This window comes from Condylostylus longicornis, unplaced genomic scaffold (genome assembly GCF_029603195.1).
Source record: "Condylostylus longicornis isolate FDR11 unplaced genomic scaffold, ASM2960319v2 ptg000154l, whole genome shotgun sequence".
NCBI classification, from domain to species: domain Eukaryota; kingdom Metazoa; phylum Arthropoda; class Insecta; order Diptera; family Dolichopodidae; genus Condylostylus; species Condylostylus longicornis.
The window spans coordinates 154769-298947 of record NW_026578122.1 but is presented as its reverse complement, the minus strand read 5'-3'; the positions used below and the strand labels follow the sequence as shown (position 1 = coordinate 298947).

The 144179-nt window shown below is 29.9% G+C and overlaps 5 protein-coding genes across 6 annotated transcripts; 3 read left to right on the top strand and 2 right to left on the bottom strand.

Annotated features, from left to right (window-relative positions):
- Nucleotides 1-9166: 9166 nt before the first annotated feature.
- On the bottom strand, nucleotides 9167-10607 carry LOC129615950 (uncharacterized). Its single transcript, XM_055531389.1, has 3 exons — nucleotides 10425-10607; nucleotides 10096-10175; nucleotides 9167-9413 (listed from the first exon to the last, which is right to left on the bottom strand). Exons 1-3 carry the CDS (start codon nucleotides 10605-10607, stop codon nucleotides 9167-9169), a joined length of 510 nt encoding a protein of 169 aa, XP_055387364.1.
- Nucleotides 10608-44138: 33531 nt separating this feature from the next.
- LOC129615944 (solute carrier family 35 member C2) lies at nucleotides 44139-57159 on the top strand. 2 transcript variants are annotated; one of them, XR_008697493.1, is made up of 8 exons: nucleotides 44139-44447; nucleotides 44608-44895; nucleotides 44952-45120; nucleotides 45943-46026; nucleotides 55776-55942; nucleotides 56000-56331; nucleotides 56468-56634; nucleotides 56708-57159. XR_008697493.1 is itself a non-coding variant. In XM_055531382.1 (7 exons), exons 1-7 carry the CDS (start codon nucleotides 44244-44246, stop codon nucleotides 56462-56464), a joined length of 1257 nt encoding a protein of 418 aa, XP_055387357.1. In that variant the 5' UTR covers nucleotides 44139-44243; the 3' UTR covers nucleotides 56465-56588. The 2 variants fall into 2 exon arrangements, 1 of the variants encoding a protein (XP_055387357.1); XM_055531382.1 differs by lacking the exon at nucleotides 56708-57159 and having other exon boundaries at nucleotides 56452-56588.
- A 26654-nt stretch (nucleotides 57160-83813) lies between these two features.
- Nucleotides 83814-84575, top strand: LOC129615946 (uncharacterized). Its single transcript, XM_055531385.1, has one exon. The coding sequence runs from the start codon at nucleotides 83821-83823 to the stop codon at nucleotides 84553-84555; it is 735 nt and encodes a 244-aa protein (XP_055387360.1). The 5' UTR covers nucleotides 83814-83820; the 3' UTR covers nucleotides 84556-84575.
- A 19707-nt stretch (nucleotides 84576-104282) lies between these two features.
- Nucleotides 104283-105431, top strand: LOC129615949 (uncharacterized). The gene has a single exon (XM_055531387.1). The coding sequence runs from the start codon at nucleotides 104283-104285 to the stop codon at nucleotides 105429-105431; it is 1149 nt and encodes a 382-aa protein (XP_055387362.1).
- Nucleotides 105432-123176: 17745 nt separating this feature from the next.
- On the bottom strand, nucleotides 123177-124771 carry LOC129615947 (uncharacterized). The gene is made up of 3 exons (XM_055531386.1): nucleotides 124642-124771; nucleotides 123824-124267; nucleotides 123177-123712 (listed from the first exon to the last, which is right to left on the bottom strand). The coding sequence occupies exons 1-3, from the start codon at nucleotides 124769-124771 to the stop codon at nucleotides 123177-123179; spliced, it is 1110 nt and encodes a 369-aa protein (XP_055387361.1).
- Between the last annotated feature and the right edge of the window lie 19408 nt (nucleotides 124772-144179).

The following is a 144179-nucleotide window of genomic DNA, read 5'->3' as shown; positions in this document are numbered from 1 at the left end:
AACTAAACGATTGTTTTCTTATACGTTTCATAAAAATGGGAAGCTTATAAAATCATCTGTAATTAATTTCTTAATGGTAACTACTTACTCTTTGTTCTGTAGTTAATTTATATAATCGCAACAACAATTTGTTTAAAGCAGGTATGATTTGAGCATTTTGTGATGTATGGTATTTCCAAGATTACTTTGTCCCGAAGTAACTGTAATCAATTAAGTTTAAAAATTGAATGAGTGTGTTTTATTACATTTGCTTGTGTATAAAAATTATAGTGTTTTTGAGGCGACTTATATCATATCATACGCAGTGACTTTGTTCCTTTATCCCTTTCATTTAATTTTAAAGTTTTCAAATTGCATTAGTAAGCGTATTTGCCTTTGTTTTTAAAATATCCCCGAATTATTATAGTGTGAGCTCTCATAGTGACAAAATATGTTAAATAAACTATTAAAGAACTTAAGAAAATCCAGTGTTAAAGTTAAATTTATAATTAATATGTGAAAATTTTGTTGTGTCATCCTTTAACACGATGATTATAGATTAAATTTAATAAGAGAAGTAGCATCTAAGTATGTAAACATTAGATTTACGTTAAACATGAACGAAAGCGCTTCACATTAGATTTAAGAAAAAACATATTCATCAACATCTTACAAAAACTATTTTGTTTTCCGGTCAATAATTTATTGAACTACACATGAGCAATAATTTACAGAAATATTCAGTAATTTTGGAAAGTTTATATAACAAAAATATAAATTTGTAGATATTTTGGAAAATTTTGAAAAAATACCTCACATAAATTTTTAGCTACATATATATATTCATTTTTCCTAAAAATATTTTTCCTAAAAAACCGTTTCCGCCAACAGTTTTTATGTTGTAAAAAATAAAAACTAAAAAGCAAGATATTCAATTTGTCTCCGAAAATCATTATTTGTCAGCTACCTATGTATTATTTTTTATATCCATAGATAATAAAAAAAATTAAAATTGAAATCGAATCTTTGACATGAAAATAAAAGTACAGAATATCCAAGGCTCCAACTCGATCAAAGAACTCAGAACAGCATCCATAATATTCTAAATGGCCACTTTCACACTTACTTTTAAAGCGTGAACGAGTATCTCGCTTATTTATCCGCCAAGTGGAAGGAAAGTAAGTTACTATTCCATATTTTTACAACGACTTAGAAATACTAGTGCAATGATTTCCAAAGTGATCTATATAGACCCCCAGGGGTCCATGAAGACCTGCTAGGAGTCTACAATGATGTAAAAAAAAATTGGGGGTCTATCATTTGAAAATGGAGGTCTACGAAATAGTGGGGTTTCCCATCTTCCTACCTTATAAAAAAGGATTTCAGTACAGCAAAAAAAGAAGCAAACTATACACTATTAACCGAGGGGATTTGAGGCTAAACCTCACTAAATTAATACAACACGTTGATAATTTATTATCAAACCATCAAATTCATCCCTTCCCATTAAATTATTTTTGTTTTTTATAAGTATGTGATATATTTTATAAGTGATAATATTGACTCAAAAAGCAAGTGATATGTATAAGATTGAAATTATTTTTTATTTCGTTTTCCTAATGTGAAAATTACTTTTATTTAAATTTAATAATTAAATATTATTTAAATTTAATAACTAAATTAATTAAATTTAATAAATTTAATAAAAAAAATATGAATCCTAAATTAATTATGAAAAAATATATTAATTAAATAAGTTTTTTATTTAACTTTCTCACATTGATGTACCTTGCTACTGTTAGAAATTTAAATCTATTGAAGAAAGTAGGAGGGGGTCTACCGAAAATTGAAAAACACCGCTTGACAGTGAACATACTTCTTTTTAGCACTTTTCCAAAAATTTTTTGAAAAAAAGTGCTTATTAGTTTCACTCTGTCCGTCCGTCCGTCCGTCCGTGGACACTTTTTTTGTTTACAAAACTTCTACACCCTTGAAGATAGAAAGCTGAAATTTGATACGTACATAGATCTTTACTAGAAACTTATTTGTGTAGAACAAAATTTTTACCTATCTCCCCCCCTATAGAAGTTATACCCCCCCAAAACCCTAAAAATGGCCTTTTTTAACTATTTGTTGCAATGAAACCATAAGCATTTTTGAAATTTTGTTTACGCAGAAAGACAGCGGTTTGCTTCTTCTATCGCGGTATTTTATACTTGAACTTTAAAAAAACAAAATGGCCGTTCAAATTTACCGTTATCTAAAGTCTTTTTTTTCCAAATTTTTGATTTAGTTTTTCTTCTAGACCTCAGCCTGTAGAAGCCTAAAATTTTAGGGGCTCTTAGACATTAATAAATGCTTCATTTCGTTAGAAGAAAATTTTTTTCCATCTCCACCCCCTCTCAAGTTATCGCCTCTTGAAATTTGTAAAATTTGAATTTTTGACACCTTATATTTCCGAAACCGCAAGCTTTTTCAAATTTCTATAAACGCAAAAAGTTAACGGTAAATTCCATAAAATTAAAAAATATAATTATTTTTCTTAACTCACACAATTAAACCTTAAAATCGAGCATTATGTTAACCCCACTTTACATTAATTTTTGCTTTATTTCAAAGACTGCATAAATCGTTCATCCTAAATATATGCAATCCTAGAAATAGTTTTGTATATGAATGAAAATAATTTTAATAGAGTCAAACCAATGGTTTGTATTGTAGCACTTTTCCCTTCAACAAGTGAAAATTCTGCTTTTAAATACAGTCTATGTATACCTATCACACTATTAAAATTATTTTCATTCATATACAAAAATATTTCTAGGATTGCATATATTTAGGATGATGCATACATGCAGTCTTTGAAATAAAGCAAAAATTAATATAAAGAGGGGTTAACATAATGCTCGATTTTAAGGGTTAATTGTGTGAGTTAAGAAAAATAATTATATTTTTTAATGTCATGGAATATACCGTTAGCTTTTTGTGTTTATAGAAATTTGAAAAAGCTTTCGGTTTCGGAAATATAAGGTGTCAAAAATTCAAATTTTACAAATTTCAAGAGGCGATAACTTGAGAGGGGGTGGAGATGGAAAAAAATTTTCTTCTAACGAAATGAAGCATTTATTAATGTCTAAGAGCCCCTAAAATTTTAGGCTTCTACAGGCTGAGGTCTAGAAGAAAAACTAAATCAAAAATTTGGAAAAAAAAGACTTTAGATAACGGTAAATTTGAACGGCCATTTTGTTTTTTTAAAGTTCAAGTATAAAATACCGCGATAGAAGAAGCAAACCGCTGTCTTTCTGCGTAAACAAAATTTCAAAAATGCTTATGGTTTCATTGCAACAAATAGTTAAAAAAGGCCATTTTTAGGGTTTTGGGGGGGTATAACTTCTAGAGGGGGGAAGATAGGTAAAAATTTTGTTCTACGGAAATAAGTTTTTAGTAAAGATCTATATACGTACAAAATTTCAGTTTTCTATCCTCAAGGGTGTAGAAGTTTTGTAAACAGACACACGGACGGACGGACGGACGGACAGAGTGAAACTAATAAGCACTTTTTTTCAAAAATTTTTTGGAAAAGTGCTAAAAAATGAAACAAACTCAACTCGATGAAACCAAATCTTAAACTAAATTTTTCGTTTTTAAAATCTTTATACAGAAGTAATGTATTCAAAGATATATTTTTGCTCAATTTCTTACATGGTAACCTTAACTTATTAAAACAAGAACAAAAACTATAATTTATGTCATATTCTTCTTTTCAAATGGAATAAGTTTTGTCTGTTGCACTTGAAAAGGAAATTGTAAAACAAATTTTTATTTAGCGGTTTTGTAATAGAATTCTTTAATTTTAATGAACGAAGAAATAATTTTATTTTTTCGTTTTTCTTCTAATCTTAATTCTACTAATTAAACTGTTTTGTAATTTATGTTGTTTTTATTTAATTCTACTCGTATATATATTATTTCATTTATATTCCTCTTATACCAATTCTTCTCCCTGTCTACTATTTGTTTTTCCTTAAATTTAAAAGTGTGATTATGGTTACTAAAATGATGTTGTGCTAGTGCTGTTTTGTCTGCTTTAATAATATTTTGTATTTTGGAATCATATTTATGTTGATTGAAGATATTGTTTTGTTTGTCCTACATAGCATACCTTTGGCAATATTATTTTATATATTAACAGCTTGATCGTGTATCTGGTTTTTTATTCACTTTTTATTCATTTTCAAATCAGAATTCTCAGTACGTTTCTATTTTCCAATAAACTTACTCATTTCTTCAATTGGATTTTTACATTGTTTCTCAAATTATCGACTAGACATCTCACTTTCAAAAACAAAGTGAATAAATTATGTACTTACACGTTTTAGAAAAAAACGACATACGCAATACATAATTCTTCATACGCAATAAATAATTCATACGCAATAAATAATTCTTCTCAGTAAAAAAATACATTATACAAGTATATGATACTCACTTTCTTCTCACTTTCCAAGTAAAATAGCGAGATAGACGATCAGGATTAAAGACATTTTTGATTTTATACGCTATGTTAAAATTTTAAAAATTTGGAATTATGTGGATTTAGGGAGAGTGTTTCTTGCATGTTGTTCTTATTGCCCTTGGCTTTATCAAAAAAAACATATTTATGATATGAATTTAAATTTTTATTAGTGTTATTATTATTATCATTTGCATTATGGAAAATTAAAGTTCGTAAAAGCTCATAATACTCTTCTTCTGAAGGTTTTTTAAAACCTTTAATTCTAAGATACAAATTATCTGACCGTGGTAATTTATTTAAGAATTTTTCTAATAAACTTTTTCCCTTATTACTGGGATTAAATTCTAAAGGACTATTTGGATCTAACTGATATTTAAGGTTAAGTTTATTTGAAGGTTTTGGTAAATCATTATGAAATTGATTTACACTTGAAAATTTTCCTGCGTCAGCTTGCTCTTTTAGTTTTAGTTAAGATTCTTGAATCCCAAATGATTTTTCCAAGCGTCTGATACTGACCGATAATTTTGATACAAATATTCAATGGTGTTAAACCAATAATTTGATCTAACTGGTTGATATATGATGACAGTTCAAAGGTACCATCCGCTTTGAATGGTGGAACTGATCTTGCTTCAGCAATTAAATTGCAAATTAACTGCGACATATTTAATTTGATGTTTTTTAAATTTTCTAGTTTTGTTTGAGTTTAAGTTTATTCCTTGCTTGAATTTTATAAGGTTTAATTCAGTTTTGAATATAAGTTAATAGTTCCTTGTTCTTATTCAAAATTGCACTGTGTCTAAGGCAGCCTTACCTTAGAAATACCTTAGAAATAATAATGGTTGGTTCACAGTGTTTGAATAAGAAAGAACGTTTAAAGTTTAATGTTATCTTTATTCTCATTTTTCTTTAATAATTACAAGCTTTTTATAATAAAAATATTGCATATTTAGCAATTTCAAATATCGTGTGCGTTTAACATAAAAAATCAATTTTAATAACAAATTTATCGTATGCTACATTGATTAACAAAAATATTGCAACCTAATCAAATTTGAAAAATAAAATATTACTGAATACTATATTTGCATGTGTTAACTTCTCCCCTTGTTAAGTTTCAAACGTCCTCATTCAATTGTTTGATGTTTTCGACGATTTCGTTAACTTGTTTGTGTGAAATTTGAACCTTTTTCGTGTTGATTTTGTTGATAAATTTGATTAAGCAAACAAGAAGTATAAGTGCAGTGGATAATGTAATGATTGAATATTTGAAAATATTTTGATTTGCTAATTCCTCATATAATGTGCTGATGTTATTGATATTGCCAATGTTGAGTTTATTTAGGTAAGGTAGCGAAAGTTTAATTTCGTGATTAAGCTGCGTTACAGTAAGTAATTTTGGTGGATGTAGTAGTTGGTGCTTTTGTGTTGTTGTTTCTCTACATCGTATCGTTTATTCGGATTACGTCTTTAAATTCAACCAAAAAAGTACCATTGATTGTTATTTGTTGTTGGTCGAATATTTTGGTAGGCGGTACATCATTAAAAAGTAGTATTCCATCTGCAACAACTTGAACGAGTTGCATTTGCTGTGGAGTTTCTGTTGGGCACGAAGCTTTATTATTATTTAGTAATTGTGTGAGGCATTTAGAATGCGATGACCGACATATGGTGATAGTAGTTGTATTTTGGCATTCAGCTAATGGTTGTAAATAATTTCGGCAGTTTGCTGCTTTATTAGTCTCAAATTTGATTACAGTGGCGTTTTGAATCACCAGAAAGATAATTAAAAAATTCCAAAAATTTTTAATTTGTGGTATTTTTAAGAAATAATAAATTAAATTGTTGTCTTGTAAAATTTTAATTTTTGATACAGTAAACAAACAACTAATGCTAACGGGAAAATTGTCAAGATTGATTATGTTTTTTATTTCAACATCGTCCAAAATATGTGGGTTTATAATATTATTTCTTGCCAGTACTATTAACAACGAAATGCTCTTTAAATGGTCAATAATATGATTATTTCGATTTATTAGAAATTCGGCCAAAAGTTCAAGTTTCTGTTGTGGGAGGTTAAAATAGTTTTTATTATGTTCAGTTAGGATATTAATCTGTTTCGTAAGATAGTTTATTCAGATAGATTGATCAATTCATACGCTTTGGAATTTCCAGGGTATACATTGCATGTGAAATTTCTTCTATTTGTTGATTTAAAATACTACGATGCCATTTTGTAATTGTTCAAGGTATTTCCAATTTTCTGTAATAATTTCTTGATAGTCCGTAAGATTCGTTGTGTGGGAAATATAGAAGTATTCTTCATAAATTGCTACTTTTCCTTGCGTTATGGCAATAAAGTGTGCTGAAGAGTAGTCTATTATTTTAGCTAATATCAGCCAAAGGATGACGACGAAAAATAATCTGAAATTAACGGAGGTTACTTTTATGGATTTTTCTACCATTTATCAATACTGTTTTTTCAACAAAAATTTTAGAGAATTTATTGCCTAAGCGTTTGTTGATGCGCAAAAAAACTTTGCTAATCGGTTTATATATTTTTGTATTAGAGTTCGAATTTAATCTGCTGTGAGTTTTTCCTTGGGAATGTCTAAGTTTTGCTTTTAAATTATCGATTTGTTCCGTGGAGTGTTGATGAAGTATATTGATTGGTTTCTCATTTATAACAGAATGAATGGAATTATTGTATTTATATGTGGCTAATAGTATTAAATCAGTAGTTTCATTGATATTTGGTTGCTCTTTGATACAGCGAGCGATTTCAAGGAGTGTCGCGTGAGATTTCTCAGCTCGACCGTTGCTTTCGCTGTGAAGGTTTGGAATAAAAAATTGGTCTATTTCAAAGTGGTCTCTTAGGAATCTTTTTATGGAATTAGCATTAAATGCCCTTTCGTTATCTGAAAATATGGTTTTAGTATTTTTAAATATGGATAAAATTTGGATAAGTGCTTCTTTAATATCTAGTGTGAACCTTGATGATATAGGTTTAACAATAGCAAATTTCGAAAGTTTATCAATACATGTTAGAAAATGTTGTTTGTTTGTAATTAAATAATTATATGCAAGATTTCTCCTGGACAGTTCGGAATGGGTGTTTTTCCAATTTCCGGTTTCGGGGGTTTGCGTTGGTATTTATTTTCCATACAGATTTTGCAATTGTTAGTTAAAGATTTTAACAATTTCCTCATATCCGGAAAGTAATATTCACTTTCGATCTGCTTGAGGTTTTCCTGCATAGACCTATGCGCTCTATTATGCTCTGTAGTCATCACCTCTATCTGATCGTCTTTATTTATTAAATCTGTTTCAAATTTGTCGGTGTGGATAAATTTAACACCAGGAAAATTAATCAAAATTACATTTTGAATTTGGGCTAAGGTTGTCAAGTCGCAGTGTATCGCATTTGTGACATCGGGGTTTATACAAAATTTGAGACATTTCAAGAGATCTTTCAAGGTTTTAAAATTAATAGTGCTTTTTTGGAAAATTAAATATTAAAATTAATAGTGTTTTTCTAATGTTTTTTTGGAAAATGATTTTAGTGATTTTACTGTTATGTGGAGATTGAGAGAGAATTAGTTGAGACTTGAATTGGTTTATTGGGTATTTAATTGTTTTTATTACGTTTGTGCTCCATAATTCACTATGCATTGTGCCGCTATCGTCATTATTTGTTAGATTATTAATGTACTGTATAGAGACAGCATCAGCTACTATGTTTTCTTTATCAGGTTTGTAATGAAATGTGGGCGAAAATTCTTTAATGAATGCTCGCCATCTCTTTAATTTTGTGTTTAGATTTTTATCAAATATAGTGAATATTAGTGGTTGATGATCTGTGTAAATGTGAATGTCATTAATTCCATATAAATAATGCCGCAAGGATTTTAATGCCCACACAATGGCAAGAAGCTCTCGCTCATTTGTGCCGTAATTTTCTTTAGACTTCGTGAGAGTTCGTGATATCATGGTAATGGATATTCCAAATTGTGACAAGACTGCACCGATGGCTACTGAGGATGCGTCTGTGGTAAGTTCGAATTTTTTTTTATAATCGGGATAGGGTAGAAATACGTCTTCTGAAGCAAGAATTTTTTTAATACGATTAAAGGCGGTTAGGGAATCCGTGTCTAATTTAATTTTAACTTTTTTTGACTTGTTGAAATGTTTCTACAGGAATATTCTGCAGATCATGAATCATTGAAGTCAAATTGTCAATTTGGACTGAGAATTCATTTTTTTTTTTATTTATTCAATGTCTAAAGAGAATCACATAATATACTGATTCTCATTCTAATGTCAAATTTGTATATTTACAATGTAATATAAAATGATTGACTATCTCCTTAATATTAAATTTCATGAAAGTGGTAGAAAAAATGGAAAAAAATAAGAAATAATTATATGTATACAAATCAAATATGTACAAGATTTTAAAGATTATAAAGATAACAAAAATAAGTAAGTACTTATGTGTGTAAGTATTAAGCAAAATTGATGTTATTAAGAAATTATAATGAAAGGTATATACAACAAGAATTACTAATCAAAAATTATAAAATTAAAAACAAAATCAAAAAAATAAAAAAACTGAATACGAATTTTTAAGAAAACAAAAAATAGAAAAATAGAAAACAATAATGTGTTTTCTTATGGTGTCAAACTGTAACTCTGTAGTGTTTTGTTGATTAACTCTTTTTTTAATTTATATGCATCGAGTTGTTTTAAGTAATCATTAAGCTCGTTATATAGTTTTATGGCAATATACATAGAAGTTGATGTTCCAAACTGCGAGGTATTTTTTCTGTTTACATGTAACAAATCTTTATATCTCGTATTTACTGAATGTACGTCACATCTTTTTGCTAAAACGGCTGAAGAATGAATGTTAAGGTACCTTAAGTCATGGATATGAAGTATTAATTTTATTTTGAACAAATCATCTATAAGCAGAATATCATTAGCCTGATGAATGAATTTGGTTGGTTCTCTCCAATTGTAATTAAATAAATTCTTTAACGCTCTATTTTGGATTGTCTGGCATACTAATTGTTTCTTTAGTAGCAGAACCCCATATTTTAATTCCATAGCTTATGTGACTGTGAAATAAAGAATAAAAAATCAATTTTTTGACAGCTTTTAGAATTGGCAATGAGATTCTTTTAAATACTGCAGCTACAACAGCGAGTTTACTGCTAAGTTTAGTTGTGTGTGTTCCATTTTAGTTCTTGATCGATCCACAACCCTAATTATTTAAACTCCGTTACTTGCTCGAGGACTTGGTTGTGAAGATAGATATTTAGTTTAGGAGAGAATGTTGTAATAACCATGTATTTGGTTTTTCTGATATTAATCACAAGTTTATGCGTCGACATCCATTCTAAAAATTTTTTAATTTGCATATTCATTGTAATTTCTAATTGATTATAATTCTCTGCTTGAAAAACTAAACAAATATCATCTGCGTATAAATATATATCTACGTTGTTAGTTTCTAGCTGTCGTATGCTATCGATATACAAATTAAACAGAAGTGGTCCTAAGATGCTACCTTGTGGTACTCCAATTTTTATATTAACCTTCTGCTTTCAAGGTCATCAATTTGATGAATTAAGAACGATTTTTTAGATACGCTCGAACCAGTTGAATTCTTTCCATTCTTTAACTCCAAATCCATACAGCTTTTTTAGTAATATATTATGGCTGACCATATCAAATGCCTTACTGAGGTCAATAAACACAAGTAACACTATCTTTCTGTTGTCTTTTAAGTTATGAACTTTACTAATCAAATCAACAATAGCAGTTTCAGTGCAAGATTTTTTTTGAAACCATATTGTTTTACGAAGAGTATGTTGTGTTTTTCCAAGTATGCTGATAACTGGTTGTGGACTATTTTCTCTATTACTTTAGATAACACAGGAGTAATACATATTGGTCTATAGTTGTCAAGAACATTTTTCACACCAGTCTTAAATGCTGGCACAATTCTTCCAGTTTTTATGTCCTTTGGAACAATACCCTCAACTAGCGACTTATTTGTAATTATTGTAAGCTGTTCACAAATGTATTTTTGGCTAGACTTGAGCATGTTAGACAACATATTATGAATATTAATCACTTTGGATTTATTCAAACTAATAATCACACGATTTGTTTCATATTCGTTCACAATTTCGAAATTAAATAGTTTGTTTGTTCTAGATGCTTCATAGTATATATTACTTTCAATTTTAGCTGCAAATTTTTCACCAATCGTAGCAAGATTATTTAGCTCATTAATTTTGTTTTCTGCTTCAGTGTTGCTTAGCCCATACAAAAAATTTTTATTCCGTTCTATAACGGCAGTAATTAGTTTTTAAACTTGGTCTTTTGTTATATTCATTTTGGTAATAATAATGGCAACATTACAAAAGTTGTGTTAGTATGTAGTACTTATTTATGTTCGTTTTTTTTTAAATATAATAATTTTTAATTAAATATTGGGGTTTAATATTTTAATATTTGTTGAGTTTTATAAACTTTTAAAAAATTTTAGCTTTGAATTTTTTAATAATTTATTAAGAAATTTCAATAATTTGATAAACAACCCAATTTTTTAAGGGTTTTTATTTAAATAAACTTTAAGTTAATTTTACAATTTACCTTAACCCACTATTTTGGAGGGTTTTGTATTCAAAAGTTAAATTAAATGTTCTATCTTCGAGAAAAAGATAACGATAATTTCACAAATTACTCTAACTCATTATTTTGGAAGGTTTTAGAAGTAAAAAAAAATATTGAACTATAACTGTCTCCTTTTAAGAGGGTTTTAAAATTCAAATGTGAAATTAATAACCGAAACCGAAAATTGAAAAGATATTAATCAATCTTGACTTACAACAGTTTCATGTGGGATCTTTTGGGCCACAGTGTTGAGACAATACAAAGCATATGTTGTTCGGACTAACCAAATAAAACAGCGATATGTTGTTATTGGATCCTTTGGGCCTTGTCCTTATTGATTTTTGTCACCATGGACCGATGTTGGGCGCCAGTTAATAATTCCTTTAAGTTCTTATTCAAAATTGCACTGTGTCTAAGGCAGCCTCACCTTAGAAATAATAATGGCTTGGTTCACAGTGTTTGAATAAGAAAGAACGTTTCAGATTTAATGTTATCTTTATTCTGTTTTTTCTTTAATAATTACAAGCTTTTTATAATAAAAATATTGCATATTAAGCAATTTCAAATATCGTGTGCGTTTAACATAAAAATCGTATGCTAAATTGATTAAGAAAAATATTGCAACCTAATCAAATTTGGCAAATAAAATATTATTGAATACTATAGGTGCATGTGTTAACTTATATAAAAAAGTTGCTTTTTTTCTAAGGCTTTGAAAAAAATCTGACATCTTCATTATTGAATTTTTTTTATACATTAAACCTATTGCACTTCTTCACAATAGTTATAAGAGTCAATTTATTATATTTATGGTAAATGTTTTTTTTGTTATTTTACAATTTATCTATTGAACTTTTTACAATAGTTTAAATTAACTTTTTAATCGCGATAACTACGCCAGTTTTGTGCATTACTTTATGTACCAAATTTATTTATTATAAAAAACAAATGAAACAAGATTTATTCTTTCTTTATTCATTCTAATGTCTTCACATCTAACAAGTTCAGTACTAAATTTTTTTTACGAAATATTACGAATTTTTGGCTTCGTTCTGGTTTTTTTCTTTAAATGCTACTGATCGTGTCATATTTCTTATTATTTTTTTCTATTTTTACGTAAAAAAGAGTTTAATATTTCAAAAATCTCAGGATAAATTCTATTGCACGAAAAAGAAAAATAGATAGGAGAAAAGAAAAAATGAAAAAAAATTTCAAATTCATATTTCAGTGTGGTTTGAAATCTTAATGATTCCTCATTAATATCTATTTTAATCAATCAAAGTAATCGGACGTGTTTATTTTTTTCGGATAAAATATTGTTTAATTAATTTTTATTTGTATTCGCGCGTTTTGCATAGTTGTTCCGGTAACTATTCAGGTTATGGCGGAATGTACCAAATGTAGAACTAAAATTAGAGGTGAGACAGAAATAAGATGTGCTGGTGTCTGTGGTAAAATTTACCATAGTGCTATCAAATGCTCAGGTTTAGAACAAGCAGCGAGCAATCTTCTAGATTCTAATAGGTGCATCAAATTCATTTGTGATGAATGCATTTTATACATTCAAAATGTGGATATAGTATTACAGAACATTGATTGTGCGGTCAAAAAGAACAATGATTATTTAAACGAGTACAAACAAGAGTTCGAAAGTGCTATAAAAAAGAATGAACAGGAAGTAATTGAGTTGCTAAGAGCTATTGAAGACAGATATTTTGAACGTCTTGAAGCAATTAAGGAAGCACAGAAAAAAGAATTTGAAAAAGTATCAAAAATAACGGAGGTATTCAAAACTGATTCAGAAAAACTGAACAGTATAGTAAGTTCAAGTCTGTTAAAGACCGATGAACTTTGTAAAGAAATTAAAAATTTAAACGGCAGTGAAGCAAAAATGAATGTAGGTCAAAGTTTTTCGTTTGCTGACATAGTAAAAAATGCTGAAGTAAGCAAAAAAATTCCGAAAATGAAAAAGCAACTGCCGCTCGTAATCAAGCCAGTTACTAAACAAAAATGCAATGTAACAAGAGCTGATTTAAGTAAGAAGGTCGACCCTAAAGCTTTCAAAATTAAAAATATAGAAAACAGAAGAAATGGGGTTATTATTGTTGAAACTGATGACAGCCCAGAAAGAAAGAAAATTAAATCAGCGCTTGAAAACAATCTGGATGAAAAATATGAAGTAAAAATACCATCGGAGATAAAACCAAAAATTGAAGTTATCCATATTAGTGCAAAATATTCTGAAGCTGAGTTGATAAACAAGTTGAAAGCTCAAAACCTTCATCTTGAAAAAAGTGAGTTAAAAATTGTGAAGATGTATAAAGTTCAAAAACAGAGTGAGGATAAGTACAACGCTATAATTGAAATAGACAAGGAATCTTTTCCTAGAGTTCTACCAAATGAGAAAGTTTCAATTGGATGGGAACGTTGTAAGGTGTTTGACGCTTTGCGTGTTCTTCGTTGTTACAAATGTAATGGGTTTAATCACAAAGCGGCTGAATGTAAAAACGAGGAAAATTGTTTGAACTGCCTAGGTAAACATAAAAGCAGAGATTGCAAAAAGGAAAAAGTTATTAAGTGCATTAATTGTTTAGTTGCTAATGATAAATTAAGACTTAACCTTGATGTTGGTCATAAAACTTTAAGTAAAGAATGTCCAGTTTACATAAACAAACTAAGTATGCTAAGGAAGAAAATTGGTTACTAGCAACTACAGTTTAACGAGAAAGATTTATCACAAAATAATATGCTCAAAACTTTGGAACCTACCTATGTTTGTGAATTAAAAACTCAAATATCGAATGACACGTTAACAAATGAAAACAAAGAAGTGACGAAACTTTTATCAAATTCTACCTCAAATAATGTGAAACCTGCAAAATTATTTTCGCCTGCTGGAAGTTCTTTCACAATTTTTAATAAAAAAGTGCTGAATAGATACTTTTATAAAGCGTAAATGTATGAATACAAATAATAATAACAACAATGATAATAATAATATTAACAACAATAAAAATATAAATAATAATAATAACAATAATAATACTGTTAAAAGTAATTATAATATTAATGTAAATAGTGATGATGCTAATGATGCTAGTACTGGAAATTTCAACGCTTTAAATGCTGACTCGATGAATAATACTGAAAAATCAAAAAAGTATTCCAACTGGGTACAAGGCGAAACACTTAACCCATGCAGTGATACAAAAGAAACAAGCTTTATTAATCCAATGCTCCCAACAATTGTTAAATTAACTCAAAAATTTCTGGAACAAGGGGACAGCATATATGTTCTTTCACGTCTAAGAGATCATAGAATTTATAATAATGTAAGACTTTACCTAGCATACCTTTTTGATAATAATGATGTATGTGTCGATGGAATAACTCATGTTAATATTAAAGTTATGATAAATCAAGAAGGTCTTCCAACTGACTTGGTAAAGCTACGAAATATCTATGATCAGTATCATTAACAGATTGGTATCTCTCAAAAGGAAGTAGCTAATGATTTGAAGACATACAGAAGCCACATGACTAGTAAGTACAGAGAACATCTACAAAGAACAAGACTAGCGTTGTACAATTATATGAAACCCCTAGGTAAATGATTTTTGAACAAAATAACTTAGATTTAGATTTGGATATTAGTTATAGTGACAATTCTGTCTTAAATTGTAGTAGTGTTTTCGAAGCTTCCTCGGATGATAACATGTTTTTTATTGTACATCAAAATATAAGAAGTTTAAGACAAAATTTCGATTTACTGCTAGTGCATTTAGAAACTTTTGTTAATAAGCCGGACTTAATTTTTGTTTCTGAAATTTGGATATTTGAAAATGAATTAGTTGAGTATAACATTCCTAATTATTCTTTTTTTGCAAATACTAATGAGTCGTATGCTGCTGGTGGGGTGGGTGTATTCGTAAAAAATACTTATTCGTATTCAAATGTTACAAATTATAATCTTGTATCTGCTGATATTTTAAGAATTGATTGTAAAATTAATGATATCTCTCTTTCTTTTATGTGTGTATACAGGCTACACAGTTCTTCAGTTAATGTATTTCTTAATGAATTCAATAATTTGCTTTTAAATATAAATTCTTCTAATTTGATAATTGTTGGTGACTTCAATTTAGACTCTTTGAGCAATACAGAAAATGTTGATTATTATCTTTCAATTTTAGCCGATAACGGACTGTTTTCTCTTGTTAATGAACCTACTAGAATTAGTTCTGGGTCTTGTTTAGATCATATTCATGCTCGTTTTGGTGTTATTCCTTTGGAGTCGTGTGAAAAAGGTGTGTTTAATTTTGAAATTACAGATCACTGCATGACTGGACTACTTGTTAAGTCTTTAAAGGTTGATAGAGCAAATAATACTCCTATTACTGCTTCCATTACAAAAATAGATTATAATAGACTAAATAACATGCTTCTGTTTGAATTTTGGGATGCTGTTTACAATGAATCAAATGCTAGTTCGGCATACAATAAATTCGTTGAAATTTTAAGCAGCTATATTTCCCAATGTACATTTAGCGTTAGACCAAGTGTGAAAAATAAAAAGTTAAAACCTTGGATGAATGATGTCTTGTTGAGAAAAGTGAAATTGAAAAACAAATTAAGAATTAAGTTATATAGGCACCATTCTAATGTGAAATTGAAAAGGCGCTATAATAAGCTGTGTAAGGTAATTAAGAAAGATATTGCGGAATGCCGTGATAGATTTTATCATAATGAATTTATCAGATGTAATGGTGACATAAAGAACGAGTGGAGGCTAGTTAATAACTTGCTCAACAAGAACTCGAGTAATAATAAGAATTTGGAATTGATGAATAATGGACTATTGTTAACAGATGAGTTTCAAATTGCTAATGAGTTCAATAATCATTTTTCTTCAGTTGCTGTAAAATTGTCTTCTGGTCTGGGTTCTAATAATGATTACAGTACAATGGAAGTAAATAGCGTGTGTAACAGCTTCGTTTTTGATAGCTTTTCCGCTCTTGAGCTTCTCCAAATTATCCGGTCTCTAAGTAATTCAAACTCTGTAGGGATTAATAATATTTCCAATAAATTGTTGAAGGAAATTGCTTTTAATATTATAGATGTTCTAGCTTATATTTTCAATTTTAGTGTTCTTTCGGGCGTTTTTCCTGACCAGTTAAAATCTGCGGTTGTAATTCCACTCTTCAAAAAAGGCGATAAATTTGTCACAAACAATTACAGGCCTATTTCCTTACTTCCTAAAATTTATAAAATTTTTGAAAAAGCTATAAAAGTTAGAACTTTAAAATACTTAAATGAATTGAACTTTTTTAGTTGGAAACAGTTTGGCTTTAAAAAAGGTGTATCAACTGAAGATGCGTTATTAAATTTTTGCTCGTTTATAAATGAAGGCCTAGATAACAAGCAAAATTCTGCAGGTCTGTTTGTTGATGTTACTAAGGCTTTTGACATGGTGAATCATGAAATTCTTTTAAATAAATTATTTGCGCTAGGTTTTCGTGGTTTTATGTTTGATTGGTTTAAGTCTTACTTGGAATGTAGAACACAAAGAGTCAAAATTGGTAGCTAACTAAGTAGTATTCAGTATATTAGGTTGGGAGTTCCACAAGGATCAGTTATGGGACCTATACTATTTCTGATATATATAAATTCACTGTTTGATTTGGAATTTGAGGGTAATTTAACAGCTTTTGCTGATGATCTTGCTATTTCTTATTCTGTCAATAGTCCACTTAATTTAACGTGTGCGATCAACAAAGATCTTAGTTTATTAAGATATTATTTCTTTCGACATAGGCTTATTGTAAGTGATAAAACTAAATTGATGTTTTTTAATCTTACACAGAAGGAACTTGTTGATATCAATCTTGTTTTTCATTCATCTAATTGCAAAAATGTTTTCATGAATAGCTGTACTGATCATAATGATGGAAATATACATTCTGCCTATTGTAACTCCGAGTGTTTCTCAGTAGAAGTAGTCGATCAATTCAAATATTTAGGTGTATTTATTGATAGTATGTTGAATTGGTCTGTGCACACAAACGCTCTAAAATCTTATTTGCGCTCTACTTTGCGTAATTTTTATCGTTTGAGTAAAATGTGTTCGCAAAAAATTCTACTGATGTTTTATTATGGCATTTTTCATTCTAAATTACAATATGGCATAAGTTATTGGGGTGGTACTTATAAAAATAAAATATATCCACTATTGATTTTGCAAAAATATGTTATTAGAAAAATTTGCAACAGGCATCGTTTGTTTCACAGTATGGATTTATTCAGAAATCTAAAAATTCTTCCAGTTAGACAACTTTACTATTACAGGGTTTTAAAAGTTTTTTACTTAAGAGGCGGTTATTTAAACAGTAGAGCTTCAAATCGTTATGGTTTACGTATTAATCAGAGATTTCTAGTTAATGTTCCAGTTTTTAGAACTACAAATTACCGAAACTTTTTTGACATAACTTCTGTTCGCTTGTTTAATAAACTTCCTGAACATATACGTGCTATTAGGAATTTAAACAATTTTGTTAAAAATGTAAAAAAATGGCTTTTAAATTTTGACCATGGTGAGGTAGATAATTTGTTAAATAGTGTAGTTTGATATTGTAAGTATAATATGGATATGTATAATATAAGTAAAATATAGATTTAAAAAATTCTTTAAGTTAATTATTTTTAGTTCAGTAAAGGTAAATTGAAACAAATAATTATGGAAAATAAAAAAAAACTATTTTTCTAGTAATTAAAGCATTAGGTAATTGTAGATTTAAGTAGCAACACTGTTAATAAAATTATTGTGGCATTTACACTATTTTATTGTTAAATAATAATGCCATATTTCTTATTCTCTTAGTTTAAGCAAATTTTGTAAAAATATAGAGAATAAAGTATAAATAAATAAATAAAAAATAAAATAAATATATAATTTATGATTTTTCTTAGGATGTATGATTTTTCATGCACATTTTGTATTTCCCAATAAGGTAAGTTGAGTAGTGTCGGCAAACAATTTGAATTATCTCATTTCGGTTATTTATACGTTGCTTATAAAATTGTTTCAAATAATTTCAGTTAGTTTTTAAGTTATTAAAAATAAATATGTATGTACCTACTTCCAATCACTTTTTTTTTAAATAATTATTTTAAAACTATTTCAAACATGTTATATTGAGTGCTTCAAAAATTTTGTTGTGCACTTCTTTCATATTTTATTAGCAGGCAAACAAGAGCAATCTATTTATAAAATGGCCCTGCCTGTGTATGAATCTTAATAGTAAACGCAAACAGACAAAAATTTACATCAGTACCTACTACCTGCCATTTTACAATCGGAGTTTTTGAGTCATTTGCTTATGATTTTTTGAGTCATTTAATAAGATAATATTTATTTCAAAAATAAAAAAGATATTCGAATCCGGTCATAAAAATATATTATTGTCTTTTCCAAAACCTTTTAAATATTAGGTAATATATTACGTTTTAAAAATTTTTCTCACAAATAGAGATAACATTTAGAAGTGTATGTAAAATTTGTATTTAAAAAATAATATTTGATTGTATTTTAGATATTTTTTTCTAATTCCCTCTTAAAATTTTTTCTTTACTATGTATTTATATCCATATTTAATAAATATCTTTCATTAATTATATTTTCAACTTGACACCACAGTTACTTCCCATATTTTGAGTTAACTTACCCTATGAGAAAAAAAGCTGTTCACTTAAAAATAATGAAATGCTTTCAGTAACATATAAAACGTTGAAGGCGAAGGTTGTGCTTGCTGTTTTTCCGCTGTTTCAAGAATTTTAAAATAATTATGAATGAAAATATTAATATATTTTCTTGATTTTTCAAATATATTTTTAGAATTTTACCTGCTTTATAATAAGTGTGAATTTATTTTAATATTTCTTCTCAAAAAATGGTCACTTCGATTTAAAAAAACCCCATATAAAATAAGGCCGTGCTTTCAAGTTTCTCTCTGAGCATTGGAACTTGTTAGACATAAAGACATTATTTATTCTTTTAATACTCAATGAAGCTTTAAACTAAATTTTTAAGTCATAAAATCTTAAAAAATAATTACTTCTTGTAATTTAATATTTGTGTTAATGAACTCGAAATTTATAAAATGTTTTGAAATTTATTTCTATATTTTAATTGTTAAAGTTACGATAGGTCAAATAACAAAAAAAAGGAGAAATCAGAAATTATAATTCTTATGTTTGAATTTAAATAAGTTATTAGATTATTTAAGTGGAAATTATAAGAACCATATAATAAATTTTATTAAAATTAATTATTTGGAGCTAATAATAATAAAATTAGAAATTGAATTCTATTATCCTGAATAATTTCTCATTGGTTGGATATTTATCTTACACTTCTATTTGATAAAATATTTGAAAATAATTCACTTTCTTTACTTTTCTTCAGTTCACTTTTTTTGACTTTTCATTCTGTAATCCACTTTTTTTTGTATCATCATTTCTAGGAAAACTGTAAATATATAACAAAAAGTTCATTTTAAATATCGTATGTATGATACATTTTATAAGCACAAACTAATTTTGCTTTGATTGATAAAATTGTGTCCTGAATGACTAAACTAAAATGAATTAACTAAAACACTATTGTACTAATATTCCTTTTCTATATTAAAATAAATAATATTCACATGAATATGGTAGAAAACGTCTATTTTTTTTTCAAATGGGAATAACAATTTGTAACTATGCAACTTTTTCTTTTCCAAAAAAATTTGTTCTTTTTTTCATATATTAGTTTTTTTTATAAGTTTTTATGAGAAAATATTTTTTTTAACCGCTATTATTAAGTATTTTATAATTTTTCATTGAATTTCATTAATTAAATTTTCTTTGTTTACTTTTTTTCCCAACAATACGTACTTTTCTAAGACAAAAAAAAACATTTGGCATTTAATGTCAGTTTCACAATTTTTAAAGTTTAATCTCGTAAGCGTATTATTGAAATCAGGGAGAATTACCTGAAGTGTTTGGCTTCGCTGTTTTTTTTATCAAAGATGCTCCCTTACCTTAGTAATTCTAATTCGCTTATTTTAAAATTTATAATGTAATTTTTTCGTTTTTTCTAAAACGTACACAAAATTTATAGAGCTATTTGGTTCTCGAAGCGAATGTCAGTCTTCTCGAATTTTCCTAAATCGTATTGTGGTTCGGCGAGCGAATATAATTATTACTGCGCGAATAAAAAGTTTATATGGCTTGAAGTAATCGTCAAAACTTACTTTAATAAACAAACCAAAGTTTTGATATTTAGTTGATAGTTTATATTATTTTAAAATTTTATGATGGAGGTTATTTTGGAATGCGATAAAACGTTAGTAATAAAATAAATTTTAATTTTTAAATGTCTATAATAAGGAAAATGTAATTAATAAAAATTTTTTTAAAAAATAAAGTGTATATATGTTGCATATAATTGTGTATGTATTTGTTTTTTTATGGCTAAGCAAAACTAGCATTTTTATATACATAATATAACAAATTTTTAAGTTTAAAAAAGTCAAATCGGGAGCAGTACGCAAAATTTAAAGAATTAAGGAAAAGCAATCAGGTAGCAGCTCTTGTTGAATCTAAGTTCTGGTGAAGTTAAGTACTTTGTTGTAGAAATTTAGGCATTGGGACCTCTAATAAAAAATCAATTAATAACTTCAAAACCCACTTTGTCGAAATATCGATAGCAACAATTTTTTCCTGGGGAATTCAACTGTTCGCGAACCATAATATTATTTCGCCAAATATTCGAGTAAGTCATTCGTTTCTAGTACATATTCGCTCAGCGAACAATAATAACCTTATTAGAACTTAAGTCACTTGGAGAACAGAGAGATGCAGCTGAAAAAACTACATATCTGACATTAGCATTAAAAAAAGTATTTTTACTTGTGAAGGTAGTCATATGTTTTAAAGTTTCAAAATAAAACCACAAAATTAAATATTTTATTATTTGCAGTTCACTGTAATATAAATTAAAATTTTTCATTAAAATAATAACAAAATTTAAAAGAAAGTTATTTTAATAAATCCTGTATATGCGGCATTAATTTTTTTTTAAGTACATAAGCAATAAAAGGAAAACTGAGTTGTTGCACGTATATCTTACCCTCGACGCTCAATGAGAACGGCAACTACAATGTAATCAGTTGACGTCGGTGAAACAACGCTCAATGGGAACGATAAAATTCAAAGACCTGTTTAAAATAAGAAAATATATGAACGAACAGTTGTTCCACAGCATGACTTATTGCTTTGCTTCCTCCAATATTTATATTATTACTTTAGTAAAATCAATTTGAAGTGAAAAAAAAAAATATTGTAATAAGAATTATTCGTTAAATAAAACATAACAGCCGTTAAACTTCAAAAATTGTACCGTATTATCGAACACATATTTTAGACAGCACTGCAGTTCCTTATTGTCGAACAAAGGACATATTTAGTATTAAATTAGAATTGAATTACGAGAAACACACAAGGTTTTTAAAAGTTTTTTCAACTTTTCCCTCTAGTTGTTTTCCTGTAAATCGGATTTTTTTCCCTATGCGCCAAGTAATGCCACTGTTTTCTCTTTGCCAAGCTTTATAACAGACCACGGTTTACAGAAATACGGATACTACGGTTTACATTTTTATAATGTAAAATACCTAAACTAAATCAAATCACGATTTTGACAATCAAACGTTATGTAAGATGATGTCAGCCGTCAGGCTGTCAGGACCTGCAAACTCGAATAACGTTAAGGTATAAAAGTGCGTTCATGTTAGGCTAATGAATATACTTTTGGAGCATATTACGTGTTTATAAAAATAAAGAACTGATGCTTTACGGAACTTTAATGAAAATTCATGCTCTTTAAAAAACAAAAACAAATGCATAAATATGTTGAGTATACGTGACTTCAATAATGCTTCATAAAAAGTATAAGTACGGTTAATGTCTTTATACTCGCATCTAAAAAGTCCCAATACTCATTTTTTTTTACGAAATAATACGAATTTTTGTTTTCGTTCCTGTTTTTTTCTTTAAATGCCACTGATCGTGTCATATTTCTTATTATTTTTTTTTCTTTTTTTACGCAAAAAGGAGTTTTATATTTTAAAAAATCTCAGGATATTATCACAGACATCTTTATTCTCAAGACTCCGTAATAAATAATTTACGAATACATACATACGGTGTATTCAAAGTTGGTCATTATACTTTTTGTTTAGAAATATATTCTTATATTAGGTATTTTCGAATAATTTTGAAATGTTCGTGGTGATTTGGGATGTTTGAAAAATAAAAAACGATTAAATACAAAAAATATGCAGAAATTATTTTATTTCGTTTATATATTAATTAAATTTTTTGTTCTTTCAAACAGTTACTTATTACAAGTAGCAAATTATTTTATAATAAATTACTGGTAACAAAATACTTTTCAGCTAAAACCTAAATAGTAAAAACATAACAAAATTGTTTTTGAATAAACTACATAACATATTTACATAAAAAAATAGAATTTTTTAATCAATTTTTCTTAAAACTAGTGAATTTTATGACAAAAATGTATTTAACTAAATTCACAACATTTTTTAATTTTCTTTTATTAGAGATTAAATTACATATTTATTTAAATTATTCAACATTACTAAGTGATTGATTAAATTATATTTGCCACAGGCAACAAAATAAAATTTAAAGTTCTTACAAATTAAAAATACTTCGAACTTGTTTTTCCTAATACTTGTATATATTTATCCCTGATGACCTCGTTCTTTGGCAAAGTAAATGTAAATATAGCATTTACGTTCTATTTTTCTCGTAGACTTTTGCTTCTGCATTCTTCGACGTAACACCCTCGGGGCATTTATATTACACCACACCTATTTCTGTGAACGCAATCAAATATATTATTATATTTGATTTAAATATGATTACAACTTTAGATCGTGTTTATATTACAAATTTAGATTTTAGATTACAGACCTCTTGTAAACTTTAATATCTTGTAAACTACCGAATCTTCTTAATTTATTAACGCATTTTTTCTTTTTAAATAAACTAGTACAATTTTTTCAAAATCCACCTTCTTTTTTACTAAATATTACAAACAAAATATAAAATTTAATTAATATAACTTATAAATTTTCATTTTATTTAATAACACAAAAAATTAATATAATTATTTACTAAATTTAAATTAAAATTAAATTTTAAACAGCAAATAAACTATTTTACCGCTCAGCGCCACAGCCTTCCCGTACGAAATTTATATATGGACTAAAAAAATTAATAGTCTTTTTTCTGAATAAAAAACTTTGGATACATTATAGGAGTTTGTAATATTATACACATTTTTTGAAAAGCTTCCCATTTAAATTCTATTGCACGAAAAAGAAAGAAAGGTGGGGGGAAAGAAAAAATGTAAAATTTTTCAAATTCATATTTCAGTATGGTTTCAAATGTTAACAAGGAAGTTTGTATGATTTTTTTTCCAAACATTTTTTGAAAAAAACTGCTTATTATTTTCACTCTGTCCGTCCGTCCGTCAGTCCGTCCGTCCGTTCGTCCGCCCGTACGTCCATGGACACTTTTTTTGTTACTTCTACACCCTTGAAGATAGAAAGCTGAAATTTAATACATACATAGATCTTTACTAGAAACTTATTTTCGTAGAACAAAATGTTTATGGAATGGAGATAGGTCCCCCGCTCTAGAAGTTATACCCCCCCAAAACCATGAAAATGCCATTTTTTAACTATTTAGTGCAGTGAAACCATAAGCATTTTTCAAATTTTGCAAACGCAAAAAGACAGTGGCTTACTTCCCCCAGCGCGGTATACTATAGTTAAACTTCAGAAAAATAAAATGGCGTTCAAATTTACCGTTATCTAAAGTCCGGTTTTTCCAAATTTTTAATGTAATTTTTCTTCTAGACCCAAGCCTGTAGAAGCTTGAAATTTTAGGGGCTTTTAGACACCAATAAATGCTTCATTTCGTTAGAAGAAAATTTTTTCCATCTCCGCTTCTCTCAAGTTATCGCCTCTTGAAATTTGTAAAATTTGAATTTTTGATACCTTATATTTCCGAAACCGCAAGATTTTTAAAATTTCTATAAACGCAAAAAGCTAACGGTAATTTCCATGATATTAAAAAATATAATTATTTTTCTTAACTCACACAATTAACCCTTAAAATCGAGCATTATGTTAACCCCACTTTATATTAATTTTTTCTTTATTTCAAAGACTGCATAAATCGTTCATCCTAAATATATGCAATCCTAAAGTTAGCTTGGTTTATGAATGAAAATAATTTTAATAGCGTGGTGGATATACATAGTATACTGTACTTAAAAGCAGTATTTTCGCTTGTTAAAGGAAAAAGTGCTACAATACAAACCATTGGTTTGACGCAACTTTATTCTTATACATTTTGTATTTCCCAAAAACGTAAATTGAGTAGTATCGGCTAGCAAAAATTTTAATAAAAGTAATATGTTGACTCATTTCGGTTATTTACACTTATAGAATTGTTTCAAATAACTTCAATTAGTTTTTAAGATATTAAAAATAAATATACGAGTATATGTACCTATATCCAATCAACTTTTTTTGTATATAATTATTTTAAATTTAGTTCAAACATGTTATATTGAGAGCTTAATAGTTAATTTTTGTTCTGTTTCATATTTTAATAGCAGATAAACAAGAGTAATCTATTTATAAAATGGTCCTGGCTGTGTATGAATCTTAATAATGAATGCAAACGTACAAAAATTTATATACATAAATACCTACTACCTGTCATTATACATTGTGAACTTTTGAGTCATTTGTTGAGATACTATTTATTTCAAAAATAAAAAAAATTCAAATCCGGTCATAAAAATATATGATTGTCTTTTCCAAAACCTTTTAAATATTAGGTAATATATTATGTTTTAAAAATTTTTCTCACAAATAGAGATAACATTTAGAAGTGTATGTAAAATTTGTATTTAAAAAATAATATTTGATTGTATTTTAGATATTTTTTTCTAATTCCCTCTTAAAATTTTTTCTTTACTATGTATTTATATCCATATTTAATAAATATCTTTCATTAATTATATTTTCAACTTGACACCACAGTTACTTCCCATATTTTGAGTTAACTTACCCTATGAGAAAAAAAGCTGTTCACTTAAAAATAATGAAATGCTTTCAGTAACATATAAAACGTTGAAGGCGAAGGTTGTGCTTGCTGTTTTTCCGCTGTTTCAAGAATTTTAAAATAATTATGAATGAAAATATTAATATATTTTCTTGATTTTTCAAATATATTTTTAGAATTTTACCTGCTTTATAATAAGTGTGAATTTATTTTAATATTTCTTCTCAAAAAATGGTCACTTCGATTTAAAAAAACCCCATATAAAATAAGGCCGTGCTTTCAAGTTTCTCTCTGAGCATTGGAACTTGTTAGACATAAAGACATTATTTATTCTTTTAATACTCAATGAAGCTTTAAACTAAATTTTTAAGTCATAAAATCTTAAAAAATAATTACTTCTTGTAATTTAATATTTGTGTTAATGAACTCGAAATTTATAAAATGTTTTGAAATTTATTTCTATATTTTAATTGTTAAAGTTACGATAGGTCAAATAACAAAAAAAAGGAGAAATCAGAAATTATAATTCTTATGTTTGAATTTAAATAAGTTATTAGATTATTTAAGTGGAAATTATAAGAACCATATAATAAATTTTATTAAAATTAATTATTTGGAGCTAATAATAATAAAATTAGAAATTGAATTCTATTATCCTGAATAATTTCTCATTGGTTGGATATTTATCTTACACTTCTATTTGATAAAATATTTGAAAATAATTCACTTTCTTTACTTTTCTTCAGTTCACTTTTTTTGACTTTTCATTCTGTAATCCACTTTTTTTTGTATCATCATTTCTAGGAAAACTGTAAATATATAACAAAAAGTTCATTTTAAATATCGTATGTATGATACATTTTATAAGCACAAACTAATTTTGCTTTGATTGATAAAATTGTGTCCTGAATGACTAAACTAAAATGAATTAACTAAAACACTATTGTACTAATATTCCTTTTCTATATTAAAATAAATAATATTCACATGAATATGGTAGAAAACGTCTATTTTTTTTTCAAATGGGAATAACAATTTGTAACTATGCAACTTTTTCTTTTCCAAAAAAATTTGTTCTTTTTTTCATATATTAGTTTTTTTTATAAGTTTTTATGAGAAAATATTTTTTTTAACCGCTATTATTAAGTATTTTATAATTTTTCATTGAATTTCATTAATTAAATTTTCTTTGTTTACTTTTTTTCCCAACAATACGTACTTTTCTAAGACAAAAAAAAACATTTGGCATTTAATGTCAATTTCACAATTTTTAAAGTTTAATCTCGTAAGCGTATTATTGAAATCAGGGAGAATTACCTGAAGTGTTTGGCTTCGCTGTTTTTTTTATCAAAGATGCTCCCTTACCTTAGTAATTCTAATTCGCTTATTTTAAAATTTATAATGTAATTTTTTCGTTTTTTCTAAATCGTACACAAAATTTATAGAGCTATTTGGTTCTCGAAGCGAATGTCAGTCTTCTCGAATTTTCCTAAATCGTATTGTGGTTCGGCGAGCGAATATAATTATTACTGCGCGAATAAAAAGTTTATATGGCTTGAAGTAATCGTCAAAACTTACTTTAATAAACAAACCAAAGTTTTGATATTTAGTTGATAGTTTATATTATTTTAAAATTTTATGATGGAGGTTATTTTGGAATGCGATAAAACGTTAGTAATAAAATAAATTTTAATTTTTAAATGTCTATAATAAGGAAAATGTAATTAATAAAAATTTTTTTAAAAAATAAAGTGTATATATGTTGCATATAATTGTGTATGTATTTGTTTTTTTATGGCTAAGCAAAACTAGCATTTTTATATACATAATATAACAAATTTTTAAGTTTAAAAAAGTCAAATCGGGAGCAGTACGCAAAATTTAAAGAATTAAGGAAAAGCAATCAGGTAGCAGCTCTTGTTGAATCTAAGTTCTGGTGAAGTTAAGTACTTTGTTGTAGAAATTTAGGCATTGGGACCTCTAATAAAAAATCAATTAATAACTTCAAAACCCACTTTGTCGAAATATCGATAGCAACAATTTTTTCCTGGGGAATTCAACTGTTCGCGAACCATAATATTATTTCGCCAAATATTCGAGTAAGTCATTCGTTTCTAGTACATATTCGCTCAGCGAACAATAATAACCTTATTAGAACTTAAGTCACTTGGAGAACAGAGAGATGCAGCTGAAAAAACTACATATCTGACATTAGCATTAAAAAAAGTATTTTTACTTGTGAAGGTAGTCATATGTTTTAAAGTTTCAAAATAAAACCACAAAATTAAATATTTTATTATTTGCAGTTCACTGTAATATAAATTAAAATTTTTCATTAAAATAATAACAAAATTTAAAAGAAAGTTATTTTAATAAATCCTGTATATGCGGCATTAATTTTTTTTTAAGTACATAAGCAATAAAAGGAAAACTGAGTTGTTGCACGTATATCTTACCCTCGACGCTCAATGAGAACGGCAACTACAATGTAATCAGTTGACGTCGGTGAAACAACGCTCAATGGGAACGATAAAATTCAAAGACCTGTTTAAAATAAGAAAATATATGAACGAACAGTTGTTCCACAGCATGACTTATTGCTTTGCTTCCTCCAATATTTATATTATTACTTTAGTAAAATCAATTTGAAGTGAAAAAAAAAAATATTGTAATAAGAATTATTCGTTAAATAAAACATAACAGCCGTTAAACTTCAAAAATTGTACCGTATTATCGAACACATATTTTAGACAGCACTGCAGTTCCTTATTGTCGAACAAAGGACATATTTAGTATTAAATTAGAATTGAATTACGAGAAACACACAAGGTTTTTAAAAGTTTTTTCAACTTTTCCCTCTAGTTGTTTTCCTGTAAATCGGATTTTTTTCCCTATGCGCCAAGTAATGCCACTGTTTTCTCTTTGCCAAGCTTTATAACAGACCACGGTTTACAGAAATACGGATACTACGGTTTACATTTTTATAATGTAAAATACCTAAACTAAATCAAATCACGATTTTGACAATCAAACGTTATGTAAGATGATGTCAGCCGTCAGGCTGTCAGGACCTGCAAACTCGAATAACGTTAAGGTATAAAAGTGCGTTCATGTTAGGCTAATGAATATACTTTTGGAGCATATTACGTGTTTATAAAAATAAAGAACTGATGCTTTACGGAACTTTAATGAAAATTCATGCTCTTTAAAAAACAAAAACAAATGCATAAATATGTTGAGTATACGTGACTTCAATAATGCTTCATAAAAAGTATAAGTACGGTTAATGTCTTTATACTCGCATCTAAAAAGTCCCAATACTCATTTTTTTTTACGAAATAATACGAATTTTTGTTTTCGTTCCTGTTTTTTTCTTTAAATGCCACTGATCGTGTCATATTTCTTATTATTTTTTTTTCTTTTTTTACGCAAAAAGGAGTTTTATATTTTAAAAAATCTCAGGATATTATCACAGACATCTTTATTCTCAAGACTCCGTAATAAATAATTTACGAATACATACATACGGTGTATTCAAAGTTGGTCATTATACTTTTTGTTTAGAAATATATTCTTATATTAGGTATTTTCGAATAATTTTGAAATGTTCGTGGTGATTTGGGATGTTTGAAAAATAAAAAACGATTAAATACAAAAAATATGCAGAAATTATTTTATTTCGTTTATATATTAATTAAATTTTTTGTTCTTTCAAACATATACTTATTACAAGTAGCAAATTATTTTATAATAAATTACTGGTAACAAAATACTTTTCAGCTAAAACCTAAATAGTAAAAACATAACAAAATTGTTTTTGAATAAACTACATAACATATTTACATAAAAAAATAGAATTTTTTAATCAATTTTTCTTAAAACTAGTGAATTTTATGACAAAAATGTATTTAACTAAATTCACAACATTTTTTAATTTTCTTTTATTAGAGATTAAATTACATATTTATTTAAATTATTCAACATTACTAAGTGATTGATTAAATTATATTTGCCACAGGCAACAAAATAAAATTTAAAGTTCTTACAAATTAAAAATACTTCGAACTTGTTTTTCCTAATACTTGTATATATTTATCCCTGATGACCTCGTTCTTTGGCAAAGTAAATGTAAATATAGCATTTACGTTCTATTTTTCTCGTAGACTTTTGCTTCTGCATTCTTCGACGTAACACCCTCGGGGCATTTATATTACACCACACCTATTTCTGTGAACGCAATCAAATATATTATTATATTTGATTTAAATATGATTACAACTTTAGATCGTGTTTATATTACAAATTTAGATTTTAGATTACAGACCTCTTGTAAACTTTAATATCTTGTAAACTACCGAATCTTCTTAATTTATTAACGCATTTTTTCTTTTTAAATAAACTAGTACAATTTTTTCAAAATCCACCTTCTTTTTTACTAAATATTACAAACAAAATATAAAATTTAATTAATATAACTTATAAATTTTCATTTTATTTAATAACACAAAAAATTAATATAATTATTTACTAAATTTAAATTAAAATTAAATTTTAAACAGCAAATAAACTATTTTACCGCTCAGCGCCACAGCCTTCCCGTACGAAATTTATATATGGACTAAAAAAATTAATAGTCTTTTTTCTGAATAAAAAACTTTGGATACATTATAGGAGTTTGTAATATTATACACATTTTTTGAAAAGCTTCCCATTTAAATTCTATTGCACGAAAAAGAAAGAAAGGTGGGGGGAAAGAAAAAATGTAAAATTTTTCAAATTCATATTTCAGTATGGTTTCAAATGTTAACAAGGAAGTTTGTATGATTTTTTTTCCAAACATTTTTTGAAAAAAACTGCTTATTATTTTCACTCTGTCCGTCCGTCCGTCAGTCCGTCCGTCCGTTCGTCCGCCCGTACGTCCATGGACACTTTTTTTGTTACTTCTACACCCTTGAAGATAGAAAGCTGAAATTTAATACATACATAGATCTTTACTAGAAACTTATTTTCGTAGAACAAAATGTTTATGGAATGGAGATAGGTCCCCCGCTCTAGAAGTTATACCCCCCCAAAACCATGAAAATGCCATTTTTTAACTATTTAGTGCAGTGAAACCATAAGCATTTTTCAAATTTTGCAAACGCAAAAAGACAGTGGCTTACTTCCCCCAGCGCGGTATACTATAGTTAAACTTCAGAAAAATAAAATGGCGTTCAAATTTACCGTTATCTAAAGTCCGTTTTTTCCAAATTTTTAATGTCATTTTTCTTCTAGACCCAAGCCTGTAGAAGCTTGAAATTTTAGGGGCTTTTAGACACCAATAAATGCTTCATTTCGTTAGAAGAAAATTTTTTCCATCTCCGCTTCTCTCAAGTTATCGCCTCTTGAAATTTGTAAAATTTGAATTTTTGATACCTTATATTTCCGAAACCGCAAGATTTTTAAAATTTCTATAAACGCAAAAAGCTAACGGTAATTTCCATGATATTAAAAAATATAATTATTTTTCTTAACTCACACAATTAACCCTTAAAATCGAGCATTATGTTAACCCCACTTTATATTAATTTTTTCTTTATTTCAAAGACTGCATAAATCGTTCATCCTAAATATATGCAATCCTAAAGTTAGCTTGGTTTATGAATGAAAATAATTTTAATAGCGTGGTGGATATACATAGTATACTGTACTTAAAAGCAGTATTTTCGCTTGTTAAAGGAAAAAGTGCTACAATACAAACCATTGGTTTGACGCAACTTTATTCTTATACATTTTGTATTTCCCAAAAACGTAAATTGAGTAGTATCGGCTAGCAAAAATTTTAATAAAAGTAATATGTTGACTCATTTCGGTTATTTACACTTATAGAATTGTTTCAAATAACTTCAATTAGTTTTTAAGATATTAAAAATAAATATACGAGTATATGTACCTATATCCAATCAACTTTTTTTGTATATAATTATTTTAAATTTAGTTCAAACATGTTATATTGAGAGCTTAATAGTTAATTTTTGTTCTGTTTCATATTTTAATAGCAGATAAACAAGAGTAATCTATTTATAAAATGGTCCTGGCTGTGTATGAATCTTAATAATGAATGCAAACGTACAAAAATTTATATACATAAATACCTACTACCTGTCATTATACATTGTGAACTTTTGAGTCATTTGTTGAGATACTATTTATTTCAAAAATAAAAAAAATTCAAATCCGGTCATAAAAATATATGATTGTCTTTTCCAAAACCTTTTAAATGTTTTTTTACTCAGGTAATATATTAAGTTTTAAAAAAATTTTTCAACCAAAAATACAGATAAAATTTTGAAGTGTAGATAAAATTTGTATTGGTACAATAATATTTAATTGTATTTTAGATATTATTTTCTAATTCCCTCTTCAAATATTTTCTTTACTAATTATTCATGTCTAATTTAATAAATACCCTTTCATTAATTATATTTTCACCTTGACACTACAGTTACTTCCAATATCTTTAGTTAGCTTACCCTATGAGAAAAAAACGCAATTCACTTAAAAATAATGAAGTGCTTCAAGTACCATATAAAATGTTGAAGGCCATATAAAATGTGCTTGTTATTTTTCCGCTTTTTGTATGTATTTTAAGAATTTTAAAATAATTATGAATGAAAATATCAATTTATTTAATTGGTTTTCAAATAAATTTTGGGAATTTTACCTGCCTTATAATAAGAGTGAATTTATTTTAGTAATTCTTCTCAAAAAATAGCCTCTTCGATTTAAAAATAAAACCCATATAAAATACGGTCGTGCTTTCAAGTTTCTCTCTTAGCATTGGGACTTATTAGATATAAAGACATTAGCAGTACCGTCTCAGAGCTTTCACTTAGAACCCTTATATTGTAAAAAAAAAATGCTAAACTGTAAAAAAACTTTTGATACATTTTAGAATACAATTTTTACAATATTAATATATGTATACTGCAACGTTTGTTTGAAAATTTCAATTTAAAGTTCTGTGCAAATGTTAATTTTTAAAAAACCAAATCTTTAAAAACGGGAGTCAAAAGTTTGCATGGGTCCTAGTTTCACATTTTCCTAACATGTGAAGCTGAAAATTCTAGGAAAAGTCCTCTGAAAACATCAGGTCTACCAACAAATCCGATTCTCACCTCCCAGAAGGTAGGTAACATAGTTATCTGCCGGGCGTCTCCTGGGCAACTTACTTATTAAGGCTGACGAGAGCGGGTGAAAGCGACTACTTGGCGCTTAATCCGGGTTTCATTGATTAAGAAGCGCGCGGGCGGTAAATCCAGAAGCGTCTAACCTAGAATAGACGGCTCCCTGGTCTGCGTCTGATCTCTGAGGGACGGCAGTTTTTGAATCCTGGCAGTAGGTATAAAATGCAAGCATTAATCATTTGTGCAATGGAGAAAACAAAAGGATTTAGTACCCCAGGTGGCAATCCAACTACATTGGAGAATCCACCCTCTTAGGAGATCGTTCACCAACTACATCTGATGTGCGGATTTTAGGAAAGAATAAAAATATAGAAGATGGACTCCGGAACACTCAAGCTCCACAGACCAATAAGAATATAAAAATGAATAAAGCTCGAGCCAAAAAAAGTGATGATCAGAATTCTGACATACATAAAAGGATTAGCCAACTAGAACACCTCTGTGTGGCTTTGAAAAACGAGTTTCTTCAACTGAGGGCTGAGAATAAGAAGCTAAAAAAAGAGAAAATTTGCAAACTACAAACAATAAATCTAATGACAGTAGTCATAAAGAAAAAGATGCTACACCACAAGCAAGGCAGGTGAGGTCAATCTTGGACGCCTACTCAACAGATGAGGAAGAACTCGCCAGAGAAACAGATTGGATCCTAAAGCAAAAGAGTTCCAGCAAAAATATAAAATCGGAATCATATCCGGAATTGGTCCAGGTGACGATCAACGCTGAGAAAGCGGATTTTCCTGATTCCAAAAGTAGAGACGATGTCACGAAAAACCCTAGGCCGCCTCTAGTAGTCACAAGAATGTTAATGTGGTTGACTACAATCAAATAGAGTCAACATTAAAAAATAAGGTCATCAATTATAAGGTTAAAATGATGAATAACATTCAATTTAAGCTTACCAGGGCCATGAACGGATCTGGACTAGAACGGCATACCTATGAAAACAAGCGGCCCAGACGAATAAAAGTCATGGTAAGAAATCTTCACCCCAGTTGTAAACTGAAAGATATAAAAGAAGACTTAAGCTCTAGGGGTTACAAGATCTTAGATGTTACCAATAAAATTAAAAAATATGAAAGAAAATGGGAAAAACATTATGGTGACTCTAAAAAATTTATGAAATCGATCAAACAAATAGGATGAAAGTTAGGTTAGGGACACTTCGAAATGATAGAACCACAAAGGTATGGGCATACACAAAAATTTTACCAGAGAGAACCAAATTGTGTTAAATGTGCAAAGTACTGCAGCAAAGTGTTACAATTACTTCAAGAAGAATTCTGACCGGCCACTGAGGCAATTTACCTCGAGAATAATCTCAAAAGATGTAACATACAAGGACGTTCTCCAAAGGAAAATTTATGACGGTGGCACGAGCAATAAAGCAAGGGCCAGTGACGTGAATGTTTTGTATAAAATGCAAAATATGATGCAGAGCATGCTAGATATGATGGACAAAATCTCTCAGAGATTGAACATTTTGGAGAGCGAGGGAAAAAAAATCGGATACCATTGAAATCTAATAAATGATGGAACAAGGTAATTTTAAAATAGCGGCTTGAATTGCAATGGTATTGCAAAAAAAAGACGTGCTTAAAGTTTTTCTACATACACAGAATATATACGTATGCCTCGTAACTGAAACACATATGACCTTAAGAAGTGGGATTCGGTTTCCATGTTATAGAATTTACAACTCGAACAGTCTTGGAAATATAGCGAAAGGCGGAACGGCGATAATAATAAAAGAAAATATAGTGCATTGCGATCTCCACCAGATGCAAACCGAGGGAATGCAAATGACGGCGGTTCAGATCACTACGACTAAGCAAAAATTTAAAGTGGCTGCATTATATTGTCACCCCAAATTTAAAATGATGCAGAAATGTTTCAAAACGTTCTGGCAGACCTGAGCGATAGATTTATATTGGGAGTGACTTAACCGTCAAGCTCACCGACGGGTAAAATTGAAACTACTTTTCTCTTACTGTAACTCATATTTTTCTTAACAAAAATTAATTGGCAAACGCTCACTATAATTGCAATTCATAATCTGCTATTTTTGTAGGGAACTCTAAGATATTCTACTTCCAAATTTAATTTATCTCCATTAATATTTCTCGACGCCTCAATATGGCAACTTGTACAAACTTTGACAAATCCCCGCATGGTATCTCTACACCTGAGATACCCTACCAAGTTGATGGTGAGGATGATGTTAGTCCAATTCACGCATCTCCTTTACATGAACATGAAAGATCTCAGACCATCAGAGAAACCACTAGAGAGATGGTTCTGTATAAGACGAGGAATATATTTAAGAACGGAGGCATATCGAATTTATTGGAAGAAGAATTTTCTGACGAGCACATAAATTTTGAGAGTGATCCAGATCTGGTAGGCATGGAGCAAATCCCTGATGCAGTTAAAGGACTACGGGTCTTCTCAGGCGAAACTGGAGAATAACTCTTGGAAAAAGAGCGTAGAGCGTGTTCTCAGTATTTATCAGCATTTGCGAGGGAAACCAAAATATTACGGCATCATTAACGCCATTCGAAACAAGATCGTGGGCAGTGCAGACGTAGCCCTCGAGTCACACAATACTCCACTTAATTGGCAAATGTCTCGACTTGCACTATGCGGATAAAAGGGATATCGTCACGCTGGAGGAGGAGATGTCTACAAAATCACAAAGAGGCTCTTCGGTGGAGGATTTCTATAAGGAAATCTACCACCATTTATCCCTAATTTTGGAGAAAATTTCGGTGCTCGGTCAACTATGACTCTATGTTAAAGGGAGAAAGCACTAAACGCTTTTTTAGGGGCTTAAATGGGGACCTTCCACGTTTCTTAGCCATGAGAGAACCGAAAGATCTACCTCAAGCTCTGCACTTATGCCAAAAATTTGAGAGTGTGAGTCAAACGCGACTGGGGGGAAATACAGGGTCTTCCCCTCACTTTTCACAAAAGAACAGTCAAAGAAGAAACAACTCTAAATCTTTTAATTTAGAGGTCATATTCGAGACCTCATTTTAATAGAGGCAATTTCCGAAATAAAGAATGACGGCCATACAATTCTAACTTTAAAAATAACACTTATCATAATAATTTCCGACGACTTCAATTGGCGATCACGCACACGAACGGACGACCAAAGTCAGAACCAGTAAGCTCGACCTTCTCAAACAATTCCAATTACAACAGAAACGCCAACCAGGGGTTCTTTCAAAATAAAAGAAACAATTCCAACCGGTCCTTCCAACGAAACAAATTACACAAGATAAACCCCACCAACACTCAAATAAAGCAAAAGCCGAACGAAGAAAATAACAAAATAACTTGTTCAACTTGTGCCGCTTGCTCAAGCAACACAGAAAACCCTTTTTTTGACCACTTCGAGAGGGCTCTTCTATCCCATACATAGAACATAAACACAGGTTATACATAGAACATAGATACAGGTTCTAATAAAGCTACATTAATCCTAAATTCATAAGAAATCCAAAACTAAACAATCAAAAATTCCAGGCTAGTTCTATTGGTGGTGAAGTTACAATCACCCACCATGCTGAAGTGGATCTATTCAAAAATAACTTTCCAAAATTAAAATTTTTTCTTTTACCAAACTTGAATTCTTTTGAAGGTGTTATAAAAAACGAAACCTTAGAGGAATTAAAAGCCATAAATAACACAGACGAAAACAAATTAATTTTAAACGATTGCCTAGTAATACCCATAAAACAATATGTCACAGAAACAGTTAATAAACTTGAAATAAGAACCGCACACTTAAATGAAGACCAGAAAAAAAAACTTAATTTACTAATAAAACAACATCATAAACTCTTCGCTGATTCAAACGAAAGATTCTTCTATTCCACGGTAGTAAAGGCTGAGATACGAACAACCACAGATGAACCGGCCTTTTCTAAGTCATACCCTTATCCAATGGCTCTGAAACAAGAAATAGATAAACAAATAAGGCAGCTTCTGAAGGATGGTATTATCCGACCTTCTAGGTCACCATACAATTCTCCTGTATGGATAGTACCAAAGAAGGAAGATGCGTCCGGAGAAAAAAAGTTCAGAATGGTCATGGATTACAGAAAGGTTAATAAGATAACAATTCCTGGTAAATATCCAATACTAGAAATTAACGAAGTATTGGCAAATCTTGGTCAAAATGAATACTTTTCTATAGTCGATCTGAAAAGTGGTTTCCACCAAATTTTGTTGAGGGAAAGAGATATTGAAAAAACGGCTTTTTCAGTCAAGTAAAGTACGAGTTCACGCGTTTTCCGTTTGGACTGAAAAACGCCCCTTCCATATTTCAAAGGGCTCTAGACGACATTTTGCGAGACCATATTGGGGTGCGATGCTACGTTTATATCGATGACATAATAATATTTGGGAAAACAGACAATGAACATTTTAAAAATTTATAAAAAATTTTCCATACTTTAAAACCTGCCAATATGAAAATTCAGCTTGACAAGAGCGAATTTCTCAGACATGAAATTGAATTTTTAGGGTTTCTGGTAAGCTCGAAGAGAATTAAAACTAACCCGAAAAAGGTTCAGGCCATTTGCGACCTAGCCATTCCTAAAACACTAAAAGACCTGAGATCATTTTTGGGAATGTCAAGGTACTACAGGCGATTTATTTGTGACTATGTGGGAAGGAGGACACGTTTCAAAGAATCAATCTAAAAAGACCAATATAAGTTTTGATGCGGATGCTATAGGGGCTTTTAACACACTTCAGGATTCCCTAATATCAAAAGAGGTTCTTCTTATTCATCCTGATTTTCATAAGGACTTTGAGCTAACAACCGATGCATCGAATTATGCAATCAGAGCTGTGTTAGCACAAGGACACCGACCGATAACATTTCTCTCAAGAACTTTAACAAAAACAGAAGAAAATTACGCGACTAACGAGAAAGAATTATTAGCTATCGTATGGGTATCGTATGAATTATTAGCTATTAACTTCACTACGAAATTTCCTTTACGGATCAAAACGCGTTATCATTTTTACCGACCATCAACCTCTTACCTACGCCTTAAGTAATAAAAGTAGCAACAGTAAGATGAAGAGATGGAAGGCCATAATTGAAGAGTGAACGGTCAGATAGAAAGGTTTCACTCTACTCTATCTGAAATTATGCGTTGCCTACAGGCAGAAGGAGTAGCAGTTAATTTCGAAGATCTCATAAATAGGCCGGTATATGAATATAACCATACTATCCATTCGGTTACCAAAAAAAGACCTATCGATCTTTGGAAAATTACCCCAAATATGACAACTGAAAAATTCAAAGAAAGCAGGCTTAGTATCATTAAAAATTTAAAGGATAAACAACATAGAGACCTGGCATACCATAACAAGCACAGAAACCCTGTTCGGCAATACGAAAAAGGACAACTAATTTTTGTTTGACATAACAAGAGACTAGGTACGAAATTGACGCATAGGTACAAAAAAGCAAAAGTAAAAGAAAACCATTCCTCATTCGTTATCACAGAGGCAGGAAGGATAGTGCATAAATCTAATATAAAATCATAATTTTTATTTTTTAATACTTACTTTTGATTTTACCATACTTCTTATTTTTAATTTTAAACTCACATAAGATTTAGTACTACCTTTTCCCTTTTTCTTAAGCAAATTTGTTACTTTTTTGCTTATTCATACAATTGGCAATAGGAGATGTCCAGATTTTAGATTACACGGGACAAAAGCTTGTAACAATTAACGTTGGGAAAGCAAAAATCCAGGAAGGAATCTTTAGATTTATTCATGTTAACAATTTGAAGATCCTGAATGATGCCCTAAAAGAAATCCAAACTGTATTGAATGACAGCACTAGAAGCCTCCCACTACATCCTTACATGCAGCTCGAAGCAACACAAATACAGGATTTATTAAATGAACTGAAACCAAATAGAAAGAAAAGGGTAATTGAAACGATAGGTACCATCTGGAAGTGGATAAACGGGTCTCCAGACCACGAAGATTTCAGTATTGTTGGCAACAAAATTAATGATATTGTGGAAAATAATAATAAACAGGTTGTTGTGAACAAAATTTTCAGTAATCAAATAAACCAAATAACACAAACTACGAAACAAATTCTTGAGAATATAAATTCGGGGTATGGATTCGATAACAACTGTGCTATGCGAATCTAATACAAGTTCAGATTATTAAAACAAGAAATAACCAATATAATTTATCCAATCCACTGGGCAAAAGTGGGAATAGGCAATTCTATGATATTGTCTAAAACAGAATTAAAAAATATTTTAGATTTATTAAATTATGAAAACTTCCCTTATACTAATGCAGAGGAAGCCCTCAATATACATAGCTACTGTAAAAGTAATATCCAATGAAACTTGTTTGCTTTTCCTTATAGAAATACCAATAACAAAAAATGATTTATATGATAAATTAGTAATTAAACCAATAAAAAATGGTAATGATGTAATAAAACTTGACTTCAACCAGCTACTTTATAGTAGAAATAATTCATTTAAAATTGTAAAAAATTGTAAGAATTTAAGTCACATAAGAATATGTAATAAAAATAACATTAAAAGTTTAGGAAATTCCACCTGCGTGTTGCCACTACTAAGAGGAGAAACGGCCACCTGTAATGTCACCAATAATAATCACATCCCTAGTGTAGAAGCAGTAAAGATGGTATCATCCTCCTTAACCAGTATAAAGGAGTAATCTTAATAGACAACGAAGAGAAATACATCAATGGTACTTACCTCTTGACTATTCAAAATTCTACAGTCACAATCGACGGAGAACCATTTTTCACAAAAGAATTATCAACCAGCAAAATATTACCGGCTATCCTTCAACCCCAAATGATCAGACAAAAAGTGCATGAACATTTATCTTTAGAATCACTAAGAGATGTTAACATCAACAACACCCAAGAAATTGAGTTCCTGAAAGGTGAATTACTTACCAGTCGAATTTTACATTCTATCAGTGTCGGACCAGTCACCATTGTCATACTAATATTCGTAGCGTCGATAATTATCACCATAAGAAGAAGAAGACAGCTAAAGATCGTCGATATAGAACCCAAGGTAGAAGTCGCATTGAAAAACGTCGCTTCAAAGGAAAACGCATCCGAAGCAAATGTAACCGCATCCAAAACGATACCGAAAACAGTGCCGAGAAATGGTGCATCACAAATCAAAAATCTCTACTTTCCAAAAGAAATCTCTTCAGCACATCGTTCTCGTAACACCGATCGAGTGAGAACACTCGATTTTTAAGGGTGGAAGAGTTAACACGCACAAAAATAAAATATTGAAAAATGCTATTCTGCAGAATTCGCAACTTTTGGGGAATGAACTTTTGGTTATGCAAATTAACACGCGTAAAAATAAAATATAGAAAAATGCTGTTTTGCAGATTTTGTAACTTTTGAAAATGAATTTTTGGTTGCGCGTGTTGAAAATGCTGAAATGAAGTTTTACAAATCGAGTTTTTTTATTCAGGTGAAGTTTTCCTAAACTTATATTAATTTCTGATATTTTTAAAAAGATTGATTATTATTATTGTAACAATTGGTCGAAGCGGTACTAATTATTGTTAATAAAATAAGAATAAAACAAAATATAAAAAGGTTAAACGTAAAATTATTTTATTTTTTATTTTTTTCAAAAATAAATATCAGAAGTTTTGATATATACAACAAAGTTTTGATATATAATCAAATATTTAAGCCTGTCTGGGTTTACGGTATTCAGTTATGGGGCTGTGCTGCGCAGACTCATATCCAATCTATTCAAAGATTTCAAAATAGGGTATTACGGGACATTGCAAACGCCCTTTGGTATGTCTGTACTGCCGATATACACAGGGATGTCACGATCCTAAGTGTCACAGACGAAATTAAAAAGCAAGCAGCCAATCATAAAATGCATTTATCCAATCATGTCAACATCGAGGCGGCTCGATTGGTTGACTATCAAAACTTTGTTAGGAGACTTAAACGTACAAGACCTCCCCAGCTAGTTTGATGTTTTTTATCTGGAACAATGAGTAGTTAGTACGCTATTGTGCCATATCAAAAGCTTGTAAATAATCGAAAAGGTTAGAGCAAAATTAATGGTTAGCAGTTTCCGACTAGCTTTATGATTTATTTTTAGAAGGGTGTTTTTTAGTGGATTAAAGTTCCACACTACTGTTTTTCGTCTGGCGGTGTTTCCGCCTGTTATATTAAACAGGATATTCCAACACATTACTGTTACGTTGAGGAATATCCAAAAATAAAGAAAATGCTAAAAAAGAGCTTTGACTAAACCCTTTGGAATGTGATACTTTGTAAAGTTTACGTCGTCAGCGCATTATTGAAGTCACGGTATTATCGTAAATTTTGAAATTGATATAGTGCCAACATGCATTGTAATATTAATTAAAAGGCAAACAATTTTAATATAGTAAATAGATATGTTGAAAAGAAGATACTCATAATTTACTTAGAAGATACACATAAAAATACAAAATATGTTGATTACGATAATAAGTTCAATTTGGCTCATTTTGAGATGAATTATAAAATAAAGAAAAATAAAATAAATATGCGTTGCAAGGGAAAATATGTACATACATATGTACATACATGATAATTTTAGAACAAAGTAAGTTCTTAAAATGTCAAAATTGCAATCATTACAGAACTACAGGCTTGACATTACAAAAAATCAAGGCCTGGATCCTACTTTTTTTGTGAATGAATTTGTTAAATTTACATATGTATGTATGTATTTTTGGCAAAATGAATAATTTTGACTGTCATTCTCTCCTATAGTGTGCATGCTTGTATGCCGTGTCTACAGTGTCACAGCTGACAAATTAACACGTATTCTTATGGAAGCTATAGAGGGCTCTTTTTATCATCATAAATCTCCCACAAGATCAACGTTTTTTAAATTTTTAATCAGAAAAAATTAAAATTCAATATTTTTCTGCTTTACTAGTGCTTACATTTTTTAAGTGTTGTGTTAATAAATCATTAAAAAATTGATTTAAAATCATCTTCCAGGCTCCGTTCAATTTTGTAAGATTTCAACAAATGCTAAACTACAAGAAAGGAAAGATGCATTTTTTGCATATAGTATTAAATTGATCAAAAAAACAACAAAAAAAGTGATTCTTCAGAAATGTCATTTCGCCAAAAGTACATAATACGTAATTTTAACAAATCACAAAAGAGCAGGACCCAGCCCAGTGTTGTTAATTATTATTATAATTGTAGTTTTTTACTACATTTTGGCATTTCATTCTACCATACTACTGCAAAGTCATTTTTACTACTTTTATAGACTAGAAAATGTTATTCGTTTATAAAAATATCACTTGTATTTTTCCTACAAAAACACTTGTACAACAGAAAAAATTAAATTTAGAACCTTGTTCAAAAAACGTCACCGTGATAGCAAACTTGCAGTTGTCATTTTTAGTATGAAGTATGTGTAAATGCAAAGTTTTAAGAGCAGGTGCATTAAGAAAATTAAAGACATTCAAATTTGTTTTGAAAAACGAATTAGAAATGCTAAAGGAAGGATCATCTAGAAAAAACAATGAATCCAAATTTTTTCTAGTTGTCCCTTTCTTTGTTCCGAGCGTTGTCCAAGTGGCAACAGGAGCGTATTTACTTTATTTTGTCATCTGGCCTCTACTATAAAATATTATGTAATTTGTAAGAAGGATAAATTAAAAATTTTTTTGATAGTAAAAACTAAAAAATATTTCAAAATATTTTTTTATTTTAGATATCTGTGAAGAAAAAAACTCATTCTATTTTTTTTCGCTTTGAATAAATTTATTTTATAAATTGCAAATATTCATAAGTATTTCAATAACACAATATTTTACGAACCTCGAAAATGAACATATCTCAAAAAATGTCTTATATTATCAGTTTTGTCTGATAATGTTGCTAAACAACTCTAATCAATATCAATAACAGCAATTAATATACTCGTAAATTCATATAAGTCCTAATGACTCTAAAACAGTATAATTTTTAACGAATTTTAATTAATATGATGGTTCTTACGCGCTGGAGTAGATGGTATGTTGTCGTATTCTTCCTTTTTCATTAATTAAACTTTACATACTAATCCATTCAATTTTTCAGCTTCACTTTACATACTAATCCATTCAAATATTTTTGAATATGAATAATTCACGCTTATATTTTATTTCACTGAATTCAAAGCCGTCATTTATTTTCATTTGTCAGGGACGTCTTCATTTATTTTTTTAAGGGAAATATATATCATTTCGTCATTTCTAGGAAAACTGTAATTATACAAAAAAATCATTTAAAATATTTATTTGTACGCAAACACAAACTCATTTTGCTTAAAAAAAACCGGTCCTGATAAAGGCATGATATTCGAAGTAGTTATAATTTAATACAAAACAAAAACATATGTTTTGTTTGCAAAACTAAAAACTTAATAAAATTAGAAGTTATGAAACAAAACCACTATTGAATAAATATGTATTTCTTTTAATTATTGAAGTGAATAATATTCACATGATATAGTGTAAAAAAAATTATTTGTTTTTGCAAATGGGAATAACAATTTAAAAATATACGACTCTTCTCTTTCAACAAATTTTTTTTTTCACTTGCTATAATTTTTTTGAACATTTATTATTAATATAAATATTTTTTATTTGCAAACCGCTATAATTTTAAAAATAAAATAGCAAAATCTTCTTTGTTTACTTTTTATATGGCGGCGCGTAATTTTCTAAGAAAAAAAACAACATTTGGCATTTGGCAACAATGTTAATTTTCATTTGACAATGCTCGGAGCAAAGAAAGAAACTTATCTGAAGTTTTTGGTTTCATTATGTTTTTTTTCAAGATACTATTTTTAAGGGAGTGTAAGCGAGATAGAAACGAAGATGCTAATTTCTTTACTATTTCTAATTCTTTGGGTTTGAATGTAATTCCGTAAAATAGTAAAAAAGTCTTTAGAAAGCTAGAAAATGTGCAAACTACTTAATTTATAAATATAAAAATAAATTACAATTATTAATAATATATATTATTGAAAATAAATATAATTCGTTTCACCCCTTTGCAATACATATATTCCTATTATTTATTTTATTATTTCTTTTGTAAATTCGTTACAAAATTCTGTTTCAAACTTGTTGTTCTTAAAATTAAAAAGTTGCGAAAAATATAATTGTTTTCATAAACGAAATCTGATTTGAAATCACAAAACAAATAATTTATTTAGGCAGGTGTTAATATGCAAAGTACTACATTAGTGCTCTCAACTTTTTTCGAGACAAAATGCTACTGAAAGACAAGTTGAAAATAACACCATTGGTCCAGGCCTTGATTTTTTGTAATGTCAATGCTACAGCTAAAAACGTAAAAAAAGCCTTACAAATGTAACAGTCATCGCATCCCTATTTAAGATTTATCGTAATTTTGCTGCCGCCGTTGCCGATGCAGTTATATTTAAGCACTATGAATATTACTTCTATCTTGACGTTATTACTCTTAAATAAAGTAATGGAAAAAAATTTGTTTTCCCATAGTTATTTTCACTTGTTTTTTGATGGCATTCGAAATCTCGTACAAACAGTTAAATGTTCCTTTGTCGGCGGAAGTTTTGGATATCCATGAAACTAATGAAAATACTCGTTTTTTAAAATCGAACATTTTTGTAAAACCAATGTCAGTTTTCAAAATATTTTCTTTTATTATTCTATACTTGGGATTGTCAATATGCCTCACGTTTTATCAGAAATGGATATTAAAGGTACATAATATTCAAGTTTAGCATTTGTCTATTATATATTCTAAATATAAATGAACTGTATAAACACTGAAAAGTACATATGTGCATACGTTCCATCCGAAGACGTGCATACGTGTAATACACCCGAAAAATATGTATTAATATAAATGTTTCATTTTAGGCTGTGAAATATCCTTTGACAATAGTGGTTATTCACCTGATATTGAAATTTTTTTTGGCTGCTTTTGTGAGGCTCGTATCGCAAAAAATTTATTCAAGAACATTACCAAACATAGATGTTCTTACCTCAGTGAGAACAATAGGACCAACAGGAATAGCTTCTGGAATTGATATTGGATTTTCTAATTGGGGTTTGGAACTTGTAACTGTTTCCCTTTATACTATGACCAAGTCTAGTGCAATTATCTTTATATTGATTTTTGCTATACTATTAAAATTAGAAAAGCTGGTATGGTAGGATTTAAATGTGAAAACCTTTAAATATAATAAATTCAATACTTTTAGGCTGTCTCTCTCGTTTTTATAGTATGTATGATAGCTTCTGGCCTGTTCATGTTTACATACAAATCAACCAGCTTTGATGCTTTTGGATTTGTGTTTTTATTAATTGCGTCTATGGCTAGCGGATTGCGATGGAGTTTTGCACAAATGATTATGCAAACTTCTAAATTTGGTATGTATTTCAAACCCATTTTTATATTTATTCACAAAGAAACTGAAGTTTCCTAAATTCCAATTACCTGTTCGGTTTTTTTGATTGGCATTAAAGATATTACATAGCAAGATAGAGAGGATTGCAATTAGTCCTTATCCTATTTGATCGAAAATTGCAAATAACGATCAAAAAACTATTTGTTTCCTATTTTATTAACATGGTTGTGAAAAACGTAAATTTCTCTTACAAGTTTAAAATATTTAGAAATGTAATTTTAGAATATTTTATAAAGTTATCGTATATGTATATGTACTTCAATCAATAAATCAGTATCACTTTTTAAAAGTAAAAATTTCCTTCATAAAAATTTTTGTAAAAAGTGATTTTTTGTACGTTACACTTTTTTTCAAAATGTAAACAACACAATGTTAAAATATTTTAATTGGAAATGGTACGATATCACGAAAATATTCTATAACCAGTATTCTCCCTATCACCTACATTAAGTCAGTTAGACGCGGCATTTAAGAAAAAAAGATTTAGTTAAAAAACGCTAAGTGCTTTTCTCTAATTGAAAAAAGATTTTTTTATTTTAAATTATTAATTTGGAAAAGTACTAGTTTTAAATGTTATAAGTACTTTTAATTTACATACATATGTACATATGTATGTGCATACATTCAATCAGTTTTCCTAACGACCTATATTTGAAGTTGAAAAATGATCCGTTAGGTGAATGCAAAAAATTTTTTAGTTTATCCCTTTTTAATACCTGTGATTTGTAATAAATTAAAAATGAAAGAATAAAATGCATAAGACAATCAAAAGTTTTCATTTTAGGTCTTTGTAATCCAATTGATATGATGTTTTACATGCAGCCGTGGATGTTTTTTTCATTATTGCCATTTATGTTGGGATTTGAAGGTAATTTATCAATTCTGAATTAGTTAATTACGAATATATGATGAAATCTAAAAAGTTTATGGAACACGGTCATGGAAAACTTCTCAAAGTCTTGTTTGGATATTTTGCTAAAATTCGTGCCTCGAATCGGGTTCTAAAAAACTTCTGATAAAAGCTTCAATAAGTGTTATCGAGGATAATGTGTAGTATCGAAATGTTGTCATTGTACAATGTGTAGGTTCCAGAAATATTAGTTTTTATACAAAAACAGATATTTAAGCCCAAACTATTTTTAGATGGTTCCTTCTGATTTGCATTGCAATCGTATGGGATATAAGATGTCTACGTACAAATTTTCATGATTGAATGGGCTCTTGAAGTGGAGGGTTCAAGAAAAAAGAAAAGTCACCGAATTCTACTTTTTTTGGGATATTTTCGAAATTCGACCATACGAGAGCGAAGTCCTTTAAAAATAATTTATGCAATAATTTTACAATCAAAAATCAAGTATATACTAGAAATAGAACCAAAAACCTATAAAGCTATATTATATTGAAAATTTTTAAGCGCGTCGTTAAAAAAATACTCTCAAACTCCAAGCAATTGTGACAATCACTTTTTACATACACTTTCTTGTGCATACGTCATTTTATAGCATTTACATCTGCGGATGTAAATTTCATTTCAATATCCACTATCACCATTGTCACAAAAATGTATCAAAGGAAAATTAGTGAAAGAGGCCCGTTAGTATCGCGAATGTCAGAAATTTTATTATTTTTTCAATTTCTTTTTAAGGAACAAGGTATCATATTTGAAAATTTGTTGAAGTTTTTTTGTGGAAATTGTTAAACTTTGCAAAATGTAAGTTTAACAAAATAAAAAATATAATACACTACATACATAAAATAAAACAAAATTTGCGAAAATATTAAATCCTACAGAAAATTTAACGTAGTAATAATCGTCAAATTAAAAAAATCACGAAAAATAACATAATTTCATCATTGTCACAATAAGTGAATGAAAGGGAAAATGATTGAAAGAAAAACTAATCTCACAAAATGAACAATTAGTGAATGGTAAATAGCTGTATCATTAGGTATCAATGATAGGTTCACAAGATGTGAATGATAAATGATGTCGGGCTTCAATATTTGTTTTAAAAAAATTTCATTATTTCATTTAATGAAATTTTACTTTTTCCATTAATATGTTCTGCAATCAATTAATTGAATTAAATATAATAAACAGTCTATTAAACTAGTAGATCTATTGTACCTGGTAGGTCTATTGCATCTGGAGTTCTCCTGTTGAATAGCAAATTAAATACATTAAATAAAATAATCCTCAAATTCAAAAACTATATTCTAAATAAAAATAAGCTTAATATGTATTAAGCTGGGGTTCTAGTAACAGATTCCTCTAAATAAAATTTTAAAAATATTTTTGGCTTAATATTTTGTTTTCTACTCATAATTTATATTTTAGTAAAATTTTACCTGTTATTAACGATTCAAACGATTTTACCTGCTATTAATTTCAACAAACGATTTATGATTACAAAATTTAAATAATTTCGGTTACAGTAACATTTCAACAATATTGCATTTCAATTATTAATCATGTTTTAAGTACAAGATTCCGAGGTAATAGAATAATTCTCAGAGTTTCTATAATAGGTATTAACAGATTACCACCGTTTAGTTTAAGGTACAGTTTAGGCAGTTTTTTATAAAGTCTGATAATATTTTTAATACTTTTTAATCAATAATATATATTTTATTTTTGTTTTATACTATTTTCTTGATTAAAATTGTTTAAACATGTCTATGTATATTATCTATGTCTGTAAATTTAAATATTATGTATTATATATGTAAATTATATTATATTATATATTTTATATTAAATATATATATTATATATATATATATTATATTTGTATTATATATGTATTATATATATAATATATATGTAAATTTACATACATACCTATGTACATTTAAGGAGTTATTGCTAAAGTTTAATATTAATTGATATTTGGCCAGTTTTGTATTACTTGTTTAGGCGCTGAAACTTAAATGACCATATATATAAATTAAATTGAAAAGTTTGGGGGAAAACGAGATGTGAAAAGCGAAAATCTTCTACTTAAAAATTGCATTACAAGAATATGGAATACTGTCCCTTTCTTTTCTCATATAGTGGGTAAAAACTCCTGCGAAATGACATTTCTGAGGAATCATTTTTTCCTGTTGTTTGCTTAGAAAAATGATGATTTTTACCTGTTTTCAGTTCGAGTTTTAAATACGAAAAGTATGGAAATTTCTCAACAACATATAAAATATTCAAATTTCAATTCAAACTTTTAACTATAATTTTGATTTAATATATTTTCGAGTTTTTTCCGCATTTTTTTTGTATCGCCATGTCAGACAACCTCACGTATCTGAGAAAATTGAGAGTAAAAAATGATTTAACAGTGAATAAAAAAAATTTGGTACTATATTTTTTTGTCTAGAATACACAACTTAAAATAAGTTAAAAAAATTTTATTAGATTTTAATTTAACTTTGTAATTATTTGATATACAGTTTTATAATTATGAAAGTGGTTTTAAAATTTTATAATAATTATAAAAGATGCGTCGTTTCAAGTTGTTCCCTATATAAAAACAAACATAATAAAAATATTATAAAGAAACTTGTATAAGCGTTAAAGTTTTTGGTGCGGTAGTTTAGGGAAATCAGTCAATTAGGCTTACTAACAGTGTGAAAACATTTCCTAATAAAACTAAAATCACATACATATCTAAAAAGAATTACATATATGGACTTTTGATATAAAAAGAATTCACATATGCAAAATTTTTTATGAGCTACAAAGCATGTAAATTTAATTAATTTAGTATACACATGAAAAATATGTAGATATATATGTACGTGATTTTATCAGAAGTATACATTTCGGGAGACATATCATACAAAATCTGCAAACTCGTTAATATCAAATGTATATTTTAAATTTGAAAAAATACACCAAAATCAACTGAATACTTCGAAAAAAAAAATTGCACTATTTTTTTTTTTTGTTTGTAGTGTAGCATTTATGGAATCCTGGAAGGATTTTTTTTAAATCACATTTTTAATGTTTTAATAACACAAAACTTTAAGAATGTAAGCACTAGTAAAGTAGAAAAATAATGCCATATACATATGTATATCTATCAGGCCACCAAGCTGAAATTATTTTACTTTGTAATTAATACTGAAATTCTATTTTACTCTGTAATTCAGTTCCCTTCCATTTGAAAGACAAGATAGGTTGTATGCGCTACTGAAATTTTGTTTTTTTTTTAAAAACATCTTTCAGATGGAATTTACCAATCGTTTTTTTTTTTAAATTTAATATTTAAATTTAGAAAAATATATAAAATCGGTAGACCCAAAAATATTGATAAATTTTCTTCACACAAATAAATTCCGACATCCCTTCTATTTAAACTTCAGATAAATTTGGAATTTATTTTTGATTTGCTCTCTGAGCTTGACGGCCTGATACATTTATATGGCATTATAGAAAAAAGTTGATCTTTTGGGAGATTTATAATGTTGAAAAGGGTCCTCTATAGAACATAAAGTCGTCAGCGGTGAACTGTCACACTCTTTTAGGGTCCAGGCCTGTATATCTCCCAGCCGTGGGTAAAAAGGTGATATAAGATGGGGCCTTTAATTTAAATAGGAATTATCAAATTCCTTTTCGCAGAAAATCTTAACCCTTATAAAAAGTTCTCAATAGCAGGCGTTTCAAAATTGAAATTCTTTTTTATGTTTTCCTATGCTCTAATTTTATGATATAAAAGATGCTCTCGTTCTAACGTAAATTAAAGTTTAAACTCGAAAAATCTAACGTGAAGTTTTAAAATTTGAAAAAATTTACATTTGACAAAAATTTGTTTACTAATTATGTATGTATGATATATTTGCCACCTATATAATCTGAACACTCATATACATAAATATGGTGACCAGACACCTCATCATACAATAATGACGAATTGCTATAGTGTTGAAATGTACAATGATGAATTGCTATAATAATGAAATGTTACAGTGATGAAATGTTACAATGATGAAATGTCTCGTATGATGAGATGTCAGGGAACCCTGAAATATATAAGTATATGTACATATTAAAAACTCGCACAATTTTTTTTAGGGAGTTTAAGTGTATACATATTTAGTTTAATTACATTAGGAGATATTTTCAGTAATTAAATATAGTAATACATAATTTTAAGATAGAAATATGAGCACTAAATATACAATATTACATATCTTAAGTATAAATAATTATCATCATTTCCATACTAAATTGCAGAGGATCATGATGCATTTTCTATATGATGCACTTAGATACATATAGTTTATTTATAATTTTATTATTATAACATTTACAATTTAATTAAAAATTTAAAAAATTGAGTAAAATCATAATTTTTTCACTATTCAAGAGTGAATTGAGAAAAAAAAATATGATTCACTGAACAAACAAAATTAGTGCTAAATTTGTAAAATGGCATACAGGAATCCCTCGATATACGTCGGCCCTATATACGTCGTTTTGATATACGTCGGCGAGATTTTTGTTCCTCGTTCTTAATATACGTTGTTTCAGATTTGATATATGTACGTCGTTGAGAAATTTTTTTTTTATGCATAATGATGAATTTTGGAATTTTGCATAATGTATGTACAAAGTACATAGATATATATTTATATTTTTTTTTGTTAATTTCGTTTTGTTTATGCTTTAATTTTATGTTTTGTTGCATTTGTTACTATGTTGTATGTATCTAAATAAAAACATGCATATTTACATTTTGTGAACTTAAAGACTTATTATTACATAAAAACGAACATATTATATGTATAATTAATTACGAAGGTATGATGTATTAGATGTACGAATTTTTAAATAAATATGCAAACGTACAACTATGTATTTATCAGTATTTTTCTAGTAAAAAAACATACTTTTTCTATATGGGTTTTCGATATACGTTGTTTTGATATACGTCGTGTTTGGCCGGAACCAAAAACGACGTATATCGAGGGATTCCTGTATTTTTATTATTGTTCGTAGGAAAATAGCCCGCCCAATCGCGGATTGATATGTAACTTATGAGTTAATAAAATTCTGTTCCGTTAATTCATAGTAGAGTACATAATCATACGTTGATAGTAAAAGTACATGTAAAAAGTCGAAATAATCACACGTAACAAGCAATTTAAAAGGAACAATCGTTTTTAATTTGTCTCTAAAGTTAAAAATTCTCCATTTTCTCCTTCCTTTAACGCAGCTACAATGAAGGTAGCTTTTGTAAAAAAAAATTTCACTTTTCAAATATATAAAAAACCTCAAAACTTTTAAGATATTTATTCAAATATCAGCAAAAAATATGTATAAATGAAAGTTGAAATAAGATCTTATCACTCCAAAAAATGGCGCTGCCATTGCTGATTCAATACTTGATCACTTAAAAATCTACGTCGTAGATAAGTTCGTAGGTTAGGATTCTGCGAGTGGAATTCATACTGGCTGATAACTTAACTCACATATGTACATTTCTTTAAAGAATTATACGAACTTTTAATATAGAGTTTATGAAATAATTTACGTGAATTATGAATGCTTGTAAATGTAGTTAAGGTAGTATACGAAAACTATCGCGTGTGCTCTTTCTGTAAAACCTTTTTTACAACGTGTAACAAAAAATGACATTTTTATCGCCTTAATATTTGCCCTTAATTGACCGTTACGTCTGGGTTTTCTAGGTTTAGGGTCTGATCGTCTATCTCGTTATTTTACTCGGCAAGTGAGTAACTATCATATACTTGTATAATGTAATTTTGGAGTGAAAAGAATTATTCCGACTACGTATCTCGTTTTTTTTTCAAATTGTATACAAAAGTTTTTCACTTTATCCTTGTAAGTAAAACATTCAGTCGATAATTTGAGAAAAAATGCAAAAATCCAATTAAAAATTGAGTAATCTTATTGGAAAAGTGAAACATCCATTAGAAAATACTTAGAATTCTGAAAGTGAATAAAAAGAAAAAAAGCGAGATACACGATCAGGCCGTAAATGTATAAATAAAATAGTAAAATCGAGGACATTAGTAGTTACAAAAATTATTTTATTGATATTATACCAAAGATTTTACTCCATTAATTTTTATACTGATTTGAGTTTTTGTATTTTACAGAATTAAAAGAATAACAAAAAGAAGCAATTTGAACTTCTAATAAAATTAATGGTAGACAATGCTTATGTATATAGCCGAATGCTTTTCGAAATACTCAAACAAGTATTAGCAAGTTATTTTCAAGTTCCTTAAGTAAAAGTTTAATATTTAAATACAGATTCTGTAATCAGTGACATAATATATACCATCAGTTAGGGCATGAGTAATATTTTTTTGCAGAACTAGGTGTCAAATCTCAACGGTGTCCGAGGTACAGGGATTTTCACGAAATTTCTACTTGTCTAAGTTTTTTTTGCTTCCTTCCCGAAAAAGATAGAACCTTCAAATAAACAGTTTTTTAAAGGGCTTGATCCCTGTTATAGTCGCTAATGAATTTATGTTATGGGACAAATTGTTCTATTATTTTCACAAGTTGGTGACATCTTCTTCCAAAAGTTATGTTTATGTACAATGTTATTGGTGAAAGAATTGTCTTATCACAACGCTAAATTGTTTTGTTAGGTTACTAGAGTTTTCGGGTCAGCATATCCTATTATCTAAACATTTTGGTTTTGTTGTTGACGACTGATTCAATATCAAAACACAATTTGTGACGCGAAGCAAGATAATTGAATAAATAAATATTACCGTAGGGACTTAATAAAATCGGATTTGGCGAATGATATTTGAAATCATAATTATCGAATAACGCCATCCTTAGTTGTTAAAAATTTAAACTGAGATGGACTGATATAGACAAAGTTTTATCTAAGATGCTTAGGATTGTTGATTTTATAGGCGTCTTGAAAATTTTTGATAAAGGGGAGCAATAATGATATACAGATTTGTAATGGTTTATATCCGCGTTTTTGTAACTTTCTATTACTCTAGCTACACTCTAGAGTACATTTCTACTATATTGAGAAAAATATCACTGTACTGAAATAAGTACCTAATTTATTTAAAAAAAAAGTCTGTTAAGATCTTTTTTGGGCGTTTTACGGGAAGAAGAAAAGGTTTTTACAAAATGAGCAGTAATATTTTTAAAGAAAACTGGTTATTTTGCATAGGGCTACAAATAATTTCACGGATGATTCTCAACAAAAATGCATAATTTACATACTGTTATTCGTTTAGCTCACAATCCAATGTAGTATTCAATTGTTTTTTGCCTACATTTTTTTTAAATTTTTGATATTGTTATGCGGTTTTTATTTAATTTTTTTTAATATTATAAATTTGTTTAATGTTTGACGCAGTACGTAGCTTCAGAAGTCCAATAATCATAAAAGTTTTCTTTGCTTTATTTACGCAATTACACAGCAGTTTCATAAATCTTGCAGTAATAATATTTCTATTATTTGGAAAAACATATTGTTTTCTAAAATTTCCTTTTTGTTTTTAATTAATTTTTTGTTTTGCAAGGTGATATTGATCTGTTTAAATAAGGTGTGGATCCATTTCTCTTATTGCTATCTGGAGATTTCCCTTCTTTTTTTATAAAAAGTTCCTGTTTTTGGATGGTAGTATCTGAAGCTATAAATATTAAAAATATTTTCATAAATTAAAAAAAATTCTACACTTTTCAATTGCTTACTTGTACTAGTGAAAATGAATTACTTCAATCGATTTGTTTTCAATTATTTTCCAAAAGTCTTCAAATTAACCAAATTTTTCTGCGTAATACTCTTCCGCTTTAATAATTTGTAAATTTTTTTTTAAAGTATTCTAACTTAATCAATGGTTTTTTGTTTTATCAAAATATTATTAAACTAAATCATAATACTTCAATAATGCGCTTAACACGTAAGCTTTACAAAAACGTTATTTTGTATCACCAAAAAAAGTTTAGTAAAAGCTCCGTGACTTCAATACTGCGCTTACGACGTAAATTTTACAAAGTATCAAATTCCAAAAAATTTAGTAAAAGCTCTTGACATTGTACACTTTTCCTAAATGCGTTTTATACGTAGTGGAGACGTAAAATAAAAATAAATCGGGTATCGAAAAAATTGAGCACGCTTTTCTTATATCTTGTCATATAAATGTTGCAAGAAATAACCGATAAAATAAACTAGCATATATTTTTTCAGCAATAAAGTTCTAGTTATCAGGTTTTTTTCTTAAAATGCAGCATGAAAATGCTATGTTTTTAATGATGTGTTAACGTTTTATAAAAATGAACATTTGCACAAAACTTTAAATTGAAATATCCAAATAAACGTGAAAGTTGTATTCATATGTTAAAAATTGTATTCCAAAATGTACGAAAAGTTTTAGTAGTTTTTCTTACAATGTAAAGGTGTTGAAAGCTCTGAGACGGTACTACAACCATATTAATACCGTACTTCAATCTTTTTTAAAGCATTATTGAAGTCACGGGCTGTTGATATTGTACACTTTCCCTGAATGCGCTCTATACGCAGTGGATATGTAAAATAAAAGTAAATTGGGTATCGCAAAATTCGAGCACGCTTTTCTTATACATGTCATATAAATATTGCCAAAAATAACCAACTAAATAACCAACTGTCGAAAAGTTTCACAGAAAAAAATATCCACCACTCCATCAAAAATGTAGTTGGAAGCAAGGAATACATAACTTTCAATTTTTTCATATTCTTAAATGACTTGATGACTTGATTTTCAAAAACACTTAATTGACATTTCTAACACTAATATAAGTACTTACTAGGTCTGTCTGGTAGAAAACTTGAAATAACTTTTAAAAACAGAAACAAGGACGTAATTTTTCGCAAAAAGAAAAAAATCTCACTAAAAAAACCAGATGGAAAATTTGAAAAAAAAAAACTTAAAAGCTTTATAAATAGGCGATGAAAGTCAAATTTCAAAATATTTAAATATAAACACAAATTTTTTGGTTATGAAAAAAACCGAAACTTTTAATTTTGGATAATAGGAATGGGAAACTTAGAAAAAACCATTTGGTAATTCGTTTTGTTGAAAAAGAAAAAGTGTTCATGAAGAATTTTTTTTCGAAAACTTCTGATATAACCAAGAAAAACAAGTTTTTAAAACCCTAAATTTTACTTTAAAAATTTGAAAAAGCTTTAAATATTGAGAAAATGAAAACGTTATCATTTTCGCTCATTTTTGTTCAAAAAGTATTATTCCAAACGCTTTGCATGTAAAAACTTTGTAAATTTTTTTCAAATTTTATAAAGCTTTGAAAAATTTTCTTATACTGTTTACTAGAATAGTAAAAACTGAATTTTCAAATACACAGGCTTTTTTTAAATCAGTTTTTTGAAGTTGCTTTAACATAAAACTACGAAAATGTTGGCCCTAATAAAATAGAAAACGATTGAATTTTGTGTTTTCCTAACTAAAAATTTAAAAAAAGTTGAAATTTATCTCAGATTTATGATGTTAAAATGGCGCTCAGACTTGTATTTCTGTTTGCCGTGGTTTGTATCAAAAACTCAAAGAGGAACGTATTTCTACAAATTATTTTTAAACAAAAGATTTTTTACAAATCATTTAATAAAATTACATTAGGCCCGAAGCTTTGGAATGCTTTTGCAACTATTGACGGACAAGATTTCTACTATGTGTTAATAAAAATTACGCTTGGCGGTGTCGTTGCTTTCATAATGGAAATTAGTGAGTATTTAGTACTCTCACACACTTCGAGTTTGACATTGTCAATCACTGGGATTTTTAAGGTATGTATAACTAATTGACAAATAAAGTTCTTATATTGGAATATGTATGTATTGCAGGAAATATGTCAATTAATACTAGCGGTGCAGTTAAATGGGGATATTTTGAGTGTTTTCAACATGGCTGGTCTAATATTATGCTTAGGTGGTATATGTTGTCATGTAGTACATAAATATGTAGTATTATTTTCCAATGAAAGCATTAAACACGTTGAACTTAAAGAAAAGAAAAAAGTTCTTAGCAAAAATCCATCAAATGCGATCAAACAAAAAATACCTCTGTTAAATGCGGAAAGCCTCAGTGATTCAGATGCAGAAGAATTAACAGATGAAAATAAAATAAATACCTCTGATGTAATATTTGACATACTGAAAAGGCGAGATTCAAGGAGGTAATAAAGAAGAATGTAGTTATTTCTCTATGTAAATAAAAAATATGAACATTCCTATTGAACTTTGGTTTTGATTAAGAACTTATTTCGATATTATTCTTTTGTTTGGTTTTTTGACAGTTATATTTTTTGACAGTTTTTTTCGTAGAATATGGTTTCTCAATATTTCGTACATGCACTGAAAGTTTTGAATAGAATCTTAAAAGGCTTTTTATGCATTTTTAATGGTGTGCAGAAACTGAATATCATCACTGCGGTGTATAGCCAATAAACCATGGTTGGATTAGGCCCAACTACTTCCAGGTGAGTGGAGCGCAATACTTGGTTCCCTTTCTCTGTGCATAATAGCTGACTTTCTGTTCAATATCGAATCTAGAATCAGACTGGGGAATCTAATCTCCAAGCTTAATGATATGTGCATTGCGTTGAGTTTCGGTGGACTATGCTTGGTACTTCGTATCTACTATTGAAAAAAGTTATTTCGACGTTTATGGATCAATACTCAGTTCGCAGTCAACAGCCCAGTCAGAAACAATGTTAAGAGCCGTTTGGATCAGCCCATTTAAGGTATCAAGATGCTTCCCAGACTGCGTAGCTATCATTTTGCAGCTCTTCTCCAGGCATGCCAGTAATTTATTAATTACCAGGTTCCTCAAAAGAGGAGAAAGTACAAAGTCTTTCTTCTCTTTTGTACCCCTGCTAAGTTTTTTTTCTTAAAATGCAGCATAAAAATGGTATGTTTTTAATGATGTGTTAACGTTTTATAAAAATGAACATTTGCACAGAACTTTAAATTGAAATCTAATAAACGTCAAAGTTGTATTCAATGGTGAAAATTGTATTCCAAAATGTACGAAAAATTTTAGTAGTTTTTCTTACAATGTAAAGGTATGGAAAGCTCTGTGACGGTACTACAACCATATTAATACCGTACTTAAATCTTTTTTAAAGCATTATTGAAAACACGAGCTGTTTACATTGTACACTTTTCCTGCATGCGCTCTATATGCAGTGGATATGTAAAATAAAAGTAAATTGGATATCGCAAAATTCGAGCACGCTTTTCTTAATAACCAAGTAAAGTAGCATATATTTTCAGCAATAAACTGCTAATTTTACAGTTTTTTCCCAAAATGCAGCATAAAAATGCTATGTTTTTAATGAAGTGGTAACGTTTGTTAAAAATTAACACTTGTGCAAATCTTTAAATTGAAATTTTCAAGCAAGCGTCAAAGTACATATTAATATTGTAAAAATTGTATTCCAAAATGTATCAAAAGCTTTAGCAGTTTTTTTTACAATGTAAAGGTATTGAAAGTTCTGAGGCGGGACTACAATCACAATTAATACGATACTTAAACTTTTTATAAAGCATTATTGAAGTCAGGGTATTTTTCAATCGTAGAAGTTTTTTTTCATAACAGAATAGCTACACTCTTGTCGTAACGATACATTTCAGTTCTCTCCAAGATTTATATCTTGGCATAAAATTAAGAGAAATATCTAAGTTAATAATATTTTTTTAGAGGACAAAAATGTTATACTTTTTAAAAAAGTTTACTGAAGAATTTTATCTTGGACAAACCTATTACAAATTAGCAGAAATATGAATGTGAAGATATACTTTTCTGTCGAAAAATTTCACAGAAAAAAATATGTATGAGCAAACAATTTTTTTGTGCTTATATTTGACTACATCAAAAATGTAGTTGGAAGCAAGGAATACACAAGGAATAGACAAGGAATGACTAATTCACTTGATTTTAAAAAACACTTAATTGACATTTTTAACTCTAACGTAAGTCTACTAGGGCTGTCTGGTAGAAAACTTGAAATAACAGAAACAAGGACGTAATTTTTCGCAAAAAGAAAAAAATCGAACTAGAACACCAGATGGAAAATTTAAAAAAAAAAAAATTAAAACGTTTTATAAATAGGTGATTAAAGTCAAATTTTAAAATATTTAACAAATATAAACAAAAAATTTTTGGTTATGCAAAAAACCGAAAATTTCAATTTTAAATAATAAAAGTGAGAGACTTAGAAAAAACCATTTGGCAATTCGTTTTGTTGAAAAAGAAAAAGGGTTCATGAAGAATTTTTTTTCGAAAACTTCTGATATAACCAAGAAAAACAAGTTTTTAAAACCCTAAATTTTACTTTAAAAATTTGAGAAAGCTTTAAATATTGAGAAAATGAAAACGTTATCATTTTCGCTCATTTTTGTTCAAAAAGTATTATTCCAAACGCTTTGCATGTAAAAACTTTGTAAATTTTTTTCAAATTTTATAAAGCTTTGAAAAATTTTCTTATACTGTTTACTAGAATAGTAAAAACTGAATTTTCAAATACACAGGCTTTTTTAAATCAGTTTTTTGAAGTTACTTAAACACAAAACTATGAAAATGTTGGTCCTAATAAAATAGAAAACGATTGAATTTTGCCTTTTTTTAACTTAAAATTTAAAATTTAACCGTTTGGATCAGCCCATTTACGGTATCAAGGTGCTTCCCAAACTGCGTAGCTATCATTTCGCAGGCCTTCTCCAGCCATGCCAGTAATTTATTAATCACCAGGTTCCACAAAAGAGGAGAAAGTACACCATCTTTCTTCTCTTTTGTACCCCTGCTAACGCAGCATTCCATGCATTAACCTAAGCTAACTTTAATGGTTCTGACTGATAGCATGTTCGCTATCAGGGCACTGAGACACCCATGAATTGAGAGCTCCGGTTGCGTCTGAAACATAACCCGTGATTTCACACTGTTGAAGGTGCCCTCAATATTCAGCTTTCAATACCTTTACATTGTAAAAAAAACTGCTAAAGCTTTTGATACATTTTAGAATAAAATTTGTACAATACTAATACATACTTTGACGTTTGCTTGCAAAATTTCAATTTAAAGTTCTGTGTAAATGTTTATTTTCAACAAACGTTACCATATCATTAAAAACATAGCATTTTTATGCTGCAGTTTAGGAAAAAAACTTAATAACTAGCATTTTATTGCTGACAATATATGCTAGTTTATTTAATTGGTTATTTCTGGCAACATTTATATGAAATGTATAAGAAAAGCACGCTCAATTTTTTCGATACCCAATTTACTTTTATTTTACGCATTTACAACGTATAGAACGCATTTAGGAAAAATGTACAATGTCAAGAGCTTTTACTAAAATTTTTGGAATGTGATACTTTGTAAAGTTTACGTCGTAAACGCATTATTGAAGTCACGGAAATTTTTCAATATAGTGCATCAAAGAATAGGGGACCGTTCCCGCTGCCCTCCTCTTACGATACGCATGTCGTCTCGGTGATATCAATTTTTATTAAGCTTACTCCTTTTGTAGCTGTCATATAAAGAGCGTAGTGTAGTTCTGTCACCGCTATGTTGTTAGGTCTCGCCGACCTGAAAGGCTCAAAGATGGAATGACCCTGATTATTCACACTCTCAGAGATCACAGTTCCCATACAAGACTCATTCAGTGGCCATTTGAACTTTATAAAAAATTTCTTTGTTAGTGTTGAGTTAAATAACTTCAACAATTAAAAAGTTTTAAAAATATTCAAAAATAAAAAAGTTTTTTTTTATTAAATTAATTTTGGTGCCACTAATAATTCTAATAATTAATAAAAAGTTGGGTCAAACCAATGGTTTGTATTGTAGCACTTTTCCCTTCAACAAGTGAAAATACTGCTTTTAAAAACAGTCTATGTATATCCGCCACAATATTAAAATTATTTTCATTAATAAACGAAACTTTTTCTAGGATTGTATATATTTAGTATGAACGATTTATGCAGTTTTTGAAATAAAGCAAAATATTAATATAACGAGTGGTTAAAAATAATTATAATTTTTAATTTCATGGAATTTACCGTTAGCTTTTTGCGTTTATAGAAATTTAAAAAAGCTTGCGGTTTCGGAAATATAAGGTGCCAAAAAAACAAATTTTACAAATTTCAAGAGGCGATGACTTGAGAGGGAGTGGAGGTGGAAAAAAATTTTCTTCTAACGAAATGAAGCATTTATTAGTGCCTAAAAGCCGCTAAAATTTCAGGCTTCTACAGGCTGAGGTCTAGAAGAAAAACGATATCAAAAATTTGAAAAGAAACGGACTTTAGATAACGATAATTTTGAACGGCTATTTTGTTTTTTTAAAGTTTAGCTATAGTATACCGCGCTATAGGAAGCAAGCTACTGCTTTTCTGCGTTTGCAAAATTTCAAAAATGCTTATGGTTTCATTGCACTAAATAGTTAAAAAAGGCAATTTTTAGGGTTTTGGGGGGCTATAACTTCTAGAAGGGGGGAGATATTTAAAATTTTGTTCTACGAAAATAAGTTTCTAGTAAAAATCTATGTACGTATTAAATTTCAGCTTTCTATCGTCAAGGGTGTAGAAGTTTTGTAAACAAAAAAGTGTCCACGGACGGACGGACGGACAGAGTGAAACTAATAAGCACTTTTTTTCAAAAAATTTTTGGAAAAGTGCTAAAAACGAATAAAAAATTAGATGGATTTTTTATTAAATTGATTATGTTTTTATCATAAATTGATATTAACAGTAATGAGCGTATTATAATATTAAGAAACGATAAAATTGTGTTGAAACAAGATAAGTTAGTTTGAATTATACAAATAAAACTGTGCTTTTTGCACATTAACAATATGTAGTCAACAATTTAAGAATCAAATAACAATAAAGTTGGGTCAAACCAATGGTTTGTATTGTAGCACTTTTCCCTTCAACAAGTGAAAATTCTGCTTTTAAATACAGTCTATGTATACCTATCACACTATTAAAATTATTTTCATTCATATACAAAACTATTTCTAGAATTGCATATATTTAGGATGACGCATATATGCAGTGTTTGAAATAAATCAAAAATTAATATAAAAAGGGTTTAACATAACGCTCGATTTTAAGGGTTAATTGTGTGAGTTAAGAAAAATAATTATATTTTTTAATTTCATGGAATTTACCGTTAGCTTTTTGCGTTTATAAAAATTTGGAAAAGCTTGCGGTTTCGGAAATATAAGGTGTCAAAAATTCAAATTTTACGAATTTCAAGAGGTGATAACTTGAGAGGGGGTGGAGATGGAAAAAAATTTTCTTCTAACGAAATGAACTATTTGTTAATGTCTAAAAGCTCCTAAAATTTCAAGCTTCTACAGGCTGGGGTCTAGAAGAAAAACGACATCAAAAATTTGGAAAAAAAGGACTTTAGATAACGGTAAATTTGAACGGCCATTTTGTTTTTCTAATGTTTAACTACAGTATATTGCGCTAGGGGAAGCAAGCCACCGCCTTTCTGCGTTTGCAAAATTTCAAAAATGGTTATGGTTTCATTGCAACAAATATTTAAAAAAGGCCATTTTTAAGGTTTTGGGGGGGTATAACTTCTAGAGGGGGGGAGATAGGTAAAAATTTTGTTCTACGGAAATAAGTTTCTAGTGAAGATCTATGTACGTATGAAATTTCAGCTTTCTATCTTCAAGGGTGTAGAAGTTTTGTAAACAAAAAAAGTGTCCACGGACGGACGGACGGACGGACGGGCAGAGTGAAACTAATAAGCACTTTTTTCAAAAATTTTTTTGGAAAAGTGCTAAAAAGATAGCTTGCATAAGTAAAAACTTTTCAGTCGGTATATACGTACTGAATAATACCATTAACTTTGACAATCTGAGTTCAAAAATTTGATTTTGAAATATGTATGCTTTTTAAAAGTAAATAGAAAAATAAAGAAAATAAAAAACAAAATTCGAAAAATATTTGTTACACTCTTCACTAACCGATTTTTAGAGTGAATAATATTTAATCATATTGAGTATTCAATTCATATAAAAAAAATTAAATTTTTTCATTACGACGAGTAACGTAATGGCATGTTAAAAGAAAAAAAATCTGATGTGGCTAGCACATAACTGACCGCATTGTGTATTGTCTAGTTAAATGAAAGTGTTACAGAATATTATAAAAATGTCTGTTAAATACTTCTTTCCAGTTTTTAGGACATTAGTAAGCTTATAGTTAACATACCTAGAAAAATGTAAATTTGACTCTTAGTAGAGTTTCGCTTTGTGCTATCCGAATTCCCTGAAATGCTCACCAGTTCGTTTCGGTAACAACCAGAACTCAAATATCAAATTTCAAGAAATTCCATCAATTCGTTCCGTAGATTTGGTGAAAATCGTAAAATCGGCCCGCTGATCAGTTTTCGAGCCTGATCTTTCCAAAAAATTTATATGTTCACTGTTTTAATACGAGGAAGTCATATATTAAATTTCAATGAAATCGGTTGTTTATTTCTCTTTATACACACAAAAATGTATATTTGGCCCGTAGTAAACGTCTAGTTGCGATGTCTGATTTCTTCCAAAACATAGAAATTTCGCGGACGGTCGAGCTGACCTTATATATAAAATTTCAGATAAATCGGTTGAATATTTTCTTCAAAATGTTCAAAAATGTAAAACAGGCCCGCTAAAAAGTGCAGTTCGCGAGGCCTGATATATACCAAAAAATGATCAATCCGTGCCATGGTGGAAATAAACTTACATATAAAATTTGATCAAAATCGGTTCAGCCGAACTTGAGATACACGCGTGCGCACACACACCGACAGACCGACAGGTTACTAAAAATAGTTTATTTACACTTCCCTACTATGGAGAAGTACGTTCCCACCGAAAATTCGATATACAAAATTTGTTGCCATCACATAACCTACCTATTCTTTACACAATACGGTCGGTAAGAAAATTTTTTAGTAGTTAATAGATAGGGAAAAATATAACAAAGTCTATAACTTCCCACCTCTGTAGCTCAGTTGGCAGATCATCTGTCTAAAAAGAGATAGGTCGCTGATTTTAGTCCAGTTCGAGGCGAAATGTTCTCGTTCCTTTGATTACGCCATCCATTTATTCTGCAGTTGCATGAAGAAATTTCTATTAAGCGAAATTTTAATTTTTCTGCCTTGATTCCTTCCTTTGATTACGCCATTCATCTGCTTTGCAGTTGTGTTAAGAAATTTTCATTAATTATTCTCACTTGAAATAGTAATAAGTATAAACTACACGTTGTATTTGTAATTAGTTATAATATCGTTAGCATAAATGGGGACTCTAGATATAATGATGTCGCGTAATAGTATAGTGATGTGTGAAGTATGAATAAATGAGTGGAATAGGTATAACGTAATTGACTTTCAAATCGTAATGAAGAAAGAAGTGAGAAAGAAATAAAAGGATTATAAATATAATGATGCCACATAAAAATATAATGATATTATAACATGTAGTAGCGAATTACATATTGGTATAATGAAATATAATTTGAACTCATAATGTACGTTAAACTTCGGTCGAGGCAACCGGCCGAAGAGGATGGCGGCGGATTTTGTGTCGAGGGAGTTGGGTGAATTGAGGGGATTTGGATGAACTTGGGGCTAAAACGACCCCACCTGAAAAGAACAAAAATTAAAATTTGAAAATTTTAAGGGGTTTGAAATTCGATGGTAATGCGGTAAAGGTAGTGGTTATAGTAGAGTTACTGGTGAAGAAGCGCCACACTTAAAGCAGGTTTTCAGAAGAGTTGCGTTCCAGCAGGTTCTAAGGGTTAAAGGAGCTGGGTTGTAGCAGTTTGCTGTTGAAACAGATTGAAATTTTTCTCCTTTAGCTCCATATATTTTTTTATTTTATTAAGAATATCCTCTGCTTGTCTGATGAAAGTAAATTTTTCATTATGATCATAAATTGTACGAACATGCAATTATTTTCATACAATTTATAAAAATAGTTGTATATTAATACAATTATTATTTTAGAAAACACAAAAATGTATGAAAATCGTTCTTTTTCTTTTTAACGAAATTCTTAAAAATGCGAAATAAGAAAATTTTAAAAACTTTTTTGTCGTTTTTTTTACGATTTTGGGTTACGGTGAAATAACGCGTTTTTTGATAGTTCAAAAAAATTTAATTTTTTTTATGGTTAGACGTAGAGGAAAATTTCCAAGGGGGCTTATGGCAAAGAAAATGGCGGATACGAATTTCTATTAAATGTGATTGATACCTTCTCAAAATATGCATGGGCAATCCCAATAAAGAATAAAACTGCAAAAAGTGTCATGTTTTCAATAAAGAATAAAACTGCAAAAAGTGTCATCAATTTTTGAACATCCAATCGTCAACCAAAAAATTTTCAAATAGATAATGGAAAAGGATTTTTTAACAAAATTTTTAAATATCAAATAAATCATTATTGAAAGTCTCAATAGTTTAATCGCGCTTTCAAAGTAAAAATGTGGAAATAGTTCAGCTTCAATCGAAATTAAAAAATAATATGTAGTATAATCAGGAAATTAGCCAATCAATTCAATAAAACAAAATATCGAAACATTCAAAGCAAACATGTTGATATAAACAAAAATAATCCTAAGGAGTTATTGTCAAGTGTATATAATCATATTAAAATTTCACAACCCTCAAAGTTTAAAATTGGTGGATCAGTACGAAAAAGGAAGTACAAACATGTTTCCCAGAAAGGTTATACACCGAATTGGATTACAGAAATAATTAAGACAAGGAAATTTTGATAACTAACCTTTTCGCATATTTATTGTAATATTACGAAGCACAACCCATTAAAGATGGCTTTTATGAACACGAGCTACTAAAATCAAAACATAATGAAATTTACTTAGTTGAAAAAACTGTAAAAGATAAAGGTATTTGTAAAAGTCTGGGTTTTCCATCAACTCATAATTCTTGGATAAATAAAACAAATGTAATTTATTTTTGACTTTATTAGCAAGTTTTTTCATTAGCAATATAAATTAGTTTTTCTTTATTAGTAACATAAGGTGTAATCGGAAATGTCAGATGCAAGTCGAAAATCTTTGCCTTTAAATGTTAGATACAAATGTCAGATGCAAGTCGAAAATCTTACCCTTTAAAGCATGGATGTCAAAAGTAAAGCATGCGGCCATTTTCTTATTTTGGTGCGGCCCTCTAAAACGAATTGTTAAAATATTATTATGGTTTAAACTTTAAACTGTTTTGATTTTGTTGGCCAAAAAAAATATTTGGTGGCTGTAGTATGAAAAATTATTTGACCAAAAGAAAAATTTACGCCGCCGCTCGTTTTTTGTCATTATTTGGATCAACATACATTTGCGAGCAAACATTCTCCATTATGAACCTAAACAAGTCAAAGCAAAGAAATCGACTTACAGATGATAATCTACTTGCAATTCTACGATTGGCTACTACAAATATGCAACCCAATATTTTAAGACTTGTTCAACAGAAGCAGTGTCACTCAACTCCCAGTACTTCTAATAAAAAATAAATAAACGTTTATACACCTTAAAAATTGAATTAATTGTTTTATTTTGTGGCCCTTTTGTCATACAGAATATTGGAAATTGGCCCATAGTTTCAAAAGTCTTGACATCCATGCTTTAAAGCATTTTGTAACTGATTCATTATTATATGATGGTAATAATGGTATGTTGAATTTTACTCTAAAAGAAGTGCAAATAACTTGCCAAGATAATTAAATCTAACAATTTTTAAAAAGTATTCCGTTTTTTAGAAGAAAAGAAATTTAATGAAGAAAGACTTCACAAGGAACTAATGAATTTGGAAAAAGAAAAAATTGAAATCGAGAAGAAAAAGCTTGAGATGTTGGAGAGGAGTGTTCATTAACGAAAATGCAAACGAAAATATTTATAATTTTTAAGTTTACACTGAAAAATCCATTTGCTCTTGTACTCTTGTGCCATTCTGTGTGACGCAAATGAATTCAAATTTAGAGTTTAAGCTTGTTTAAAAGCTGGAGATGCTGGTTTTTTTGTGTTCTTTTTCAGGGGTACTTTGTGAAGTTTCTTTTATGAAGGGGTACCTTTCTATAAAAAGACAGTGCACGTATTAAATAAAATAATAAAAAGATATATTTAATGAAAATTTTTGTTTTAGTTATTTAATATATCTATGTATTTCATTGCACATAATTTGTTGTCAAACTTCATATTCGATATATGTAGGTATATTCTATATATATATGTACATATATGCAAGATATACGTACATATATACAGGTAAGATGTCACAAACACCACGGGCAAGTCTCATAGAAAAAAATAAAGGTACGTTTATGTATTTTTAAGCACATAACAAGTTAACCAACGAGTTTCTTTTTTCAGGAGCTTGGTGTTTATCAATTGCTAAGACAATTGAAATGATTGTTTTCTTGCAATGAATTTGCGGTTTTTCACCATAAAGTACAATAAAATTATGAAATATGATACGTTGCTATGTATTTGTGGTTTTCATAAATTTTGAAATGTCATGGTTCAATATTTTGAATTTTTTGACTAAGGGTCCGAAAGCTTGTTCGATAACAACCATGCTAGCGCTCGATTGTTAATTATAATTTTCTCGTTCCTTTGTTAGTTTACATTGTTTAGTTCCTTTGTATAAATAAATTGGTGTTTGTCGGATATGCTAAATCGCCGACAATATGCACATCTAAGGGTAAATTAACATTCCTATTCGTCAATTTTTTTATCTAATGGGCTTTCTTGAAATACGTGGAAAACTGAAAAAGATAGTAAACATTTTGTCAGTATTGCAAGTAGTCAAAAAATAACAATAATAAAAATTGAAAAGCTAATCTGCTTCGATTAATATTATGTACATAATTATATTTTATATGTACAAAGGTATATATATATAGTATGATTTATTATATCTGTAGTATTTGAGAGCTATACGATTTTTTAAATAAATAACTGTCAGAATTTATTTGCTAAAGAATATATTCGAATATTCTTGCAATCCATACTAGCTACAAGGTTGGGAAGACTCTCACTTTCACGAAAATTGTTGAATTTTTAAATATAACCGTCAAGTTAATATCAATACACAAGTTTGCGATTTAGTGAAGTAATCTCCAAGTTCTCGAAAGAGTTATTATTTGCAAGCATCCATAATGTCATATACAATAATTTTTCTTAAAGTAGTTTCAGGCTTTTCAAATTCATTAGCAATTGAGCAGAATACTAAGGGAATGTTTTCTTACATTGAACTTATCAATAACGTATTTTCACACATTCGAAATAGGCTTCCCTTCTAATCAATTATATATCAATTTAATGTATCAATTTATTTATTTATACTTTATTCTCTATATCTTTACAAACTTTGCTTAAAGCTAAGAGAATAAGAAATATGGTATTATATTTAAAAAAAAATAGTGTAAATACCAAAATTATGTAACTAACAATGTTATTATTTAAATCTACAATCGTTTAATGCTACAACTATCAGAAAAAAATTTAATTTTCACAATTATTTTTTACAATCTACCTACTATTTTTAAAAGTATGATTAATTTAAAAAATTGCAAATTCTTGCAGTTTACTTGTACTATACATATTTCATTTTATAATTTACCAAAAATATTTGAATTACAACTACAAAATACACTCAATATAGTTGTAATATCAAATTAGGCTAGTTAATAAATTATGTACTTCATCACACTCAAAACTTTAGAAAAAATTGTTTAAATTTCTTATAGTACGTATGTATATGTTGAGAAAGTTTATTAAACAAGCGAACAGTAGCTAAGTCAAAAAATTTGCGGTAATTTGTTGTTCTAAAAACTCGAACATTAACTAGAAATCTTTGATTAATACGATTTTAAGCTCTAGTACTTAAATAACCACCTTTTAAGTAAAAAAGCCTTAAAACCCTATTTTTGAATAAATTCATACAGTGAAATAAACGGTGCCTGTTGCAAATTTTTCTAATTATACATTTTTGCCAAATCAATAGTGGATAAGTTTTATTATTATAAGTACCACCCCAGCAATATTGTATGTCATGTTGTAACTTTGAATGAAAAATGCCATAAGAAAAGATCAATAGAATTTTCTACGAACAAATTTTTTCAAACGATAAAAATTGCGCAAAGTGCATCGCAAATAAAATATAAAAGCGCTCAGGTGTGCCCAACAATTTAACATAATATCATTAAACACACCTAAATATTTGAATTGATTAACCACTTCTATTGAATATAGAAGCACAGAAAGTTATAACAGGCAGAATGCTTATTTTCATCATTATGGTCAGTACAGCTTTTTATAAGAACATTTTTGCAACTAGATGAATGACATATACGAGTAATATTGATATCAAGAAGTTCTTTCAGTGTAAGTTAAGAAAACATTACTTTGTTTTATCACTAACAATTAGCCTATGACTATTTTAACAAGCTAAGATCCTTGCTGATGGCACACTTTAAATTAAGTGGACTATTGAAAAAATAGGAAATAGCAAGACCATCAGCCAAAGCTATCAAATTACGATTCTTCTTATCAAAAGCCTTTTGTAGATTTTGTAGATTTGTATAACGGGAGCAACAGTGCACCGCGACCACGTATCTATTGACTCCCAACACATCCCCATCTCCTACCAGCAAAAGCATCACACTCCCCCAGGAGGTGCACCGAGGTGTCTCCATACTCCCCACAGAATCTGCAAGCATCCTTATTTTCCAGGCCCAGCCGACTGAGGTGTTCCTTAAGCCTGCAGTGATCCGTCAAAATGCCGATGAGGACTCTCACCTGATTCTTGCCCATCTCTATAATTTTCTTAAATCGCTTCTGGCCATAATCTCCCAGGAGCTCCTTGGCTTGCCGCGGCCCCGGAAGACTTCTTCAGCGCTCCGACCGCCTTCTTTCTGATTCCTTCCTTAATTCCCAACGAATAGTATGTGGTCCGATTCCACAGAAGTGCTCCGGCCCAAGAAGAGGTGTGTTTGCCCCGTTCCTTGCAAGTGCACCAGCGGCCTCATTTCCTTCCACCCAACACAGTGTGACCCGGTTGCATCTGCCTAACTTATTGAGCTACTCAAGACAGCCCCATACTGCCGCGGAGGATACTGAAAACGAGTTCAGCGCTCCTATCGCAGCCCTGCTATCCGACATAATCATTATTTCTTGTCCCCGATACCGCCTTTCCAGGCTTAACCACACGCGCATTTCAATGGCGAGCAACTCAGCCCGAAACTCACTCGGAAAAGTTACCATAGGTTCGGAGAATTTGGTTCTTGGCCCAAATACTCCTGCACCCGTCCTAATACTGGTCTTTGACCCATCTGCGTACCATCTAATAACGTGTGGTCCAACTGGACGGCCCGAAAAGTCACGCTCCCAGTCCCTTCTGTTGCTCAGCAACGAGGAAAAATTTTTCTCGAAGCTGTACTTCCTTACCATGTCGTCCCGAGGCATCAATAGGGGCGGAATCTCCCCGACAAGACGACCCTGATCTCTCACACCGATTATTTCGGCTCCATTTCTCCCAAACCTGAAAATGGCAGCTTTCGCTGCCATCTCCGCAACAAGGTGCAAGGGGAGTCCCGAAATCACCTCCATTGTCGCCGTTGGACAAGTTCTCACAGCCCCTGTGATGCAGACGCATGCGAGTCTCTGCAATCGTTCCAGGTTCTTTCTAGCCGTACCAAGAGCCATCCTTCTTGCCCATGCCATTGCTCCATAAGTTAGGAGCGGCACGACCATCATGGTATACATCCACCACATGACAGACGGAGAGCAGCCCCACGACCTGCACGAGATGGCCCTGCAAACCATAAGTGCCCGGGTTGCCCGTGTACACACGGCTTCCTCGTGACTTCGCCAAAGAAGCTTGGAATCAAACACCACTCCTAGGTATTTGACCTCCGATTTTCTCTCTACAGCCGCTCCGCACACGTATATTGGCGCAGATGCTCCAACTTCCTTCTCCTAGTGAAAGGCACCAGGAGCGTCTTGTTAGGGGCTCGCTTTAGAACCGGGATTAATTCGAGTAGGTTCATTAACAAAAGAAAACAATCCGTTATCAGCTAAAATCGAAAGATAACATTCAAAATTCTCTGTACAACTTAAAGAGTCTAGATTAAAGTCACCAACAATTATTACATTTGAGGAATATATATTTAAAAGCAAATTGTTTATTAACTGCACAACTGTGTAGTCTGTACACACATACAAAAGAGAGAGATATATCGTTAATTTTTAAAAAATCAGCAAATACAAGACTATAATTTGCAGTATTTGAAATAGAGTAAATACGTTTTACGTAGTTTTAGCAGCATAAAACTAGTTAGTATTATCAAAAAAGAATAATTAGGAATGTTATGCTCAGTTAATTAATTTTCAAAAATCCTAATTTCAGAAACAAAAATTAATTTCGGCTTATTAACAAAAGATTCTAAATACACTAACAATAAATCAAAGTCTTGTCTTAGACTTCTTATATTTTCATGTACAATAAAAAACATTGGTTTCAGAGGAAGCCCTAAAAAATACTGCAAGTGAAACATTGAGATTTCCAGTGCTAACATCATTCGCAGTGCTATTGTGCTCATCATCACTATAATCAATAACTTTTATAATTACTGTTAACAGTTATAATATTTTCATTATTATTATTTATACTTTTATTGTTGTTATCATTTTCATTATCATTGTTATTCTTGTTATTATTATTGTAATTCTTATTCATACATCTACGCTTTACTTTCGAAAAGCATTTATTCAGCACTTTCTGGTTTAATTTAATGAATGAAGTTTTAGCTAATGGAATTACACTTACGTTTGCTGCATTGTTTAAATTTGTTGTTAATAGACGATTTTGTACTAAATTATTTTTTATGCAAGTTGTTTTACTTGAAAATGGTGTTTTAAGGCCGTCAATTGTTAAATTAGTGTAATCATTGGAATGCTAATAACCTATCGGCCGAAATTGCTAAGAACATATTTTCTCTTTTAGCGTGTTCAACTTTTTCAAATACGCAGGATGTTGTTTATCCAACGTGTCGTGATTCGCATCTAATCCAAGTTTAAATTTGTCGCTTGTTTAGCACCACTTATGCACTCTGAAGTTTTATATTTACCATGACAATTCAAACTTTTTCATCATTTTGGCACTCCAATGTTTTATGGTTATAGCCTTTAAATTTATGGCTATAACCATAAAACATTGGTTTATAGTTATAGCCATATATGGTTATGGTTATGCTTTATTCAAATTTTGTCCATTTTTTTGATAGGAAATACTAAAATAACTTTTATTGCACTCTGTGCCATGAAAGTTACTTTCATGTTCTAAATGAATTTTGTTTCCTTAATTTTTCAATTAATTCCTCACTTGTATATTTTGTGTTCATATGAAGAACTTCAAGTCACCTTTTTAATTTTTTCACGTTTTCCTTTATTATCAGCTTCAATCAATATCATGCCATTTTTTGTGTTTTCGATATATTTTATTTTCAAATCTTTTGGATCTACCTTCTTATTTAATTCACACGTTTGATTTTTTGTTTTAGGTTTAACGACTTGGCTATACTTTTTTCATTGCAAGTATTGTTTTTGATTTCACAGTTTTTTACCGACCGTATTGTGTATACAATAGGTAGGTTATGTGATGGCAACAAATTTTGCATATCGAGTTTTCGATAGAAATGCACTTCTCCATAGTACGGAAGTATTAATAAACTATTTTTAGTAATTTAATTTAAGCTTTGCTCGACCGTCCGCGAAATTTCCTAGCTTTTGAAAGATATCAGGTGTCAGCAACTGGACGTTTACTACGTGCGAAATATACTTTTTTGTGTATATAGACAGAAATAATTAACCTAATTAATTCATTGAATTTTAATATTTAAATTCTTCGTATTAAAACAATGAACATATAAATTTTTTGGAAAGATCAGGGCTCGAAAACTGATCTGCGGGCCGATTTTACGATTTTCACCATATCTACGGAACGAATTGATGGAATTTCTTGATATTTGAGTTCTAGTTGTTATCGAAACTAACTGGCCAGGATTTCAGAGAATTCGGGTAGCACAAAGACTCTACTAAGAGCCAAATTTACGTTTTTCTAGGTATGTTAACTATAAGCTTACTAATGCCCTAAAAATTGGAAAGAAATATTTAACAGACATTTTTATAATATTCTGTAACACATTCACTTAACTTGAAAATACACATTGGGATCGATTATGTGCTGATCACATCAGATTTTTTCAATATGTCAGCGAACGATGTATTATTATGTGTCATGTGATTGCTTGCTGTAGTAGCACTTTTTACTTCACTGCACACTTTTTTTTTAAGCGTCGATTTCAATGAAACATTTAATTGTTCATTACTATTTTGAATCAATCCAGAAATTTGTTTTATTTTTTCCATGTTTTTTTATTTGTTTTAGTTTGTTATGTTTCCTTTCCGTTTAACTGTTTTCCATTGCCTGTAGAAGTTCCTTAATTTTCATTTAATTTTTTTTGAGTGCAATATCAAATTCCAATTTGTATATTCCTGTCTCCCCTTTTATTCTTGTCCGACACTTATAATAAATTACCATTATATTATCATACAACGCACAAGTATTTTAATTTGAATAACTTCAGCGCAGAAAATTATTAATTATAATAATTTTAATTCCTTGATAAACATTTGTAAATTGATCAACCGCTAAATTATATATCTTAAACTGTTTTAATAATAATTTAATTATTCATTTGATTTTTTTCTTCCTAAAAGAATTTATTTTATTTCTACTTTGCGTTCTGATTATTTCGCTAAACGAATTCTTATTAATTTACTTATTTGTAAAAAATATGTAATTGTTTGAATATGTAAGGTTGGCATCTGACTATTAAAACCCTATCTGCAATAGATGAAGACAAAAGTCCGTATGCAGAAATATTTTAGACGCTTTTGTGTCTGATTGGCGTCTGATATTTAAGTTTATGTACCTATACTATAGTTATGTGTTGCTATATAACCAAATAATAAAGCCCATATGGACGTATTGTGCCAAGCAAGCACATACCAAATAAACACGAACTTTCCAGAACAAAGTCCTTCGTAATATGGTGGGTGCTCCCTTGTATGTGCAGAATAATGATATTCATATGGATTTGCGCATCCCGCAAGTAAGTGAAGAAATAAAGATCTGTGCAATGAAACATAAGGCGCATTTGGGACAGCATGTAAACATTAGGGTGTCTCGACTTATAATGGGAAGGCTTAAGATGGAAAACTTTAATGAGCGAAACCTCTCGATTCAGCCGAGAATGCTGATACAGCACTTTTGTGCCTTCCTATACATTGTAGGTCGGGTTAAAGTGTCCTTCTATTGATAGGTCGAAGTACAGTTTGGGTCCGCCTATCTGTGTCTTTCGATGATTTTTAACTCCTGTATTAAAAAAAATATTATACACAACATCACTCTATGAGAATTTTAAAGAGTATGTATGTAAAAATTGTTTACAAAATGTGTTTACAAAGTTTGCTCTACCGTTTGTAACGCTAAGAAATAATGCTTTGAGATATAGTCTCAAGTGTAAATTTTTGATCGGTGTCGAATTCTGAGTTGATTTAGCTTTGTCTGTCTGCCCGCCTGTCCCAGCGATAACTGAAAAACTAATTGAGCTAAGTTCATCAAATTTTCACAAATGATTTATTGTAGTAAGTGCGAGAACTCTATTTAAATTGGACATGATCGGGATACTGATTCGGGTAGCTTCCATACAATTTCAAAAGTTATTTGACTATATTTCAGAAACTATGAAAGCTATAGTATTGATATTTTACACAAACAAATATATTAGTAGTGCCAAAGTGTTTGATAAAAGTCTTTGAAATTACTTGGCTGCTTCTGGTACCTGCCATACAACTTCAAGAGTTACTTGGCTATATCTCAGAAACTGTAAAAGCTACGGTATTGAAATTTTACACAAGCGAATATATTAGTAGGGTCAATGTGTTTGATAAAAGTCGTTGAAATTACTTTTCTCTTTCTGGTGACTGCCGTACAACTTCAAAAGTTATTTGGCTATATCTCAGAAACTATAAAAGCAGTAGTATTGAAATTTCACACAAGCATGTGAAATTTCAATACTACTGAACATGTAAAATTGGCTTTTTAATATATTTTGCAGCCCCCTATAAGGAATAATTACTTACTTGTTCGCCTGAAAAATTTTCAATGTAATTATCAAATCAATCTTCTTTGATTTTTCTTATTTTTTTTTAGATTTTGAGTTAGTCTTTTGAGTGTATTTTTATCTACCGGGTCTGGTGTGTTTGCGTCTTTTTTTGCTTAGCATATTGAGTATTTCTCTCGTGTTCTTTCTCTACCTTAGGATCCGAATTATCTTGGATTTGTACTTTAATTCTTAAGTTAACTTTATTCTCTATTTCTTCTTTAAAACTAGTCCAGTCAGTGGATTTATTATTCAACATTGGCTTATTTTATTTCTTGGTAACTGTCTCAGTTAATTTAATATAACTACAGAATGACCCGAATCCAAATCATAGTTATCTTCTAAACTAATGAAATTTGGCGAGATTTCTTTGACAGTAAAGAAGTCTAGCAGATCTGGATTTTATTTCTATCACTTGGCCAATATGTTCATCCACCAGTGGATTGGTAGTGACAACAAATCCCTTTGATAGCTTCTCGTAGCTCTCTTCCCCTTATTGAGGTCAATTTAGAACTCCAATCAATATGTTTGGCATTAACATCACCTCCTAGAATGAACCTTTCTTTAAGGAGATTCCGGAGACTTTTTATTACACGTCCCGGGGGACAGTAATGTACACTAACATCGAAATTTTTTTATTAGACTCTATTCGTACAGCAACAAATTGGCTATCGTCTCTTTCTCCTTTAATTATTTCATTACGTTTTATGTTATTCCTTATCAAAATAGCGCAACCATCTTTTGATTCATTATTAGGATTCGCAGCGTTATATTCTATGTAACCATATATTGTAATATCTGTTTACTGCTTTAAATGTGTCTCCGTTACTAAACATATATGAATACTTTGGTTCCTTAGGAATATTTCTAATACACGATTTTTATTAAGAACGCCGTTTGCGATCCAAGTCGCAAATCTAATTTTTTCTTCGTCGATTATATTTTATACTTTTTTGCGTACAAACGAGTACATAAACATTATCATGATTATCTTCTAATCTATTCAATTTCAATGAGATTTTGTTCATAGTTTTTATCATATTTTGCATCATTTGCATTATATTTATATTGCTTTCAGCAGGTTTTTGAGGAGGTAAATCTCTTCGTTCTTTGCTATGGTTATTTGTTTCACCCCTCGCCACTTGGGCATATTGTATGCACTCTTTTACTCAACGTAGTTATTTTTGGGGTTTTTGAAGTTTTGGCAGTAGTTTTTGGTATTATTTTTATTTGTTTCTGTTCTACAAAATTATTTTTCCTTTTTTGTAATTTCTTTGCGACTATACAGCCCACTTGACAGTAACTTGAATTGAGCTAGACGCTGGCAAAAATAATTTTAAAGCTCCTGTCTTTTAGCCCATTTTTAATATTTTCAGGTTGGCATGAAGGATGCAAGCCTCTAGCCATTACATTGATGGGTCTTGTCATTTTATTTTAGTAGGTATGCCACTCTACTTTAGATTCCTTTTGCGAGTGCACTTCTCACCATAGAAATAATGGTCTGAGATATAGACTCAAGCATATATTTTTGATCAGCTTCGAATTCTGAATTCCTATCGTCCGTCTATCTATCCGTCTATCGCAACGGATATATATCCGTTCTATCCGTCCGTCGCAACGATAACTGAGCTAAGTTCACCAACTGTTCAAAAATGATTTAATATATTAAATGCCAGAACGCAATTTAAATTGGATATGATTGAGGTTCGGGTAACTGCTCTATAACTTCAAAATTTATTAAGCTATATATATCTCAGAAATTATAGAGGCCATGTTATTTAAATTTAGCACCGGGTAAATATATTACTAGAGCTATTCTGTTTGGTGAAAGTCGTTAAACTTTTTTTATTCCCTTGAAAAATTATTGGGCTATATCTAAAAAACTGTTCTACCTACAGTACTGAAATTTCGACAAAACAAATATGGTAAAATGGCAGCTTTATTTGTTAAAAACTATTGAGACGTTATTAGCGCTTGCGATAGCTGCCATACACCTAAAATGTTATTTGGCCATATCTGAGAACTTAGTGAGGGTGTACTTTTAAAAATTTGCACAAGCAAATATATTATTAGGGCGACTATGTTTGATAAAAGCCGTTGAAATTTCTCTTGTGGTAGGTTCCATACAACTCCATAGATAGCTTGATCATAGTTCAGAAATTATTGAAGCTGCAAAGCTGAAATTTTGAATAATTTTTAGTAAAATTCCTTTAGATCGGATTGGTTTATATGGTATCTACAACTTATGTATAAAATAGCATATACATAAGTATAAATTAGCTCCGACATTTAAAATCATTTATTCATACGAGTATCACAGAGTTAACACGGCTAACTATATCTATTCTCGTTTAAAATAAATTTTATTTTACAATTTTTCTTTTTGGTGTATAAAAAGAAAACTCCTTTTTATTCAGAATAAATTACTTTAATTTTGTTAAAGTAATTTATTCTGAAATCTATTAAAATTAGAAATATTATATCTGACTTAACCTAATTTGTTTATCTGATTTTTTGGTATTAATTATGGTCTAATCCATAAAACTGGTATAATTATTAATTTAAAAAGCCAAGTAGCCGCTTTACCTTCGCCCATTATCAGAAGTCATTCCTTGTTTGAATTGTATGTCTACATGCTTTCATGAACTTCTTTCCTGTGTTTTCCTTTCACCTCCTTTAATACCTTGAAGTTATCTTCCGTAATTATCCGTAAGTTGTATCCGCATTACAAGTCTTGCAAGTATTATATCTGTCGTTTTAAAATTGTAAACAATTTGTAATTATGAATAATAGGTAATATAAATATTATTTGTATTGTGTAATGTACATACATGCAAAATTCAAGTAAAGAATGATTATGCATTAAACTAGTTTGATATACAGTTCATTTCTCGTACGATCTTTATTGAGTTAAGGCTTATGAATTAATTATAAATTTTATTGTGAACTTTTAAGAAATTAAAGAATAATTATTATTGTATTATATGAAATATGAAATATTATTAAAATTTAAGTAAATAATTAAATCAAAGTATTAAATCTTTTATTTAAAAATTTACTACAAAATCTTAGAAGTGGGACAGTATCCCAAATTATAATACATAATTTAAAAGTTTTTTTTCGAGAACATTATTTTAAAATATTAATTGCAAATTTATATGGACGTAAATTAAATAGAAACACGTGCCCTTTTAATTTAATTTAATAAGTAAATTTATATATAAAATTTTATATATGAAATTTTATAAAATTATTATATGTATATGAAATTTTATTGAAATTATCAGAAGTACATGTGCCTACGTACATAATATACGAAATAATAAACATTTATGAAAAATAAAATTTATTTTATACCTGCTTTGATATTTGCGATAAAAGAAAAAAATTATTAGAAAAAGAATAACTACCTAATTAATTTTACCTGGTCACATTTCTTGGAAGAATTTTTTTTCATATTGACTTTAATTTTGTATGTACAAGTATATGTATATCAAGAGAAAAAATTAACATTTTAAATCTTTAAGAAACTAGTCGATCATAATAATTAAAAGTTAATATTAAATATTATTGAATTTACGGCGATAATTTAATTTGATGTAAGTAAATATTTTGGAAAAAATTTTTATTAAAATGAATGATCGAGTAGAAAAATCTCTTAATGGAACCAATTACTTTACATTGAAAGAAAAGTTACGAGATTTAGGACTGCAAACATGAGGTAGTAAGGCTGAATTATTTCAAAGGCTACGTAGTGGAATAGAAAGTTTAACACCAGAAATGGTCGATAGGTATGTTGCAGGCTGTTTAAATGAAAGCGAAACTAATCAAGATAGTGACGAAGGTGTAGATGAAATTTTACATAATTTAACAGAGTAATTTCACGACAGAGTAATTTAGATAATGAATTGGAGTAACCAAGAAAACAAGTACAGAAGAAACAGGAAATTTTTAAACTAAGAAAGCAATTGGCTGAGTTGACCGTAAGCGAAAATGAACTCAACATTGCTACTCGCGCAAATTTTAATCATAGTTTTTATTTTAAAGATTCAGTTCCACAATTCAGTGGCGACGACAAATACAATATTAAATCATGGATTCAACATTTTGAAGAAGCACCAGAAACACTTTGTTGGAATGATAAAATACGTTTCGTATATGCTCGCCGGCTCATGACGGGAACTGCTAAGATGTTTTTAAGTACCGTTTTCATAAAAACGTATGAACAACTAAAAATTGCTCTAATTAACGAATTTGAAAGAAAAGTTTCTAGTGCTGAAGCACATAACGAATTAAGTAATCGGAAAAGAAAACAAAATGAGGGCTGGCAACAGTATCTTTTTTTAATGCAAGAAATTGCATATTCTGCTAATATAGACGACAGTAATCTCATCCAGTACGATATTAACGGAATTAACGATTCTATTCAAAACAAAACTATTTTTTATAATGCTAATTCAATAAGTCAATTAAAAGAAGCTTTGCGAAAATACGATATAATGAAACAAAATACATCTGTAAGTCCTAATACATCAGTACAAAACAAAAGACGAGATTTTGCAAGTTCAGCATCGAATAAAATCACAAAAGCTCCAATGAAATGTTATAATTGCAATCAAGAAAGTCACGTTTTTGCTAAATGTCCACAACCCAGGCGACAAAAGGGTTCTTGTTACCGTTGTGGGAAATTTGGCCATCTGGCAACCAGTTGTCCTGAGCATTCCATCAGCGTAATCGAGAATTTTCACAATTTTAGTCCAAATCATAACTTCGAAAAATTTATTAACTTTATTTTTCTTTTATCTAATCAAGCGAAAATAAACTACCATTTACTCACTTTATTGGACTCGGCAAGCACCATCAGTCTAATACAGGGAAATTTTGTTATGCCAGCAGCAAGAGAAAGTGGATCCAGACAAATTTAAATTTTATGGAATCAATAAGAGTAGTTTGTATGTAATATTTATTACAAAGGTAAAAATTGAATTTAAAAATTTATTTTATGATTTGAAATTATATGTAGTTAAAGAAAACTCAATGTCGTACCCTATAATTTTAGGTAGATTTTTTCAGCAAATGTGATTTGGAACTTGCTGAAGTAAAGGATAATTTTGAAAATGAAAATATTGCAGGTATGGTAATAAATAGTAAAAAACAAGTGTATACAGGTACGAAAATTTATGATATTGAAAATGAAAAATTCCTTAGCGAAATTGTGCATTGATGTTACTGGCCAAAATGACAAAAATGATTTAAATTTAAACATTAATATAGATTTTGAGTTAGTCTTTTGAGTGTATTTTTATCTACCGGGTCTGGTGTGTTTGCGTCTTTTTTTGCTTAGCATATTGAGTATTTCTCTCGTGTTCTTTCTCTACCTTAGGATCCGAATTATCTTGGATTTGTACTTTAATTCTTAAGTTAACTTTATTCTCTATTTCTTCTTTAAAACTAGTCCAGTCAGTGGATTTATTATTCAACATTGGCTTATTTTATTTCTTGGTAACTGTCTCAGTTAATTTAATATAACTACAGAATGACCCGAATCCAAATCATAGTTATCTTCTAAACTAATGAAATTTGGCGAGATTTCTTTGACAGTAAAGAAGTCTAGCAGATCTGGATTTTATTTCTATCACTTGGCCAATATGTTCATCCACCAGTGGATTGGTAGTGACAACAAATCCCTTTGATAGCTTCTCGTAGCTCTCTTCCCCTTATTGAGGTCAATTTAGAACTCCAATCAATATGTTTGGCATTAACATCACCTCCTAGAATGAACCTTTCTTTAAGGAGATTCCGGAGACTTTTTATTACACGTCCCGGAGGACAGTAATGTACACTAACATCGAAATTTTTTTATTAGACTCTATTCGTACAGCAACAAATTGGCTATCGTCTCTTTCTCCTTTAATTATTTCATTACGTTTTATGTTATTCCTTATCAAAATAGCGCAACCATCTTTTGATTCATTATTAGGATTCGCAGCGTTATATTCTATGTAACCATATATTGTAATATCTGTTTACTGCTTTAAATGTGTCTCCGTTACTAAACATATATGAATACTTTGGTTCCTTAGGAATATTTCTAATACACGATTTTTATTAAGAACGCCGTTTGCGATCCAAGTCGCAAATCTAATTTTTTCTTCGTCGATTATATTTTATACTTTTTTGCGTACAAACGAGTACATAAACATTATCATGATTATCTTCTAATCTATTCAATTTCAATGAGATTTTGTTCATAGTTTTTATCATATTTTGCATCATTTGCATTATATTTATATTGCTTTCAGCAGGTTTTTGAGGAGGTAAATCTCTTCGTTCTTTGCTATGGTTATTTGTTTCACCCCTCGCCACTTGGGCATATTGTATGCACTCTTTTACTCAACGTAGTTATTTTTGGGGTTTTTGAAGTTTTGGCAGTAGTTTTTGGTATTATTTTTATTTGTTTCTGTTCTACAAAATTATTTTTCTTTTTTTGTAATTTCTTTGCGACTATACAGCCCACTTGACAGTAACTTGAATTGAGCTAGACGCTGGCAAAAATAATTTTAAAGCTCCTGTCTTTTAGCCCATTTTTAATATTTTCAGGTTGGCATGAAGGATGCAAGCCTCTAGCCATTACATTGATGGGTCTTGTAATTTTATTTTAGTAGGTATGCCACTCTACTTTAGATTCCTTTTGCGAGTGCACTTCTCACCATAGAAATAATGGTCTGAGATATAGACTCAAGCATATATTTTTGATCAGCTTCGAATTCTGAATTCCTATCGTCCGTCTATCTATCCGTCTATCGCAACGGATATATATCCGTCCTATCCGTCCGTCGCAACGATAACTGAGCTAAGTTCACTAACTGTTCAAAAATGATTTAATATATTAAATGCCAGAACGCAATTTAAATTGGATATGATTGAGGTTCGGGTAACTGCTCTATAACTTCAAAATTTATTAAGCTATATATATCTCAGAAATTATAGAGGCCATGTTATTTAAATTTAGCACCGGGTAAATATATTACTAGAGCTATTCTGTTTGGTGAAAGTCGTTAAACTTTTTTTATTCCCTTGAAAAATTATTGGGCTATATCTAAAAAACTGTTCTACCTACAGTACTGAAATTTCGACAAAACAAATATGGTAAAATGGCAGCTTTATTTGTTAAAAACTATTGAGACGTTATTAGCGCTTGCGATAGCTGCCATACACCTAAAATGTTATTTGGCCATATCTGAGAACTTAGTGAGGGTGTACTTTTAAAAATTTGCACAAGCAAATATATTATTAGGGCGACTATGTTTGATAAAAGCCGTTGAAATTTCTCTTGTGGTAGGTTCCATACAACTCCATAGATAGCTTGATCATAGTTCAGAAATTATTGAAGCTGCAAAGCTGAAATTTTGAATAATTTTTAGTAAAATTCCTTTAGATCGGATTGGTTTATATGGTATCTACAACTTATGTATAAAATAGCATATACATAAGTATAAATTAGCTCCGACATTTAAAATCATTTATTCATACGAGTATCACAGAGTTAACACGGCCAACTATATCTATTCTCGTTTAAAATAAATTTTATTTTACAATTTTTCTTTTTGGTGTATAAAAAGAAAACTCCTTTTTATTCAGAATAAATTACTTTAATTTTGTTAAAGTAATTTATTCTGAAATCTATTAAAATTAGAAATATTATATCTGACTTAACCTAATTTGTTTATCTGATTTTTTGGTATTAATTATGGTCTAATCCATAAAACTGGTATAATTATTAATTTAAAAAGCCAAGTAGCCGCTTTACCTTCGCCCATTATCAGAAGTCATTCCTTGTTTGAATTGTATGTCTACATGCTTTCATGAACTTCTTTCCTGTGTTTTCCTTTCACCTCCTTTAATACCTTGAAGTTATCTTCCGTAATTATCCGTAAGTTGTATCCGCATTACAAGTCTTGCAAGTATTATATCTGTCGTTTTAAAATTGTAAACAATTTGTAATTATGAATAATAGGTAATATAAATATTATTTGTATTGTGTAATGTACATACATGCAAAATTCAAGTAAAGAATGATTATGCATTAAACTAGTTTGATATACAGTTCATTTCTCGTACGATCTTTATTGAGTTAAGGCTTATGAATTAATTATAAATTTTATTGTGAACTTTTAAGAAATTAAAGAATAATTATTATTGTATTATATGAAATATGAAATATTATTAAAATTTAAGTAAATAATTAAATCAAAGTATTAAATCTTTTATTTAAAAATTTACTACAAAATCTTAGAAGTGGGACAGTATCCCAAATTATAATACATAATTTAAAAGTTTTTTTTCGAGAACATTATTTTAAAATATTAATTGCAAATTTATATGGACGTAAATTAAATAGAAACACGTGCCCTTTTAATTTAATTTAATAAGTAAATTTATATATAAAATTTTATATATGAAATTTTATAAAATTATTATATGTATATGAAATTTTATTGAAATTATCAGAAGTACATGTGCCTACGTACATAATATACGAAATAATAAACATTTATGAAAAATAAAATTTATTTTATACCTGCTTTGATATTTGCGATAAAAGAAAAAAATTATTAGAAAAAGAATAACTACCTAATTAATTTTACCTGGTCACATTTCTTGGAAGAATTTTTTTTCATATTGACTTTAATTTTGTATGTACAAGTATATGTATATCAAGAGAAAAAATTAACATTTTAAATCTTTAAGAAACTAGTCGATCATAATAATTAAAAGTTAATATTAAATATTATTGAATTTACGGCGATAATTTAATTTGATGTAAGTAAATATTTTGGAAAAAATTTTTATTAAAATGAATGATCGAGTAGAAAAATCTCTTAATGGAACCAATTACTTTACATTGAAAGAAAAGTTACGAGATTTAGGACTGCAAACATGAGGTAGTAAGGCTGAATTATTTCAAAGGCTACGTAGTGGAATAGAAAGTTTAACACCAGAAATGGTCGATAGGTATGTTGCAGGCTGTTTAAATGAAAGCGAAACTAATCAAGATAGTGACGAAGGTGTAGATGAAATTTTACATAATTTAACAGAGTAATTTCACGACAGAGTAATTTAGATAATGAATTGGAGTAACCAAGAAAACAAGTACAGAAGAAACAGGAAATTTTTAAACTAAGAAAGCAATTGGCTGAGTTGACCGTAAGCGAAAATGAACTCAACATTGCTACTCGCGCAAATTTTAATCATAGTTTTTATTTTAAAGATTCAGTTCCACAATTCAGTGGCGACGACAAATACAATATTAAATCATGGATTCAACATTTTGAAGAAGCACCAGAAACACTTTGTTGGAATGATAAAATACGTTTCGTATATGCTCGCCGGCTCATGACGGGAACTGCTAAGATGTTTTTAAGTACCGTTTTCATAAAAACGTATGAACAACTAAAAATTGCTCTAATTAACGAATTTGAAAGAAAAGTTTCTAGTGCTGAAGCACATAACGAATTAAGTAATCGGAAAAGAAAACAAAATGAGGGCTGGCAACAGTATCTTTTTTTAATGCAAGAAATTGCATATTCTGCTAATATAGACGACAGTAATCTCATCCAGTACGATATTAACGGAATTAACGATTCTATTCAAAACAAAACTATTTTTTATAATGCTAATTCAATAAGTCAATTAAAAGAAGCTTTGCGAAAATACGATATAATGAAACAAAATACATCTGTAAGTCCTAATACATCAGTACAAAACAAAAGACGAGATTTTGCAAGTTCAGCATCGAATAAAATCACAAAAGCTCCAATGAAATGTTATAATTGCAATCAAGAAAGTCACGTTTTTGCTAAATGTCCACAACCCAGGCGACAAAAGGGTTCTTGTTACCGTTGTGGGAAATTTGGGCATCTGGCAACCAGTTGTCCTGAGCATTCCATCAGCGTAATCGAGAATTTTCACAATTTTAGTCCAAATCATAACTTCGAAAAATTTATTAACTTTATTTTTCTTTTATCTAATCAAGCGAAAATAAACTACCATTTACTCACTTTATTGGACTCGGCAAGCACCATCAGTCTAATACAGGGAAATTTTGTTATGCCAGCAGCAAGAGAAAGTGGATCCAGACAAATTTAAATTTTATGGAATCAATAAGAGTAGTTTGTATGTAATATTTATTACAAAGGTAAAAATTGAATTTAAAAATTTATTTTATGATTTGAAATTATATGTAGTTAAAGAAAACTCAATGTCGTACCCTATAATTTTAGGTAGATTTTTTCAGCAAATGTGATTTGGAACTTGCTGAAGTAAAGGATAATTTTGAAAATGAAAATATTGCAGGTATGGTAATAAATAGTAAAAAACAAGTGTATACAGGTACGAAAATTTATGATATTGAAAATGAAAAATTCCTTAGCGAAATTGTGCATTGATGTTACTGGCCAAAATGACAAAAATGATTTAAATTTAAACATTAATAGGGATCTTTCGCATAAATACGTAGATCGGGTTAGACAAATTATGTTACCGGCAAAAGGTCTTCTTGCAAAAAAAGATATATTTGTGGTTTGTGAAAATGAAGAATTTGAAATGGATATTCTTTCGACCGAACATGAACCTTTTTTTTGTACACCGCGAAGGTTGCTATATTCCCATAAATTAGAATTGGAAAGAATATTAAATGATCTTTTAAGGCGAAATATTATACGTGATAGTGGTTCACCATATGCTTCCCCAATAGTACTCGTAGCGAAAAAAAATAAAGAATTGCGTTTGTGTGTCGACTATCGCGAATTAAATAAAATAACAGTAGGAGATAATTTTCCATTACCGTTGATAGAGGACCACCTTGACAGACTTAAGGGGAAAAAATATTTTTCCATCATTGATTTGAGGGGTGTTTTTCACCACGTAAAAATTTTTGAAAACTCTATTAAGTACATTTCTTTTATCACCCCTCTCGGGCAATTTGAATATTTAAGGATGCCGTTTAGCTTAAAAAACGCCTCGGTAGTTTTTGAAAGGCACATGAAAAAAATATTTAGATCATTAATTTCAACTGGTAAGGTATTAAGCTACATTGACGATTAAATGATTGCTATGGAGATTTTGGACGAACGTTTTGAAGTTTTAAGTGACGTTGTTGATATTTTAAAAGAAAACTCTTTGAAAATTAGACTCGATTAATGCTCTTTTTTAATGGAACAAATTGTTTACTTGGGTTATAAAATTACTTGTAATGGTATTCTACCAAATGACGATAATTTAAAAGCGATAAAAGAGTTTCCTACACCCACTTGTATAAGATTTTTGCAGAGTTTTTTGGGTCTTTGTTTCTATTTTAGGAAATTTATACGGGATTTTGCCTAATGCAAAAACAGGGGGATGCCTAATGCAAAAACATTTTCATCCTGTGGCCTATTTTTCAAAAAGGACTTCAGAGGCTGAGAAGAACTATCACAGTTACGAATTTGAGACATTAGCAATAATTTATGCACTGCGTAGGTTTCAAATTTATTTAGTTGGTATTAGGTTTAAAATTATTACTGATTGTCAATCTTTGGCCCCTAGTTTAAATAAGAAACATACAAATCCTCGTATATCGCGTTGGGCTCTGGAACTACAAAATTTCGATTACGTAATTGAACATCGAAGCGGGGAAAGAATGGCTTATGCTGATGCGTTAAGCAGGGCAACAAATGTTTTGTATGTGGAGGAATATGTGTTGGCAACAAATGTTTTGTTCTTTTGAATATGTGTTGGCCGCGTCTCAGAGGCAGGATCCAGATATTGCTGCAGTGGCTTTAGATTTGGAGAAAAATAAAAGTTCTTTATTTGAAATGGTAGACGGATTAATATACAGAAAATGTGCTGATGGAATAAAATTTTATATGCCAAAAGTTATGGAAAGTCGTGTAATTCAGACAAATCATGAGGCTATGTGCTATCTTGGCGTTGATAAATGCTATGAAGAATTAAGACGAACATACTGGTTCCCCAACATAAAAAATAAAATTGGTGATTATATAAAGTATTGTCTTCAATACGCTTATTTCTCTCCAAACTCGGCCAAAAAAGAGGGTACGCTTCATATTATATCGAGAGGAAATTTTCCTTTTGACACTTTTCATATTGACCATTTGGGTCCTTTGGCTAGTTCCACATCTCGCCGAAAACATATTTTTGTTATTATTGATTCTTTCACTAAATTTGTTAGGCTTTTTCCTGTTAAAAGTACCGATAGTGCAGATACAATTAATGTTTAAAATTTCGATAGTTATAGTAGGCCGAACAGGACGATATCAGACCGTGGGACTTTTTTCACTTCGAAAGAGTTTTCAGATTTTATGGTGGAGAATAATATACAACATATAAAAATTGCGACAAAGACGCCTCAGGCAAACGGACAAGTTGAACGAGTCAACCGTATACTTATACCTATGTTATCAAAAGAAGTTGAGGCTGATTCTACTATAAAATGGAATCAATATTTACCGAGGGTGGAATTTGCTATTAATAACACTATTAATCGTAGTACGGGATTTTCACCAAGTATGTTATTGTTCGGTGTGAATCAAAAGGGGAAAGTTTATGAAAGGGTAGCTGAATTTATAAGAAATCAAGTAAATCAGGAAGACACGACAGATATTTTGAATTTACGAAAACAGGCTGAAATTAATATTAAATCAAATCAGGATTATAACAAAAAATATTACGATGCACTACATAAGAAACCGCGTATCTATAAAAAGGGTGATTACGTTTTGTTAAAAAATAATAGTGCACTACCAGGTGTCAATAAAAACTATTTGCAAAATTTCGCGGTCGGTACGAAATAGAAAAAATTTTAGACAATGATCGCTATATCGTAAAAGATATTGTAGGTATGCAAATCTCACTTATTCCCTATAGAGTGGTGTGCTCCCCTGCAAACATGAGAAAATTTTATGTTGATTCGCAAAATTAAGCTTGCTTGAAAGTTCCAGTTTCCATTTGATTTTCTTTTTGAAATATTGTATATTGTAATGTATGTAAATAAAAAAAAAAAGAGGATAAGTTTAATTTATGAAGCAATATTGAGTTTATCGAATTCAAAAAACATTTTAGTTCCACATTAAATTTTTGTTAAGTATTTTTACAATTAATTATGAAAACTTATGGATACAAAACATTTTGAAAAGAAAAATATAGTATAACATACAAATAAGCAATTATAAGAATATAAAATTTATTATGAGTCACCTTATGGAAACAATTTGTTTCACTAATTATGATAAGTATTATGCATTAGTAGTATAATATGACAGATATTAATTAATATTGTTTATGATTATGAATTATGAATTTAAAAAGAAAAAAATTTAATGTACATAAGTATTTTATGTATATGTATATGAAAAGAAATTTTTTGAATGATCGAGTCGATCATTAAATCAGGTTGGCCGAACTGTAAGCAATTTGTAATTATGAATAATAGGTATTATAAATATCATTTGTATTGTGTAATGTACATGCAAAATTGAAGTAATGAATGATTATGCATTAAACTAGTTTGATATACAGTTCATTTCTCTTACGATCTTTATTGAGTTAAGACTTATACATTAATTATAAATTTTATTGTGAACTTTTAAGAAATTAAAGAATGATTATTATTGTATTATATTAAATATGAAATATTATTAAAATTTAAGTAAATAATTAAATCAAAATATTAAATCTTTTATTTAAAAATTTACTACAAAATTATGTTCAATTCTGTGTATGAAATATTTTAGGTTTACTTTTTTTTCTTCAAAACGCAACAGTAACATACATATAGAAGTTTTTTTTACTAATAAATAATAGCATAAAACTTAAAATAAGAAAAGCTCTTAAAAATAACTACACAAAAGTACATAATTAAACAAGTGACTGGCTCCATTTAAGATCTAATATATTTTGAGTAATATATTTTAGAACCTCACTTTGAGTTGTGTCGCTTAGAATCGTAAATTACTGTTGACAATAAGCACTTTAATGATCAATTATTAAATACGCATAAATTAATTCGCTACTAATTATAATCTAATGTACATATGAATTTAAATTCTGCGATACATCCCAGTTTTGAACTCTGAAAAATGCGAAATTATCAAACGAACCTTATTTTAATTGATAATTTTATTCTTTTTTTGTTCTTCTTTAAAATTAAATTAAAAAAGTTTTACACTTACAAATCAATATCAGCGAGTTTTTAACGAAAAATGACATTTTCTTATTTAATATTGTCTTAAAAATGTAACGTACTGCCAAGAAATTTAAAGTACACTTATGTTTTGCTAATTAATACATTTTGCAGCAGATCTCGAAAAGAATACGAAACTAAGCGCGTACGAACATACTTATCATAAAACAATGTAGATTTCATTAACTTTAACAATTTTCTTAAGAAAGTGTTCACCTCATACGTGCAAAAATTTATTCATACACAACATTTACATTACCAAAAGTAAAAAAAAATTACCCCCATAAGATGTAGAACCATTTTGTAAAAAATGGTCTTGGAAAGGGGTGAAGGGAGAGGGTAGGTGAAAGTTTAGTTTTTGGCGGGTGAAATTTAGGAACCCTACATGCAAAACCCTATCTAATGTCTTTTGTCCCGTGTCTATAGCCATTCTAGAAGTACCCGTATATTTTCACACCTCTGAAGTTTTTTCCTTTTTTTTTGTGCCGTGTGGAGGGTGAAAATCTCGACGAAAAGCTAAATGAAAGAGCAGAAAGATGGAACTGTAACCCACTAAAAATACCCACCCGATTTAACCAATAAAACTAGTCTAAAATGACTAACCGTTAATTTTGGTCCGACTTTTTAAAATTTCATTTGTTTTTGATCTGTCACAACGTCGTACTAGGTACTTGTTGTTTCAGATAAAAACATTAAGTTAACTCGAGAGGTCTCGTACGTTTGAGTTTCCCAACAAAGTTTTGATTGTCAACCAGACGAGTCGCCTCGACGTTGACATGTTGGAATAAACGAATTTTATGATTAGCTGCTTGCTTATTAATTTCGTCTTTGACACTAGGGATTTCGTCTTGATTGGCTGCTTACTTATTAGTTTCGTCTTTTTCGTCAATTTCACTAAACAACAAAAAAATCAATGTGTCTTTAATATTTTTCTAGAACATAACTTTATTTATTGAATCCAAACTTAAAAGACTGTAAAATATCTGTATTTTTAAATACTACAAGTGGTTACTTGAGGAAATGTTTCTGTGACTCTCCCCTCCTTAGGAATGTTGTACTCCTGGACAATATAACTTTCTATATTTTCTTTAGAATCTGCGTGATTTCTTAATTTTTTACAAAATTTAAAAATTAATAAAATTATTAAAAACAATATCAAAAGAAAAGCTATAATTTTACTTGAATAAGTAAAAATTGTATTAATAGTTTTTTTATATTTGATTTCTTTAATTTCATGATTATTTTTAATCTGATTCACATGTAACAATTTTAGATTTACAGAGTGATTTGAATTTTAATAGTTTCATAACTTGAAATGAAAATTGTATGCTTATATTCTAGTTGTTTGTTTGAAAATTTTATTTTGTTTACTTCAATAGTAAGTTTTCAAAAGTGATAACAAAATTTTTATTTAATATGTATTTAAAATAATTACAAGTGCTAGAAAGTTTCTTGAATTTTTAATCAAAATCATACCTAATTTTAATTCTATTATTTATAAAAATACCCACCCGATTTAACCAATAAAACTAGTCTAAAATGACTAACCGTTAATTTTGGTCCGACTTTTTAAAATTTCATTTGTTTTTGATCTGTCACAACGTCGTACTAGGTACTTGTTGTTTCAGATAAAAACATTAAGTTAACTCGAGAGGTCTCGTACGTTTGAGTTTCCCAACAAAGTTTTGATTGTCAACCAGACGAGTCGCCTCGACGTTGACATGTTGGAATAAACAAATTTTATGATTAGCTGCTTGCTTATTAATTTCGTCTTTGACACTAGGGATTTCGTCTTGATTGGCTGCTTACTTATTAGTTTCGTCTTTTTCGTCAATTTCACTAAACAACAAAAAAATCAACGTGTCTTTAATATTTTTCTAGAACATAACTTTATTTATTGAATCCAAACTTAAAAGACTGTAAAATATCTGTATTTTTAAATACTACAAGTGGTTACTTGAGGAAATGTTTCTGTGACTCTCCCCTCCTTAGGAATGTTGTACTCCTGGACAATATAACTTTCTATATTTTCTTTAGAATCTGCGTGATTTCTTAATTTTTTACAAAATTTAAAAATTAATAAAATTATTAAAAACAATATCAAAAGAAAAGCTATAATTTTACTTGAATAAGTAAAAATTGTATTAATAGTTTTTTTATATTTGATTTCTTTAATTTCATGATTATTTTTAATCTGATTCACATGTAACAATTTTAGATTTACAGAGTGATTTAAATTTTAATAGTTTCATAACTTGAAATGAAAATTGCATGCTTATATTCTAGTTGTTTGTTTGAAAATTTTATTTTGTTTACTTCAATAGTAAGTTTTCAAAAGTGATAACAAAATTTTTATTTAATATGTATTTAAAATAATTACAAGTGCTAGAAAGTTTCTTGAATTTTTAATCAAAATCATACCTAATTTTAATTCTATTATTTGTAAATTTTTTTCAAAAGTTTTTGTACAATTTTCGTAAAAATTATCAAATAATTGAGAAATGCAATTTGAGACAGGTTTTAACTTATATTCGTAATTTTCCGAAGTAAGATAGTAAGTTTTGTTTTTATATTTTATAACATCTGAAATTTCTATATTTATTTCTTAAAAATTTTAATTAGCGATAGGGGAAATTTTTTTATTGAATAGTCTTTTCTTGGCTTATTTTTGGAATACGAATTACTAATATTAATTTAGCATCATAAGTTAACAAAGAAGTTTTAAGATTTTGAGTTTTGAAGAGGTCGATATGATAATAATCAATTTCTTCTGGCGTAAGAAGAGATCGACTCATTATTTGATGTTTTGCCAACATTATGTTTTCTTGTATTTTCTCTAGTTCTTTGTTCAGAAGATTGATATTTGAAATTAATTGGAGAAATTGTATTTGTTTGATTTCTTTTCTATTTTCTGTAGAAACGTCATTAAAAAGTTTATTCAATAATACGTTATTATTATTGCTTTTTTTGCAAAATATCAATATTTTATTTGAATATTATCGTTAATTTATTTTAATTATATATATATAGCTACTTCTCAGGTGGTAAAAAGTACAGGTACTTCTAGAAGGGCTAGAGACATGGGACAAAGGGCATTAGATAGAGTTTTGCCTCTAGGGTCCCAGAAAAATCAGACATTGGAACTTTTTAGCCCCGAAATAGCTCTATTGTAAGATTTTCTGAAAAAATTTTTGTATAACAAAAGCACACTTTTCTTTTATACTTTTTATAATTAGAAACACAAACCAAGAAATAAATGATACGTTTTACGTTATTTTTATTATGAGAAACACAAACCGAGAAATAAATAATATTTGAAAATATAATGATCTCACATATTTTTGGTTTGGATAATTGAATTAATCTTAACGTAAATAAATGTCAGCTTTTATCAGACATCAAATGTTTTGTGACATCTGAATATTAATATTTCATTTGTTATTGTTTTGAACATAACGTTTCGTCAGCAAGCTTTTAAAAAATATATGTACATACAGAATATATGTATGTACGTATGTAGTTAGAATTTTATTTTTATTGTTCCAAACGGAAAACTGTAAAATCCTAAATTTTAATACATTTATATGTATATAAATATATTAAAATTTAGGATTTTAAAACAAACAAATATATGTATATTTAAAACATACAAATATATGTATGTATTTGAATAAAATTATTATTTTGTTTTTGCCTAAACCTTTTCCTTATTTGAAAAATTACATTCATATGTACATATATATATTTGAATACAATTATTATTTTATTTTAACCTAAACCTTTTCTTTATTTGAGAAATTTATTTCTATATGTTCGCCCGTAGTTTTAAAAAACTAGGTATACATTCATAATAACGTGTGTTTGTATTAATAATTTTATTTCTAATTTTTCCAACAGCAAAATTTCAAAATTTTCGATTCTAATACATTCATATGTACATACGTTCATATGTTGGAACGAAAAATTTTAAAATCTTCAATTCTAATCCATTCATATATACATACACACATATATTCATATATACATACATACATATATTTTTACATACATAAATTATTATTTTGTTTTTGCCTAAACCTTTTCCTTATTTGAAAAATTACATTCATATGTACATATATATATTTGAATACAATTATTATTTTATTTTAACCTAAACCTTTTCTTTATTTGAGAAATTTATTTCTATATGTTCGCCCGTAGTTTTAAAAAACTAGGTATACATTCATAATAACGTGTGTTTGTATTAATAATTTTATTTCTAATTTTTCCAACAGCAAAATTTCAAAATTTTCGATTCTAATACATTCATATGTACATACGTTCATATGTTGGAACGAAAAATTTTAAAATCTTCAATTCTAATCCATTCATATATACATACACACATATATTCATATATACATACATACATATTTTTTGACATACATAAATTATTATTTTGTTTTTGACTAAACCTTTTCTTTATGTTTAAAATTCAATCCTAAAAATAATTTAAATTTTTGTATAACAAAAGCGCCTTTTTCTTTTATGCTTTATATTACTAGAAACGCAAACCAACAAATGAAATAATACTTTTTATTATTAGAAACACAAACCGCGAACGAGAAATAAATAATATTCGAAAATATAATAACCTCACATATATTTTAAGTTCGAAAATTCGAAATAAACTTAAATAAATGTCAGATTTTATAAAAGACATCAGATGTTTTGTGGCAACTGAATATTAATGCTTCATTTGTTATTGTTTTGAATATTATGTTTCGTCAGCAAGCTTAAAAAAAATATACATACACAATTTATGTACGTATGTATCTACCTAAAATTTTATTTTTATTGTTCGAGCGAAAACCTGTAAAATGCTAAATTCCAATCCATTCATATATACATACATACATATATTCATCTATACATACATACATATATTTTTACATACATAAATTATTATTTTGTTTTTGACTAAACCTTTTCTTTATTTGGAAAATTCAATCCTATATGTTCACCCACAGTTTTAAAAAAAACAGGTATCCATTCATAATTATGTATGTTTGCATCTATAATTTTATTTCTAATTGTTGCAACAGCAAAATTTCAAAATTTTCGATTCTAATACATTCATATGTACATACATACGTTCATATGTTGGAACGAAAAATTTTAAAATCTTCATTTCTAATCCATTCATATATACATACATACATATATTCCTATATACATACATACATATATTTTAATAAAATTATTATTTTGTTTTTGACTAAACCTTTTCTTTATTTGAGAAAATAATTTTTATATGTTTAACCCCATGATATAATAATTATGCGTTTAAAATTTATTTCTATATATTTTACAGTTTTGAATATTATTAAATTCATATAGAAAGCTTAAAAAAATTGCACAGGAAGCTTTAAAAAAAATATACATACATACATATTTATGTACTTAAAATTTTTGCGAATTTTTCCAAACTATTATAAGAATATTTTTTTGGAAATTTTCTTTAAACTTTTATAAAAACATTTATATGTTATATATTAAAAAAAAATAAAACACAAAATTTAAACAAAATAAAAAAAAAATTTTTTAAAATAATCCAAGAAAATAAAAATACGACAACATCCAGGCAAGCATTGATCCAATAACCTTCTGGCTATGAGACTACCACGCTAGCCACTAGGCTATGCAGTACCTTGAATTTCCCTTAATAATTCTATATTTTATTCATATTTCGTATAACTCATCAAAAACCATCATATTTTATATTATATATATATAGCTACTTCTCAGGTGGTAAAAAGTACGGGTACTTCTAGAAGGGCTAGGGACATGGGACAAAAGGCATTAGATAGGGTTTTGCCTCTAGGGTCCCAGAAAAAGCAAGAATTCCACCCCAATTTCATTTAAAAAAAATAAAATTATCAATAAAAAAAGTTCATCTGGCAAATCGCATTTTTCAGGGTTCGAACCTGAGACTTTTCCCATAGAAATCGTATGCAATACGTATTACCCTATATACGTTAGTATTGGTGTTAACTCATTCTACAGTCACGCGTTTTATTCGCATGTATTATAAACTCCAAATACATACGTGCATGAATTGTAGTAGCAAGTTAATTCATGCGTATACAATAATTTATGGCTTAAAGTGTTTATTGTAAAAGGTATTTTACGATTTTATGCGACATAACTCCAAGTGAGGTTTTAAAATAAAATACTCAAAAGGTATTAGATTTCAAAGGAACTAATTATTTGTTTTTTTTTTTTCCTTTGTTCACTCCTAGAAGGAGCATAGGGCTAGTGCATAATTTCTCATGCACTAGTTTTATAGCCTCATAGGGTTTTAACTAGGTAGGTGACTAGCCTGCCGTAGTTTTTTATTTATATTAATTATTTGGGGTTATTAATATTTACTGTTTATTTTTCTTAATTTTTTTTTTAATATCGAATATTAGGAATATTTGAAAATTACTTGTATAATATTTTTATTAGTATTGTATATTAAGTTATAATAATATTGAATATAATTTTTTTTATAGTGACCTGAACGGGGTTTGAACCCGAGACCCTTCGGTTAAAGGACCGGTGCCACAACCACTGCACCAATGGTCAGATAATTATTTGTTTAGTTATGCATTTTTGGGTAATTATTTTTCAGAACTTTTTTATTTTAAGTTTTAAGTTTTATCTTATTATTTATCAGGAAAAAACATATCTATATGTATATTACGGGTGTGTTTTTGAAGAAATAAAGTAAACTTAAAATATCTCAGCCACAGAATGGAACACAATTTCAAAACTACAGGCATAATACTTGCAAGGCTTGCAATGCAAGCACACACGACTAGTTTGTTTATTAGAATTTGATATACATATCATTATGAACGTCTAGTACTTTTAAATGTTGTTCTATTTCATTTTTATCTTCTTCATACATAGTTCCAAAAACAAATTTTAATATTGAACCACCTATGTTTATTAATGATCTCGTTTGGCTGAATGGTATTAATGTTTCTACCTTTTGAATATTAATCAGACCTTTACAAGGCCATGTATTAATTAATAAGAGCATCATTATAATTAATGATATAAGTATGGGTTTTCTTTCCTGAAAAAGTTTTTTAAATTTCTTTCTAATACGAATTGAATGAATGTTTCTATTATTCTTATCTAATATTTTGTTATTATGTTTTTTATACCCGTACGAACGTATGTTCGAAGGGTGTACTAAATTCGCCTTACCGTTTGTAACGCTGCCATACAACTTTAAAGTTCATTTGGCCATATCTCCGAAACTATAAAAGTTGTGATATTGAAATTTCACACAAATAAATATATTAATAGGGCCAATGTGTTTGATAAAAGTCTTTGAAATCGCGTGGCTCGTTCTTGTAGCTGTCGCATAACTTCAATAGTAGTTTGGCACACACAGAATTTTGAAAAACACAGTACTGGAATTTTGCATAAATTAATATAGTCATATCGCAACCATAGTCAGCTATGGCATATTTATTCGCACATGGGATAACAAATTCGTACGGGTATCACAGAAGGGTATTTTTTCTTGTTAATATTAAGTTTTTATATTTAGGTAAATGTTTATATCTTACAATAGCGGGGTTTTTTATCAAAATTTCATCACCTTAGGTGTTTCAAAATCTTTTCTATTTTTATTTAGTTTATTGATAATTTTTATTGACACCTGAGAAGTAGCTATATATATAAATATAATGTGAACGCGAAAAAATAGAGATGACTGTGCGAATTCGTTACATAGCAATGTTCGAATTAACATGTCATAGCTGACTATAGGACATACACCCTATATAAGTTTGTCATGTTACAATATTAATTTATGCAAAATTTAAGATATGGCCAAAGTATTATTGAAGTTGTATGGCAGCTACCATAAAGATAAAAGCATTTCAACGAATTTCATCAAACACATTGGCCCTACTAAAATATTCACTTGTGTGAAATTCTAATACCACAGTTTTTATAGTTTCTGAGATAAAGTCAAATAATTTTTGAAGTTGTATGGCAGCTGCAAAAAGGAGCCAAGAAAATTTCAATGACTTGTATCATAAACATCGGCCCTACTTATATATTTGATTGTGAAAAATTTCAATGCCACAGCTTTAATAGTTTCTGAGATATGGCCGAATAATTTTGGAAGTTGTATGACAGCTACCAGAAAGAGCCAAGCAATTTTAACGAAATTTATCAACCACCTCGGCTCTACCAATATATTCGCTTGTGCCAAATTTCAATATCACAGCTTTTACAGCTCCTGAGATATAGCCAAATAAATTTTGAAATTGTATGGCAGCTACCATAAAGCTATTCAAGGAGCCAAGCAATTTCAATGACTTGTGTCAAACACTTTGGCCATACTAATATATTTGTTTGTGTGAAATTACAATGTCACAGCCTTTATAGTTTCTGAGATATATAAAAATAACTTATAAGGTTGTATGGCAGCTACCACAAGGAGCCAAGCAGTTTCAACAACTCTTATCAAATATATTGGTTCTAATAACAGGTTCACTTGGTCAAAATTTCAATAGTATAGCTTTTATAATTTCTAAGATATAGTCAAAAAATTTTAAAGTTGTATGACAGCTACCCGAACCAGTACCCCGATCATATCCAGTTTGAATAAGGTTCTGGAAATTACAATAATAAATCTTTTGTGATAATTTGGTGAACTCAGCTCAATTAGTTTTTGAGCTATCGTTGGGACGGACGGACAGACAATTAAATCGACTCGGTATTTGACAGTGATGAAAGCATATACTTAAGTCTATATCTCAGACCATTATTTCTTACCGTTATAAACGGTAAGGCAAATTTACTTCATCCTTCGAACATACGTTCGTACTGGTATAAATAGAGCGGTTTTTGAAGAGTTATACGAAATATGAATGTAGGATTGATAAATAAAATCAAAAGAAATGTAATTCATATATTATATATATTAAAAAATTAATTTACAAATCATTTACAAATTTTCGTAATTCTTCACAATTTTATAATTATTAAATTTTAATTTAATCAGCTTTAAAATTCTTATTAATTTTATGTTGAGCAAAATAAAGATTTCAAATTACAACTTTTCAACTTAACTTGTTGTAGGTACTCAATCGACTGTACTTTTCTTTAATTATTATCATATAAAAATTTAAGAAAAAAAATCGAAAAACCAAAAAAAACAAAACTAGTTTTAATTAAATTCAAAATAAGATTGTTGCAGGTAATTAATATGTTTCCGGCAAATAGTCAAAGTACTACATGAATAAAATAAAGAATTATGAAAGCAAATTCAAGGTATTGCGTACCCTAGTGGGCACCGTGGTAGTATGATAATCAGAAGGTTATTTGTTTGATGCTTGGATGGATATTGTTGTATTATTCTTTTTTTGGATTATTTTAAAAAATTTTTTTTTTATTTTGCTTAAATTTTTTGTTTTATTTTTTTTAATATATAACAGATAAATATTGTTATAAAGTTTAAGAAAAATTTCCAACAAAATATTGTTATAATAATTTGGAAAAATTCGCAAAAATTTTAAATTGCACTTTGACAATCTGAGTTTAAAATTTTTTTTTTGAAATATTTATAAATAACTTTGATTGCTTAATGGCAATTATTTGAACCTGTCAAGCAATTCCACCAAAACTTCAACAATATATCTGACCTGAAATTGAACACACGACTGCCGAGTTTCATGAATGTACTCTTCATAATTTTCCAAATATTTAAAATTTACTTTCGGTGTTGTATGGCAGCTACTCGAATCAGCGCAGCCGTTCCATTAGAACTTTCAATGCATATGTAGAACATAATTGGACACACCCTTACAAAATTTGATATCAATAACTCTATTAGTTTTAGAAATTATAAAAAAAGCTCTTTGAGTTGTATGGCAGCTTTTTGGATCCGTTGTCCGAATTGGTCCAATTATTATAGCAGCCGTCGTTGGCACAAGAGAAAAAAGTTCTGAAAGTTTGGTGTCGATTGCATTATTCGGTTTTGAGTTATCGTGCGATCGGACGGACGGACATGTATAAATCAACGCAGGATTTTACGCTGAGCAAGAATTTATATATATGGCCATACCGGAGCCAACTCCTTCAAGTGGATACAAAATCCACACCAAGCCTCATATTTGAGCAGGTTTTCAGTATTAGCAAATAGTTTATTTAATAGTATATTTTTCTTAACTCACGCAATTAACCGTTAAGATCGAGCATTATATTAACTTGACGTGAATATTTTATTTTTACTTTTTAGCTTTTTAAATTCTACAAAAATTCGCAAAAATTTTAAGCACTTAAATATGTATGTATATTTTTTTTAATGCTTCCTAACTAAGTTTTTTTAAGCTTTCTATATGAATTGAATTATATTTAAAACTGTGGTTTTGCATGTAGAAATAAATTTCAAACACATAATTATTAAGTCATGGGGTTGACATACAGAAATAAATTTTTCAAATAAAGAAAAGGTTTAGGCCTAAACAAAATACTAATTTTGTTAGAATATGTGTATGTATTAGATTTTAACATTTTAAAATTTTTCGTTCGGACAATAAGAAATGAAATTTTAAGTACATACATACATAATATTATGAATGTATATTTTTTAAAAACTCCTATCAAAACATAATATTCTAAACTTTGGATAAACATATAATAATAAACTTTTCAAATAAAAAAAAGGTTTGGACATAAACAAAATATTAATTTTATTTAAATATATGTATGCACATAATGTATATATTATATTGGAACATTTTAAAATTTTTCGTTCGAACAATAGGAAATGCAATTTTAAGTACATACATATATAATTATGGATGTATATTTTTTTAAAACTCCTAACGAAACATAATGTTCGAAACTGTGGGTAAACATACAGAAAAAAATTTCAATCTAATGATAACTGATAAATAAAATAATAATTTTATTCAAATATATTTATGTATTCGAATTATCGTATTTAGTTTTTCGCTCGGTCAAAAAGAATTGAAGTTTTAAGTACATACATACATAAATTGTGTATGTATAAACTACTTAACGAAATATAATATTCGAAACAATAACAAAAGAAACATTAATATTCGGTGCCATAAAACAACTGATGTCTTTGAAAAAGGCTGGCATTTATCTATGTCTTTTCTGATTTTTCGTCCTATAAATGTGGGGATCATTATATTTTTGAATATAATTTATTTTTTGGTTTGTGTTTCTGAGAGCATAAATTATAAAAGAAAGACATGTTTTTGTTATTTAAAAATTTCTACAGAAAATATTAAAATAAGGCTATTTCGGTGCTAAGTTCAAATGTCACATTTTTCTGGGACCCTAGAGACAAAACACTATCTAATGCCTTTTTTCCCATGTCTCTAGCCCTTCTAGAAGTACCCATACTTTTTGTTACCTGAGAAGTAGCTATATATATATATATATATAATGTAAAATATGATGGTTTTTGATGAGTTATACGAAATAAGAATAATATATAGAATTATAAAGGAAAATTTTCAAGGTACTGCGTAGCCTAGTGTGTAGCGAGGTAGTCTGATAGCCAGAAGGTTATTGGATCAATGCTTGCCTGGATGTTGTCGTATTTTTGTTTTTTTGGATTATTTTAAATTTTTTTATTTTGTTTAAATTTTTTATTTTATTTTTTTTAATATATATGAGATAAACATTATTATAAAAGTTTAAAGAAAATGTCCAAAAAAATATTGTTATAATAGTTAATATTTTTATTGAAATATATGTATGTACATGAATGTATTAGAATTGAACATTTTAAAAGTTTTTGTTCAAAAAATTAAAAATAAAATTTTAAGCACAAACATACATACTCGTAATTATGAATGTATACCTATTTTTCTAAAACTGCGGGTGAACATACCGAAATCAATTTTTCAAATAAAGAAAAGGTTTAGGAAAAATAAAATAATAATTGTATTCAAATATATGTATGTACATACGAATGTAATTTTTCAAATAAAGAAAAGGTTTAGGCAAAAAAAAAAGTAATAATTTTATTCGAATATATGTATGTACATACATATGGATGTATTAGAATTTATCCTTTTACAGTTTTTCGCTTTGAACAATAAAAATAAAATTTTAAGTACATACATACATACATATATTCTGTATGTATATTTTTTTAAAGCTTGCTGGCGAAACATAATATTCAAAACAATCACAATTAATATTTAGATGCCACAAAACATCTGATATCTTTGACAAAAGCTGACATTTATTTACGTTAAAATTATTTCGATTTTTCGAACCAAAAATATGTGAGATCATTATATTTTCAAATATTATTTATTTCTCGGTTTGTTTTCTAATAATAACGTAAAACGTATTATTTATTTTTTGGTGTGTTTCTAATTATAAAAAGTATAAACGAAAAACGCGCTTTTGTTATACAAAAATTTTTTCAGAAAATCTTAAAATAGAGCTATTTCGGGTCTAAAAACTTCAAATGTCAGATTTTCCAGAGAACCTACTCACAAAAGTCTATCTTATGCCTTTTATCCAAATTTTCTAGCCCTTCTAGAAGTATCCGTACACTTTCACACCTCAGAATTAGGTGGTTATATCTAGGGTTTTCTGTTAGAACAAGATATCTACATTTTTGCCATTTCGAGTAAAATACCATTGATATGTTTTTTTGTGCTATTTTTGATTCACTGAAACATTAAGAATTCAAAATATAGTGTACTTGGTTAGCATTTCAAAATATTGCTACTAAATACTACATATTATAATAAAATTTTAACATATTTTTCTATATCAATAAGATACACACATTTTCCAATTGCAATTAGAAACGATTAGAACTGAATAAGTTCACTTATCTAGTTTTAAATGTTTTAAACGTGCCTTTTTTCTTATTTGAAAATAACTTACATGAATATTAAAACATAAAATGTAGAAATGGATATGTACAGATCTTTCATTTTCACCTTGAAACGAAACGTTATAAACACTATAACGTTTATTAAGAATATATTTTCATTTCAGAAGTGTATAACATGATATTATCTATATTTCGATGCCGTTTTAGAAAATTTTATGTTCTCGAGAAGTGAATAATTGTTGATATCTAATTTTGTCAAAAATATTTTTGGAAAAATTAGTAAGTTGTAATGTTTTTCAAGGACTTGTTTTTTAAAACTGCTGGAAAAATAATTTTTTTTCCTGCATTAGAAAGCGCTTAAAATTTTAAGTAATACTACATTCAAAACTTTTTTTTGTCAAAAATGTAGATAACATGTCTTAATATGTATATAAGATCATCTTAAGATATAAGTAAAATAAATAGAAATTATAATAAATATAATTTATTAGAAATTATAATAAATTGTTTCAACAATTAAAGAAAATATGAACTAATATCTGCGTCGCACAATATTTAATAAAAAGCTTAGCTAAGAAGTTAATTTGTTTTTTTTTTAATTCAATTACTTATTATAATAAAAACCCATTGAAAAACCAGCTAACTTTCACAAAACTTATGAAATTAATATAGAACACGCGAGCAATTTATGTATTTTTTTTTTAAATCGACTGAACTTGTCAAAAATTTCAATACAACTAAAAATAACGTTATAAAAAACGAAAAACAAGTACTTTACAAATGTGATCACCAGTGATGACATATTAAAAAAAACTTGAGCCAGCTCAAATTTTTAACGATGTTTCACAGGTGATAACGCCGGCTTTAATTCAGCAACGCTATTGACCATGTTACAAGATGACACTGCAAAAATATTTGTACTATTTGTGTACTGGAACACGCATTGGTCCCTTGGGGAAGTTTTTTTTTGGCCAACTGTGATACATGAGAATTTTAGGAAGAAAATTACGATGTATCAAAGGTGGCGCGAACGCAGTGGTCACGAACATGTTATTTTATTGAACATATATCATTGTAAGGGCTTAAATTTTTGTAAACAAAAGCAGTAAATCAATAAATAAAAATTATCAATATAATAAATATAAAATATCAAAAACAAATATCTTTTTTTACTATAAATTTAAATTATATGGCGATACACAAACATGTTTTTATAAGGAATACAACTAAAATGGTTGCATTCCTTACTGCATGGCAGGATACATGCGGTTATGTTGCGGCTGATTCTTCCTATTGGGTTTGTTGAATAATACTTGTAAAAAGTTAATACTTGTTCTAATTCTACTAGTAAGTGATGCAATAATACGTGACAAAACGACGCTTGAATAAAGCAAAGAGACGACGGTTGTACAATTTTGTCTGACAGCTGTATGAACTTCAATCACAGCGCGAATTTCAAAATATAGGTCTTCACAACGTTATTATTTACATTGTCCTTTTAGGCTAAAATATTTTTGGATGCACCAACAACAAAAACTTTTGAGGAATGAAGGACCAATAAAGTTTAAAATCAAATGATTGGAAAAAAAAGTTTTCGTTTAAATAATCCTAACTCTAATTTGTGCTATTGTGATGACAATTCAACTACTGTTTGCGTTTGTTTCTTTCTGGTGTCTAAACTGTCAGAATAAATTTAAAGGTTCCACTATCAGTCAGAACTCTTGTTTAAAAAATTTAACTCTAAAACCGGAAATCTCAAAATTTTATAACCAACTTATAGCATGCACTCACATATTCTTACACATCATCTATAACTTTGCCTTTTTTTAATATTTAAAACTTTAGTAAAAAAAATTATTTTAAATTTTATTTCAAGTTTTTTAATTTCATTTGGTTTTAAATTTTGGGTCTATGGCATTGACATATTACTTCTCGAGACAGTTTAAAAAATTCAGAGTCCCTGGAAACAGAATCGAAAAATTAGAAAAGCTTTCCAAAAAACTTGTTAATTTCTAGTTAACATTCTCAAAATTTTAGTCAGCATGACATATCTAAAAAGCATAACAATTCTTTGGAAAATATAACAACTAAAAACTTATTTCGAGACTTTATTTTTCCGAAAGGTTGTGGGCCAGAACTACTTATTTGAACTATTGGCAGCTCCAAAACTGTTTGAGAAAAAGCAGGAACTCTCAATTTTTTATGCGTTTGAGTAAACTAGTCAACTGCCACAATCATTACTCCGAAAAGCTTGAAGCTGGTATTAAAGAACTTACGACGATCAAAATATTTTGAGTTATTACCTAATGCGTCTCTTTCGATGGGATTCCACCTTGCCGTGGTGAAGGAGCTTAAGTAGGGTCAATGATCTTGAGAGCGATGTCGGCGGGTACTACAATTCTGTGGTATCTGGAAGGTGCAACCATGCCGATAAGGTCGAAAGTGAGACCAGAAAAACCAAGAGAATCTCACGGGCTTGAAGTAACGGCGCAAGCCAATCTTCAGCAAGTCCCATGGGCATGAAGTAACAGCGTAAGCTAATCTTCAACAAGTCCCACCCCCCCCCAATCCAATGGTGTTATACGACCCGTGCCTAGTGGACTAGTTGGTAGCCGGGGGGTATACTGGCTACCGCGAACGGAGTCTCTCTGATACCGGGTCGCCTCAGAGAGTAACGATGACCTTATCCTGGTAAGTCGGCTCTGGCAGGATGGACTGTTTTTCGTACACACTCGTGGGATCAAAATGGAAGATTCGATTAAAAAAATTTTAAAAAAACAAGAGCCAATTGGCACCTCGTCAGAAGACGAGATACTAGCTTCCAGTCAGGAAGCAGGTGTATCGATTGGTGGTGATGAAACCAGTAAGGTAGCAAAACCACCAAAACAATCTACACAAAAAGCTAAAGGAACCAGCCATAGTTCCAAAAGCAGAAAATCAAAAGGACCCGCCTTCGTACTCAAGAAGAGATATTCGAAGGCCATCTTCATTTTAGGCAAGATTGCCCAGAATGAAGCAGAAGGTAAAACTTCTGAAAAAGACGCGGAGGACAAAGTCAAATACCAGAAGGTAATTGACGAGTACAATGCGTATAAGAGCACGAAGCCTCAGGAGACCACAAAAAGAGTAAGGTCTCAAGATGAAGACAGAAATGCTCAAGAGAGCAAAAGGTCGAAGGTCGTCAAGCCAGGGACAACCAGACCTTCAACATCAAGTGGAAATCATGCACAGGGGAGAACAATGAGCGAGGTGGTCCGTGATCATCTCCAGTTTGGGGTGGTGGACAGAAAGTCTACCAACCTGAAGTTGTCCTGCGAATTATGGTGCAAGGTCGAAGCAAAATTATCGGAGATGGTAGTTGAACATCTCCTAACGACCGATGGCAACGAAGTCCTGAGCTTCGATTCATCTGAGGTAGTCAGGGGCTACAGGGTGATCAAATGCGAGGACCGGCTTTCCGGGGATTTTCTTAGTTCGTGTGTTGCTAAGATTAGCGATACATGGGATGGGTCCAAGATTGAGCTCATCCCAGCTAAGGAAATTCCTAGGAGACCCCGGGCTCGTATTTGGATCCCTAAGATGAATATTGCGGGGGACAAGTTGCTAAAGGTCCTAAAGATTGCCAATCCTGAGGTGCCGATGGATGATTGGCAAATTATCAAGAAGGAGGAACCTCAGAAAAACAGTGAGTCCTTCCTACTTCTCATTAATGAGGAGAGTCTACAGCCGTTGGACAGGAGGGACAACAGACTGCGGTTTGGCATACGGCATGCCAAGCTCAAAATATTTCGAAATGCGGACCCAGAAGGGGACGCCATAGAAGAAGCGAGCCAGCTCCTTGAACAGATGGAGGTGGCTGATAAGAGCAAGAGCGATGAGGGTAATCCAGGTTAATCTCAAGCATTCGAGATTAGCCTCGGATAACCTATTGATCTTCCTAGAAGAGGAAGACATCGACATCGCTCTAATTCAGGAGCCTTGGGTGAACGGTAACAGGATAAAGGGACTGGGCACCCAGAAATACAACCTATTCTACAGGATTGTAGATCCAGCTGAAGGTAAGATCAGAACTTGTGTCTTAACTAAAAAACATATAAAAGCCTTTCTTTGCTCTAATTTCAGTACCGCAGACATGACGGTGGTGAGGATTGAAGGAAACGGCGGGAACCTATTAATGAGCTCAGTCTACATGGCTCATGATAGGCCTGCTCCACCTCCGGAAGTTCAAAACCTAGCAGAGGTTGGCGCAGCCGAAGGAGCAAGTCTGCTTATGGGTTGCGACGCCAATGCCAGACATACCCTCTGGGGCAGCACAGAGATCAACGAACGAGGTGAGTCTTTATTTAATTTTGTCTTAGATAGTAATCTAGAGATAGCAAATAGAGGCAACACCCCTACCTTCACTTTTCCTAGCACAGACAGGTTTGCTGGCTGGGAAGATGTGATAGATATAACACTCAAAACTAACAACTGTATAATCGAGGACTGGAGGGTATCTAGCAAAAGGTCGTATTCTGACCATGCCTGGATAGTCTTCACGGTGGGATTCGAAGTTGGGAATCCCAAACCTTTTAGGAACCCTAAAAGAACAGATTGGGTTAAATTCAGAGCCATCGTGCGGGCCAAGCTCATGGTCATGCCCGATATTAACAACTATATTAAGGAAGTCGAAGAACTTGATGCGCAAATCAGTAGATTTGAGAAAGTCATGGGCGTGGCTTTCAGAGCATCCTGTCCTTTGAAATATTCAAAAAAAAAGTATCCCCCGTGGTGGAACGAAGATTTGAGTAATCTCCGGAAGATTACCAGGGATGTCTTCAATATCTGCTACAAGAATGGGTTCTGGCAACCTTATAAGGAGTGCCTGAGAGAGTATAAAAGGGCTATCCGTTCCGCAAAAAGCCAGGGTTGGAGGGATTTTTGCGGAACTGTAGAATGTACCAGGGATTCTGCCAGATTGAGCAGAGTGCTTTCCAAGGACCATACCAGTCCTTCTTTTCTGAAGGATGAGGGTGGGACATGGACAAAAACATCTATGGAAACTCTCAATTTACTAGTGGACACGCATTTCCCGGGTAATACCGGGTCGGCTCGGGAGGCTATCCAGTTGGATTCCCTTCCGGGGCAGCCTGTGTCGAGTGAAATGGTTGAAGCTATTATAACGGTGGAGAAGGTTAGCTGGGCGATAGATAACTTCTCTCCATACAAAACGGCGGGGATAGATGAGATATTTCCAGCTATGTTACAGGAGACGAAGGAACTAATAGTTCCGTGGCTTCTAAAAGTTTTTAGAAGTTGTCTTATCCTTGGATACGTGCCCAAGTCGTGGAGACGTGTAAAAGTTGTTTTCATTCCCAAACCGGGAAGAAGGGGCCATGAGGGCGCCAAAGATTTTCGACCAATTAGTTTGACTTCCTTCGTTCTAAAAGCGCTGGAGCGCGTTCTGGAGCTAGGGCTCAGGAACAGAATGAAGGAAGTTCGACTTTCGCCTTCCCAGCATGCATATTGCGGGGGAAGGTCCACAGACACCGCACTACACGAGGTAGTGAGGACTATCGAACAATCTATCCATTATAAGCAATACACGTTGGCGGCCTTTCTAGACGTGGAAGGGGCTTTCAACAATATTGGTTCGTGGGCCATAGAAAATTCTCTGACTCAGTTGGGGTTGGAAGATGCTTTGGTACGCTGGATATTATCCATGCTGCGGACCAGGATCCTGTATTCGGATCTTGGTGATAGTAGTGTCGCAAGGTACATTAGTAGGGGAACGCCCCAAGGTGGGGTGATTTCGCCACTTTTGTGGCTTGTTGTTATGAACGAGGTTCTACTGCAACTTGAAGAAAGGCGAGTGAAGGCAGTGGCATACGCTGACGACCTAGTAATCCTGGTTTCCGGCTTTGACCTTCCAACAATCAGTGGGGTTTTGGAAGGATCTCTAAATGTGGTGAGCTCTTGGGCTAAAAGATGTGGCCTTGGAGTGAACCCAGCCAAGACGGAACTTGTACTTTTTACGACTAAGACAAAAATCCCGAGCTTTGGACTGCCCCGATTGGGTGGTTTGCGGCTCAGTTTGAGTCCGGCAGTTAAGTATTTGGGAGTCATACTCGACTCTAAACTTAACTGGAAGCTTAACGTGCAAGAGAGGGTGAACAGGGCCTGTACGGCACTTTACACCTGCAAAAAGATGGTCGGCAGGAGGTGGGGGCTGAAACCTAGAATGGTTTTATGGTTATACACGGCCATTGTACGACCTATATTAACTTACGGTTCACTCGTGTGGTGGCCTGCGTTGGGGAAAGCTTACAACTGTACCAAGATCGGTAGGGTACAGAGGGCTGCATGCATAAGCATTACGGGGGCATTGAGATCGACGCCCACGGACGCTATGGATGTACTCCTCCATTTGCTTCCACCAGACATCCATATTAAGAATCTGGCCGCGGCAGGCGCCGTTAGGCTCAGAGAAGCTGAGTGCTGGCACGAAAGGCCGTATGGCCACGGCAATGTCCTTCAGTCACTACCGGACGGAGTGGTTGCGGATGCTACAGACTATTGCATCCCTAGACTTGAGCTTGACAAGAAGTTTCGGGTTGAGCTTCCGTCTCGCGGGCAGTGGAAAAGAAATCTTCCACTGCAAGGCTTTGATGTTGCTCTCTTCACTGACGGTTCCAAGGATAGGAATGGGGTCGGTGCTGGAGTATTTTCGGAGACTCAGAACATATCGGAGTCATATCGCCTTCCCAACGGGTCAAGCGTGTTCCAGGCGGAAGTATTCGCCATATGGAAGGCATGCGAAATCCTGGGAAGGGATTTGGTTGTGGCCCGGGAGGTCGCAATTGTGACGGATAGTCAGGCTGCGATTCTGGCTCTGAATTCGCCAAAGATATTCTCAAAGTTGGTAGGGCTTTGCTACGATGAGCTGACGAGATTGTGCAGTCATCGTAGTATCACCTTACTCTGGGTTCCGGGACATAGGAACATACCAGGAAACGAGCGGGCTGACGAGCTGGCCAGATGTGGGTCGGCATTGGACGGCTCCAGGGCCGAGCGAGTTCTTGTCCCTATAAACACCATCAAAACTGATATATACCGCTTCCAAGTGGCATGTGCGGACCGCAGGTGGAGGGGCCTGAGCACATGTGCAACGGCTAGGAGGACGTGGCCGAAATACGACCATAAGAAATCAATGAGCCTCCTGGCGATGCCTCGACCGGACATAGCTAAGTTAGTGGCTGTGTACACGGGGCATTGGCCTGTGGGGGATCATGCAGCTAGGCTGGGAATTCCCTTTAATACGTCATGCCGCAGTTGTCGGGAGATAGACAAAAAAGAGACGCTTTTTCACTATCTCTGCGAGTGTCCGGCTCTTCAAAGGGCCAGGTTGTTGTCATTTGGGGAAACGGACATAATGGAACTGGGGAACATTTCTAGTAAAAGTATCGGGGACGTAAATAAGTTCCTTAAAAGAACGGGGTGGCTCTGATCGCTGGCCCTGGACCAACGTACTTTGACAACCGGGTTTCACGAGGCGGTGGTAGCAAAACGGCACGTCAGTGCTAATTGGGGTGTTGGCCAGTCGGGTCGCACCGGCCACTCTAACCAACCAACCAACCAACCTAATGCGTTAACTTATGACTTTAAGGACTTTTATCTTCGTCTGATTTTGGCTAAACTGCTGCTTTCTTGAAGGCAATGACACAAGCAATTTTTCCTGAAAAAAATTTAATATTTTGCAAATTACCGACAGTTCTAAGTATGAGAATGATGTCGGTATTAGAATTTTTTTGAAACGCAGAACATATTGAAGCCGCGTTCCTAACAAATTTAGTTGTATTACCCTTAGATAAAGAAAAAAAGCGTTTTTTCTATTGTCGCGAGCGGCTGGTCTTACAGAGAATCAAATTGCCAATTAACCAGTCCATAGGCTATGATATTTTCTATTACGAGCAAATGGCTTTGGTCAGAAAAAAGTTCAAAATTTAAATTTCTAGATTTATTTTCTGTTCAAGGGTGTACCACAGGCTACTGTTGAAAATATTTTGCGTTGTCTACAATATTTTAATATTTCGAAGGTTATTGAAATGTTTTGGAAATTTGAAACTTTTTCTGGAAATAAAATTTTTATACTAGCTATACTTTGATATTTGTGCATGTGTGAAGACATGCAAGTACAATATGTAAAATTCACTATTTATTAATAATTATGTATCGTTGGTTCTAAATAAACTCAGAAATTTCTAATGAATCAAAAATTGTAACATTTCTCAGTTTCTAATTAATTAATATTATTACTAGTAAAGTCCCATCGTGACGGTGTGAGGAGGATGCCTTGATTACTCTTATCAAAAGCCGTTTAAAGCTGCAAAAAAATTTTTATCATCAGCGACCCAAGAAAACAAAAATAATATTAAAAAATCCCTTGAAAAAAACTCCAGCTAACTAGGAAAAACCAAATCCCAGCTTTCTACTATAAGAACATTACCAAAAAATCGTCGTTAAGAAAATCACTTAAAAAATCACTTAAACCTTCCCAACTAAGAGCTGCGTCCGAAGGTCCAGACCCCAGCTTTCTATGATAAGCCATTTTATGTTAGAGCCATTCCAATATCATCAAAAGTGTGACCGACCAACAAACAAACTCACATGCAACACTGAGTTATTATTTTAATAGATTAACTAAATTAATACCTTAATAACTTACAACCATAAAAATTAATCTATTAACGGTTTGCCGTTTTCTATAACCGGATTGCTTCAAAGTTGTGTTTTTATACTTTTTTATTTTTTAAAGAAAGATTGTGTGAGTTATAATAATTGAAAATTGATTAATTTGGTTGAATACTTAAACGTAATTTGAGTTTTGCCATAATACAGAAAGTTTTTAGAAATGAAGCACTAACATTTAAAATATTTCTTTCACATTTTCAAGGTTAATTCTTCAATTACTACATAAAGCTATAACTTTTATAACTTTAAAAAATTAGTTTTATAGTTGACACCTGGATAAGTAATATATACCGGAATAAATATTTTAATTTTTTTTCGAAGCTGAGAGGTCAGAAAATAATAAAAAATCTATAATGATGTACTGGTATTTTATGACTCTCATTACAATTACTATAAAAGCTCTGTTTCATGCTGTAAGTAAATTGTAATAATTGTATTATGTACATACATACATATTATAATTAATCAGTGTATAAAAGAGTATACACAACTAATTAATCAAAATATTTTCTTTAGTTTGCGCAAATGCCTGGTGGTTCTGGTCCACAGATTCTAAATAGTCCACCAAAATCTACACTTGGATTAATACAAAACTCGGTTTTTAACGAAGGTAATGTTTTCTAAAAACAATCAGGGGGACTTCAGATAGAAAAATTCTCATATCTTGCAGTCTACAATATACATATATGAAAACTTACATACGATACATGTTGTGAACTTCAAATTTGATAAAATTTCATGCTCTCTAGGCCGAACTTTTTTTTTCAATTATATATTGTTTTATTTAGTTTCTGGAAATAAAACGAAAAGTTTTATATTTATATATATTAAAAATATGAATTTAATTAGATAAGTATTAAGGGGGTTTATCAAAAATTAAAAAAAACGACAAAAGGTCTACGAGGAAAAAAGTTTGAGAACCTCTGATAAAGAATATTCAAAGTATTTTAAAATATCAACTACATGTTTTTATCCTTCACCTTCGTGAAGAATATATTAACTTGGTACGGTTTTTTTAAACCCTTGAAGGAGTCATCTGCACGATAAGTCTTATTGCACGATAAGTCAAAAACGAATAAAGTAAATAGCAGCGAAACTTGTACAAGTTGTTTCTTTTGTCCCAAGAAGGTGCCTAAATTTTGCATACGTGCGTCCAATTGCATTTTACATATTCTCTGAATATTTTAATGGAATGACTGAACTTCTTCTCTGTTTGGGTAACTCAGAAAAATAATTAAACTAGGTTCATGAAACTCGGCAGTCATGTGTCCAATTATAGGTCAAAAATGTCCTCGAAGTTTTTATTGGAATGGCTTGATAGGTTCGAGTTGCCCCCATATAAACTTAAAAGTCAACATTAAGTATTTGAAAAAATAATAAAGCTAGCTGTATGAAATTTGACAACCCCGTGTTCCATTATAGGTAACACATATCTTTGCTGTTTTTCTGGAATGAGTTGGTAGGTTCCGTCAGCTGCCATACAATTGCGAAGACTAATTTTAAATATTAAGATTAGGAGAATAATAAGATTAGACTTGGCAGTCACTGATCCAATTGTAGGTCAGACATATAAGCAAAGTTTTTTTGGGATGGTTTGACGGGTTTGAGTAACTACTAATAAAAACTTATTTTAAATATTTGAAATGTAAGTTTTTATACTTAGATTGTCAAAGTACAGGATATAATTCAGAAGGTTTAGGCCAAACGTTTTTATCGACCGTATTGTGTAAACAATAGGTAGGTTATGTAATGGCAACAAATTTGGCATATGGAGTTTTCGGTGGGAATGCACTTCTCCATAGTAGGGAAGTGTAAGTAAACTATTTTTAGCAACCTGTCGGTCCGTCGGTCTGTCGGTCTGTCGGTCTCCCGGTCTGTCGGTCTGTGTGTGCAAGCGTGTATCTCAAGTTCTGCTGAACCGATTTTTATGAAATTTTATATGTAAGTTTATTTCCACCATGGCACGGATTGATCAACTTTTGGGATATATCAGGCCTAGGGAACTGCACTTTTTAGCGGGCCTGTTTTACATTTTTGAACATTTTGAAGAAAATATTCAACCGATTTACTTGAAATTTCATATTTAAGCTTTCTTCGACCGTCCGCAAAAATTTCTAACTTTTGGAAGAAATCAGGCATCAGCAACTGGACGTTTACTGCGGGCCAAATATACATTTTTGCATATATAAAGGGAAATAATTGACCGATTTCATTGAAATTTAATATTTGAATTCCTCGTATTAAAATAATGGACATAAAAATCTTTTGGAAAGATCAGGGCTCAAAAACTGATTTGCAGGCCGATTTTACATTTTTCACCATTTTGAAGAAAATATTCAACCGATTTACTTGAAATTTCATATATGAGCTTTGCTCGACCGTCCGCAAAAAGTGCTTACTTTTGGACGAAATCAGGCATCAGCAACTGGACGTTTACTACGGGCCAAATACACATTTTTGCGTATATAAAGAGAAATAATCAACCGATTTCATTGAAATTTAATATTTGAATTCCTCGTATTAAAACAATAAACATATAAATTTTTTGGAAAGATCGGGGCTCGAAAACTGATTTGCGGGCCGATTTTACATTTTTCACCATATCTACGGAACGAATTGATGGAATTTCGTGAAATTTGATATTTGTGTTCTGGTTAACTGACGAGCATTTCTGGGAATTCGAGTAGCACAAAGCGAAACTCTACTAAGAGCCAAATTTACATTTTTCTAGGTATGTTAATTATAAGCTTACTAATGTCCTAAAAATTGGAAAGAAGTATTTAAAAGACATTTTTATAATATTCTGTAACCCTTTCACTTAACTAGACAATGTACAATGCGGTCGGTTATGTGCTGACCACATCAGATTTTTTCCTGTTTACTTTAATTATATTATGGGGAATTTAATTTTTCATATATCTAGCCCCACTGCAATTTAAAAAAAAAATAAATTTATTGTACTATGTTAAAATTTGAAAAGGTAAGTTAAATTTTCGATTAAAAAATATTAACTCTTCTAGTAAGGTTTGAATCAGAGGATGAGAGAGTATTTCACAAGAATTTTCTAAAGATTTTTGTCTGCAGCGTATTGTTTCACATAATTTGCATTCCGCTTATATCGTGTAGTCTTCTAGTACTGTAATAAAATATAGCTTGTGTCATATTAACTTTAGATATTTATTCTACTTCGTTTGTAACTTATTAAGATGTGTAGCGGCACAATTTCCTCAACACTGATAACCATGTAGTATAACTAAAATAAACAAGCTAAAGTAAATAAAATGGTTAAAAAAATATTTTAAGAAAATAGGGAATATTTAATTAATGATTATTATAAAAATACAATAAATGAAAATAATATTCGTGTTTTGTTAGATGATGCCCAATAAATTAGAGATATTATTGGGCATTATTAACCTTGTTAATTTTTAATAAAGGGTTAATTGTTAACTAAGAAATAAATATTTCTTGTTTTAACTGTATTCTTTATAGCTTACATAAGAAGATTTTAACGAACTATAACTAATGGTGTTATATTGACTGTGGTGTAGCTGTAGGGTAATGACAACAAAAGTAGAAGGCATTTATGATTTTATTCAATGAAGTAGGTTCAAAATATTATGGTTGGGATTGGGACTATGTATTTAAAGCGTTAGTGTTTTTACTTTGGTCAGGGAGTGGTACTTCTTACAGAGTAATTCCAATATGTACTGGAGTCCCAAAATCCACTGTCTTTGATATTGGGAACAAAGTTTTTGTGTCAAATATTTCCAAATACATATACATATCAAATATCTTGATTATAATGAATTTTTCATAATTCATTCAGGATTTGTAAGCAAAGGTTTATGTATTATTTAAGAAATAAAGGCTTAAATATTCATAATACAAAAAATCAATGATTATTTATGAATATTTAATAATGTATGAATATTAATTTAAATATGAATATGATTATTTTGAAAAAAAATGACAATATTTATCCAATGTTGCCATATATTTCACAAATATAACCGAATGATACTAAAATAAAACTTTTTTCGGTGCTGTCACAATGATTTTGACATTAAAATGCTATGAAAATGAGCAGTGATTTAAAACTTATTCTATACAGAAAGAATTATTAACTGTTAGAAATTTTTAACCCGAGAAACACTTAACTGAAATATATTATGTGCACTAAAATATTTTTTAATTTAAAACGCAGCGCCACTCAAAAAAGTATTTTTATTGTGTAATTAACAAAATCACTGTAATTGTTACATCTAACATTTTTTTAAAGAATATAATAAACTGTGCTGTACAATTGGAAAAGAAAAACTTATCTTTTATTCATTTTATTATGTTTTAAAAGGGTTAGTAAGTAACCGAAGCATTATTTCGTCGGTATTCGCAACCGCGAAATATTCATTTTTAAGATTCCTAGCTCATACGGTTTATTTTTCTATATTTTATACTGGAAAAAATGCTCAATCCTGTAACTCGTTTTAATTCAGCACAATTAAGCTGCATCCAATATACCTAAGTACATCATTAAATACATCAATATATTGTTAATACATTTTAGTTTCAGCGAAAAGTAACCAAATATATTCTGATATTGTTGATATAAGATCTTTGGCTAAAGAAATTAGGGCAAATAGGTCTGTTAATGAAAGAGGTGAAAAGGCAAACTGATTGAAAATAAAAAGTGCGCCAAAAAGAAAATCCAAATATTATACTATAGATACAACTACTTTCATAACTTTTGATAAGATTGATATTACTGCTCTTAATCAAAAGCTCTAAATCGAAACATAAAAAATCTTGTATGCCGGAAACACTTAATGCGTTGTATAGTTTAGAAATATCTATAAGCTGTGTAGAAAGGATTATTGCCTGAGCATCATGCATGGCATCAAAGTTTACCAACAAATAATAAGAAGAATGATACAGCACGTGAGCCTGGTTATGAATCTGATTTAGAATAATGGTTCTGAACAAATGTCGATTTATCGAAAATACCGCAATTTAACAAATTTTGAAATTACTTAATAAAAGTATAATTTTTTTTTTAGGTGTATGAAAAGAAAACTTCCTTTTATTCGGAATAAAATACTTTTTATTTTTGCTAATATATTTCATGCGCTACATACGCACTTTATCAATTAATTAATATTATCAATTAATTAAAATTATTTTGTTTTTATTGTAATAATAAAAATTTTGGAAAAAATTATATTTACATATGTATATACATACGTATATACTTATTTGCTAAAGTGAAATACTTTTAATTTATTTTATTATATAAAATTTTTTAATTTATACTTGAATTTATTATTTTTTCTTAAACTTTGATAAATATAATAAATGAAGGAATTAATACTTGACTTGATAATTTTTCTTAAATAAAGTTTCATAATTCGAGATAAAAATTAAGTAAACATAAACTTACTTGTTATTATTTTACTCTTAATATTAACTTAAATAATAATATTACTTTGTTGATATTTTTATTTATAATTTGGCTCTAGCTCTTGAAAATATTTCTAGCCCTTGAAATAATTTCCATTAGGAAATTACCAGGGTACAAAACTGTATAACGCATTGAAAGTTGACAAATATATCCAGGCAAAAATGACTATCTATCAAAAAACCCCCGTGTTTTTTAAAGGAAATCCTACATAGAAAATTATTTTTTCAAAGTACTTTTTCTGAAGTATTAAAACCAATAAGTACCATTCCAGTACCTTCCTATTATCCAAATTTTTTTTCAACTTGAACTATGCAAAAATTTTAAATGCCAATTACTCAAAAGTAACTTTTTTCACTAGGTCACCTCTGCCCGAATATCGACGATCTAGTCTTTCAAATCGGATAGAAGGTTACGGGGAAAATTTATGAAATAAAGGAAAAACATTAAAAGAACAAAAGAAAAGAAGAAAACTTAAAGTGAATTGAAGTAAAAAAATTAGAACTTTTATATAACTTTTAAATAAGGAACACTGCTCTGTAGTAAATTGGTGTTACAATAGACTATAGACAAAAGTCCTGATGCGATATAGCTACTAATAGTGTTAAAAATTAAAAATATTTAAACTCATCAAAATTGCTATGTTTAGGTTCTTTTTATACCCGTACGAATGGCTAAGAAAAAATGGTCTTAGATATACACTCAAGTGTATGTTTTTGATCAGTGTTAAATTCTGAGTTGATTTAGCTTTGTCTCTCCGTCCGTCCGTCCCAACGATAACTCAAAAATCTAATTGAGGTAAGTACACCAAATTTTCACAAATGGTTTATTGTAGTAAGTGCCAGAATTCTATTTATTTTGGGTAGCTGCCATACAATTTCAAAATTCATTTGGCTATATCTCCGAAACTATAAAAGCCGTAGTATTGAAATTTTACACAAACGGATATATTAGTAGGGCCAATGTGTCTAATAAAAGTTTTTGAAATAACTTGGCACCTTCTGGTACATGCCATACAACTTCAAAAGTTATTTGGCTATATCTCAGAAACAATAAAAGCTATAGTATTGAAATTTCACACAAGCAAATATATTAGTAGGGCCAATGTGTTTGATAAAAGTCGTTGACATTGCTTTGCTCCTTCTAGTAGCTGTCGCACAACTTCAATAGTAGTTTGGCACACACAGTATTTTGAAAAACACAGTACTGAAATTTTGCATAAATTAATATGGTAATACTATGGTTGTATAGTCAGCTTTGGCATATTTATGCGCACATGGGATAACAAATTCGTACGGGTATCACAGAGTTGACACGGTCAACTCTATTTTTTTTCGTTTTATTATTAAAAGTGAGGTTTAAAAAGAGGTGGTGCTCAATTGCAAAAAAAATGTTGCAAAATAATTAAGACAATTGAAAATTGATTATTACATTTAAAATTGACTATTACATTGCAGAAAAAAGAACAAACAATCTTAATCCTTACAAAAAATTGAAAAAAACAAAGAAAATTTTTAACAAAATTTTTTTTGGAATCTGGTAGGGTAAAACGGTTTCGGTATAGGTTCGCGTTTCGCTTTACTGCAGATTAGTAAGTAGCTAGCTAATCGGGAAAAAATGTAATTTCAAAAATTTTCATTCATCAAAAATATCTTTTCCAATTTTTTACAATTTTCTTTGGTTGAGATTTTTTATAAATCATTATAAACGAAAATTAAAATAAATCAATATTTTATAGACATTTTTTGATGGGTGCAACAATATTATTTTTTTAAAAGGATTTTTTAAAATTATTTTAAGACGGATTTATTATATATTTTAATCAGTTCATCCCGGCCGGTGGGGATGCGAAATGACCACAGTAGGAATGCTGCTTTGCACAAGGCCAAAAGACTAGGAGAAATGAAATCCGAAATAAAATTAAATCAACACAATGAACAAAACAAAAGGATTTTATACCCCAGGTGGTAATCCAGTAAATCTAAAAAATCCACACTCTTCGGAGGATGGTCTCACGGATTCGGTTGTGACCACTTATTGCATCAAACTACTACTACCGACCCTTTTAAAAGAAAACCTCGGGTCATGCGGACACCACCATGTGGTAAAAGCAAAGAAAATATGTCCAAAGGCGACAAACAGAAAAATACCAATATGGGTGCAGTTAATGAAATAAGAGATCAGAAACCTGATAACTGCCACTTAAATATAAGAATAAGTGAACTAGAAGCGCTTTGTAAAGAATTAAAAAAAGAAATCCAGTATCTCAGAGAATAATAAGCTAATAAGCTAAGCAGAAAATAATAAGCTGAAATTGGAATCAACCAATGTTAATACAACAAAAGAAATAAATACGGAAAAAATTGCGTTAAACAAAGTGGAATACTGCATAGACGAGCAGGATCTGGCTCGGGAAACAGATTGGATTTTCAAGAGAAAAAGCGAAAAACGAAGAGCAGATATGTCACCTGAAATAAGTCCTGAGGACAACGTGAGCAAAATAAAAAAATCAGTGCAAATAAATGCACTACAAGAGGGATCAAACACTACAAGAAAGATCAAACCCCCTCCTGTTATATTAAACAATGCGGTGAAATATCCAAAAATAAAAAAGATGCTGAAAGAAATAAACTTTAGGTCAACATGATGAATAATAATCAACTTTAAATCAATGTTGATCAAGAACAAAATTACATAGAATTAACGAAAAAAACAAATGAATCTAAAGTTTTGTATGCCACATACGAAAATAAAATGACAAGTCCTATCAAGGTATTAAAAATGAACTGAAGATATTAAAAATGAACTAACAAAGAGGGGTTTTAAATTAATGGAAGTCGTTAATAAAATAAAAAAGCAGAATAAAGAGAATAAGATCAGTATGATCCGACTTCCTCTCGTCATGTTAATGTTTGAAAATTCAGAGGACATAAATAAAATTTACAAAATTGATGTACTTCAGTACATGAAGATTAAAACTAAATCACTAAGGAGAAATAATTTAGTTCCTCAGTGCAGAAGGTGTCAGAGATATGAGCACATACAGAGGTTTTGCCAGCGTCTGGCTCAATGTGTCAAGTGTGCTGGATCCCATTTGACGATAAAATGTACTGAGCAAAAAATCGAAGCTCCAAAGTGTGCAAATTACTCTGAGGTACATCCTGCGAATTACAGTGGTTGTGTAGTCACAAAGGAATTACCAAAAAGAAAAAGTAAATTTACAAAACAGAAACAAATATAAACAACACGAAAAAATACTCCCAAAACTCCAAAAAACCCCGAAAACAACTACAATGAGTAAAAAAGTGCAGGGAATACAATATGGCCAAGTGGCGAGAGGTGAAACTTATAACCATACCAAAGAACAAAGAAATTTGAAAAGACTACCTCAAAGACCTGCGGAAGGCAATATAAATATAATGAAAATGATGCAAAATATGACAAAAACTATGATCGAATTCTCATTGAGATTGAACAGATTAGAAGACAAGCACGACCCGGAACACAAATGAAGTTCTTAATAAGAAGCGTATATTAGAAATATTCCTAAGAACCCAAAATATTGATATAATATGTTTAGTAACGGAAACACATTTAAAACAGGAGGCAAACATAAAAATAAATGGTTACATGAAATACTAGTCTTGTGTGCTTGCATTGCAAACCTTGCAAGTATGATGCCTGTAGTTTTGAAATTGTGTTCCATTCTGCGGCTGAGATATTTTAAGTTTACTTTATTTCTTCAAAAACACACCCATAATATACATATAGATATGTTTTTTCCTGATAAATAATAAGATAAAACTTAAAACTTAAAATAAAAAAGTTCTGAGAAATAATTACCCAAAAATACATAATTAAACAAATAATTAGTTCCTTTGAAATCTAATACCTTTTGAGTAATTTATTTTAAAACTTCACTTTGAGTTATGTCGCATAAAATCGTAAAATACCTTTTACAATAAACACTTTAAGCCATAAATTATTGTTTATTATAAAGTACAATTCATGCACGTATGTATTTGAAGTTTATAATACATGCGAATAAAACGCGTGACTGTAGAATGAGTATTGGTGTTAACTCTACGATAATTACGGTGTTAACTCTAATATAACTAACGTATATAGGGTAATACGTATTGCATACGATTTGTATGCGTATTTTTGACATTTTTGGGCACCAAACTTTGTTAAAACATTTTCATACAAGTCTTTTACATGATTGCATATGAATGCTGTATCGATTACTTTCCGATTGTACCTTAGTATAATTGATTATACCTTTGTAGCAAATTGCAAAAAGAATACATATATATATAAGTAAATGTGTATATAATCGTACATGCTATAAAACTATATGTAGATATTATTAATTTTTTGTTTTCTTGTTATAACTCACACTTATAGAATTAAACTTATTTCCAATATACATATATGCTATCCAAAATTATAAAAACATTACCCCCATAAGATGTAATATCATTTTGTAAAAAAATGGACCAAAACATCTTTGGCAAAACTCTACCTAATGCCTAGAGGCAAAACTCTACCTAATGCCTTTTGTCCCATGTCTCTAGCCCTTCTAGAAGTACCCGTACTTTTTACCACCTGAGAAGTAGCTATATATATATAATGTAAAATATGATGGTTTTTGATGAGTTATACGAAATATGAATAAAATATAGAATTATTAAGCGAAGTTCAAGGTACTGCGTAGCCTAGTGGTTAGCGTGGTAGTCTCATAGCCAGAAGGTTATTGGATCAATGCTTGCCTGGATGTCGTCGTATTTTTATTTTTTTGCATTATTTTAAAATTTTTTTTTTATTTTGTTTAAATTTTGTGTTTTATTTTTTTTTAATATATAACAGATAAATGTTATATAAAAGTTTAAAGAAAATTTCCAAAAAAATATTCTTATAATAGTTTGGAAAAATTCGCAAAAATTTTAAGTACATAAATATGTATGTATGTATATTTTTTTTAAAGCTTCCTGAGTAATTTTTTCAAGCTTTCTATATGAATTTAATAATATTCAAAACTGTAGAATATATAGAAATAAATTTTAAACGCATAATTATTAAATCATGGGAGTAAACTTACAAAAATTAATTTTTCAAATAAAGAATAGGTTTAGTCAAAAACAAAATAATAATTTATGTATGTAAAAATATATGTATGTATGAATATATGAATATATGTGTGTATATATATATATGAATGGATTAGAATTGAAGATTTTAAAATTTTTCGTTCCAACATATGAACGTATGTACATATGAATGTATTAGAATCGAAAATTAAAAAAGAAATAAAAACAAAATAATAATTTATGTATGTAAAAATATATGTATGTATGTATATATGAATACATGTGTGTATGCATATATGAATGGATTAGAATTGAAGGTTTTAAAATTTTTCGTTCCAACATATGAACGTATGTACATATGAATGTATTAGAATTGAAAATTTTGAAATTTTGCTGTTTAAAAATTAGAAATAAAATTATTAACACAAACACACGATATTATGAATGTATACCTAGTTTTTTTAAAACTGCGGGTGAACATATTGAAATAAATTTCTCAAATAAAGAAAAGGTTTAGGTTAAAATAAAATAATAATTGTATTCAAATATATATATGTACATATGAATGTAATATTTTTAAATAAAGAAAAGGTTTAGGCAAAAACAAAATAATAATTTTATTCAAATATATGTATGTATATATAAATGTATTAAAATTTAGCATTTTACAGTTTTCCGTTTGGAACAATAAAAATAAAATTCTAACTACATACGTACATACATATATTTTTTTAAAGCTTGCTGACGAAACGTAATGTTCAAAACAATAACAAATGAAATATTAATATTCAGATGTCACAAAACATCTGATGTCTGATAAAAGCTGACATTTATTTACGTTAAGATTAATTCGTTTATCCGCAACAAAAATATGTGAGATCATTATATTTTCAAATATTATTTATTTCTCGGTTTGTGTTTCTAATAATAAAAATAACGTAAAACGTATCATTTATTTCTTGGTTTGTGTTTCTAATTATAAAAAGTATAAAAGAAAAACGTGCTTTTGTTATACAAAAATTTTTTCAGAAAATCTTAAAATAGAGCTATTTCGGGGCTAAAAAGTTCCAATGTCAGATTTTTCTGGTACCCTAGAGGCAAAACTCTACCTAATGCCTTTTGTCCCATGTCTCTAGCCCTTCTAGAAGTACCCGTACTTTTTATGCCTTTTGTCCCATGTCTCTAGCCCTTCTAGAAGTACCCGTACTTTTTACCACCTGAGAAGTAGCTATATATATATAATAAAGCGGCGCATCCTAATAATGAATCAAAAGATGGTTGCGCTATTTTGATAAGGAGTAATATAAAACATAATGAAACATAATGAATAATATAAAGCAAGCGCAATTTAAAGAGAAAGTAAAAAAAAAAAGAGAAAACGAAAAATAAAATTCAAACAATAATAAATTCAATATGTTATTTTGATATTTAAATTAAGAGTAAAATGAGATAAAACTAAAATTTAATGTTACTTTGTAATGATAATAGTAATGCAAGAGAAAAAAAAAAACAAAGTAAACACACTAAAATTAATAATTACAGTAAACTCTTTTTGAATTTAACCAAGATTTGTATTTGAATGCATCGCGTATTTATTTATATACAATATCTTTTTTAGGGCCTCCTTCAGTTTTGGTTTCGTCATGGATTTCAAATTATGATCTAAATTATTTTATAGTTTGATTGCTTGGTATAATGATATATGAGTCCCATATCTACAGGTATTCTTTTTATCAAAATGTAATAGATTTTGACTTCTTGTATTAACTCGATGAAGATCTTTTCTTTTTTAAAGATTTTTTATGGCCCTATTTTGAATAATTTGTATCTCCTTGATAGTTGTTTTAGGTGCCGTAACCCACAGCTTGGCTCCGTAACTAACATGACTATGAAATATTGCATAATACACTGATTTTTTTTTCTATTTGGAAGAAACGAACTTATTTTGTAAAAGATTCCAGCAACTGAAGACAACTTTTTACTGAGATAGTCAATGTGAGTTTTCCAATTTATTTCATTATCCAACCGGATTCCAAGATATTTAAAATTATCAACTTGTTGTAAACTTTCATTTTCAATCTTTATATTCAGTTTAGGGGCCGTTGCAGCAACAATTAAATATTTAGTTTTGTTTCGATTCACTGTCAATTTTTGAGTTTTCATCCATTCATTTACCTTATCTATTTCGTGATTTATTCTATTTTGTAGATCTTTGGATTTGTCGGCTTGAAATACCAAACAAATATCATCTGCATAAAGATATATATCAGCTTCAATTCCGATTTTGTTTATACTATCCATATAGACTATAAACAGCAGAGAACCCAAAATGCTGCCTTGAGGTACACCATATTATGTAACCAATTAATTTTCGCTTTTATTGGCACCAATATGTGTAAATTGTTTCCGATTTTGTAGATAAGATGAAAACCATTTGTTAGCCAACCCTTTAATTCCATTACTACGTAATTTCATCAGCAGTATTTTATGATCAACTGTGTCGAAGGCCTTTGACAGATCCATAAATAATAATGAAACCATTTTATTAGCATCTTTTAGGTTTTGAACACGATTGATCATATCACCTACAGCAGTTTCGGTGGTGGATTTGATTCTGTAACCATATTGCGTTTTTGAAAGAATCTTGTTATTTTCGAGAAATCGAGAGACCTGTGTGTATACAACTTTTTCTATAATTTTAGATGTGCCAGGAGTACAAATTGGTCTATAATTATTATAATCACTCTTATCACCAGATTTGAAAATTGAAACAATTCTTCCCAGTTTTAAGGCTTCAGGAAAAGCACCCTCAGCGAGCGATTTATTAATTATTAAAGCAATTGAATCACATAAATACTCATTGCATATTTTAATCAGATTATTCGATAAATTAAGAGAATCTGTTGTTTTTGAGTTTTTTAGCTGTTTAATAATCTTATTTATTTCATTTTTATCAGAAAACTCAAATTCAAACGACAAGTCAGTATAAGACTGAGGGTAAAAAATTTTACTTTCAAAATTTTTTGTCATTGATTCACCAATTCCAGCAAAATGTTTATTTAAATTATTAATTTTTATTTCAGCATCCTGCTCTGACAATCCTTTTAGTAAATCAACACCACTTTTATTACTGACTCTGTTATATAACATATTATTTATGCATTGCCATATTTTCGAGGAATCTGTACAATGTTCTGCAAGCTCTTTTTCAAAATATTTTTGTTTTTTATATCTACGCATGCTTGTAACCTTATTGCGATAATATTTATATTGATGTTCTAAGAATGTATTGGAACTATCACGTGACCATTTTGAAAACCAACCATTTTTAACCTTCACTGCCTCAATAACTTCTTTATCGATCCAGTGCTGGTTATTCTTACGTTTTATATTTGATGATTTGTACGATTCCACGGTCCTTTCTTTAAGTCTTTCAAGCCAATCATCGATGGTGTCTTCACAATTTTTAGTAGTACTTAAAATGAGTTGTTTGTTTATTAACGATTTTCTTATAGAGTACGGGTTAAGAGTTCTATTTATGAGGGTTTTACTGTTTTCGGATGCAATATATTGTTATTAAAAATTTCTGTCAGTATGACATCGTGATCTAATGATTTCATATTTACATGCCATAATTCTATTCTTTCATTTAAATTATTTCTGAAAAAATGATCTATACAAGTGTTAGATAATTTTCTAGTTGTTGAATTTCCATTGCAATTGTAAAAATAATTTGAAGAGATAAAATTTTTATGCTTGCTAACATTATTATTATTAATATCAAATAAATTTAAATTAAAATCACCAGTGATATAAGTATTTTTTTTACAATTGGTATTTCCTATGCAGTTTTGAAATTCATCTAGAAAGTCATTAAATTTGGTTGATATAATGTTTGGTGCTCGATAAACATTGATAATATTAAAATGTGTATCAGGGTTTTCGCTGAAAGAATACATTTTCGTGTAACTTAAGTTTTTATTTATAAAAATGCCACAACTCCACCACTCTTATCTGAACTGCAAGAATATTCAGCATTATAGTTAAACAAGTTACAGAATTGTTTTTCTTCAGATTTTACCCAGGTTTCAGTGATACAAACAACGTCAACTTGGTAATCAAAAGACTTCAATAATGTATTAAAATCATCTATTTTGTTTTTTAAACTTAGAGCATTCAAGTATGAAATTTTTAAGGAGTCAGAGCTTAACAAAATTTCATTAAGTGTGTCATAAAATAGATTTTTTGGGTTAATGAGAAATTGGTTATGTTGATTATTTTGATAGTTCATTTAAAATATCAATATTTTTAACGTGAAAAATTTTGCTGGTTCTGTTCTTGCGAACAAAGATTTTTCCGTCATTAACCCAAGTGAATTAAATTTTTTTGTCTTTTCTCATGTCTCTTGCTTTTTAGCACTTTTCCAAAAAATTTTTTGAAAAAAGTGCTTATTAGTTTCACTCTGTCCGTCCGTCCGTCCGTCCGTCCGTCCGTCCGTCCGTCCGTCCGTCCGTCCGTCCGTCCGTCTGTCCGTGTGTCTGTTTACAAAACTTCTACAACTTTGAAGATAGAAAGCTGAAATTTAATACGTACATAGATCTTCACTAGAAACTTATTTCCGTAGAACAAAATTTTTACCTATCTCCCTCCCTCTAGAAGTTATACCCCCCCAAAACCCTAAAAATGGCCTTTTTTAAATATTTGTTGCAATGAAACCATAAGCATTTTTGAAATTTTGCAAACGCAGAAAGGCAGTGGCTTGCTTCCCCTTGCGCGGTATACTATAGTTCAACTTAAGAAAAACAAAATGGCCGCTCAAATTTACCGTTATTTAAAGTCTTTTTTTTCCAAATTTTTGATCTCGTTTTTCTTCTAGACCCCAGCCTGTAGAAGCTTGAAATTTTAGGAGCTTTTAGATATTAATAAATAGTTCATTTTGTTAGAAGAAATTTTTTTTCCATCTCCACCCCCTCTCAAGTTATCACCTCTTGAAATTCGTAAAATTTGAATTTTTGACACCTTATATTTCCGAAACCGCAAGCTTTTCCAAATTTTTATGAACGCAAGAAGCTAACGGTAAATTCCATGAAATTAAAAAATATAATTATTTTTCTTAACTCACACAATTAACCCTTAAAATCGAGCATTATGTTAACCCCTTTTTATATTAATTTTTGCTTTATTTCAAAGACTGCATATATGCGTCATCCTAAATATATGCAATCCTAGAAATAGTTTTGTATATGAATGAAAACAATTTTAATAGTGTGATAGCTATACATAGACTGTATTTAAAAGCAGAATTTTCACTTGTTGAAGGGAAAAGTGCTACAATACAAACCATTGGTTTGACCCAACTTTATTTGAATAAAAAGCTGTAATAATTTGATAATAATTCATTTATATCTATTGGAGATTTGCTATTATCATTGAATATTTTACCAGAATAAAGGAAAGCTTTATTTTTAACCAGTTCTTTATATATTGAAAGTAAATTTACTTTTGAAGTATTTTGCATAAATTCAATAATTATTGGTGCTGATTGTAAAATGTCATTTGCTCATTCACTTTTTGCTCGTTTTTGCGATATATTTCTTTTATAATATTCGTTGAACAATCAATTTCTAAATTGTTTAACAATTTTGTTGCAATTGAGGTTAGGTTTTCATTTTCATTTTTTGTTACACCATAGACTTTTATACTATTTTTTAATGATGCTTGTATATTATTATGTATCTTAGCATCCAAATGTTTTAGTTTAGATTTAAGTTCATCGATTTCATTGTTGAGTGCTAAGTTCTCCATAGTTAAGTTTTCAGTAATTATTTTGTAATCATTTAAGGATGTTTTTAATGACTTAATTGCATTCTCAAGTGATTCATTTTTCGCAATAATTAAATCCAACTTTTCATTTATTGATTTAGCATTTGTATGATTGTTTTCAATACTTACATCAATTGAGTTTTTATTTTTATTTTGCAAATCACTGGTTGCGGGAACATTAAACACTGAACTGCTTCTTGACCTTTTGGCTGCTAAGATTTAATTTCAGATTTAATTTCATCAAATTTTTGATTGGAGAAACCTGTGCAATTTTTATGGAAGGACTTGTTGCAATTTTCATCGCAAATAATGAAGTTAGTACCAGTCAATTTGATATTTTTACTGCACTTGTTACATACTGATGTTACTTTATTGCTCGCCATTTTATTTTATGATTGGTTTGTTGCTGTACGAATAGAGTTTTATAAACAAAATTTCGATGTTGGTGTACTTTACTGTCCTGCAGGATGTGTTATAAAGAGTGGTTCATTCAAAGATCTCCTGAATCTCCTTAAAGAAAGGCTTATTCTAGGATGTGACAATAATGCCAAACATGTTGATTGGGGTTCTAAATTCACCTCAACAAGAGGTAGAGAGCTAAGAAAAGCTATTAAAGCGATTGGTTGTTACTGCCAATCCACTGGCAGACCAGCATATTGGCCAAATGATAGAAATAAGATACCAGATCTGCTAGACTTCCTTATTGTCAAGAAAATCTCGCCAAATTTCATTAGTTTAGAAGATAACTATGATTTGGATTCGGATCATTCTGCAGTTATATTAAACTTAGCTGAAACAGTTATGAAGCAACAAAATAAGCCCATGTTGATTAATAAATCCACCGTCTGGACTAGTTTTAAAGAAGAGATAGAGAATAAAATAAACTTAAAAATTGAAGTACGAACCCAAGATGATTTGGATCCTGAGGTAGAGAATTTTAATAAAATCATACAAAGCGCTGTCTGGAATAATACAAAACAATATAAGTATAAATCCGTGAGTATGACTTACCCGATAAAAATACTAAATATGATAAGCAAAAAAAGAAGAGCTAGACGCAGATGGCAAAACTCACGAGATCCGGCAGATAAAACTGCACTCAGTTGATTACATTAAATTCACTTAATTACATTAAAAATTTTTTAGCCGAACAAAAAAATAATTATTCTCTATGGAGGACTGTAAAAAATATTAAAAAGCCAATTTTACATGTCCTCCCCTATTAGGCAAATGGGTAGAAAACAAAGATAAGGTTGAAATATTTGCAGATCATCTTGAACAAATTTTTAAGCCAAATTACGTACACTCAAACATAAATATTGCAATGGGAAATGTGAGAGCAGAAAACGTAATCGCTCCATTTGCACAAAGAGAAATAGTGGAAGAAATAAAAAGTTTAAAGTCAAGGGAAGCACCAGGTTATGTTTTAATTATCTTTGAGATACTGAAGCAATTATCAAAAAAGGGTATAACAATGTTGACTTTTTTAATGAATTCTGCACTAAGGTTAAAATATGTGCCTAATGCTTGGAAGGTGGCAGAAGTTATAATGGTACCAAAACCTGGTTAACCTTTAAGTGAGACCAACTTGTAAGTCTTGTAGACCAACTTCCCTGCTACCAATTTTGTCGAAACTTTTTGGGAAGTTATTACTGACAAGAACGGGACCTATAATTGAGAAGAAGTCATTAATTCCCAACCACTAATTTGGGCTTAGATTAGCCCATTCAAGAGTAGAACAGGCTCTGGAGAAAAAGCAAATTTGTGCAACAATTTTTGTAGACGTGGCACAGGTTTTTAACAAGGTTTCACACGAATGATTGATTTATAAGTTAGAAAAATATATATTACCAAAGCAATATGTAGATATTCTTTCTTCTTATTTAACCAACAGATTATTTAGAGTCAAATAGGAGGGGGACTATTCCACACTTAGAGAAGTAAGAGTAGATGTGCCTCAGGGCAGTATTTTGGGCCCAATACTATATCTACTCTTTACAAGAGATGTGCCTCAAATAGAAAACACAATTATGGCTACACATGCTGACAATACTGCAATTATAGCAGTATAGTTGCAGCAGGCAAGCAATAGTTTTGATGCTTGAACCAAGAAATGGAAAATAAAAGGAAATGAAACTAAGTCTGCACAAATAAATTTTACAAATTAAGTTCTTATGAACCCCTACGTGTGAATTTAAATGGGGTAAATATTGCACAGGAAAATGCGGCGAAATATCTAGGAATGACACTGGATGCTAAGCTAAATGGAAAGAACATGTTATAAAGGAAAAGGCAGAATTAGAATTAAAATATAAAGAAATGTATCGTCTCCTAAATCGCAAGTCAAGGTTGCCGATACAGAATATGATCCTGCTCTATAACCAATTATTAAACCGGTTTGGTGGTATGGCATCCAGTTGTGGGGATGTGCCAAACAGATCCATGTCCACTAAAGGGACTAGTATCAGAATATGAGGAGGAGATTTTTGTGGTGAAACACATAACTAACGATTGGTCGCCAGGGAATGGCATGTTAGTAGCATTCATGCTTTCCTCCTTCCTTCGCTGAAAAAAAAAAAAATTTAATCAGTTATAAATGTATAAGTTTTACAATTATTAACTTTTAAAATTTAACGAGGCTTAATCCTTTTTTGGATAAAAGCCGAATATGGGGAATGGATAGCAGATTACATCAAGCAGATTTGAATTTTGATGAAAAGTTTCCTACAATATTGCCGATAAAAGTGCTTTTGTGCGACTGCTTTTAGAAAAAATTCATCAGGAAACTTTACATGGTGATATCTTATGCTCAACTTATGTTCAATGTAATAAATAGAAAGTTTTGGATTATTGGTGCACGAGAACAGATTCGACAGCAACTACATAAATGTATCATTTGCTATCAACGAGGGGCCACAGTTCAAGCACATCTTATATCGAGCTGGTCATAGACCTCAAGAGTGAGAGGTTCACCGTAGGTTACAGGTGATTCAGTAGCAGACGCGGTAAATGTGAGACACTCAAATTATTATAACGGCACCTATTTTCTTGAAGCAAGGAAAGAACTCGGAAGGCAACATAAGTAGTTAAAATAAGATTAAGCACATGGACACGAACATGAAAGAGTAGTTTATAAGTTCAGACCACCCTCACTTTGGCGGGATATGATAGGCTGGTGTTTGATCTACAAAACAACATCTTAAAAGGATACTCGGAAATACAAAATTATGACGAATTTTCAACGGTCCTAACTCAGATTGAAGCTTGTCTAAGCTCTAGATCTCTATCTGAAATTAACAAAAATCCAGACGACTATACGATCTTGACATGTGGGTTAGATTAAAATGAAAATCGATTGAATAGGTGGCAGTTATTGCAAAAATTACATCAAACCTTTTAGACGCGTTAGAGTAAAGAATACATATGCCGATTGCAGCAGCGTCCAAAATGGTCTGGTTTTACTAAAGGTAGGCGTTTCGGTTTACTAAAGGACGGCAAGCGATCACCAAGCTTACTACCAATAAATACGATAGAAAATTATGATGAAACTTAAACAAAATCAATCAAAACCGATTAATCGCATTTTTTTTTTGTTTACCGGGACGAAGGGTGAAAAATCTCGAAAGACACTGCCAGACGAAAAGCAGTAGTGTGGAACTTTAATCCACCCTCCTCAAGATAAATTATAAAACTAACCATTAATTTTGGTCCAACTTTTCTGATTATTTATCAGTTTTTGATCTGGCACAATAGCGTACTAAATACTCATTGTTCCAGATAAAAAACATTAAACTAAGTCGTGAGGTATCGTAGGTTTAAGTCTCCTAACAAAGTTTTGATTGTCAACCAATCGAGCGGTTGTATGTTGATAACGAAGAACGCCTTCCCAAAAGCCATTTAAACTTCGTGTATTCTTCCTCGAGTTGAGCTCTCTTTTTCTTTATATGCTTCTTTTATCTGAGCTTTGCGTCCAGTGTCATTTCCAAGTACTTCGCCGTGTTTGCGAATGGAATTAAGACGCCATTTATCCGAACCGAAAATGAATTCTCAATTTTCCTATTATTGAAATTCACGTTTATTGATTTCACTTCGTTAAGTTTTATACATATTCCACTTTCTAGTCCATTTTGAGATCTCATCATTGGCCTTTTGCAATTTTTGTATAGATTCATTTTAATTTCGTCCTATTGCGATAACTGCTGTATCATCACCAAATGTCGCCTCTGTCACTCCTTCCGGTTCAGGAATATCACACGTGTATAACAAGTATAATATCGGGCCCAATATACTCTCTTGTGGTACGCCCGATCTCATATCCCTAAGGGAAGAGTACTTCTCTTCCTGTTTAACTCGAAATACCCTGTTAGTCCGGTAAGATTCGAGCAGGTTAACATACTGCCTTGGTAGTAATTGCCTAAGTTTTTTTATTAATCCGCAATGCCAAACCTTATCAAAGGCCTTAAAATAAAAAATGTGATAGAACTATTGATTTTTCTTCTAGTGAATTTTCTATTAAGTTAGTTATTCGAAGAATCCGATCCAAGGTTGAGTGATTTTTTCGAAAACAAAATAGATGATTCGGGATAAACTTTTTACTTTCAATTATTGGCTGAAGCTTTCTCAAAAAAAGTTTCTAGCAATTTTGAAATTATCGGCAACAACGAGATTGGTCTATAAAAATTCGCCTCGTCTATAGGTTTGCCAGGTTTGTGCAGCATAATTATCTCTGCAACTTTCCAAATAAAACGCACGTAATTAAACTTTATACACGCATTTATTAGGCGGTTAAGCATCTTTATGCCCTTTTTGAGTAATTTTTTCAAAATATTGGCCGTTTTTAGGGCAAAGTGCGGAGCCTTTTTAGAGTTAAGAGTTCTGATTTCCTCTATAACATTTATTTCCTTGACCATTGGGTGACTACCCTAAGCCCAAAATAAGCAGGTTCCTTCTTTTTCATGCACGCCTTGGTTGTCATGCGGGCATAATATATCGGCCAAATGATCCGCAATCGCAATTAAAAAAAAACTCACGTAATGTACTTTTATCTAATCATATGTAAATGGCACTAAACTTAATGTACAAAAACAAATTTCGTGTTCTAACATCGTACAACCTAATCAAATCTAACTTGCACTATATAACATATAAAAAAAATATTGAAGCACCTGAAATATAAATTCAAAATAAAAGCACCTAATACAAAAATTTGGAATCTTAAACCTAAAATTAACCTAAATTTAAAATAAGTAACACTTAAATTAATTTCTTAATTACTTATTACTAACAAATTTTTTTTTTCCTAAGTTCTGCATTCAAAATTTTCAAAAAGCGGGACAAAGCGCATTTTCCTTATTTTCACCTCTGTTCTTTTCTACCTAGACCTAAGAGGATATAACTTAAGTAATTGGCACAACTTGTATTTGGAACGTTTATTGGGGAATTGAAAACTTAGCAGTTAACATTATAATATGGCTAACATTATTGTTCTGTAGCAAATCACTTTTGTTCCATATTATTGCTCCTCATGTATCATTTTATTGCGTAATATGTTACGAGTTTTTGTCATTTTTCCACACAGTTTCCAAGGCCGGGAGAATATTCCGTCATAACGTCACATAGTGCATTTCATCATAAAAAGAAAAAAAAATACAAAAATAAGAAATACCAGTGGATGAAAATATAAAGTTGCACTTTTCCCTTTAACAAGTGAAAATTCTGCTTTTAAATACAGTCTATGTATACCTATCACACTATTAAAATTATTTTCATTCATTTACAAAACTGTTTCTAGAATTGCTTATGTTTAGGATGATGCATATATGCAGTCTTTGAAATAAAGCAAAAATTAATATAAAGTGGGGTTAACATAATGCTTGATTTTAAGGGTTAATTGTTCGCACAATTTCGAAAGCGTTCGCACAATTTCAAAAATGCTTATGGTTTCATTGCAACAAATAGTTAAAAAAGGCCATTTTTAGGGTTTTGGGGGGATATAACTTCTAAGGGGGGGGGGGGGGGAGATAGGTAAAAATTTTGTTCTACGGAAATAAGTTTCTAATAAAGATCTATATACATATTAAATTTCAGCTTTCTATCTTCAAGGATGTAGAAGTTTTGTAAACAAAAAAGTGTCCACGGACGGATGGACGGACGGGCTGACGGGCTGACGGTCGGACGGACGGACAGAGTGAAACTAATAAGCACTTTTTTTCAAAAAAATTTTGGAAAAATGCTAAAAACAACAAATTTTACTACTTATCTGGATTCAGCGTAATCCAGTGTAATACGCTCGGTATCCAGTTGCGCAAGTTTTGTTAACATAGGTAGGGTTAACTTACCAATAAAAATTACAAAAGATTTTTCAAGCATTTTTTTTTTATACTAAAACATTTATTTAATAAATGTGTAAATTAACGTGTTATCACTGATTCACTCAAAATACAAAAAATTTATAAAAACTATAAATTCCTTCGATTTTTGCAAAGGTTATTGAAAAAACTAGTAAAAATGTTTCAGTAAAAACGGTATGAACCGACCGAATTATACTCTGCACCCAGACAATCTGAGTCTAAAAATTTGTTTTTGTAATTGTCTTGAGTTAGCTTTCATTGTTGAATGCCAATTACTTGAACCTCTCAAACTACTCTATATAACTTCACAGATATGTCTGACCTATAAATTTTTTCATGAATCTAATCAAGTTTCATGAATATAACTTTATTATTTTTTTTAATATTTTAAATTAACTACGCGAATTTCTCAAACCATCCTGCCAAAACTTCAGACATATATCTGAAGTTTGTGACATGACTGCCAAGTTTCATGAATTTAACTTTTTTATTTTTCCGGATATTTAAAATTAGCTTTTGGGATAGTATGGCAGCTAACGGAAACCAGTGCAGCCATTCCATCAAACTTTTCAGAAAATATGTAAATTGTAATGGAATACATTTGTGCAACTTCGATAGTGATATTTTTATTGCTTTTTTGAAATATTTAAAAAAGCCTCTTTGAATATTTAAAAAAGTTACCTGAACCTGGCAGAAAAGAAACAACTTGTGAAAGTTTGAAATTACGTTATTCGTTTCTGAGTTATCATCCGATCAGACGAATGGACGGATGGAAATGGTTACATGTCTATAGCGGAGACGGCTTCATCAAGTGGTTACAAACTCCATACCCAAGTGAATATACTTTCACGAAGGTGCAGGGTACAAGAAAACTTATGATCACCTAAATGAGAATGGGGTTTTGTCGACATATCATCATGTCGATATGATATTTGAACAGTCGTCATCTTTATGAGTGGAAATTTTATTGATTTAAGTAAAGCCTTCGACACGATTTATTTTAAAAAATTAAATAAAGCAATGTTTTGGGCTCTATTGTTTTTTATTTATTTAAATGACATCTATAGGTCGCCCATTAGGGGTAAACTATGGCAATAGCATATATCATGTAAAACTGGAAATTGAATTTAATAAATTACTACTTAACAAACGTAAAACCAAAATCATAAATTTTAAATCGTTACGAATAGCTTTGCCAAGTTTAGAAGTCAAAATTGAGGATTGTATTTCAAGAAGTTTAACGAAGTAAAATTTCTAGATATTACTTTTGATTAAAACTTGAGGTGCATTCCATATATCAATACTCTTGATAGTAAACTTAATACTTTTATTGGTATTATATAATATAAGTACAAAAATATATTACTGAAATCTGTTAAATAAGGGAAACTTCTGAGCATAAAAATTTTAAAAATACATATATTACGCTTACCAATTCATTATAGTACCCATAATTTGTATATAACAAAATTCCGGTGAGAGGTATTTTTCATTACCCACAAATTATTTATATTCGATCAGTTCGAATCCATAATCATGAATTCAACAGAAATAATATTTGTATAGATATAAGTAGAACAAACATGTCATCTCAAGAAATTTCGATTTCGGGATCTAGTTTTTACAATAACATTCCAATAATGGTTAAAACTATAATAAGCACTCACTAATACTTTTAAGGTACAGTTAAAGAACTTTTTATGTTATTGTCGTCAGATTCTTTGATTGAAATTTTGTACTGATTTTTTACAAAAAAAAATTTTTAGATAAAATATTTAGACAGTCTTTTTAGTAAAATTAAAATCTTTAATATTAATTATTAGTTAGTTTTGATATTGAAATCATTTGGTTAATGAAAATGCTAGAATTGCAAATTGTTAATACAAAAATTCCAAAATGCCTACAGGCGCGAGAAATTACTTTCTTTTGGTATTTAGAAGAAATTTGTAATAAATACAAAAGGTAAAATAATAAAATAAAATAATAACATCAGGCCAACATACATAATATATGGGATATTAAATGACTATAATGTAGGTATCTGCAGTCAAGTATGCTTCTGTTAATACAAAATATTATTTATAAATTTTTATAAAATATTGTAATCACAAATATACATAATATAATTCATAATGTAAATATTATATACGAATATATGATTTCATTAATTTTCTCACTTATAATACCATTATTGAATTTCTGATATATTCCCGGAATTGCAGTTTCATTTAAAATTATTTTAGTAAAAATTACAATTGCTTTTTAAGTCTTCTTTAATTTAATCTTCTTATGAACATGCATATTGTATACATACATGCATAAAATGCACATTAACACGATGACACAAATGACAACTATAGTTGTCAAAAACAAATCTGCTAATATCAAAATAGCAACTATAGTTGTCATTAAATAAAAAGACTCTAAATGTCTTATTTTTGACAATCACTGACACTTAAGCATTTTTTATTTAAATATAGTAATTACTAGGGGCCCTTGTGGTTTGCTTATAAGCAGCAAGTAATGGAAATATTTTTAATTTAATAAATTTTAATATGTAATATGTGTCACTGTTAATTACATAGATATGATTAAAATTCAATTTAAGAATTAGTTAACAATTAAGAACGAAAAACAATTAGTTAACAATTAAGAAACAACGTTATCTGTTAAAATATTTCCATCATTTGTTTGTTATCCATTTTTTAAAAAGAAAAGAATTCGCAATTGGAAATAGTACCTTTCACGTTAAACTTTAAAACCAAAGTGAATGCGAATTAATAAAAAATCAATGCCTCTTTTCTTTATACAGACCTGGCTTGGCTACTTACTCAATTGAAATTTCGCAAGCACACGAAGAATAATTATTGCCTTAGTACGTAACGTAACGTTATTCGTGTTCTTATATCTCTCAATATTTTTAGTTTTATTTTTTTTAATTCCATTCCATGTTAAATACAACAACAAAAAATTATTTTACTCTTACTTAACTCATTTAAAATATTTCGCTTCCTTTTGCTTTTTATTTTTGTTTATGGTAATAAAGCAAAAAAACAAAAAAAATATTACTACTCTTTTTTTATTCTCTTTCGCTTTTCGCTTTTAATTTTTTGTTTTTGTTTTACAGTATGTATAATCAATTGAGTAATGTATCTACCCAGTATTCTCTTTTGCTATTTTCATTTTTTTGTTTTTGTTATTTATTAGATTATATGTATACCTGTTCATGAACTGGAAAAATCTTGTAAAATATAATATAGATTAATTTAAATAGTTGGTAGCATTGACGATATTTATGGCAGTTATTAATAAAATATGCAAAAACGTAGGGGGTTCCCCACATTAAAAATTAGGGAACTAAAAATCAAATGACAACTATTGTTGTCATAATTTTTAAATAATGTGACTACTATAGTTGTCATTTGTTCAGAAATAATTATTGTAATCTTTTACAATAAAAATTACACCAGAAGTTGTCATGAAAATTGGACAACTATAGTTGTCATTTGCAATTCCAGAGGAAAAGAGTGTCGAAAAGCAAATGACAACTATAGTTGTCAAAAAAAAATTTTTTTAATTATAGTTTATTTTAACTGAAATTTTGATTTAAAGACGTGTGGTGTTTACCGCGTCAATATATCTCAAAAACTAACAAAGATACGCATAGCGTGTTTCTGAGCGGTCCCACGAATTTTTTATCAAGCGTCAACGTGTTAAGTATAGCGTAAATTATAATTCCATACATGAATAAATTCAATATAGGAAATATTTTTGTAAATTTAATGATTAAGTATGTAAGGTGTAATAATGTTAATAAATACTTCAATGATAAAAACGCACATAGAAAAAAAAATTAAATACATAGTACATTTTGTGATACAAAAATTATAGATATTGGAGTTCCACAAGGTTCGGTGTTAAGCTCTGCTAATTTTAATTTATATTACCTCCATTTTTTCCCAACCCTTTATAGGCAAATCGGGCTTTGCAGATGATTGATTCTTATCTTAGAGTAATTTGGTTTCTCTCAAAAGTACTATGTGACATGAATTAACTTAGGGAGTAGGTTTTTTTTATAAACATATTAAGCGATAAAACGAAATTGTGTGTTTTCAACTTCAAAAATTCTGTAATATATGACCCAAACATTACTTTTCATGCGACTAATTGCAAGCACAAAATCTGCTAACAATAAAAACTATATAATTACAGAAACTGGTTCCTGTTCTTCAGGTTGTTTTAAAATTAAATCAGTCGACCGTTATAAATACTTGGGTATTATTACTGACAAAAATTTAAATTAGAAACCACATTTTGAAGTTGCATAAATATTTGTTATTATGCGTCAAGAAATTTTGTTTATTATGGTGTTATTGCTCAAGCGAGCTTCTTTTAAAGAATTATTATGCTTTGGTTCCAAATTAAACTATGGGATAAAAAGTTGCGGAAGTTCATAAAAAAGTCCGTTAGATCCAGTTCTAAAGGTACAAAAATGCATTATTCGGGTTATATAGTTTAAGAATGGGAAATTCAGTTGTTGGCCTATTGTAGGAACTAAAACTTCTTCAATTAAGAAATTTATTTGTTTATAATTCTCTTTTCAAATTAAATAGAGATATAAATAATTTAAAATTACGAATTTCGAATCTTATAACTTAAGAATAAACGCTTTTAAATTAATTAATTTCTATCGTGCAGTAGAACCCATTTCAAAAAATTTTACTTTTCAAAAAACTCATTAAAACTTGGTTGTTGCAAATAAATTAATATAAATTTTTTTAACGCATTTATTTTTTTCCAGATTCGAATTGTTGCGGAATTATTACAGTTTTCTTTCATCTTAACTTTGTGGAATCTATTTTTATTCATGTTAGATCAGTTGTTGATATTTGTCCTCTTCTTGACACGGCTAAAATCTAAATTTTAAATTTTGTTTTAAAAAACGAGCCACTATTCCCCTTAAAGTAATATTAAAGTAATACAACTCAGTGTCGTTTGATTATAATTAAAAATTGTGAGTTGAAGATATTTACTATTATTTAAAATTGATTTTAAATGGGTTCTTTTCAATAAAATTTATTCCAAAATTAATCCTGTAAATACATCATAGATACGAATATAACAAGAATTTCTGAGAAGAAGATATTGATACTTTTAAGACAAGAATATTAAATATGTACTTCGGCTGCAAATATAAGAACGCTTATGAAGAAATTTTTTCTAAGGCAGTTTTAAATTATTTATGCGGTTCCAGTTATCAATTATGTACATGTAGAAAATAACATTTCTAGTTTAAATCTCACCACCGTTTCTTACCGACTGCATTGTATACAATTAGAGAAGTTTTGTGATGGCACTAAATTTTGAATGTCGAGTTTTTGGTGTTTACTTTGTTTATGTCATTCTATATATAAAACTTCAGAAAGATCATAATATTTAGATAATTAAAATTAAGAAAATAACGACCATAATATTAATAAAAATATGAACCAACAGATATAAGTTAGCAAAAAAAAACTGCTAAGAATATTTAGCAAAATAGACAATTATTTGAAAGCAAACCTCTTCTTTAGATATTGAACCAATAAAATTATTGTGAACAGAACAAAAGTTGCAGAACAATAAAGTTTTACAGCTTTAAAATAATAATTAATATTGATCACATTAGTGCAACTTACAAAACACGTAATTTTTACATCAAACTGTGACAAGAAAAGGCTTACTTTGTGTAGAAATTACTTCGCAAAAATTTATAATTGCACTCAAAATATAATATTAACCAAACATTTTATAATTTTATTAAAAACACAATTTTATAATTCCAAATTTAAGTTATAAACCTTTACACCAATCTAATTATTTTTTTTAATACAGGTGTTAAAAATCAAGATAGGCGAACCCAAGCTGTCGTCAAACCCTCTTCCCGATAATTCGAGAGGCCTCTACATTTACATTCTGTTCCTTATTTCGTTACTTACTTTGGGGACATCCAGATCGATTCAAATGTCACTATTTCGCACATGCCAGGGGGCATGCACCATATTACGAAGGACATTCTTGTGGAAAGTTTGTATTTATTTGATTACAAGGAGATCTTTAAAAATATCCCTTTTTATGTTACATCTTGGTGGACAATATACTGAACCAATATTGGAGTTCTGCTTGGTATATTCAATTTTGGCCATAAAAACTTGGACCTTCTCCGCTTATTTTTTATTCTTCATCATGTTTGACGGTTTCCTAATTAAAATAGCAGTGTTTCCCTCTATTATGGGGATAATAGTGCTATTATAAATTAATAGTGCTATTTTAATTTATTTTAATCCCCTCTATAAAGGGGAATATTACCAGGGTCAGTTGCCTATAGCATTTTTAGTCCAACATATCCAAAACCTTCCCCAAGTGTGTCTTTGACAACAAAAATACATCGAGATTTCTAGCTCGAGAAAAGCTTCAATTTCGCGCTTTCTGTTTAGACAGCCATTAGTGCACCAACTCGTATTTTATTTGCTGACATTTTTCAGAAATCTCTTCAATGTTGCTAGATATACCTTAGCATATCTATCCTTCATAGTAGTTAATCTCATTGAAATTTCGTCATTTTTTTATAGCATGTCTTTGATGCAGATCTATTAATTTCTTTAGATTTTCTACCTTCTCCCATAGGGGCATAATTTTGGGTAATTCATATTTTGTTATTAGGTATATGGCTACAAAATCCGTTCCTTTGGGATCACAAGCAGACCAGTGAGTAGACCACGAACGTATGGTCGAAGGGTATATTAAATTTGCCTTACCGTTTGCAACGCTAAGAAATAACAGTCTGGGATATAGACTCAAGTGTATATTTTTATCAGCGTCGAATTCTGAATCGGTTTAGCTTTGTCTGTCCGTCCGTCCCAACGATAACTCAGAAACTAATTCAGCTAAGTTCACCAAATTTTCACAAATGATTTATTCTAGTAAGTGCCAGAACCCTATTTAAATTGGACATGATCGAGGCACTAAGTTGGGTAGTTGCCATACAATTTCAAAATTTATTTGTCTATATCTTAGAAACTGTGGTATATCTTGTGGTATTGAAATTTCGTACAAATAAATATATTAGTAGTAATGTGTTTTATAAAAGTCGTTGAAATTGATTTGCTCTTTCTGGTAGCTGCCATACAATTTAAAAATTTATTTGACTATATCTCAAAAACTATAAAAGCTCTGGTATTGCAGTTTCATACAGGCGAATATATTGGTAGGGCCGAAGTGTTTGATAAAAGTCGTTGAAGTTGCTTAGCTCCTTCTGGTAGCTCTCATACAACTTCAACAGTAGTTTGGCTATTTCTAAGGAAATATTGAAAACACAGTACTGAAATTTTGCATATATTAATAAGGTAATATGGCAACTTAAAGTGATAGTCCGTTCCATATTCAGGTATGACATATTTATTTTAACAAATTCGTACGGGTGTCACAGAGTTGACAAGTTCAACTCTATTTTTTCTCGCTGATATTAATTTTAAGAAAAATTATTAAAATGTAATTGAGGCCCTTATTATGATCGGCGAAGTGAATGAAATTTTTGGCGAATATGAATTTTTGGCATTATGATTAGCGAATTTGCCTAAATATTTCGCGAATGAGTTGTCAAATCTGTCGAATGAACATTCTGCGTGACAAGCTTGGCAAATTAAACCAAAAATTAATACATGAATGCTTTTTTTATTGAATATTATATCATTTATAGTGATAAAATGAAAAAATCTAAAGTAGCTGTAAAGTAAGTTCATAAAATTCTACAAATCATTTTAAAAAATATTGATTGTTTAATATTAATTTAAACGTGAAAAAAGCGAACCAAATGGATTGTTTAATATGAATTTAAACGTGAAATAAATTTGGTTTGTAATGTAGCACTTTTAATGGTTTGTATAGTAGCACTTTTCCCTTCAACAATATAGTGAAAATACTGCTTTAAATACAGTCTATATCACACTATTAAAATTATTTTCATTCATATAAAAACTATTTCTAGGATTGCATATATTTAGGATGAACGATCTATTCAGTCTTTGAAATAAAGTAATAATTAATACAAAGTGGGGTTAAAATAATGCTCGATTTTAAGGGTTAATTGCGTGAGTTAAAAAAAATAATTATATTTTTTTAATGTCATGAATTTACAGTTAGCTTTTTGTGTTTATAGAAATTTGAAAAAGCTTGCGGTTTCGGAAAAATTTTCAATTTTTACAAATTTGAAAATTCAAATTTTACAAATTTCAAGAGGCGATAACTTGAGAGGGGGTGGAGATGGAAAAAATTTTCTTCTAACGAAATGAACTATTTGTTAATGTCTAAAAGCTCTTAAAATTTCAAGATTCTACAAGCTGGGGTGTAGAAGAAAAACGACATCAAAAATTTGGAAAAAAAGGACTTTGCATAACGGTTAATTTGAACGGCCATTTTGTTTTTCTAAAGTTTAACTATAGTATACCGCACTAGTGGAAGCAAGCCGCTGCCTTTCTGCGTTTGCAAAATTTCAAAATTGCTTATGGTTTCATTGCAACAAATAGTTAAAAGAAGCCATTTTTAGGGTTTTGGGAGGGTATAACTTCTAGAGGGAGGGAGATAGGTCAAAATTTTGTTCTACGGAAATAAGTTTCTAGTAAAGATCTATATACGTACTATTTCAGCTTTCTATCTTCAAGGGTGTAGAAGTTTTGTAAACAGACACACGGACAGACGGACGGACGGACGGACGGACGGACGGACGGACGGTCGGACGGACGGACGGACGGACGGTCGGACGGACGGACGGACGGACGGTCGGACGGACGGACGGACGGACGAACGGACAGAGTGAAACTAATAAGCACTTTTTTTCAAAAATTTTTTGGAAAAGTGCTAGAAAACGAACCTAAAGTAATTCGAACATTTAAATAAAAGGAATCCCGTAAGTACTATAGGATGGGAAAATTTCTCATTTTTTCATTTGACTGGGCGATTTGAATGAATGGGATATCATTCAAATCGCCCAGTCCATTCGACTCGTCTGGCCATTCGCTTCGCCGATCATAATAAGGGTATAACACAAAGAAGAATGTCTGTATCTAATTTATTTAGAATGTCTGTATCTAATTTAAGTTAGAATCAAAAAAGGAGTATAACAATGTTATTATTTAACACTTAACGACGACGGGTCGAGCCAGCTCTGTCTTTCCTAGTTTCTGGGAATTTTTCAGGGGAATTTAATAAACATGCATGTATGTTTAAAGCGTTGTAACTGCAATAAAACTTAATTAAATCAAATATATTTCGTATAATATTTCATATTATTAACTTGTCTTGCAATGTCCATTCTTTTCTATTTAATTCGCTCTCTTTATATCGTCTTCAAATTCACTCTCTGAAAACGATAATCTACGTGGAATTTTTTTCCCTGGGAGATAGAAATACGCTTTCATCACTTGAAACATCACTTTCTTCATCAAGGTTCTCAAAATCAATATCACTTCCCGATAAGTTTTCCAAAAACTCTTTCCTGCTTGCCATTTTTACCATTATAAAATTATTTAGAAATATTTCCTAAAATCAAAACGTAGAAAAAAGAGGCGGAGAGTACTTTCGATAACAGTATCAAGGAACATACTAAAAATTTGAAAACTTAATTCTAGGAAATCAGAATGGAAAAACGTAAACGCCCGTCCGTTAAGTGTTAAGTATTGTCTAAAGCATTTAACAGCATAGGTAATGCAATAAAATAATAATTTGCGTTAATTGAAATAAGTGTTTTTTTTGTTAAAACTTTACGATTTTTATCACACTTAACAACCCTAGTAATACACTTGTTTTCACGAAATTTCTATATTATAATTGCAATAATTTCTGAGATAATGCCAAATGACGTATGGAGTTGTATGGCAGCTACTAGAAGAAGCCAAGCAATTTCAACGATTTTTACAAAAAAAAAAAAAACAAAATTTTCATCATCGACCCTGCTAATATATTTGCTTTTGAGAATTTTCAATACCACACCTTTAATAGTTTCTGAAATATAGGCAAATAAATTTGGAAGTTGTATAGCAGGTACCCGAACCATTACCACGACCATAACTTATTTAAACAGGGTTCTGGCATTTATTCTAATAAATCATTTGTGAAAATTTGGTGTACTTAGTTCAATTATTTTTTGAGTTATCGTTGGGACAGGATTCGAAGCTGATCAAAAATATATACTTGCGCTTATATCTCATACTATTATTTCTTAGCGTTACAAACGGTAAAGAAAATTTAGTATTCCTTTCCAACATACGTTCGTACGGATATAAAAATAAATAAAGAAAACGTACGTTCGTGCGTGTAAAAAAAACATTGTTTTTTTTTTTAATAAAATTTCAAACAAGAATTATAAAATTAGCTCAACTTATGTACCTCTTTTATCGCAAAGTAGTGAAAAGTTTTTTTTCTAAAATAAAAAGTTAAAATTAGACAAAGAATTTGTCATTAAATCTGATATATAGAAACTAATAAGTATAATTAATAGTTGAAAAGACCCATCGGCAACCCAACCAACAACCCCCAAGCAATCCGATCCACCAGACCCCCTATCCAAACCAACCTCCGTCACATCCACGACGTCATAGCAGCTCCAAGCCACCTGGCCATTTTCCCCAAAACGTAATGCCTCGTCAGGTGCTGAGGTCAGCCCTATTATACCTCAACAGCATCCTCGTCCTCCTTTCGTCCCTGATAGGCCACATTGCCTTGGTCACCCTACACGTGTGAGCTTCCTCCTGTTCCTCCTCCTACACTCACCATCTATGACGTCGAGATGAGCTCCTACTTCTGCCATCTCATTACCCCGTATCCTACTGTGATCGGGAACCCAGCACACAGTCACCCTGCACATGTTAAAAAGTGCCCTAAGTGTAGCCCTGCATCGGTCCACCGAAGCCGACACAACCGCATAGGACGCGAGGGCTCCAGTCGCCGTCCTACTATCCACCGGTTTAGTGGCAGCCAATTCCGCCGCCTTGAGCACCGCCAAAATCTCTGCCTGGAAACCCCACACCCATCAGGCAGCCTATTCGATAGCTCTACCCCAACTTCTCGGAGAAGAACCCCGTCCCCGTACCATCCATGGTCCTAGAACCAAACGTGTAGATGGACAACCCCTCAGGCATGCATAACACCTCCGCACTCC

Excerpts from the sequence above, each read along its gene's own strand:
- LOC129615950 (XM_055531389.1), bottom strand. The coding sequence starts at position 10,607 with ATGCTCAAGTCTAGCCAAAAATACATTTGTGAACAGCTTACAATAATT. Across the intron at positions 10,176-10,424 it reads TTACTCCTGTGTTATCTAAA|AATGGAAAGAATTCAACTGG; the intron begins GTAATAGAGAAA and ends TTGGAGTTAAAG. Across the intron at positions 9,414-10,095 it reads GATGACCTTGAAAGCAGAAG|GTACCTTAACATTCATTCTT; the intron begins GTTAATATAAAA and ends CCATGACTTAAG.
- LOC129615944 (XM_055531382.1), top strand. The coding sequence starts at position 44,244 with ATGGCATTCGAAATCTCGTACAAACAGTTAAATGTTCCTTTGTCGGCG. Across the intron at positions 44,896-44,951 it reads TATTAAAATTAGAAAAGCTG|GCTGTCTCTCTCGTTTTTAT; the intron begins GTATGGTAGGAT and ends CAATACTTTTAG. Across the intron at positions 45,121-45,942 it reads TATGCAAACTTCTAAATTTG|GTCTTTGTAATCCAATTGAT; the intron begins GTATGTATTTCA and ends TTTTCATTTTAG.
- LOC129615946 (XM_055531385.1), top strand. The coding sequence starts at position 83,821 with ATGTTTTTAAGTACCGTTTTCATAAAAACGTATGAACAACTAAAAATT.
- LOC129615947 (XM_055531386.1), bottom strand. The coding sequence starts at position 124,771 with ATGTATTCTTTCAGCGAAAACCCTGATACACATTTTAATATTATCAAT. Across the intron at positions 124,268-124,641 it reads CTGCATAGGAAATACCAATT|ACACCATCGATGATTGGCTT; the intron begins GTAAAAAAAATA and ends AAAATTGTGAAG. Across the intron at positions 123,713-123,823 it reads AATGACAAAAAATTTTGAAA|ATTCTCTTAATTTATCGAAT; the intron begins GTAAAATTTTTT and ends CAAAAACAACAG.
- LOC129615949 (XM_055531387.1), top strand. The coding sequence starts at position 104,283 with ATGGAAGATTCGATTAAAAAAATTTTAAAAAAACAAGAGCCAATTGGC.